Source organism: Hylobates moloch, unplaced genomic scaffold (assembly GCF_009828535.3).
Source record: "Hylobates moloch isolate HMO894 unplaced genomic scaffold, HMol_V3 SCAFFOLD_2, whole genome shotgun sequence".
NCBI classification, from domain to species: Eukaryota; Metazoa; Chordata; class Mammalia; order Primates; family Hylobatidae; genus Hylobates; species Hylobates moloch.
Window position 1 is genome coordinate 167,149,054 of NW_026652277.1, and position 144,179 is coordinate 167,293,232.

A 144,179-nucleotide genomic window follows, 5' to 3' on the forward strand; every position below is an offset into this window, starting at 1 on the left:
ACTGGGTCCAATTTCCATTTTTCTTTAATACGAGGGACTATATTGTGGGTCAAATGAGGACAAGAAACTAATGTTTATGAAAGAACCCAGAGAAGAAACAGTGCTCGGTGGTTTTCAAGTTTTCAACTCTGGCTGCACTTTCCACTAACTTGGGCAGCTTTAAAACAGTGATGCCTGGACTCCGCCCCAGAGCAGCTGAATCACAATTTGTATTCGTTGCAAAAAGTATTGTTTAGAAGGGTGCTTTTAGGAGCATCTTGCAGTGCTCTTATAGGGGCTGAGGAAGTTTGCCCATGCAGGGAGGCAGGACTTGCTTCATTTTCAAGAGACGCAGAAGCTGGGCAGCAACCTTTCCTGTTAGTTCATTGTTGTGTTTTTAGTCACAAAACAGGTCCCGGTGCATAATAAGTCTAAATAAATATCTGTTGAATAAATAAATGACGAAGTATAAAGACTAAGCTGTGTTTTCTCCTCATGGTAGGGATATGCACTCTAGGTTCTCTCATCAAATGTGCAGCAGATTTCTCTCTAGCCATTTCACTCGCAAACTGGCATCTGTCTGACAGGCGATGTCTTAAGTCTTTTCTTATTGAATGCTATTTTATTTCTTGATGTTTTCTTAAAGAGTAGATGATGTTTCATGTATTATTTTCTGATTAATAAATGAAAATGAGATTTTATGTTATGTTAAAATAACGTTAAGAGATTTTACTGAATAATCTATGTTTTGAGTAGATAAATTAACCGCAAAATAAAACCATTTTCATTTACCCTTTCTTCCCATCCAGAAATCAAAATGTTGTGGTCAAAATCTTCCTGATGCAAAGGATGAAGACTGGTCTTGGATAAAATCTATGTCCTGGGATACAGATACACAATCTATAAAAATCTCATAGGGCACTGAAGACATCTATGACACTGACCACAAGTGTGATCTTCCGTGGTCCCAACTTTCCAAAATGGAAGAATGACCCGGCTGAGGGAGTTCAATGGGACTATGCTAACTAACATATTCCAATAGAAAGAAACGTATGATGCTTTAAGAACTTACATGAACATTATCACAGTAATGGCTAATACTTTATCCATGAATGATACTGAAGTGATTCCATGCTGTAATATAAGGATTTGCTAAAATTACATCATAATTTATAATGTTATGTCATATATACATATTTTACTCATCTGTAATTTTGTTAGAAATAATTTTAGCAGTTACTTCACAAGAAATGAAAAGTATTAGAAATAAAAAATTTGTGTATTCATGAGTGCTTTGTGTAGTTTTCCTTTGAGGTACTATATAGATAGCTTTCATTGACTACTAAATTTTTTTTCCCAAATAGAGGAAACAGACGAAATTATACACACACACATGCAAAATTTCCTTAGCACTTAGCACTTGGCACACTTAAGTGTCTAGTACAGATATGTGTGTGTGTATAAAATCAGAAGTAGATGAGCCATTTCAGGGATATTTTATTGCCTATACTAACTAAAAAATGGGATCTGAAATTTTAAGTTTGGAATGATAAATTTTCTTTAGTATTAAGGACTTGGATTAGGAAAAATCCAAGCATACAACTTTTTGGCTACTACCACTGCTGAAAAACCAAAAGAATCACATACATAGACAGTGTTCTCTTGCAACATTCTGGAAAGACTATGACATTCTAGTATCATGTAAACTGTTACTCCATTTTCTTTACTCATGTGTAAGTAGCTCTATAACTAATTTAAATCTTGTGTGAAACGTGTGAATGCAGTCACTTCTTTTTTTTTTTTTTTGAGATGGAGTCTTGCTCTGTCGCCCAGGCTAGAGTGCAGTGGCACGATCTCAGCTCACTGCAAGCTCCAACTCCCGGGTTCACACCATTCTCCTGCCTCAGCCTCCTGAGTAACTGGGACTACAGGTGCCCGCCACCATGCCTGGCTAATTTTTTTGTATTTTTAGTAGAAACAGGGTTTCACCATGTTAGCCAGGCTAGTCTTGAACTCCTGACCTCGTGATCTGCCTGCCTCGGACTCCCAAAGTGCTAGGATTACAGGTGTGAGCCACTGTGCCCAGCCAGTCACTTCTTATTTTACTTTTTTTTTTTTTTTTTTTGAGACAAGGTCTTGCTCTGTCACTCAGGCTGGAGTGCAGTGGTGGTATCATAGCTCACTACAGCCTCAAGCTCCTGGGCTCAAGAGAACTTCCTGCCTCAGCCTCCCAAGTAACTGAGACTACAGGGGTGTGCCACCATGCCTGGCTAATAAAAGAAAAACATTTTTTATTTGTATTTTTTTCAAAGCCAGGGTCTCACCATCTTGCCTAGGCTGGCCTTGAACTCCTGGGCTCAAATGATCCTTCTTCCTGCCTTGGCCTCCCAAAGTGCTGGGATTACAGGCGTGAGCCACTGCGTCTGCCCCTACAGTGATTTTTTTGAAAAGTAAATCCTCCCTTCTATTCTACCATCTATATCTTCAGTTTTCCTCCAATTTTGTTGACCATGTCATCCATTTCCTCCAATGTCTCCTTTTCTTTCCTTCTCCTTCAACTGCATTCTCATTGACCTGAGAATTTCTCTATTCCTTCAATTTCTGAGGTCTCATTCATTTTTTAGTGTTCAGTTCTCAGATGATGTCCCAAAACCCATCCAGTTTCTCAGGCCCTGACTCTTCTTTGCCACCCCGACAGCTTATATCTACATCCCCAGAAGCTGATTCCCCACGGCTGGAGCTGACCAGTTTCCAGATCACAGTCGCCACACTCCCACCCTGCTAACTGGCTGCTCCTCTCTCTTCCCTGTTCCTATCACAAGCATCGATATTCTTCAGTCTCCCACGGGCTCTACTCCTAAGCAGGGAGGCCCTCAAGGGCTATTCCTGCATTGTTCTGTACTAGAGTGTGAGCTTCACGCGGGCAAGTCTCAGGTCTGTTGTGATCAATGCTGTCAGCCCAGGGTCTAGAGCAGCAGTGCCCAACATGGAACAAACATGCAGCGTGAATTTTTGTACAAATGACATGAACAGCTCCATCTATCCATGACATACCACATACCTTTGCTTTGCCACATGGATTTTAAAAATATATTAAAGTAGAAAATTATCTCAATAGATGCAGAAAAAGCCTTCGATAAAATTCAACACCCCTTCATGCTAAAAACGCTCAATAAACCAGGTACTGATGGAACCTATCTCAAAGTAATAAGAGCTATTTATGACAAACACGCAGCCAATATCATACTGAATGGGCAAAAGCTGGAAGCATTCCCCTGAAAACCGGCACAAGACAAGGATGCCCTCTCTCACCACTCCTATTCAACATAGTGTTGGAAGTTCTGGCCAGGGCAATCAGGCAAGATAAATAAATAAAGCATATTCAAATAGGAAGAGAGGAAGTCAAATTATCTCTGTTTGCAGATGACACGATTGTATATTTAGAAAACCCCATTGTCTCAGCCCAAAAACTCCTTAAGCTGATAAGCAATTTCAGCAAAGTCTCAGGATACAAAATCAATGTGCAAAAATCACAAGCATTCTTATACATCAATAACAGACAAATAGAGAGCCAAATCATGAGTGAACTCCCATTCACGATTGCTACAAAGAGAATAAAATACTTAGGAATAAAACTTAAAGTGATGTGAAGGACCTCTTCAAGGAAAACTACAAACCATTGCTCAGGGAAATAAGAGAGGACACAAACAAATGGAAAAAAATTCCATGCTCATGGATAGGAAGAATCAATATCGTAAAAATGACCATACTGCCCAAAGTAATTTATAGATTCAATACTATTTCCATCAAGCTACAATTGACTTTCTTCACAGAATTAGAAAAAACGTTAAATTTCATATGGAAGCAAAAAAGAGCCCATACAGCCAAGACAATCCTAAGCAAAAAGAACAAAGCTGGAGGCATCAAGCTACCTGACTTCAAACTATACTACAAGGCTACAGTAAAAAAAACAGCTTGGTACTGGTACCAAAACAGATATATAGACCAATGGAACAGAACAGAGGCCTCAGAAATACCACCACACATCTACAACCATCTGATCTTTGACAAACCTGACAAAAACAAGCAATGGGGAAAAGATTCCCTATTTAATAAATGGTGCTGGAAAAACTGGCTAGCCATATGCAGAAAACTGAAACTGGACCTCTTCCTTACACCTTATACAAAAATTAACTCAAAATGGACTAAAGATTTAAATGTAAGGCCTAAAACCATAAAAACCCTAGAAGAAAACCTAGGCAATACCATTCAGGACATAGGCATGGGCAAAGACTTCATGACTAAAACACCAAAAGCAATGGCAACAAAAGCCAAAATAGACAAATGAGATCTAATTAAACTAAAGAGCTTCTGCACAGCAAAAGAAACTATCATCAGAGTGAACAGGCAACCTACAGAATGGGAGAACATTTTTGCAATCTATCCATTTGACAAAGGGCTAATATCCAGAATCTACAGGGAACCTAAACAAATTTACAAGAAAAAAACAACCCCATTAAAAAGTGGGCGAAGGATATGAACAGACACTTTTCAAAAGAAGACATTTATGCAGCCAACAAACATTAAAAAAAAGCTCATCATCACTGGTCATTAGAGAAATGCAAATCAAAACCACAATGAGATACCATCTCATGCCAGTTAGAATGGCGATCATTAAAAAGTCAGGAAACAACAGATGCTGGAGAGGATGTGGAGAAATAGGAACACTTTTACACTGTTGGTGGGAGTGTAAATTAGTTCAAACATTGTGGAAGACAGTGTGGCAATTCTTCAAGGATCTAGAACTAGAAATACCATTTGACCCAGCAATCCCATTACTGGTTATATACCGAAAGGATTATAAATTATTCTAATATAAAGATATATGCACATGTATGTTTACTGCAGCACTATTCACAATAGCAAAGACTTGGAACCAACCCAAATGCCCATCAATGATAGACTGGATAAAGAAAATATGCCACATATACACCACGGAATACTATGCAGCCATGAAAAAGAATGAGTTCATGTCCATTGCAGGGATATGGATGAAGGTGGAAACCATCATTCTCAGCAAACTAACACAGGAACAGAAAACCAAACAACACATGTTCTCACTCATAAGTGGAAGTTGAACAATGAGAACATATGGGCACGGGGTGGGGAACATCACACACTGGGGCCTGTCGGTGGGTGGAGGCAAGGGGAGGGATAGCGTTAGGAGAAATAACTAATGTAGATGACGGGTTGATGGGTGCAGCAAACCACAATGGCACATGTATACCTATGTGACAAACCTGTACATTCTGCATATGTATCCCAGAACTTAAGTATAATTAAAAAAAAAAAAGAAAATAATAACCAATATTTGTGGATCACTGTTTTCTGCGTTTGATACTTATCTGCTTTATTTCTTACAAAAACCTTATGATGAGGCAGAGGGAACATATTGTTAAACTTCCATTTTAGAAATGTTAAACAGACTCGATGGGCAAGTAATGAGTCTAATTTCTTCACCTGAATTTGGTTTCATCTTCTCTTAACTTCTTATAGACTTTGCTTCATCTAGAATCTCCTACTGGCTTTGTCTCATGTGACTGTCCCCTGCTTTCAACTCCCACTCTCTCAATGGCTCACTCTCTCTTGCCTAACAATTGGAATATTGTACTAATTAACCTCCTATTTTCTTTTTCTTTTTTCTTCTTCTTTTTTTTTTTTTTGACATAGAGTCTTGCTTTGTCACCCAGGTTGGAGTACAGTGGCATGATCTTGGTGCACTGCAACCTCTGCCTCCCAGGCTTAAGTGATCCTCCTGTCTCAGCCTCCCGAGTAGCTGGGACCACAGGCTCATGCCACCATGCCCTGATTTTTGTATTTTTTTGCAGAGACAGGGGTCTCACTATGTTGCCCAGGCTGGTCTCGAACTCCTGGGCTCAAGCAATCCACCCGTCTTGGGATTACAAGCATGAGCTACCATACTTGGCCCTATTTCCATTCTTAACAAAATTCTATTTTATACTTCTACCAGAATTACCTTCAAAAAATACAAATTTGATGTCATTCTTCTTAAAAACTCCAATAGTTTCCCTGACTCCCAGAAGATTTCATCTTTTCCCAGACATGGTAATACAGAAACTAGAATAAAACAATTTCTATAATCCAGATTGAAGAGTAATGAAAAAATAATTTGGTACAAGAAATTTTCAATTAGCCTTCATGGTGCAGGGAGTATGGTTTCAGTATCTTTTGAAAGTAACATGTATTGGCCGGGCGTGGTGTCTCATTCCTATAATCCCAGCACTTTGGGAGGCCGAGGCGGGTGGATCACCTGAGGTTGGGAGTTCGAGACCAGCCTGACCAACATGGTGAAACCCTGTCTCTACTAAAAATACAAAATTAGCCGGCCGTGGTGGCACATGCCTGTAATCCCAGCTACTTGGGAGGCTGAGGCAGGAGAATCGCTTGAACCCGGGAGGTGGAGGTTGCAGTGAAACGAGATTGTGCCATTGCACTCCAGCCTGGGCAACAAGAACGAAACTCCGTCTCAAAAAAAAAAAAAAAAGAAAGTGACATGTATTTTTCTGTATAATAATTTGAAAGACACAAGCTTCAAATGGCATTCATTTTATGTGTGTAGCAGTATTATAGTAATAGTTAATACAGCTATCCATAAGATGTACTTAGGGCTGATGTGTCTAGCTAGCTAAAGGCAATACTGCTTATTAAGTATTGCTCTCATATTAAAAATCAACATTTGTGAAACACACACAATGTGCTAGAATGGCCTTGGTTAAACCATCAGGCAGAGCCAGTCTACAGACAATGCTGCCTCAATTCCTAGATGTCGTGGAAATAAAACTCTTAATGTTTTATTACCTCATTGTCTGAAGTTAAGTCCTATAGGAGCATAACAGTAGGCCAGAGTCATAACATTGCTTGACGTAATGTCAGCACACTGATGCTAAGTTCTTTTTTTTGTTTTTCTTTGAGACAGGGTCTCACTCTGTCGCCCAGGCTGGAGTGCAGTGGCATGATCAGAGCTCACTGTAGCCTGGACCTCCTAGGCTCAAGCAATCCTCCCTCCTCAGCCTCCCCCATAGCTGGGACCACAGATGTGTGCTACCACAACTGGCTAATTTTTTTGTAGAGATGAGGTTTCACCATGTTGCCCAGGCTTGATGCTAAATGATGCTACTGCCAAATCCAGCATGGTGATGGCTTTCCTGTATCTCATTTGAACTCATGAATGTATTTAATGTAATTCTCTTATGTTCAGCTGTCAAGGAACTTACATTTTATAGTATCATTTTTTTCTGGGAGAATCTTTTAGCTACTACCACTTTATAAAATCCCATTCTTGTTTTCTGTGAGGTTTTTAAAAACAAGATAACCAGATGTAACTCTATGAAGATAAATTATGGGTGAAAACTCTTTCAACTAAATTAATTCAATATAGTGTTGTGCAAAATGCTATGCATTCCTGTCATTTGGGGGAGGTGTTGAAATTTCTAAAGACCCTTCCTAAATGAAATCAGTATAAAAGATGTGAAATCATTACTTCATATTTTCTATCAGTAGCTTCAGTTATAATTCAGGGACCCACTGAGATGCTGCTGGCTGCCAAGTTTACCACAGCAAGGTGGCAACCCGCTCATATTATCTATTTAGAAACCCAATGCTCTATAGGTGGCACTCCTTTTCTGTTATGTTTGGAGAAAGATAAATGATTGTGAAATAAAGAACAAAAGAAATTAAAAAGGGTAGCAATGTATGAGAAGATAAGTGATTGTGAAACAAAGAATGGAAGAAAGTAAACAGTAGCAATGTATGAAAATTTCACCTTCATAGCATTTACTTAATACATTTTACTCCTACATAACTAGACTATTGAACAAACTAGAATATTGAACAAACTGGACTTGAGAGGAGGCAGGCAGGACACAACCTTATTTTTCCTTCCACTGACTCTTTAAGCCCAATCTGTGGACTTGTTTCTTTGCCTCCTGGATGAAATGTTGAGCAGATTCCACAGCTTTTCTGGTTACTTTTTAAAAACACTGTGAAATGCATAATGTAAAATTTAACCATCTTAACAATTTCTAAGTGAACAATTCAGTAGTGTTAAATATATTCATATTATTGTGCCACCAATCTCTAGAATTTTTTCATTTTGCAAAACTGAAACTCTAAACACATTAAGCAACAACTTCCTGTTTCTCCTCCCTTCCAGCCCTAGCAATTACCGTTCTACTTTCTGTCTCTATGAATTTGACTACTCCAGATATCTCATATAAGTGGTATCATATAGTAGTCATCTTTTTTGTGAGTGGCTTATTTCACTTAACATGATGCCTTCAAGTTTTACCCATATTGTAGCATTTGTCAGAATTTCCTTCATTTTTAAGGCTGAATAATATTCCATGGTGTGCGTATACCATATTTTGTTTATCCATTCATTCATGCATGGATACCTGGGTTGCTTCCACCTCTTGGCAATTGTGAATAGTGTTGCTATGAACATGGGTATACAAATATCTCTTCAAGATCTTGCTTTCAATTATTTTGGATATATACCCGGAAATGAGATTGTTGGATCATATGGTAATTCTACTTTTAATTTTTTGAGGAACCATCATGCTATTTTCCATAGTGGCTGCACCATCTTGCATTCCAATGACAGTGTACAAGGGTTCCAATTGTCCCACGTTCTCATGAACACTTATTTTGTATTGTGTTTTGGGTAGTAGCCATCCTAAATGGTATATGGTGATATCTCATTGCAGTTTTGATTTGCATTTTTCTAATGATTGGTGATGATGCATATCTTTTCATATGCTTGTTGGCCATCTGTATATCATCTTTGGAGAAATGTCTATTTAATTCTTTTGTCCATTTAAAATTTGGATTATTTTGCTCTTGTTATTATTGTTGAGTTGTAGGAATTCTTTGTGTATTCTGGGTATTAACCCCTTTTCAGATAAATGACTGGCAAATATCTTTTTCTATTCCATAGGTTGCCCTTTCACTCTGTTGAATGTGTACTTTGGTACACAAAAGTCTTAAATTTTGATGTAATCCAATTTGTACATTTTTACTTTCGTTGCCTGTTTCTGGTCATGTTTAAGGTACTAGAACCTCTAGTTAAATAACCGAGTCTAATACAGTGCAATAGTCAAAACTCTGGACACTCCACCAGTTGGAAACCTCTTCCTCCAGCATGCAGCCAGCTTCAGATTGGACGATCTGTGGTGGAGTGGCAGAGGGCTGGCGCTGGTGCGCCTGGCTTTTCCTCTTTTCTCCAAATTGCTCTCAACTTGTTGCAGGTGCTTGTTGTTTCTGACCCGTCTGTTAGAAGGTGTCGGGCCCAGGGAGAGCAAGAATCTGCAGAGGTGGTGCACCCGTGATCTACTCTCAGAGTCCTCTAGATGGTGGGTATCAAATCTTGGTTCTTCCTCTCAAAGAAAACTTTTGAGGGTTCCTCAAAGAACCCATGAGGGAGCTGGCTGTAGTTCTTCTGAAGCCATGCACTGATCAAAAGAAGTGTGCCCTGACATTAGTGGTCAGGGACAGCAAGTCCTTTTGGGTCTTAGAGCTGGTGTGAGAAGTATCTGATGCTGTACTGCTGCTGGCCCTTGGTGCACCAGGCAGCCATGCCATGTCTGGCACTTTTGCCTGTGAGATGCCCAAAGGCATTAGGCTGTGGTTAGTGGGAAACATGAGCAATGGTAGGCTGGTTGTGTGGGAGGTGAAGGCTGAGCAGTCCTGCTGTAGACTGACCTGAGGGAGTCCAAATGCGCCTGCTACCATGGCTTGTCTTTTACTACGTGGTGTATGAATCCACTAGTTGTTGTTTGGTGGTACATTACATTTTGCGGTAGCAATTAACTCCAGCTCCAAGGAACACAGGTTGAACTCCTGAGCTCTCCCCTTGAAGCTTCCTTCCTGCCTAGACACTGCGTGGTACATCAGTATCTCCAGAACAAGCGCCACCCCTGGTCTCCCTGCGCTACCCGTCTACAGCGTCATGCGGGGTGGGGCCTAGTGCTCACAGCCTGCTATCTCTCTGCAGGGCCTTGCAATTGGTGCCTTTCTTAGGATGTAGCAGTATCAGGTGCTACTGCATGGTTCTCAGCCTCTAGGGCCTTGGCTTCCCCTGAGGAGGGAGTCCCATTTAAACATCCTGCTGGGCGCGGTGGCTCACGCCTGTAATCCCAGCACTTTGGGATGCTAAGATGGGTGGATCACTTGAGGTCAGGAGTTTGAGACCAGCCTAGCCAACATGGTGAAACCCTATCTCTACTAAAAATACAAAAATTAGCCGGCTGTGGTGGCGTGCGCCTGTAATCCCAGCTACTTGGGGGGCTGAGGCAGGAGAATCGCTTGAACTTGGGGGATGGAAGTTGCAGTGAGCCGAGACTGCACCACTGCACTCCAGGCTGGGTGACAGAGTGAGACTGTCTCAAAAAAAAAAAAAAAAAAGTCCAGTTACCTGACTATATTACAGAGAACAAAGAAAACTAAAACAAGTAGCAGTTTAAAAATGAGGCACTAGTGAACGTACTTGATAAAATTACCTCTGAAAAAAATTTTTAGGTACTTTATTTTATTTATTTATTTATTATTATTATTATTATTATTATTATTATTATTATTATTATTATTTGAGATGAAGTCTCACTCTGTCGGCCAGGCTGGAGTGCACTGGTGTAATCTCGACTCACTGCAACCTCCATCTTCCGGGGTTCAAGTGATCCGCCTGCCTCAGCCTCTTGAGTAGCTGGGACTACAGGTGCATGCTACCACGCCTGGCTAACTTTTGTATTTTAGTAGAGATGGGGTTTCACCATGTTGGCCAGGTTGGTTCCAAACTCCTGACCTCAGGTGATCCACCTGCCACAGTCTCCGGAAGTGCTGGGATTACAGGCGTGAGCCACTGCGTCTGGCCATAATTTTAATAATAGTATCTGAAATAATGTATCTTATTAACCCATCTTATAACAACAAGTGACTCAATGCTGAAATTCAAGCAAAACCAACGTCATGATGTCTTAGTCTGTTTTCTGTTACTTACAACAGATGACCTGAAACTGGATGATTTATTAAAAAGAGGAATTTATTTCTGACAGCTCTGAAGGCTGAGAAGCTCAAAGTTGAGGGGCTGCATCTGGTGAGGGCCTTCTTCCTGGTGGGAACTGTGCAGAGTCCTGAGGTGACAGGGCATCACATGATGTGCTGGCTCAGGTCTCTTTCCCCTGCTTAGAAAGCCACCAGTCCCACTCTTGTGACATCCCATTAATCAATCAACCCATGAATCCTTGAGTGGGTTAATCTATTCGTGACGGCAGAGCCCTCATGACCCAATCACCCCTTAGAGAGCCCCCACCTTTTAATACTGCCACATTGAGGATTGAGTTTTAGAGGGGACAGTCAAATGGTAGCATTCCACCCCTGGTCCCCCAAAACTCATTTTCTTCTCACATTCATTCCACTCCCATAGTTCCAAAGTCTGAACTAATGCCAGCACAAAATTCCAGTTCAAAGTCCAGAGCCTCACTTGTGAGCCTGTGAAACCAAAACAAGCTATCTTCTTCCAAGATACAGTGGTGGTACAGGCATTAGACAGATACTCCTATTTCAAAAGGGAGAAATAGGCAAAAAGAGAGGAGTAATAGGCCCCAAGCAAGCCCAAGACACAGCAAAGAAGACATCAAATCTTAAAGCTGGAGAATAGTCTCTTTTGACTCTATGTGCTACCTGCTGTACACACTGGGGCAGAGGTTGGGGCCCTAAGGCTTCAGGCAGCTGCCCCCACCCCCTGGCTTTGCTGGGTGCAGTTCCTGTGGCAAAGCACCTGAAGCTTTGCCACGCAGGCGCTGCATGCTGCTGGGGACTCCACCGCCCTGGGGTCCTGGTGGCGGTCCCGCTCCCGTGGCTCCACTAGCAGCCCTGGTGGGGACTCCCTGCAGCAGCTCTGACTCCACATTTCTGCTAGCATTACTGTAGTGAGGGCTCTCTGCAGTGATGCCATCCCTGAACATGTCTCTACCTGGCTTCTAGGCTTTCAGCCACATCCTCTGAAATCTAGGTAGAGGCTGCCATTCCTCCACAGCTATTGCTTTCTGCAAGCCTGCAGAATTAGCATCATGAGACACCATCAAGGCTACAGCTTGTATCTTCTTGAGCAGCGGGTTGATCCACACCTGGGACTACTTGAGCCACAGCTGGGGCAGCTGAGAAGCACCTCACCAGAATTTGGTGAGCAGGGTCCTGAGGTGGTCCTGGGGAGGGAGTCTGTGGAAGGTGTCTTGGGCTCATCCCTGCCCTCATATGCCTCTGTGCCTGTAACAGCGGGGGAGCCTCAAAGGTCTTTGAAATGGCTTTGCGGTCTTTCTTTCATTGTTTTGAGGAGAAGCACATGGCTTCCTTCTAACTGTGCTAATCTCTTTGGCAAGAGGTCACTGTGCTACATCCTTGATTTCCTCTTCTAAACATGCTTTTTCACTTTTTTTGAGGAAGGGTCTCACTCTGTTGCCCAGGAGTGCAGTGGTGTGATCATGGCTCACTGCAGCCCTCTAGGCTCTGGTGATCCTACTACCTCAGCCTCCTGAGTAGCTGGGACTACCAGTAGCTGTGCACCACCACACCCAGCTATTTTTTTTTTTTATTTTTTGTAGAGGTGGGGTTTTGTCATGTTGTGCAGTCTGGTCTCAAACTCCTGGGCTCAAGTGATCTGCCTGCCTCAGCCTGCCAAAGTGCTGGGATTACAGGCGTGAGCCACTGTGCCCAGCCATTTTTCACTCTTTATATGGCCAGGCTGAGAATTTTCCAAATCTTTCTGCTTTGCTTTTCTTTTGGTTATAAATTCCGTCTCCAAGTCATTTTTTTCCCTCTCACAGCTTAATGTTAGCAATTAAAAGTAGCCATGCAGCAGCCTGAATGATTTTCTGCTTGGATATTTCTTCCACAGATACCCTAGTTCATCACTTTCAAGTTTGCTCTTCCACAAAGCCCTCAGACATGGACACAGTTCAACCAAGTTGGTTTTTTTTTTTTTTTTTTTTTTCTAATTTATAAAAAGGATAGCCTTTACTCTAGGTTCCAAGAGAGTTCCATTTGAGACCTTGTCAGAATGGCCTTCATTGTCCAAATTTCTGTCAGTATTCTGGTCATGATCACTTGAACAATCTCTAATGAGTTCCAAACGTTCCTTAGTCTTCTTGTCTTCTAAGCCTTTACCAGAATGAATTGGAGGCTTTTTCTGGCCTTGGCCTGCTCCTCCAAATGCTTCCGGCCTCTGCCCTTACTTTCACGTTTTCAGGTATTCGTTATTAGCGACAGCCCCACTTCTGATACCAATTTTCTTAGTCCATTTTCTATTGCTTATAACAGAATGCCTGAAACTGGATAATTTATAAAGAAAAGAAATTTACATATATCGATGATAATTGCTTTCCAGAAAGATTGTGAGGGCCTTCTTGCTGGTGGGGACTCTTTGCAGGGTCCCAAGGTGGTGCAGGGCATCACATGGCAAGCGGGCTGAGTGTGCTAGTTCAGGTCTCTCTTGCTCTTCTTATGAAGCCACCAGTGCCACTCCTGTGATAACCCATTAATCACTTCACTCATTAATCCATTGATCCATGTGTGGATGAACTCATACATGAGGGCACAGCTCTCATGACCCACCACCTCTTAAAGGTCCTGCCTCTTAAAACTGCCACACTGGGGATTAAGTTTCCACATGAGTTGAGGGAACAAACATTCAAACCATAGCGCATGGGAAAGGCATGAGAGGTTAACACAAAAATATTACTAGCTGTATGAAAAAAGCAAACTAAATGTTGGTCATTTGGGCAACCATTGTTTGTAAACAAAAATGCAACTTATGAAATGAATGATAAACCTGGATATCTGCAAATCAAGGAGTTAGAAAAATTTGGAAAACTACTAGATGAATTGAGCTTAATATAAGAGTTCCTATGACCCCTGGTCTGTTCAGCAATGCCTTCTTAGAGCTATGTCAGTCACTGGCCTCTTAGTACTCATGGCTGAAACAGTATGAGATGCTGATGGAACAGAAAATGAGGCACCTTTTGAATTTAGGGGGTAAACTGAGAATTTAGGGCCAACTTGACTAGGACTCGTTCTCTGCAGATTGGTCTTCCAGAGATGGAGCTGGCCTCCCATGGAAGAGGACCACTGGGTTCTGAAATATGCGCCACAGATACTAGCTAGAATTGAGTACCTAAGGCAGTGAAGTTAATCATGGTAGAATGCTGAGTGGCAGATCAGAGTTGGAAACTGCTGATCTACCAGGTTACATAGCTAAAACTATAAGACTTGGCTCCCAGACTCTGACCATGCCACGGGAAGGCCTGGTACTTCCCCTGTCATGTAGCTGATCACGTTTATGTAAGAATACAGGGCTGAAGTCCCTTTCCTGGAGTCTAATATCCAGCTCTTCTCAGTCAACGTGAGCCACCCAACTGTGGGGGGCAATGGGAAACTCTGCACTTGCAATTGTTCTTGTCTTGGTAAGTGCTGCAAGGACACTGAAGCCCTGAGAAAGGCTTCTTAAAGTGGGGACTCTTAAGCTGAATACTTAAGGACGAGAAATTTGCTAGGTAGGCAAATGGTTTGTGTGTGTTGTGGAGGTGGAGGGGATGGGAACAGCAGGTGGGTATATCAGATATCACTTGGTTCTTTCTTTAATCATTTCTCTCTTGAGAAATGATTTCTTTCTTTAATCACCTCTCTCTTGAGAATTCATATTTTTCAACTCATTGAAAGCATATTTTGTTTTACTTCATTGAGGAGAGTTCTAATAGCTGTTTAAAAATCATTGGCTGCTAATTCCAGTATCTGGCACATCTTGGCATTGGACTCAGTTGACTTTGAGAATATGTTTCATTTTCTTGGTTCTTTATATGATAGGTAGTTTTTCTTATTGTATACTGGACCTTATCAATATTAAGTTGTAGAAATTCTGGATTCAGTGAATTTTCTGTCATGATTATGATTTCTTTTGTTTAAGCGGGCAATCGTCTGTGTTTGAGCTGCAATCTCTATTTTTTGGGGTGGCAGCTTCAGTCTCAGTTCAGATATTTTTTCTCTAGATGAGCTGCTTTGAAAATGGTCCATACATACATGGTTCAAAGGTCACTCGGAAACATGTTTGCTGAAACCTTCTCTTGCTCTTTTGCTTCCAAGGTTCTTCCACTTTTTTCAGTGTCCATGATTCCCTAGCTCGGGTTTTTTTTTTTTTTTTAATTTCCCTGGTCAAAAAGACTGCTGTTTTCAATTAGTGTCTCCTCCAAGACCATACACTCCAAATAGGCTATATTTAGCCCCAGAACAGAAGCCATAAAAACAGAGAACTTAATTTGTACAGCTCCCATCCTCTTTTTCTCTGAGCTTGTCTCCTCCACCTGATTTCGTCTGCTCTGTCCACTCTCCAAGTCACTGATGTAGTTGCTTTTGGTATTATGTCCAGTGTTTATAGATATTTTCTGTTGGGATTCCTCCAGTTGGGTCTTGTTCTGTCATTACTGGAGGTGAGGTGAGAATTCCTACTATTTATCTTTTAGCATAAAAGATGTGTTATTAAAGAAGGCAAAATCCAACTTACTCAGATTCCACTGACATTGATGGGAGTGTAAAAAGTTGGCACAATCTTTCTGGAAAGCAATTATCATCAGTATATATCAAGAGCCTAAAGATGTTTATTATTTGACCTAGTAATCTCACTTGTAGGAATCTGCCAAGGAAAGATTTAAAGACACATTTATGATTGAAAATGTTGTTCATAATTTTAGAAGAGTAAAAAATTAGGAAAGCTTCAATGACCAGCAGTAGGACATCATTAAATCAATAATTGCACTTTAGGTGCTATTTGTAAGGAATACTGAATAATATGGGAAAACACAAAATATATTTAATGATAAAAACAGAAAATTATATTCATCATCCCAATTTTATGGAATTATAAACATATACATAAAAAAGACTGAAAGGCAATATAAGTGATAATTCTTACTCAATTTTGGTGGTGAAATTAGGAGAGATCTTTTTCTCTTTTTCATTTCTCTCCTTCCTCTCTTCCTCCCTCCCTCCCTCTTCCTTCCTTCCTTCCTTCCTTGTCCTTCCTTCTTTCTCCCTCCTTCCTTCCTTCCTTCCTTCCTTCCTTCCTTCCTTCCTTCCTTCCTTCCTTCCATTTCTTTCTTTCTTTCAGATAGGGTTTCACAGTCTTCCTTCCTTCCTCCCTCCCTCCCTCCTCCTTCCCCCTTCCCTTCCCTCCTCCCTCCTTCCCCCTTCCCTTCCCTCCCCCCTCCTTCCCCCTTCCCTCCCTTCCCCTTCCCTCTCTTCTCTTCCCTTCCCTTCCCAGTCTCTTTCTCTTTCCCTCTTTCTTTCTTTCTCCTTCCCTCCGTCCCTCCCTCCCTTCTTTCTTTTCTTTCTTTTTCCCTTTTCTTTTTCTTTTCTTTCTTTTGATAGGGTTTCACAATGTCGCCTAGGCTGCAGGGCAATGGTGCAATCATGGCTCAACGACTCACTGCAGCCTTGACTTCCCAGGCTCAAGCAATCTTCCCACTTCAGCCTCCCAAGCAGGTGGGAACTACAGGCATGTGCCACCAAGCCAGGCTAATTTACAAAATTCTTTTGTAGAGACAGGGTCTCGCTCTGTTGTCCAGGCTGGTCTCAAACTCTTGGGCTCAAGCAATCCTCTTGCCTTGGCCTCCCAAAGTGCTGGAATTATACCATAATTTCTAGTAACTTCCAAATAGCCTCAATAAAATAAAATGGAATAACAATGAAAACAATTTTTAACAGCCATAGATCCCAAAAGTGATATACTAGAAAGTAAATTTTCTACCCTTCCTCTTACCCCTGATAAAAATAACTTTTGCTAGTTATCAGGAATCATTAATATATGTACCCTATTCAAACAATGAGGGAGGTATGGACAAATGTTCCAAGACTTTTCGGTTCCACAGACCAATAACTTTTCAAAAACAATTTTAAGAATGGACAGTTAGGGGGAAAATTAGGGGGAAAAATTCTGAACAACAACTCTTTATTATCTTAATTTCTCACACCACCCTCTCCTCTAATATAATCTCAGAATAAAGGACAGTTCTTTAATTGGGAAAAACTTTAGTATTGTCTTTATTTTTCAGTTTTTGCCATGTATTGATAGTTTTTGTGGACTGAATCAAATCTAAGGATCAATGGGATTAGATGGGTTCTCAAGTCTTTTTCTGTATTGTGATTGTATGGTCTTCAACTCATTTTTAGGACCTGGAATCCAGATGTGACCAGTGTCGTATCATAAATCATTAACTTTATTTGCTTGAATGAGTGTTCCAATTTCTCCTCATCCTTAATAACTAGCTATTGTCTGTCTTTTTAAATTTTAGCCACCTTAATGGGTATGAAGTAGTTTCAATTTGCAATTCCTTAATGACTAATGTTATTGAACATTTTCCATGTGTTTATTGGCTATTTGTTTAAATTCTTTGGAGAAATGTCTCTTTAAACTCTTTACTCATTTTTAAAGTAGGTTGTCATTTTATTGTTGAGTTGTAGTTCTTTGTATATTCTGGATAATAAATTCTTTGTTAGATATATGCTTTGATAACATTTTCATCCATTCTCTGGGTTATCTATTCACTTTCTTGATGGTGTCCTTTGAAGCATAATTTTTAAATTTTGATGAAATCCAATTTATCTTTTTTTCTTTTATCATTTGTGCTTTTGATGTCATATATAAGAAACCATTGTCTAATCCACAGTCACAATGTTTTACTGTTATGTTGTCTTGAGTTCTAGCTCTGACATTTAGGTCTATAATCTATTTGGAGTAAATTTTTGTAAATGGTGTTAAGTGGGATTTGACTTAATTCTTTTGCATGTGGATATCTAGTTGTTCCATTACCATTTATTGAAAAGATCATTCTTCCCTTATTGAATGATCTTGAACACGTCAAAAATTAATTGACCACAGATGTATGGATTTATTTCTAGACTCTGTAGTATTCCATTGATCTATATTTCTATCCTTATCCCTTACCACACAGTTTTGAATATTGTAGCTTTGAAGTTGGGAAGTGTGAGTCCTACAATTTTGTTCTTTTTCAAGATTGTTTGGCTACTAAAGTACCCCTGAAATTCAATATGGGTTTTAGGACTGGCTTTTCCATTTTCATAAAAAAAGTCTGTTGGGATTTTGATTGGTATTGCATTGAATCTGGAGATCACTCTGGGGAGTCCTGCCATCTTTACACCATTAAGTGTCCCAATATGAATATGCAATGTCTTTCCATTTATTTAGGTCTTCTTTAATTTCCTTCATGGGTGTTAAGTAGTTTTCAGTGTACTGTATAAGTCTTGCATCTCTTTGGTTAAATTTATTCTTAAGTATTTAATCCTTTTCGATGCTTTTGTAAATGAGATTGTTTTCTTAATTTCCTTTCAGATTGTTCATTGCCAATGTATAAAAATGCAATTTTTATAAACTATTGATTTTGTGGTCTGCAAACTTGCTGAACTCATGTATTACTTCTAATAGTGTTTTCATAGATTGCTTAAAATTCTGCAACTAAAGATATTTTAATTTTTCCTTTCCAATCTGGATGACTTTTCTTTTTCTTGCCTAAATGCCATGACTAGAACTTCCAGTACAATGTTGAATAAAGCGGCAAGATAAGATGTCTTTGTCTAATTCCTGATCTTATAAGGAAAACATTCAATCTTTCACCGTTAAGTATTATGTTGTGGAATTTTCCTAGATGCCTTGTACAGGATTGAGGAAGTTTCTATCTATTCCTAATTTTGTTGACTGTTTTTAATATGAAAGTGTGTTGAATTTTGTCAAATGCTGTTTCTGCATCTATTGAGATGATCATGTGGTTTCTGTTATTATATTAATATGGCATATATTCTTTTCTTTTAATTTTATTTTTTAAACTCTTATTTTAGGTTCAGTGTACATGTGCAGATTTGTTATATGGGTAAACTTGTGTAATGAATATAACATATTATATTGATTGACTTTTGGATTTCACAACCTTGTATTCCTTGGATAAATCCCACTTGGTCATCCTTTTTGTATGTTGCTAAATTCAGTTTGCTAGTATTTCATTGAGGATTTTTGCATTTATATATTTAAAGGATATTGGTCTACAGTTTTCTTGTGATGTCTTTGTCTGATTCTGGTATTAGGGTAAACTGGTCTCATAGAATGAGTTGGGAACTGTTCCCCTCTTCTATCTTTTTCATAGTTTGTGAAAGTTTGACCTTAATTTTTCTTTAGATGTTTATTAGAAGTCATCAGTGAAGCTGTCTGAGTCTGGGGTTTCCTCTGTGGGAAGTTTCAAAAATTAATAATCCAATCTCTTTGTTACAGATCTATTCAGGTTTTCTATTTCTTTTTGAGTCAGTTTTGGTAAATTGTATCTTTCTAGGAATTTGTCAATGTCATCTAAGTTATTTAATTTGGTGGCCTACAGTGTTCATAATATTCCCATAATAATCTTTATTAATGTAGGGCTGGTAAAATATCATTTCCTTCATTCCTAATTTAATAATTTGAGTGTTCTTATTTTTTCTTGGTCAGTTTAGTTTCGGGTTTGTCAATTTTGTTAATCTTTGCAAAAAAAACCAAATTTGTGGTTTTAGTGATTTTCTCAATTGTTTTTCTATTCTCTTTTTCATTTATTTCTGCTCTAATCTTTATTATTTTCTTTCTTCACTGGCTTTGCATTTATTTTCCTCTTCTTTTAGTTTTTTAAGGTGGAAGTTTAGGTTATTGATTTAGGATGTTTCTTCCGTTTTAAATATAGACTTTCAGAGTTATAAATTTCTGTCTAAGCATTGCTTTAGATGCATCCATAAGTTTTGGCATGTTGTATTTTTTTTTTTTTTTAAAGACATGGTCTCATTCTGTTGACAGGCTGGAGTGCAGTGGTATGATCATGCATCACTGTAGCCTTGAAATCCCTGGGCTCAGATGATTCTCCTACCTTAGCCTCTCGAGTAGTTGCTACTACACGCATGTACCACCATGCCTGGCTAATTTTTGTATTTTTTTTGTAGAAACGGGGTTTTGCCAGGTTGCCCAGGCTGGTCTTGAACTCCTGGGCTCAAGCAATCCACTCACCTTGGTTGGGATTACAGGCACGAGCCACAGCATCTGGCCTATTTCTGTTTCTATTCACCTCAAATTACTTTCTAATTTTTCTATGATTTCTCCTTTGAATCATTTATTATTTAGGGGTATATTGTTTAATTTCCACACATTTGTGAATTTCCCTAACTTCTTTTTATTATTGACTTCTAACTTAAATGTATTGTGATTGGAGAACATACATTGTGCAATTTTCACTATTTTAAAATTTACTAAGGCTTATTTTTGGTCTAACATTATCCTAGAGAATGTTCCATGTGCACTTGAGAAGAATGTGTATTCTGTTGTTAACTATTTCTATAGATGTCTAAGGCTAATTAGTTTATAATATATTTCACATCTTCTTTTTCTTTGCTGATTTTCTCCTTAGTCTATCCATTATTGAAAGTGGGGTTTTGAAATATCTATTGTTTTGAGTTGTCTAATACTCCCTTTAATTCTATCACTTTTTGCTTCATGTATTTTGGAGCCCTGTTGTTAGGTGCATATGTGTTTATTTGTTGTCTTTCTGAAGATTGACCTTTTTATCATAAAATGCATTTCTTCACCTCTTGTAACTATTTTTATCTTAAAGTCCATTTTGTCTGATATTAATATAGCTACTCCAGCTCTTTTTTGGTTACTGTTTGCATGCCATATCTTTGTCCATCCTTTTATTTTCAACCAATTTGTGTCTTTGAATCTAAAGTGTGTCTCTAATAGTATCGTTGGGTTATTTTTAAAAAAACCCCTCATTCTGGCAATCTTTGGCTTCTGGTTAGGGTGTTTAAGCGACTTACTTTTGATTAAATTACTGAGAAGCTAGGATTTTAATTTACCATTTTGCTATTTGGATTTTTATATGTCTTATGTACTTTTTGTACCTTTATTCCTCCATTATTGCTCTCTTTTGCATTAAATGGGTATCTTCCAGGAAAAGCTTTTAATACTCTTGTTTCTTTTACTGTTTTTTATTTTTTATTTTTTTGAGATGGAGTCTCACACTGTTGCCCAGGCTGGAGTGCAGTGGCATGACTTCAGCTCACTGCAACCTCCACTGTCTGGGTTCAAGCAATTCTACTGCCTCAGCCTCCTGAATAGCTGGGATTACAGGCATGTGCCACCATACCTGGCTAATTTTGTGTATTTTTAGTAGAGATGGGGTTTCACCATGTTGGCCAGGCTGGTCTTGAACTCCTGACCTCAAGTGATCTGCCCACCTCAGTCTCCCAAAGTGTTGGGATTACAGGTGTGAGCCACCACACCTGGCTACTTTTACTATTTTGTAAAAAGATACTTTCTTAGTGGCTGCTCTGGGGATTACAATTAACATCTTAATTTAAGACAATCTACTTCAGATTAATAGTAATCTAATTTCAAGAGTATACAAAAAGTTTTCTCTAGTATTATTCTGCTCCTTCTCCTTCCTTTGTAGTATTATTTATTTATTTATTTATTTATTTATTTATTTATTTATTTATTGTGAAACAGAGTCTTGCTCTGTCACCAGGCTGGAGTGCAGTGGTGTGATCTCGGCTCACTGCAACCTCCATCTCCTGGATTCAAGCAATTCTCCTGCCTTAGCCTCCCGAGTATCTGGGACTACAGGTGTGCACCACCACACCCAGCTAATTTTTGTACTTTAGTAGAGACAGGGTTTCACCATGTTGGCCAGGATGGTCTCAATCTCATGACCTTGTGATCCACCCTACAAATTACATCTTTATACATTAGAAGCCCATTAATACAGTTTTATAATGATTGCTTTATGATGTAACTGTCTTTTAAATGACAGAAGAATTACAAAGAAAAATAAATTTATACTATCATTTACATACATATATACAGTCTTTATTGGTGCTCCTTATTTCTTAATGTGGATTTGAATTGCTGTCTATTATCCTTTCATTTCAGTATGAAGGACTCCCTTTAGTATTTCTTGTAGGTCAGGTGTGCTAATGAGAAGTTCTCTCAGTTTTTGATTATATGGGAATGTCTTAATTTCTCCTCATTTTAAAGGATAGTTTTGCTGGATACAGAATTCTTGAATGGCAGTTTTTTCTTTTAGCACTTTGAATATATGATCCCATTGCCTTTTGGCCTTCATGATGTGTGATGAGAAGTCAGCTGTTAATGTTATTGAGGAGCCCATGTACGTGAAAAGTAATTTTTGTTTTGCTGCTTTCAAGATTCTATTTGTCTCTGTCTCTTGACAGTTTGAGTAGCATATGTCTAATTGTGGATCTCTTGAATTTCTCCTATATGGAGTTCACTGAACGTCTTGAATATGAAGATCAACATTTTTCATCAAATTTGGTAACTTTTCAAGCCATGATCTCTTCAGATATTCTGCCCCTTTCTCTCTTCTCTCCTCTCCTTCTGGGGATGTGTATGTTGATATGCTTGATGGTGTCCCACAGGTCTCTGAGGCTTTGCACATTTTTCTTCATTCATTTTTCTGTTCCTCAGACTGGATTATCTCAATGGACTTAACTTCAATTTCATGGATATTTTCTTCTGCCAGATCAAATCTGCTATTGAGGCCCTGAAGAAGATTTATCATTTCAATTATTGCACTTTTCAATGCCAGAATTTCTATTTGGTTCTTAAAAAATGTTTTCTCTCTCTTAACTGATATTCACATTTGGTGAGACATCTTTCTCATACTTACTTTAATTCTTTAGACATGGTTTTCTTTAGTTCTTTGAATATATAATAGCCAATTAAAGTCTTTGTCTAGTAAGTTAAAAATCTGGACTTCCTTGGGAACAGTTTCTATTGACTGCTTTTTCTGACTGCCATATGTTCCTTTTTTGCCTGCTTTGTACTTTTTTTTTTTGCTGAAAATTAAACACTTTAAATAATTATAATGTAGTAACTTTGAAAGTTATATTCTTGTACCACCCGTCCAACATGGGTTTTTTGTTGCTGTTTGTTATTCTTTGTTTAATGACTTCTCTAGAAAAATTTTGTAAAATTTGTATTTGTTGTATGTGGCCACTGAATTCTCTGCTTAGTTAGCTTAGCAATCAGCTAATGATTAGAGATTTCCTTAAATGCCCTGAACCAGTAAGTTTTCCATCCTTTGTTGAGTGGCTCTATATGTGTTTGGCATGCCTTTACTATTTTGGCAGTTTATAACTCTGTCTTAGCTTTCAATTCCTGGTTGTGCAGATCCTTAAGGTCAGTCAGAAGTGAGTGATTCAGGCCTTCTTAGCTCTTTTCTGGGCATGCATGCAGTCCTACAGATGTACCCTATATGTAGTTTCCCAAGAATGTCAAAGCTTTTCTTTTTTTTTTCTTTTGAGATGGAGTCTCACTCTGTCACCTAGGCTGGAGTGCAGTGGCGTGATCTTGGCTCACTGCGACCTCTGCCTCCTGGGTTCAAGTGATTCTCCTGCCTCAGCCTCCTGAGTAGCTGGGATTACAGGCACCCGCCACTATGCCTTGCTAATTTATTTATTTTTTATTTTTAGTAGAGATGGGGTTTCATCATGTTGGCCAGGCTGGTCTTGAACTCCTGACCTCGTGATTCACACGCCTTGGCCTGCCAAAGTGCTGGGATTACAGGCGTGAGAAACTGCGCCCAGCCAAATGTCAAAGCTTTTCAAAGCCCCTTATCAACACTGCACTCTCAAGATTTTCAATTTTTTTTGCCAGTCTCTTATTTGCTCTACCTCAGGCAGCTGTGATGTTAAACAATTGCTGCTGCTTTTTGTTCTTAATGCCTTGATGTCAGGACTTTTGTCACTGAGAAAGCTCTGAGTCAGGTTAAATAAAGACATGCCCTTTAAATGGGCTTTTCCAGAGAGCTGCCACAGATGCCAAGTAGTGACAACTGTCTGGAGATGTGGTTTTATTGTGGGGGTGGGGAGGCACCAAGCCTTTCTGCGCCTTTCAATAGCTCCTAAGCTTCTGTTTCTTGGTTACTGGCTTTCAAGGCTACTGTGGAGCTGGGAAGAGTGGGATGGAAACAGGTCAAGTTAAAATGCCATGAAGCTTACTGTTCTTACTAAGATTCAATCATTTTTCTTTAATAAATGTTTCTCATTGTTGCAAGCCTTTGGTTAATTTCTAGAGTTCTGAAAATACTGATTTTGGCAATTCTGGCCTGCATTCACATTGCTTTCATGGAGGAACAGATTTTCAGAGATCCTTATTCCACCATTCCAGAGGTGCTTTGTCCATACATATTAATTTCTGTATTGTACTTTAATATAAACATGCAGTCAGGACTTGCTGAAGAATACTCAATTTTTGCTCCAGACTGCTATACTTTTTGAGTTACCTATTTTTTCCTGCCATTTCTCTTATGTTAGTGCTATGAGTTTTCCCACAGCAGCCCCTCTTCCCCGGTTAATGTTACTTCTAATATGTTGTAGGGTCAATAATGAAATAGCCTAGTTGGTTAGCAACATGTTAGGATAGGCTTGGAGGGTCCACTGCAAAGTATGTTGACTTTGTGACACTGCAGCTACTCAAAACTCATTTTGGCTTTTTCTCTTCAATGTCCTGGAACATATGATTTCTAGGCATTTGAGTTTAGAGAATGTGATTTGGTGATGGGTGATTGCCGAGTCAGATTACATCTATAGTTGTCTACCTAATTCTGGGAAACATGTTTTAAGAGAAACTTTGACCAAATAGCCATTTCAAAGTAATAGTAACCAGGATGGTGAGTGGGGAAGTTCTGAAACTGTGCCATATGAGGAATAATTGGGAAGAGTGGTGAATCTCATTGGGAGAAAAAAAACTTGGGGGGATAAAGAAAAATTTATTGGGGTACATGATAGGGCTGATATAGCAATAAAATTATTTTGTCTCCCTCTATCATAATCATGCCCTCATGATTATGACCAATAAGCAAAGGTTATAACAGGCAGGTTTTGAATCAGTATAAAGAAATTTCTAATGATGAGAACTGTCCAACAATGTTATTGGCTAAGTATCTACCATAGTCCAGGCCTGCGGAGACAAAACCAAATAAGACATAATTGCTATCTAGAGCAGCTCATAAAGTGAAAACCTCATCCTTAAAGTGATGAAACAAAGACTAACTGACCATCTGTTAAGGATCCTGAATTAGATACTGAAGTATGTGACAACTAAAGTCCACTCTAAAATGAACATTTTTAAGAGTCTGGCACCCCTACAGAGCTGGCAGAGAACTTTAGGGTGAGATGAAATATTCATTGAGAGTCTAGAAGATTCCAAGGAATACAATATATTTTTGAATTGTGCTCACCAAGGTCTTTTATGGTCATGAAATTATGTATGAAGTTGGCAGCAAGTCAACCTTACCTTAGGGTTTTACTGACACCTAGTGGTTATAATCTAAAATGTTAAAAGACAACATACAATTATCACAAAAATGTTCGTATTTATAAAAATCAAAAATGAATATAGTGATAAAAATCAATTAATTTTGAACTCTCTTTTCAAAAAGAAGTTAAAATTGCTTAAATGGCATCTTATATCTGAAACATTTTTATCCTAAAATTTCAAACTCTTTAACACTTGATTATAAGCAAGCCTATAATGCTATTAGCTTATCTTTTAACTCCTATCTTTCAGTTATGTTATTCTCTTGTTTATGAAAAACAGAAGAACATCATCTAAATGATCAGTTTATTAAATTTTAGTAATGTAAGTTGAGATCATGAAACATACAATCTAATTCAAAAGAAGAATCATAGGTACCAATTCAACACCATTAGCACCACTTTCACAATAGTGACACCCCACTTATAACACTCTTTTTTGGGTCTCTGACTGTGAACAAGATTGGGGAACATTGGTTCAGGTTAGGCCTAGGCATTCCGGTTAAGAAATAACAGATGCTAATTAGTTAGTGGGGAAGTGAAGCTCATGTTTAGGCCTTTTCATAATGCCTTTATGCTAAATAAATTAAATGAAGTAAACAGCCATGGCTATTGAACGATAGAATACACAAAAATACGTTTTGTGATTCACCTATAAACAAAAGAGTAAAGCAGAACGTGTCAAATTTTCCAAAGCAGGTAAAGCATAGAAAAAAAACTAGCTGATATAGTTATGTTTTAACAACATAAAATGAAATGTTTCTAGGATAGAAGAAATTGGTACCATTAACATTTGGATGGTTATGGTACCATAACATTTTGATATAATATGCAAAATGCTGCTTCACCAACTATGACTGCCATTATAACTTTTAATGGAATTATAAGCTCCAAATACTTTCTTCTGCAAGTTTCCCACCCTTTCATATGTTTTTAAAATGAAACACTAGACTGATAAATCAGTTCTTTTTCCTAATTTAAAAGAAAAAAGCTTTGAGAAAGACAAACCCCCTTCTCCATGGTGAAGACTACATGCTTGCGTGTGAGGACTCAAGCCCAGTGGTCTGGCTTTGAGTCTGCTTTCAAACTCCACCTTATGTTGCTCAGAGTGACTTTGCAGATCACGCTCATAGCCCTCAGACGGCTTAAACGTAACGATGCCTATGCTAGAGAAAATTACATTCTATCTCTCTGATCTATTTTAGTGATATGGGAATTTATGTCAAGAATGACAATTTCTTTTTCTTTCTTTTTTTTTTTTTTTCAGACGGAGTCTTGCTCTGTCACCGGGCTGGAGTGCAGTGGCGCGACCTCCTGGGTTCAAGTGATTCTCATGCCTCAGCCTCCCGAGTAGCTGGGATTATAGGCACGCGTCACCATACCCAGCTAATTTTTGTATTTTTAGTAGAGATGGGGTTTCACCATGTTGGCCAGGATGGCCTCGATCTCCTGACCTCGTGATCTGCCCGCCTTGGCCTCCCAAAGTGCCGGGATTATAGGCGTAAGCCACCACACCATGCCAGGAATGACAATTTCAATATATTTACTATCTGTTCTTCATTTTATTATTATTTAGCTTCTGTTAGCTCAATGTTAGCTGAAACATCAGAAGGAAATAAAACTTATGAGAAGGGTATTAGCAAATGTGTGAAAAAGTCAAGTACTTTTTATACTCCAAAAAGTATTTGGAGCTTATAATTCCTTTAGAAGTCATACTGAGGGTCATAGTTGGGGAAGTAGCATTTTGCATATTACATCAAAATGTTATGATGGTCCCATAACCATCCGAATGTTAATAGTACCCATTTTCTTCTATGCTGGAAGAGTTTTATGTTCCCAAACTATTTGCAAAAGTTGCTTACAGTTATGAAAAGTCCTCTAGATATATGGAACCTAAGAATGCTATCTTGTAATTTTCCATAAAATCCTTCAGGTATTTGAAGAAATTCTTCATAAACTTTGTTTCCATTTAACATTCTTCTCTCCAGATAACATATAATGTGTTACCTCTAAGCTTTCTCACAGCGACAATGCCCTAACCTCTCAATTATTTTGGTTTCTCTCTGGGATGGACTAGGATTGCAATTAAGCTTAATCAGTTCAGTGTGGGGTTTATAGATATCTGCTTCTTTCGATAAATTGAATTATTTTATGGATTTATAGAGCATAGGTCTGGCATCTGCAAAGTGTTTAACGGACTGGATCATTCTAAAGGAGAATTAGAAGATTATGAAAGATAATCAACCTCAAATCAATTTTAAGGTCTTTTTTTTTTTTTTTTTTTTTGAGAAGGAGTCTTGCTCTGTCTTCCAGGCTGGAGTGCAGTGGCGCGATCTCGGCTCACTGCAACCTCCACCTCCCGTGTTCAAGCGATTCTCCTGCCTCAGCCTCCTGAGTAGCTGGGATTACAGGCGCCCGCCACCACGCCTGGCTAATTTTTGTATTTTTAGTAGAGACGGGGTTTCACCATGTTGGCCAGGATGGTCTTGATCTCCTGACCTTGTGATCCGCCTGCCTCAGCTTCCCAAAGTGCTGGGATTACAGGTGCAAGCCACCGTGCCTGGCCCAATTTTAAGGCTTCTAAAAACTAGTTGTAGATATTTTAAAATTGGTAATGACAATAATAATCAGCAATAGCCCTAATTAAAAATTTTTGGTCATCTTGCCAAAATTAATAACTTATAAATGTTAGGATGATCATAAAGACTGTTTAACAAGATGGAACCAGCCCCATGATGGATAACAGGTGTGATTCTAATTTTTTAAATGCTATTAGTGCAATAATTTATTTTAAATTATTCTTTGTACCTCACAGAAACAGCAAGTTATTAGAAGAAAGTATACCAGATTAGAAGTAAGGAGATTTGGATTCCAGCTTTAGTCCTATTCCCTACTAGGCTTGTCACCTACTGCAAATCACTTTAAATCCCTGAGCTTTGGTTTCTTTATTTACATCATTTACTTCATTTAGCTCCACTGCTAGGCTGTAAAAAACATGTAGTATTCGTGACTGTTCACCGCTGTATCTGCAGCCTCATTCCCAAGGCAGAGCAGGCACTCAGCTAATGTTTGCTGGCTGACCGAATTAAGGATTAGAAACTAAAAAAATACAAATATTGTCATGCATGCTTCAGAAGGTTGCCATAAGGCCTAAGTGTTATAGTGAAATACTACATGGGAAAATGGGTGCATTCTTTTAAAATTTTTAAAATGTGGATACATTCTTGGTACCTAACTTAAAAGAAATTAAGGTAAATGGGTTAATAATTACAAGTTATTTTAAATCACTACTTTATATATGTATAAATATTTTGAGAAAAACAGACTCAGCCAGGTGTGGTGGCTCATGCCTTTAGTCCTAGCACTTTGGGAGGCCAAGGTGGGCAGATCACTTGAGCCCAGGAGTTGGAGACCAGCCTGGGCAACACAGCAAGAGCCCATCTCTACAAAAAAATACAGTAACTAGCCAGACGTGGTGATGCACACCTGTATTCCCAGCTACTTGGAAGGCTGAGGTGAGAAGATCACCTGAGCCTGGGAGGTCAAGGCTGCAGTGAGCTGTGATGGTGCTGCTGCACTCCAGCCTGGGTGTCAGAGTGAGACCTTGTCTCAAAAAAAAAAGTAAAAATAAGTAAAAAGAAAAATAGGCTCTATCTATCTAAAGGCTCTGAAGACTTCAGTTATTCCTTACAATTAGCAAGGCTTTAGAGAGAAAATAATCTGTGATTTTAATACTGCAGGTAAATTCTCTAACACATTCAGATTAAAAAGTCAAATGTTAATTCCCTATGCTACAGCACAGTCATAATATGTAATACCTTAACCATATTTTAAGAAGATAAGAGATTGATGCCACTAACCTTGAAAGATCTAAGACATTCTCCTAAGTGAAAAATAAAATATGCAAATAATGTTTATATTTATATAAAGAAAATCAAGCTATATATTTCTAGATTTTCAAATACATTTGTATAGGAATACCTCAAAAAAGGCCTAGATGGCTCATACCTAACTGATAACAGTGATCTACCTTTGAGGAGGGGAGTGAGACTGTATGAGGGCAAACAGGGACTTTTGCTTTATTGGCATTGCCTGAAATTTTTTCATAGTAGGAATGTGAAAAAATAGATGAGAGCATATTACTAATCCAGTGAATTCCTTAAGCCTTACTTGAATATTGAAGATGGTCCTTGCAGGAAGGGAGCACTGTGGCTTTCAGTAGCACAACGTTTAGGCATTCTCTCTCTTTTTTTTTCTTTTGTTTTTTGAGATGGAGTTCCGCTCTTGTTGCCCAGGCTGGAGTACAATGGTGCAAACTTGGCTCACCGCAACCTCTGCCCCAGGTTCAAGCGATTCTCCTGCCTCAGCCTCCCAAGGAGCTAGGATTACAGGCGTGCGCCACCACGCCTGGCTAATTTTGTATTTTTAGCAGAGATGGGGGTTTCTCCTTGTTGGTCAGGCTGGTCTCAAACTCCCGACCTCAGGTGATCTGCCAGCCTCAGCTTCCCAAAGTGCTGGGATTACAGGTGTGAGCCACCACGCCTGGCTAGGCATTCACTCTTACAGTAGGTGAAATAGTTTTCCTATAGAGAAGAAAAGCTAAATGGCTGACAGCACTAATATTGAACATTAACTATCATACTTACTAAAAAAAACCCCGCAAAATTAGAAGGACTAAGGAAAAATAGATTTGCTGGTTACGTATAATGGTAATAGAAAGCTAGTAATTAAACATAATTCTCATTAGAATTACAATACAGCCTTTGAATATTCTATTAAACAAATGAATTCAATTTAAGTTTCATTTTCAAATTAGTTTTATTTTATCACATTTGATTGGCCCAGTCCATTACACAAAAAGACATACTGACTAAATACAACATAATTTCTATAACCTGAGGGGACTTGCGCATCATTACCTGATTGCTTGCTGACTTGGCTGTTGATTGGTTTCATGACTTCGAAGCTTCCCTCCTATGACAATTCTTCCTCCCCTAAGGACTTCCTCATTGCTGTTTCTTCATCCTGCCCTAAGAGCTCTCTCTCTTCCATAAACTTCCTTTCCTGGGATGACCTTCTGTCATATGTTGTTCTTTGTAGGTAGTCTCCATCTAAAAGCAGCTTCTGTGTCTGTGACATGCTCTGCTCCGGGAATTCAGAGGCCTCCAGTGACTCTGTCATTGCTCCAGGACCACCAGGCTCATCCTCGGGTTCTGGAGACTGATGTATGTCTTCCCCATGCTCATACATATGCAGTCTCTTTTCAACCACCTCACGGATCAACACTGAAAAGTTAAATGTCCAGACATCACTATGATTTTCATATTATGGTTTATTTCAGGAGTTATAATGCTGACTTATAGATGATTACAAAACCTTCACGAAGCCTCATCTCTTTCCTATGTCATAACCTTTTTTGGAAGTCAGCATACTTAACTTCACACTTAATGCATTAAATATAAAATATATTCTGTTTTAACAGAGTATCATTTATAAAGTAATGACAGAAGATATTAATAGATAGCAAATTATAGAAGAGCCAAAAATAATATTGAGGGTAAAAATTTGCACTTTTATTAATACAATTGATATACTAAAAGTTTAAGTATTAGAACCGTAAAATTAATCTTTCTTTCAATTATTCAATTTATTCTTTCTACCAAAAATTTTAGAGATGAATTTTTGGATAAAATAACTTACTGTCAAGCACTGTTCTTCCCACCATGCTATATTCCATGGTTTTTTCAACTTCATTCATTAGCCATGGAAGAAATCCTAACTCAATATCTGTAATAAAAGAATTCATTGATTTTCATGTATTATCAGAGGAATCATGTGCTTTTCTCTTAATGTAATAGACTCATCAACATTGGTTTCTTAATATAAAATGTTAAGTAGACTCATACAGCATAACTTTTGCCATATTCCTTATATATGTTCTGGTTAGTTTCCTTTCTATTGCATAAGTGATTTTTTTTTTTTTGTTTTTGAGACAGAGTCTCAGTCTGTCACCCAGGCTGGAGTGTAGTGGCATGATCTCTGCTCACTGCAACCTCCACTTCCTGGTTCAAGTGATTCTCCTGCCTCAGCCTTCTGAGTAGCTGGGACGACAGCTGCACACCACTACATCTGGCTAATTTTTGTATTTTTAGTAGAGACGGGGTTTCACCATGTTGGCCAGGATGGTCTCAATCTCCTGACATCGTGATTCACCCGCCTCGGCCTCCCAAAGTGCTGGGATTATAGGTGTGAGCCACTGCGCCCGACCCAATATTTTAAGAACTATGAAGCCTTCCTTGGAGTCAAGGCATTTGGAGTTTCCTTCATAGGTGCAATCTGAGATGGATCACGGAGGCAGGGGGAGGATGTGGGTTTGAGAGAACTCCAATCCAAATGCAATGCAAATCTGGGATTGAGCAATGCCAGTAAAAGAAAGTCTCCACCTGAAGCCCAGGGCCTAATGGAAGGAAGCTGATCAGACTCAGAGAATGCAGGTGAGAGGGCATTTGAGGAGGCAGCCATCTAGAAATAGGTCAGAAACTAGGTGTTTCCATCAGTATTAAGTTTGTTCAAACTGAAATCTACTGTGTAAGCATTTTAAAAATATGGTCTATTACCATATACATTTTAAAGTTTCAGAACAACATTTTTTTGGGGCAGGCATCTAATTTTATTTTTCAATAGGATGAAATGGAGAGTGTGATAGAATATTATATTCACTACTATAAATAATTTTAATCTCAGGTATGAATTTCATTTGCAAGCTTTTAAATGATCTATAACTTACTTTTTTGGTAATCTGTGATAGAAAGAAGGCTACTGATCTCTCTGGCTAACAGTTAGAGTCCAAGCTAGAGCCCAGGACAGCAGGATGATAGCCGAGAATGAACACTGGACTTGGAGTCTGAGTTCCAAGTCAGTTTGAGGCCTAATATTTCCACTGCCTGAGGATTTGGGAGCAAGGCATTTAACTTCTTTGAGCTTCAGTTTCTATTTCTGAAAAAATGGGAATTCAATCTGACCTGTCTATCCTACAGGGTTATTGGGAGTATCAAATGATATCACCTATGAAAAATACTATGTATATTAATAATATTTATCTGTGATCTGACTTCTTTGTATTGAATCGAATATGTAATCAGTGAAAATTAACATTACTAACATGTGTCCCAAGATACTACTGGCCAACAAAATAGGACCTATACACCAAGCACAGTGGATGTAAGTGCTTTTCACTCTGAGGAAGGTGGGTGGTGGAGAGGACACACAACTCTTCATTTCCACTGGCTGAGCAGCTAGAAACGTGGGCTTTGAGGGGATACAGACAGACAGCTATCAGGCTATGGGCTCCCTAGTGGCAGAGATCAGGGATCCTTCTTTTTCACCAATACCAAACACTGCCTGGAACAGGGTAAGCGCCTAACTAAATGAATAAATGACCTTGATACCTGCCCTCAAAGGGTTTTTGATTTGAATAAGTCAGCTGAGAAAAAGTTAATAACAACTACTTATGCATACACAGGACTTTATAGTTTACACAGTTTCATATATTTCATGACTTAACTCCTAAATAATCCTCATTTCAGGCTGGGCACGGTGGCTCACGCCTCTAATCTCAGCCCTTTGGGAAGCCAAGGCAGGCGGATCACTTGAGGTCAGGACCAGCCTGGCCAACATGGCGAAACCCCGTCTCTACTAAAAAATACAAAAATTAGCTGGGTGTGGTAGCATGTGCCTGTAATCTCAGCCACTCAGAAGGCTGAGGCAGGGAGAATTGCTTGAACCCGGGAGGCAGAGGTTGCAGTGAGCCAAGATTGCGCCACTGCACTCCATCCCGGGCAAAAGAACGAGACTCCATCTCAAAAAAAAAAAAAAAAAAAAAAAAAATCCTCATTTCACACATGAAGAAACTGGAGGTCATCAAGCTAGCTAATGATAAAGCTGCAACCCAAACTCAAGTTTTCAATACCAAGTCCATATTTCTTTCTACTATACAAATGTTGCTTCTCAATAAACAAACACTAATATCCTTAAATCAAGATCTTTAAAATACACATCTCATTAACAACTGTACTTACTTTAAACAACTAAAATTGACTTTGTGTCAGAAATAGAAAGATTCCAATTCAAAATAAAAATGGACATAAGATAAATTTGAACCATTAAGAGGATGCTTATTACAACAAAATTAATCTAACAAAAATATCTACAAACCTCTTTCAACGGGATCATAAAAGTAGCCACTATCCCTGAGGCTGCCAAAAACAGACGGGAGAAGGTCAGCCAGGTAACGCTGTGCAAATGCTCGGGCGGCGACTTTTTGTGATGTCTCGTTGTGCTTGTGCACTATTTCCCACTGCTGTTTCTTACGCCGTTCCTGCCAAGAATGACATAGGGAGGTGGTTATTTAGCTCTTATGCCCTCCCCAAGTACCGAATCTAGTCAAGTTAATAAGTACAAGAATCCAGACTTATCAAAAAATGGACAGCAAGGTGTCTATCTATTAAAGGTTCATATTTTTCATCAAAACTTTAATGAATTTCAACAGCTAGTGGGTACTGAATTCAGGAAGTTATAAAAGATGGAATTTAAGGTAAAACATCTCACTATTGAATTCAAGTAAAATAATTTCAAGACATACATGCTTGACAGTATAGACAGTAGCAAAAAGATAATCACCATTATATGTATTTTAAATTAATATTATCATGAAATATTACTGGTAAGAAAAATTACCAGTGGGCCAATGAATGAGTTCATTTGTAATAATTCCCTGAATTTGTAAAGCTGAATGGTTCTGAAGATCATGAAAGCCTCTTATTTTTTGTTGTTGCTTCCTTTAGACCATGTAATATTTATAAAGCTGATGAATCCTGTTCTCTACTCTCATGTGGAAGTGGGAGCATTAATATATTTTCTAATTAAATCTATTTTCAAACTTTAAACAAATATAAATCTACATGATTCTTGTATCCAGTTTTCCATAATATATTTCCAAATAGTAAATAAACAAATATTTTTTGATAAAGATTTCATGACTCATTTCAACAAAGTTTATTTTGCCAGTTTTTTTATATTTATAAATTTGCACAATCCTTATTGTAAGCCCTATGCTCTTTACACAACTAAGTATTCATCTTAGAATTAAAGTCCATTTGATAGGTATTGAGTAGGATTTCCCAACAATTATGCTATTTTTCATAGTATAGTAAGTTAGGCCCCTTGGGAATTTTTTCTTAACTGTTTCAGGTATTAAGATACTACTTTATAATTTGTTCATCAGTATACAACAAAGGCTGACGGTTATTGCCAAAACCAAAAAGACTATCTTTTCTAGTGCTTCCTAACTGCAGGCTACTGGCACATTTAAAAAAACTGGATTGTAAACCTTTCCTTACTGAAGATTCTAAAAATCTAGAATCTGAAAAATATTCTATGAGAACCCAAATAGGTCTGGTGTGTCACTAAGGGTATAAAGAAGGGCCTGGTCACCGAGAAAAAGAATCAGAACTCTATCCAGATCCCCTGCTTTTTACCCATAGTCTCTCTCCAATACATTCACTTTTTCCTTCCTTCCATCTTTCTGCCACTGACTTTTGGCAAACCAACATACGTCTTTCTTTCTTTAGGACTCCTGATATTTAAGAGAGTCTTACAACTGGCACACATGTCACTTAGGAACTTTCACTTCATTTAGAAACTTTTGGAAACTCAATTTAGGTGTATTTATGTAAGCTGGAGTTTAAAAGATGTAATTCTGTCCATGAAAGATCTATGATCTATAGGAGAGACCTGAGCAAAAATACTATACATCTTTTTCTAATATATTCCCAAAGATCTTTAGTCTTATGATATATCATCACATGTAATTTTGAACATAATATGCTAACTAGCCAAAAGACTGCCTAAGAAAGAAAAATATAATTATATATATACTTTTTCTTCTCGGTGTCGCCTCTCTTGCTCTTCAAGTCGTTGAACTTCAGCACGTTCGCTATTCCGTAGTTCTTCATACTCACGCTGACTGGCCCGCAGGTTAGCCAGCTCTTCTTCTTCCATTACTTCCAGAAGAGACTGCTCAATTGTCTTCCCCACCAAAACTTCTAACACTGGTTTAACTTCAAGATCAAAGTCAAAGAGCTTAAACATACAAAATAAAGCAAACTTAAAATTTTAATTATGAATCGGATGCTCAACAAAAATACAATGAATAGCAATAACAAGATATTATTTATTAAGTGTCTCCTGTGTGCCAGACACTGTGCTGGTGCTTTATTCATGGTTTCTAATCCTCAAAATGAACAACATTTTGTTTACAGGTAAAAATCTGTTAAGTCAAAGTTATGAAAAAAACCTATTTATTCATCAAAATGAACCCTGACACTGAAGAGAAATATCTTTGTCTTATTGTTTGCCTTTTCTGTTTGATTTTTATTTATTTTTAATAACAGTTTGATGAATGAAGGAACAAGAATAATAGATATTTTGGTGATTCATTGCTAGGATTTATAGGCAAATATAACTTTCAGGTAGCTTCTGAAGATTTATTTTATTTCCCAATTTCAGTGACAGTTCTTTCAAGTTCCCGTAAGTATTAAAACTCACTTAGGTCATTATGAACATAATCATTGCCTTCTTTTCTTCAATTTCATAAAGAGGCCTATTTATGCATTCCGCACTGATAGAAAAATGTAATTATTAAAAAAAATTTTTTTAAATGAGAGAGTACCTTTACAAAAGTTATATAATCCAAAAGCAACTAATTGTGGAATCTTTTATATCAGGGATATTATTTTTCCCTATTTAGTACAAATCTATCTTATATATATACATTAAGCAAGCATATAAACAAACAAAAATCAAATGTGGAAATATTCTAAAAATATTTCAAATGATTTTATTGTTAATCAGCAAAGAAATCAGAACATGGTATTTTAAAACATTTCTGAGTACTATATGATAAAACCATTATAGATAATATCTGGAAAGAAATCCAAGAAGTAGAATCTGATTATGAAGTGGTTCTTGCTCATATTAAGCATTATCTACACCTGAATTTACCTCACTTATAAAGATTATAGAGGGAAGCCCATAGGATGTACTGTACCTCTCCTTCTAGTATTTGGGTGGCCACATCTTTGCCAGTTTTGGCAGGAATAAAGAGTGGTGTTGGTGGTCTGTCCAAAAATGCATCTGTTTGGCATTCCATATCAACTTCTATTATGCGATCAGCAATCTCTTCAAGGTATAATTCTAAGAAGAATATCATATACATTGAGTTTAAAATTCTGGTCTAAGTCCGGGCATGGTAGTTCATGCCCATAATCTCAGCACTTTGGGAGGCCGAGGAGGGTGCATTACTTGAGGCCAGGAGTTTGAGACCAGCCTGGCCAACATAGTGAAACCCCATCTCTACAAAAAATACAAAAATTAGTTGGGTGTGGTGGTGTGTGCCTGTGGTCCCAGCCACTCAGGAGGCTGAGGTGGGAGAATTGCTTGAACCTGGGAGGTGGAGGTTGTAGTGAGCCAAGATCGTGTCACTGAACTACAGCTTGGGCAACATAGTGAGACTCTGTCTCAAAAAAAAAAAAAAAATTCTGGTCTATTTCAAGCATACATGCGTATTTGAAATTTTAGCTCCTTCAAAACATATTTAAATGAATCAGAAAATAAGTATTAGAATAAAAGTGCTCAGATGTGGGGCTTACCTCACATACTGAACTAAGAGTTTTTAAATATTTGGAAGACCATAGATAGAATTAGGCTAGAACATTTACTGAATGTCTAGAAAGCACTGAGCTTTGTATCTGAAAATGGAGCTAAAGAAGAACATGAGACTGTAGATGTGTATAAGATGCAGAGTACATCAGTGGATAAAAAGTCAAATACATACATATATAGAGATATATATGTATATATATCTATACGTATATCTATCTATAGATATCTCTATCTACAGATATCTATATCTATCGATAGATATCTATACACATATATATCTATCGATAGATATCTATACACATATCTATCGATAGATATATACACATATATATCTATCGATAGATATCTATACACATATCTATCGATAGATATATACACATATCTATGTGTATATATCTATCGATAGAGATGCGCATCTCTATCGATAGAGATACACATATCTATCGATAGATATACACATATATATCTATCGATAGATATACACATATATATCTATCGATAGATATATACATATATACATACGTGTATATATACACATATGTATATATACATGTGTATATATACATATGTATACACATATGTATATATATCTGAGTCCTAAGATAGTAAACATATACAGATTTGAAAATTCCTGGATATTTAAAAAAAATCATGTACCAAGTCACCAGGTTATTGGATGTTCCCTCTACACTACAGATTATAAACAGATGTATGAAAACAAATTTCATGTTAGGAGTAACTTATATGAGGCAGGGGTAATGTGGTATCAAGCAAAGAACATGAGCACTAGAGTCAGATGTTGGGCACAGGACTTGGCCAAGTCATGTCCTCTCTGGGCCTCAGTTTCTTCATCTGTAAAATGGGCTATAACTACCTGTCACACAGAATCTTTGTAATAATGAAGGAAATACACAGATAAACGACCTGGTTCAGTCTCTGAGGAAATATCCAAAAAAAGCTGGCTGCTATTATATCACTTAATATTCTGATGGTATACAGAAACATGAAAACTTATCTCTTTGGCTAATGACAGCCATACACTCATTCTATACTTGGCCTAAAGGCAGGGGTTAAAGCATGGAATGGTCCCTTTTGCCTTTACCATGCAGAAATAATCCTGATGGATCCACTCATCATCTTGGAAGGGTACAAAGTGAACCTTAAGTAGTGACAGTGGTCCAAGGAAAACACCAAGCACTGTCTGATGACCAAGATTCTGTCAACAACACAGCTAGACCCCATAGGACCAGGTAAGCCTCTACAGCTGAGCACAGCGAGACAAGTATGCAAATCCTGGCACCTGCCTCAGGGGTGCCTGTGTGGCCCTGGGGAATGTGCACAGCGACAGAACCAGAGGACAGAAGAGGCTGGTGTGAGAAGCAGATGACTCAGATGGGAGTGGGTTTACTCCTCTCAAAAGACAAACAAAATGACAAAATAGAACCATATTGCTCTCCTTTCCTGTAAGTCCTAATGAAAAGAACTGTGATTCATGTTGGGCTATGAGAAAGAATCCCAGTTTGAGAACAGAATATGTGAAAAGGGCTAAGAGAGAATCTGGTCACAAAATTATTTATTTATTTGTTGCCCAGGCTGAGTGCAGTGGTGTGATCATAGCTTACTGCAGCCTTGAAATCCTGGGCACATATGATCCTTTTGTCTTAGCCTACTGAGTAGTTGGAATTACAGGTGTGCACCACTATGCTCAACCAATTTTAAAATTTTTTTTGTAGAGATGGGGTCTTTGGTCTCTAACTCCTCAGCTCAAGTGATCCTTCTTCCTTGCCTCCCAAAGTGTTGGGATTACAGATGTGAGCCACTGTGCTTGGCCAACATTCTTTTTTTTTTTTTTAAACCCCATCCCACACTTCCAGCCATATCCACTATGATAGTAGTATATAGTCTATGTATTTCTTTCTTTCTCTCTCTCTCTCTTTTTTTTTTTTTTTTTAAGATGGACTTTTGCTCATCGCCCAGGCTGGAGTGCAATGGTGTGATCTCGGCTTACTGCAACCTCCGCCTCCCAGGTTCAAGTGATTCTCCTGCCTCAGCCTCCTGAGTAGCTGGGATTACAGGTGACCACCACCATGCCCAGCTAATTTCTGTATTTTTTAGTAGAGACTGGGTATTTCACCACATTGGCCAGGCTGGTCTTGACCTCCTGACCTCAGGGATCTGCCCGCCTCAGCCTCCCCAGGTGCTGAGATTATAGGCGTGAGCCAGCATACCCAGACTAGTCTATGCATTTCTTTAATAAATGAACTTCCCTACCATGTGGTCGGGGAAGTATCAGATAGCACAAGAGAGGCATAAATAATACAAAGGCCAAATAAAAATGAACTGACATAGACAACTGAGTAAACCAAGAGGACACAATGCCGAGGGCACAGTCACACACCTGTTTGCACATCGACATGCTTTCTGCCTTCCACAGGTTCAGGTGTTTGTGGTCTGAGCTGCTCTTGGGCTTGTTTTCTGGCAAGAGCCCTCTTCTTAGCCTCCCGTTGTCTCTGAAGCTCTAGAGAATCAGGCTGTCTGAGCTAACAGGGATAGAAAATATTTCTAGAATTTAGAAAATATTTATTAAAGCATACAGGAACTGCCATTCCAAAAGCAATTCCTGAGTAGTATAAACGCATTTGTCATAATGTTTCCTGATTATCAGTAACTTCATTAAAATTGTATTGGTACTTTGTCAGATAATTACAAAGATGTTTGACAAAGCATAAAAGTAACTTCAAAGTATGGCTGTTAACTGGAATATATGGGTGCACAATCCTATCTATATATTTACAAAAATAATAAAAACATTTCCTTTTTAATTTATTCATTGGCCTGCTGATCATTCAGGAGCATGCTGTTTAATTTCTATGTATTTTTGCAGCTTCTAAGATTCCTCTTATTATTGATTTCTAGTTTTACTTCATTGTGGTCAGCAAAGATATTCGATATGATTTCTACTTTTTTGAATTTGTTCAGACATGTTTTGTGGCCTAAGACATGGTCTATTCTGAAGAATGATCCATGTGATGAAGAAAAAAAAATGTGTACTCTGCAGAAGATGGATAAAATGTTCTATAAATATCAGTTAGTCCTAATAGGTCTAGTGTGAAGTTTAACACCAATTTTCTTTTGTTTCTTTCTTTTTCTTTTTTTCCTGATTTTCTATTTGGATTATCTATTCATTACTGAGAATGGGTTGTTAAAGTCTCCTAATATTATTGTGGTCTATCTCTCCCTTTAGATCTATTCATGTTTGCTTTATATAGTTGGGAGCTCTGGTGTTGGGTGCATGGATATCTATCATTGTTACATCCTCCGCTGATCACTTTATTATTACGGAGTGACCATGTTTCTTTTTACAGTCTTTGATTTGTAGTTTATCTGATGTAAGTATACTCATGCTCTTTTTTGGTTTCTAGTTGCATGGAAAATCTTTTTCCATCCATTTACTTTCAGTCTATGTGTGTCTCTGTAGGTGAAGTGGGTTTCTTCTAGGAGCATATAGTTGGGTCTCATTTCTTTATCCAATCAGCTATTCTATGCCTTTTAATTGGAGAACAGAGTCCTCTTACATTCAGTGTTATTATTGATAAAGCAAGGACTTACTACTACCATTCTGTTGCTTATTTTCTGGTTGTTTTGTATCTCCTTCCTTCTTCATTGTCCTTCTTTGTGTTAAGTGACTTTATCTGGTAGTATATTTTAGTTTGTTGCTTTTAATTTTTGGTTAATCTATTACAGATTTTTGCATTGTGGTTACCATGAGGCTTACAAAAAACATAGGTATAACAAGTTGTTTGCAGAGATGACAACTTATCTTAGATCACAAAGAACAGAAGCAAAGAAAAAAAGAAAAAAAAATTCTACACTTTAACTCCATCCCCCCACATACTAACTTTTAGTTGTCTCATTGCACATATTTTTATATTACCTCCCTCTTAACAGGTTGCTGCAGCTATTACTGTTTTTGATAGTTGTCTTTTGGGCCTCAGTAGAATTATGAATGGATTGCATACCACAGTTATAGTATGAGAGTATTCTAGGTTTGTCTATGTACTTAATTTAACCAGTAAGTTTCATACCTTCAAATGTTTTATTTTGGCACATGAGTATTTTTGTTGTTGTTGTTGTTGTTCAGGCTGAAGAATTCCCTTCAACATTTCTTGTAAGATGGGCGTGGTGGTGCTGAATTTGCTCAGCTTTTATTTGTCTAGGAAAGACTATCTCTCCTTCATATTTGAGGGATAACTTTGTGGATACAATATTCTTAGATGATTTTTTTCTTTCAGCACTTTGAAAATGTCACCCCAGTCCCTCCTGGTTATCTCACTCCCTCCTGGCCTGTACAGTTTCCATTGAGAAGTCTGCTGCCAGATGGATTGGAGCTCTTTCCTGTATGTTATTTGCTTCTTTTCTCTTGCTGCTTTTGGGATTCTTTTTTTGTCCTTGACCTTTGAGAGCTTGATTATTCTATGAGGTATTATTTGGGGTGAATCTGTTTGGTATTCTCTGACCTTCCTGTACCTGGATATCTATCTCTTTCTCAAGTTTTGGAAAGTTTTCTGTATTTCTTAAAACAAGCTTCCCACTCCTTGCTCTTGCTCAATTCCCTCTTGAACACAAGTAATTCTTAGCTTTGATCTTTTGGGGTAATTTTCTATATCTTGTAAGCAGTCTTTGTTTCTTCTCATTCTTTTTTCTCCTCAGACTGTGTATTTTCAAATAGTCTGTCTTTGTCTTCATGTTCACTGATTCTTTCCTCTGTTTGATTCATTCTATTGTTGAAAGCCTCTAATAAATTTTTCAGTTCAACAAATGTATTACTCAGCTCCAAGATTTCTGCTTGATTTTTAAAAATTATTTCAATCTCTTTGTTAAATTTCTCTAACAAATTCCTAAATTGCTTTTCTGTGTTATATTAGACATCACTGAATTTCCTTAAGACTGCTATTTTGAATTTTTGGTCAGAGAGCTCACATCCTGCCATCTCATTAGCGTCAGTTACTGATTCCTTGCTTTGTCCCTTTAGGTAGGTCATGGTTCCCTGTTTGCTGTTGTTTGATGTGGATGTATGTCTATGCCTCTGCACTGAAGGATTATTTAGTCCAGTCTAATCTGTGTGGCTTGTTTTGCTTTTTATTGGATATATTTTCTTAGAGATCTTTTTTTTTTTCCTTTTTTGAGACAGAGTCTCACTCTGTCACCCTGGCTGGAGTGCAGTGGTGTGATCTTGGCTCACTGCAACCTCTGCCTCCTGGGTTCAAGCGATTCTCCTGACTCAGCCCCTCAAGTAGCTGGGATTACAGGCGCCTGCCACCATGCCTGGCTAATTTTTGTATTTTTAGTAGACATGGGGTTTCATCATATTGGTCAGGCTGGTCTCGAACTAATGACCTCAAGTGATCTGCCTGCCTCGGCCTCCCAAAGTGCTGGGATTACAGGTATGAGACACTGTGCCCCACCAGAGATCCTTTATCACTAGATTGCTGCCTCCTTTTTGGTTCTAGGTGGTGCCTTAAGTCCAGGTTCACCTGGCTCTAGTAAATGATCAGAGCACTGCCCATCCTGAATCAGGGAGGTCCCGAAGGGGATACAATGGTAGTGTGACTGGCTAGGGGTTTGTGCCCAGGGGACCAGTACAATGTTATCTCCTACAGTGTGGTGCTGCTGAACAGTCACTCTGATTTGGTGTTTCTTTTGGTTGAGTTATACAGCAGAGTGTCCAGGGCTGGGGATGGTAGTCTCACCTCCCCATTTTGTTTTTGGCTGTACTCAGGGGTATTTCTCTCTTCAGGAACTCATGATGCTTCTTGTGGGTTGAATTTCCTGCCAGGAAACCCAACATGGTAGGGAAACTAGTTGTCCACCTTGATCTTTTTCCAGTGCAGAAATCACAAGTCAGAGATAAATCCCTGTGATGGTTAATACTGAGTGTCAACTTGATTGGATTGAAGGATACCAAGTATTGATCCTGGGTGTGTCTCAGGGTGTTGCCAAAAGGGACTATCATCTGAGTCAGTAGGCTGGGAAAGGCAGACCCACCCTTAATCTGGGTAGGCACAATCTAATCAGCTGCCAGAGTGGCTAGAATATAAGCAGGCAGAAAAATGTGAAAAGAGAGACTGGCCTAGCCTCCCAGTCTACAACTTTCTCCTGTGCTGGATGCTTTCTGCCCTTGAACATTGAACTCCAAGTTCTTCAGTTTTGGAACCTGGACTGGCTCTCCTTGCTCCTCAGCCTGCAGATGACCTATTGTGGGACCTTGTGATTGTGTGACTTAATAAACTCTCCTTTATATATATATATATCTATTCCATTAGTTCTGTCCCTCTAGAGAACCCTAAATCAATCCTCCACATCCTTCGTGCCAGGCAGACTAGAAGGAGAGATACTGTAGACATGAACGTCTGACTCTCCTACCATCTCCTTGAAGCTTTTTCACTTTTCTGTAGCCCTGGGAACTGCTTCCTCCTTCTACTTGAGCTCTAGAATATTGCTGATGGTAATCTTGGCACTGTACATTTGTTCTTGATTTTCTTTTGCAGGGGGAGTGAAGCCAGCCTGCTTCTATGCTGCCATTTTGGAACTCCTGAAAAATATTTTCACCGGATTAGAATTAGAGATTGATAGTTCTTTCCTTTAAGGACTTGAAAAATATTGTGTCACTTTCTTGTCTCCATGTTTTAGGTAAGAAATCCACTGCCATTTAAATCATTGTTCTCCTTTAGCTAACGTGTAATTTCTTTCTGGCTGATTTCAAGATGTTTTGTTTTTAATTTTCAAATTTTGATCTTGATTTATCTTGGGTAGATTTCTTTGGGTTTATCCTCTTGGGGGGTCACTTGGCTTCTTGGATCTGTAGGCCTTTTGCCAAATTTGTGGAATTTTCAAGCACAATTTCTTCAAATATTTTTCCATCTCATAGTTTTCCTCCTCTCCTTCTAGGATTCCAACAACATGAATGTAAATCTTTGTGATTGTTCTTCGGCTCTCTCAGCCTTTTTTTTTTTTTTTTTTTTTCTATTTTCTCTCTGTTCAGCTAGATAACTTCCACTCTTCACTGATTTTTCTTCAAGTTCACTGATTGTTTCCTATGTCATTTCCAATGTACTACTGAGTCCATCCAGTGAGTTTTTTATTTTAGTTATTGTATTTTTCAGTTCTATAAGTTTCCATTTGGTTTACTTTTATATCTTGTATTTCTTTGCTAAGATTATTTTTTATTTGTTTCAAGAGTGTCTATAATTGTTCACTTTTCATTGAAACATTTTTGATTGTTGCTTTAAAATCCTTGTCAGGTAATTCCCACATCTGAGTCATCTTGGTTTGGTCATTTCTTGATTGTCTTTTCTCATGTAAGTTGTGACTGTCCTGATTCTTGTAGTATGATGAATGATTTTTGTTTGTATCCTGGCTATTTTGGGTATTATATTTTAAGACTTTCGATCCTATTTTTCAGTAGGAAATCACCCTTTTTGTTTTAGTGTACAAGCCTGAGTAGGGTTGGAAGTTCAACTTCCTGCTGGGCCCCGCTGACACCACCTCAACAAAAGCAGCGGGTCAACTTGTACCAACACATTGGTGCCAGGTGGGGGTGGTAGTTCAGCTCCTTTCTAGGCACTGGTGGTGGTGTCGGGGGAGTGCAGCATTGACTAGCACTGCCTCATACCACCTTGTTACTGCCAGACAGGACTGCAATTCAGCTACTCACTGGGTTTGCTGGCACCACCCCAGAAAGAGTGGGGCACTGACTTGTGCCATCTCCTACTACCTCATTGGTACTGGGTGAAGGTGAAAGTTCAGCTTCCTGCTCCACCCTTGTTGACACCACCTCGGTGGGAGAAGCAGGGAACCCCTGGAGGTTCTAATGCAGGAGATCCAGGATAGGGTTGAAGCGTACATACATACATACATACATACATATATATATATATATATATATATATATATATATATATATATGTTTAGTAAGTTAACCATTGCTTCAGACTAATAGATGTTCCCCAACTTATGCGGATTATGATTTTTCAGCTTTTTGATGATACAAAAGTATCCACAGAAAATGTATTTTGAATGCTCATACAACCATTCTATTTTTCACTTTAATATTTCATAAATTATATGAGATATTCAGTACTTTATTATAAAATAGGCTTTGTGTTAGATGATTTTTCCCAACTGTAGGCTAATGTAAGTGTTCTGAGCACTTTTTTTTTTGGAGACAGGGTCTTGTTCTGGGAACATACCTTAGGTGGGTTCTTCACATCCCTCATTTGACATTCAACAACATTCTCTCTAATGTGGATTTGAGATTTATTCATCTTTAACTTCTTTTTAATCATGTATTTCTTGATACTCCTTGCCTCAGACTCTGATTCAGGCACACTGAGCTTCCCTCAATTCCTTAACATTCTAGGTTATATTTTTGTTTTTGTTTTTTTGAGACAGGGTTTCCCTCTGTCACCCAGGCTGGAGTGCAGTGGTGTGATCACAGCTCACTGCAGCCTTGTCCTCCTGGGCTCAACCAATCCTTCTGCCTCAACCTCCCAAGTAGCTGGGACTACAGGGGTGTGCCACCATGCCCAGCTAATTTTTGAGTTTTTTTTTTTTTTTTTTTTTTTTTTTTAGAGACAGGGTTTCCCCACATTGCCCAGGCTGGTCTCAAGCTCCTGGGCTCAAGTGATCCACCCACCTTGGCCTCCCAAACTGCTAGGATTACAGGAGTGAGCCACCACGCCTGGCCTCTGAGCATACTTAAGGTAGGCAATGCTATGCTATGGTGTTTGGCAGGTTTGGTGTTTTAAATCCATTTTCAATGTTCAGTGGGTTTATTGGGGCATAACCTCATCATAAGTAGAGGAGCATCTCTATCACCGTCTTGTATTAGGCACTTATATGTCATATACTGTTTATGGATTCACCTGTATTTCATTTCTGTGCCAAGAACTCACCACCGTTAATATCATACCATGTCTTACTCATCTTTGTATCCTAGGTACCCAGAACAGGACCTAAAACTCAATAAATATTTGTTGAGTGAATTAAAGAAGCAGAATTCAGACTTTTTGATTAAATAATGATAATTGTATTAGAGTATGAGATAATCTAAACAAATATAGATGCAATAGACAAGTGCCACTCAAAATGTGGGCCTCTGGCTAGTGTCTATAAACTATTTGAACTGGTCTGTAACAATTTAAGTATAGAAATTGAGAGTAAAAGTTTAGAAATGTTTAGAATGGCAGAGTTCTGTTGAATCTAATGAAAAATTGGGGCTTTTTTTTTTTTTTTTGAGATGGAGTCTCGCTCTATCACCAGGCTGGAGTGCAGTGGCGCGATCTCGGCTCACTGCAACTTCCGCCTCCCGGGTTCAAGCAATTCTCCTGCCTCAGCCTCCCGAGTAGCTGGGACTACAGGCGAGCGCCACTACGCCCATCTAATTTTTGTACTTTTAGTAGAGATGGGGTTTCACCATGTTGGCCAGAATGGTCTCGATCTCCTGACCTCGTGATCTGCCCGCCTTGGCCTCCCAAAGTGCTGGGATTACAGGTGTGAGCCACCGCGCCCGGCCAATTGGGGCTTTTTTTTTTCTTAGCTAATTATTTTTTTGTGGTAAAATACACATAATGTAAAATTTATCACCTTAACCATTTTTAAGTATAAAATTCAGTGGTATTAATTACATTCACATTGTTCTATCACTATCACCATCCTCTATCTCTGGAACTCTTTTCACCTTGCAAAACTGAAACTCTACACTCATTAAACATAACTCCCTCCCTGGCCCCCTCATCCCCCAGCTCCTGGAAACTGTCACTGCGCTTCTATTTGTATGTCTTTTTAAAAATTTCACTTTTATGGTAATTCATCTTTATTTTATGAATGTTTTAGTCTGCAATGGATTAGAAATTAACACAAAGAAACTGATCCTTCCCCATAGATAATGTGAGAACACGGTGTTAGACTATTCAAACTGAACTTACCAGTGGCCCTGTCTGGAGTGCATAAGTGTTGCCTCGAATTACCCTTCTGTCATACATTATGTTTCCATAACGCATAGGTTCTTCATCTCTGTAAAACAGATAATTCTGTATAACCACTTTAATAGAGTATTGGTATCTATGAAGTAACTCATTTTCAATAGGATTTAGACTAAAATCAATATATTTTAAGAAAATAAATTTCTGTTTTAGTGTGGTCCGTAAAATAAGGAGGTAAATGGATACAATTTATGTAATGCTTATTATATGCCAGGTCCTTCATGTACATTATTTTATTTATTATTCACAATAAGTTGCAAGTTGGGAATTATGATTCCTTTTTCAGAAGGGGAAACAGACCCAGGAATCTGCCCAAGGTCACCTTGCTAGTAAATGGCAGGGCTAGATTTAGGTTGTAATCTGTATGACTTTAGTAAATATGAAAATGGCCCATTTGAAAAGGGGCCTTCTTTAAAGTACTGAAAAAAGCTTGATTCAAAGATTGAAAAGTTACACTAATAAAAAAATGAAGCTGAAAAATTAAGTCAATTTTCTCATTGTTCTTTAAACCCAAATATATTTTTTAAAGTTATTGTTTAAAATGTTAATAAAATTTTCCAGCCTGGCCAACATGGTGAAACACTGTCTCTACTAAAAATACAAAATTAGCCAGGCCTGGTGGCCCGCACCTGTAATCCCAGCTGCTCTGGAGCCTGAGACATGAGAATGGTTTGAGCCCAGGAGGTAGAGGTTGCCATGAGCTGAGATCAGGCTACTGAACTCCAGCCTAGGAGACAGAGAGAGACTTTGTCTCAAAAAAAAAAAAAAAAAAAAAAAAAAAATCAATAAATATAAATAAATAAAATAAAATATTAATTTCAGGCATCAGAATGATTGCTAGTAAAAAATACAAAAACACAGTTGATATTTTCATTCTAAGTTATTTAAATTACATATTGCTTATAGCTAAGATACTAAACATTGCCCTACACCAATAACAGTACTCTATGGGAAATGATTCTGAGTGGGGTATAAGTTGGTTTTTTATCATATATTGAAGCCACTATTGAACATTCTAACATGTTTCATTGCTTGTATTAATTGATCTCTGGGCAGTGTTAAGCCCAGCTGGCCACTCTTTCACTGAAGCATTCTCTTTCCTAGGCCTCTGTGTTACCACCATAATCTTGATTGTTTTTCTGCTACTTCTCTAACACCTTTTTCTTAGCCTTTGTTTGCAGTTCCTCCCATACTGGAGGATTTCCTTCAGGCTCAGCCTTCTCTTGTCCTTAGCTGACCTCATCCATTTTCAAGACTTCAATTATAATCCATATACCTAAAACTCCCAATTTTTATTTTTAGCCGAGAACTCTTCTCTCAACTCTAGGCATATCCAGTTGCCCAATGACATCTCACTATGCTATCTGGAAGGCAACCTCAAAATTGAACTAATTATCACTCTCCCATTCCAACTCATTACTTCTTCAGTGTTTCCTATTTCATTAAATGGTACTACTAACCACATAGTTGGCTTAAAATAACACATTTATTCTCAGAATTCTGCAGTTTAGATGTTCAAAATGGGTGTCAACAGGGCTGCACTCCTCCTGGAGGTCCTGGGGAGAATGTTTCTTTGCCTTTTCCAGCCTCTAGAGTCTGCCCTCATTCCCTGGCTTGTGGTCGCTTTCCAGTCAGCATTTGTGTGATTCTGACCTTTGCTTCTAATGACACATCCCCTTCTATGACTCAGACTCCTGTGCCTTCTTCTTTCACTTTATTTTTATTTTATTTTTTTTGAGACGGAGTCTCGCTCTGTCACCCAGGCTGGACTGCAGAGGCGCAATCTCGGCTCACTGCAAGCTCCGCCTCCTGGGTTCACGCCATTCTCCTGCCTCAGCCTCCCGAGTAGCTGGGACTACAGGCGCCCGCCATCATGCCCGGCTCTTTTTTTTTTTTTTTTTTGTATTTTTTAAATTAGAGATGGGGTTTCACCGTGTTAGCCAGGATGGTCTCGATCTCCTGACCTTGTGATCCGCCCACCTTGGCCTCCCAAGGTGCTGGGATTACAGGCGTGAGCCACTGTGCCTATCCTTCTTCTTTCACTTTTAAGGCCTCATTGTGATTCTACTGGGCCCACCTGGATAAGCCAGGCTAATTTCCCATCTCAAGACCTCCCATCTCAAGATCCTTAATATAATCACATCTCAAAGTCCCTTTTACCACATAACATGTTCACAGGTTCTGGGGACTAGGAAGAGGACATCTTTGGGAAATCATTATTCTGCCCACTACAATGATTTTGAACCTTATTTGATCTGAGTAAAAATTAAAAAAAAGGTATGTTCTAAGGTTTTAATTCATTTGCATTAAAAATGTTATTTTATTAGAAGAGTTATATATCCTTTACCAACGGATTTCTAAAATGAGGATGTCATTATCACAATTGTCATTTGACACATGCCTAAAGGTGAATTTAATGGCGTTTATGATCACACAACTACCAAGAAATACATAAAAGATGTATTACATTCTTTTGTTTGTAAATGAGGCTAGTATTCAAATGTTCTCTTTCAGCTTTATAATCCTATGAAAAGGTGGAAGTTCTTGAATCACATTACACTTGTGTTAAATTTCTAGACCCTTTCAAAGGAAAAATCAGATACTCCCATTTCTGTATTTGTGAAACTGACTTCTGATACCTAAGTAAAACTTCACAGCTTTCCAATTAAGTTTCATTTTTTGGTTTCAGCCCAGTTATATATACCCAATCAAGATAAGTTGGAACCTTGACTCCCTTCAGTCATAAGTTAGTTATCCATTCCAGCCATGTGTCATCTGAAAAACTGAAGATTTATCCAGTTCAACATAAAATTTTGAACAGGAAAGAACTAAACGACATTCTAGGATAGAGACAGATTGACACAAAAGCATACTCTTTTTGGATATGGTCATTTAGTTACTCAGCAGCAAGTACTAAAAGTACTGCTGTGGTTTGGATGTGGTTTGTCGTCCCCACTAAAACTCACATGGAAATTTAATTTCCAATATGGCAGTGTTGGGAAGTGGGGCCTAGTGGGAGGTGTTTGGAACATGGGTAGATCCCTCATGAATGGCTTGGCACCAGTTTTCGCAGTAGAGAGGGAACTCTTACTCTCAAGAGACTGGATTAAGTTCTCATAGGACTAGTTACAGAGAGAGCAAGTTGTTACAAAATGAGGTACTTCCTCCTGTTTGGCCACTTCCCACGTATCTGCTTCCCCTTTGACCTTCTCCATCGTGTTATGATACAACAAGAAAAGCCCTCACTAGAAGGCAAGCAGATGCCAGCACCATACTCTTGTACTTCTCAGTCTGCAGAGCTGTGAGCTAAATATATCTCTTTATAGACTATCCAGTTTCAGATACTCTGTTAGAGCAACATAAAATGGATTAAGACAAGTACTCTCCTGAACACTTTTTTTTTTTTTTTTTTTTTTGAGACAGAGTTTCGCTTTGTCACCCAGGCTGGAGTGCAGTGGCGTGATCTTGGCTCACTGCAACCTCTGCCTTCCGGGTTTAAGTGATCCTCCTGCCTCAGCCTCCCAAGTACCTGGGATTACAGGCACATGCCACCATGCCAGGCTACTCTCCTGAACACTTAAAAAATATTTTATTCATAAGGATATCAGAGAAGAATATTATCCTTATCCATAAGCAAATTATGGATAAAATCTCAGTATTTTATCCATTAGGATATCAATGATTATGATTTGTAAGATACTACTTCCTCAAAATTGAGATTTTTCTGTCTTGTGCATTACTCAGATATATTAATCAATTAATCAACAGATTACTTCAATATACTAATCAACTATCAAAAAAGTTGTTCCTAATGAACTACCATTGATTCTTGTTTCTAATCTGTTGGTCTGATTGGATAGTAATGATTTGTAAGCAATCACTTAAAGGCACCAGAAAGTGTTTTTGGAAGGATTAGAAAATTTTAAAATTGAATCCTTTTCTAACATAAATGATCGCTCTTCAAATTTAAATTTTCTATTTTAGTTTTCTCACAGTGATAGACATCTCTTATAAAAAAAGAATTTGTTAGAACAAGATAATTATGAAAGAGCGTTTGAAATAAGCATCAATAATTACATTGTTGATGTTCAATCATCAATTCGACAATTCGTATTAAGTGCTTACTATGTACCAGGCATTGTACTAGGTGAACAAAAGATGCAAAAGTTCCTGCATCCATGGAGCCTGCATTCCTGTAAAGTTCTGCTGAATTCAATATTTGAGGCTTATGGAAAGAACTTTAGAGAATCGTTTAACTTTAAGAGAACTTTAAGAGCTTATTTTTTTTTGCCGGGTGTGGTGGCTCAGGCCTGTAATCCCAGCATTTTGGGAGGCTGAGGTGGGCGGATCACGAGGTCAGGAGATCGAGACTATCCTGGCTAACACGGTGAAACCCTGTCTCTACTAAAAAAATACAAAAAAAAAAAAAAAAAAAATGAGCCAGGCGTGGTGGCGGGCGCCTGTAGTCCCAGCTACTTGGGAGGCTGAGGCAGGAGAATGGCATGAACCCAGGAGGCGGAGCTTGCAGTGAGCCGAGATCATTGCACTCCAGCCTGGGCGACAGAGTGAGACTCTGTCTCAAAAAAAAAAAAAAAAGCTTATTATTATTTTTTTTTTCCTTTCCTATGTATGTTTGAATATTTGCCACTGTTCATCGATGTAAAAACACAATCTGCCGTCCGGGCGCAGTGGCTCACGCTTGTAATCCCAGCACTTTGGGAGGCCGAGGTGGGCGGATCACTTGAGGCCAAGAGTTTGAGACCAGCCTGGCCAACGTAGCAAAACCCTGTCTCCACTAAAAATACAAAGATTAGCCGGGCGTGGTGGAGGGCGCCTGTAGTCCCAGCTACTTGGGAGGCTGAGGCAGGAGAATCGTTTGATCGGGGAGGAGGGAGGAGAGGTGAGGAGGTTGCAGTGAGCGGAGATTGCGTCATTGCAGCCCAGCCTGGGCGACAAGAGCGAAACTCCGTCTCAAAACAACAACAGCAACCACCACCACCACCACCACCACAAAAAACCAATCTGTGGTCCTGCGTGGAAGAATAATCTTACTGCAGCTCAAAGCCTGCCGAAGAGATTTACTCGGCTCCCATTTTGGATATGCTAATGTTGGATATCTTTGCCCCGCAGTTTCCTCATCTGCATAATGGAGTTATAAAACCAACTTGACAGCACTGTGGATTAACTAAGAGAACGTATTTGAATGCCCCCAGTAAGGTGCTCAGCACGTAGCTGGCCCTCAATACACACTGGTACAATTCAAACTTTGTGAAATGAGCCGATTCGTGTACATGTTAAGGACCACGGCAGCAACTCAGTATCACTAAAAGTTAACTGATGCCCAACCCATGCCCCTTCCTGCTTCACTCCTCCACATCACGGGAGATTCCTTAGGGCAGAACTTTTATTTCGGCAGAGTGCAGCCAAGGGAAGACAGCATAAGCTGCTTTTGCCAGGGCGAAGGGGCCAGACCCCGGCCCGGGGATGGGGTGCAAGTATAGACCACACAGGGGCTGGCTTGGTCACTCACGGATGCGTCAGGCTGTCCCGGTAACGGCTGCGCTGGCAGGGCAGTGCTCGGGGCCGGCTGGTGTAGGTGTAGGTGCTCGGGGCCCGAGAGGTGCGATCAGTCAGGGCCGAGGCCATGTCCGGGGGCTGACTGCCTCGCTTTCGGTGGAGCTTGGCTTTGAAGCAGGTGGGCGCTAAGGTGTTGTGGGACCCGGAGAGATGTAAGTAGTGCCAAGGGCAAGGATTTCGCGACGCGGGGAGAGGCGACAACAAGGGAGGCGGGCGGGACGGGAGGTTACCAGCGCAGAAGGTGGGAGCTATACTGGGCTCGCTCCCAGCACCACAGAGACCAGCAGCGGCGGCCGCATCGGTTGCCCAGCAACCCACGGTTCTGTCTGGGGGCGGGAACTCCGGGCAGTTCCGGTCCGCGGGTTTCCGGGGAAGGACTGCGGCGCAAGGAACTTCCGGCTCTTGACTCCGCCCAGTCGCGCCACCCGGGTAGGTGCGCCTGCGCTTTGCGAGGTTCCTGGGTAGGGAGGCGGCCTTGGCTGGTTTGACCGTCATCCTTGAGGCCTGCGGGGCAACGGTGGCTGTCCTCGGTCCGGCTTTGGAAAGTGGCTTTGCAGGGCTGGTGTTGGCGCCATTCTCGCAGGCCCACGTACTCCTGCTCTTCCAGGGTGTCCTCGGCTGTTTCTCCTGCCGCGGCGCAGCAGCGCTCCCAGGCTGCCCCCGCGATGACACGCCCCTGGCAGCCAGGCTCCCAGCTCTGTTACGTGCCAGGGCGGGGAAGAGCTTCCTGGTGTCTCCCGGCACCTGCCCTTCTCCCGCCCCAGGGGCGGGCTGCCGCCGCCCTCTGCAGCTGAGTCCGTGCAGTTCCTCACCTGCCTTCTCTGCTCACCGTTGTGTGCTAGCAATCGGAGGACACTTGGCACCCGGAGCGACAAGGGCCTCCCCCACAGATACCTCATTTTGGGAAAGAAGTGAGCAATTTATTGAGTCTTAAAAAATATAAAGGCATAGTTCCCCTTAATCTATCAGGCTCCCAGCTCTAAAGAATATATCTAGTATCGCGGGGTGGGGCTGCGCTTAAAAACGCAGACGCTTTGGTTTTAGTACCAGCAACGTTAAAAATCTTGTATCTCGTATGAGTGAATGTGTATCCCTTGTGATCAGTTATTTGCATTTGCAGTTACACCTTCATTCAGCTAATTGCTGTCTTGATTTGAATCCAGGTTCTAGAATGTACTAGCTCCGAAACCTCAGGCAAGTTAATTGTTTTTGTGCTTCATTTTCCTAATCCACAAAGTGGCAATAGAAGAATTTATCTCTTTAGGTTTTGTCTTGAGGATTAAAACCGTTAATACTTAGAGCTGTGCCTGGTAAATGGTAAGCCTTTATATTAAGATCTGGACCCGTCCTGCGCTTTGAAGTGTATGACCTATAGCAGATGTAGGCATTCTATAAGTAACACATAAAGGTGTATGATAAATTCTAGAGGCGAAAACACTCCCAAAATATTTTAGGTCTGATCATTTAATTTTGAGGTAATTTCTGAAAGGGCTAGAGGAGAAAGTGACATTTAAATTGTGTTTGGTGAATGATAGTATTTTAACTGGCCAGCTTCTTGGGGGAAGTGCATTCGGGATGGCTTGATCAAAGGCTCAAAAAGCCCAAGCGTATTTGGAAAACTGTAAGCAAGGTTTGTGTAGATGAGTTGTAGAAATATCTATAGACAGAAAGGCTGACACTACATCGTGGAAACAGTAAACACTAGCATATTAATTAGAATATTTTTTCCCTCAAGTAACAGAAAACCAATTCCAAGTGGCTGAAATAATAAGGAATTCATTATTTTACACTCCCCAGGTTGGTTAACCTGGAGGTTAACTTGGGGGCTCAGCACATTATCAACAACACATTTTTTCCCCTACCTTGCCACTCTGTCACCTGGGTTGTTGGCTTCAACAAGGTAGTAATAGAAGTATTGTCTCTTTAGTCTTTATTGGAAGAGCAAAACCCCCTCGTAAACTCCCAGCTGACCAGAATTACATCATACTGATTTAAGCTTAGGATCTATATAAGACCACCATATTTGGATTAGACCAGGTAACCAGTCTTTCTAGGCCTCCAAGAAACACTTGGCCAGGGAGGAGAAGAACAAATTCTGTTAGAAGGATGTTGGGGCAGAATAGAATGGGTATTGAGTGGGTAACCAATAGTGCTATACCAGCCACAGTGGGCTTCATAAAGAAATTGATAGCCACTATAGGTTCTTGTACAAGTTGTTTTTTTTTTTTCTTTTTTTTTTTTTTTAGATGGAGTCTGGCTCTGTGGCCAGGCTGGAGTGCAGTGGCGCGATCTTGGCTCACTGCAACCTCTGCCTCCCCGGTTCAAGTGATTCTCCTGCCTCAGCCTCCTGAGTAGCTGGGACTACAGGCGCATGCCACCCCGTCCAGCTAATTTTTGTATTTTTAGTAGAGGCGGGGTTTCACCATGTTGGCCAGGATGGTCTTGTTCTCTTGACCTCGTGATCTGCCCTCCTCAGCCTCCCAAAGTGTTGAGATTACAGGCATGAGCCACTGTGCCTCGCCTGTACAAGTTTTTATCCACAGCCTGTTTCTCTTCTTGTACTTTTTCCCAGGGCAGTCCCATTTCACAGCTGTAATTTCTCGTACCACCTATATACTCAGGGCAGCAAAGGATGTATCTCTAACCTAGACTTCTCCCTCAAGTGACAGTCCTGGATATCTGACTGTTTTGTGGACAACTCTTGGATGATCTGAAACTGAATGATTCATTCCGCAAATAGTTATGAGTATCTAGTATGTGCCAAGCATTGTTGTTTTCTTGTCCCTCATCCCCACTCCCCTGGTGTTAGTGGGGATATAGCAGTGAAAAACAAAACCAAACAACAGATTAAAACTCCTGCCTTGACAGAATTTATGTTCTAGTGGAGGAGTCATACAAACAAGAAAAGTGAGTACATTATGTGTGTTAGATAATTATAATAGCTAAGGCGAAATAAAGCAGCAAAGAAGGCTAGGTGCTAGGGGCATGGGAGACCTAGCAATTTTATAGTGGTCAGAGAAGGCTTCGTTGAGAAGGTGACGTGCGAGTAAAGACATGAAGGAGGTGAAGAAATGAAACTTGAGACTAATTGTCACAGCATTCCAGGTCAAGGAAGCAGCCAATTCCTAGTTCTAAGGCAGGAAGCCGTGTTTGGGATGGGAATAAGAGTGAGTGGAGCAGAGTGAGCACAAGGAGGAGCATTTGGAGATGAAGTCAGAGGCAGGGCCATGCACCTTGTTGTAGGTCAGTGAAAGGATTTTAGGTTTTACTCTAGGGTTAAAAGTCCCTAAAGGGTTTAGAGTAGAAGCTTGACATAGTTTGATTTAAAAAATTTGTTTTTTCTAGTTGCTTGGTTGAGAAGAGACTGAAGTGGGGCAAAGGCAGAAGCAGACAGACCAGATAGGAAGTTGCTCCTGATAAGGCTGGTGAGAGGGTAGCTTGGATCTGGTGTAGGTATGGTGCTCGGGCCCGAGAGGTGCAGGGAGTCAGTGCTGAGGCCATGTCCGGGGACAGACTGCCTCACTTTCGGTGGAGCTTGGTTCTGGATCTGGGCCAAAAGTGGTGGGAAGATCCCGGCTCAATTTTGAAGATAGAACAGACTGGACGTGATGTGGTGCACGAGAGAAAGAAAAGCATAAGAGATGAACCTAAGGTTTCTGATTAAATGTTAGACATTGTGTAGGAAAAAAATCACGTAGAGGCTCTGGCAAAAATAAATAAATAAATAAATAAAAAATAAATGAATAAATTGCATAGAGACTGTGGCTGATGTTGTCTTTCTCCAGAAAGGATTTAATTTTATTCTGGCAAGCAATTAGAGTAGGAACGGATGACTTTTTTTTTTTTTTTTTTTTTGAGGCAGAGTTTTGCTCTTGTTGCCCAGGCTGGAGTACAATGGCACCGTCTTGGCTCACTGCAGCCTCCACCTCCCGGGTTCAAGCAATTCTCCTGTCTCAGCCTCCCAAGTAGCTGGGATTACAGGTGTGCACCACCATGCCCGGCCAATTTTGTATTTTTTTAGTAGAGACTAGGTTTCACCATGTTGATCAGGCTGGTCTCGAACTCCTGACCTCAAGTGATCCACCTGTGTCGGCCTCGTAAAGTACCGGGATTACAGGCGTGAGCCCCTGCGCCCGGCCTCAGATGACCTTTAATCAGGGATTCAGACTTTGTGAGGGCTGATCATTTTCTGGTTTGGCCTTATCCCAGAGCTAGGCCTTTCTGTTCTTTCTCAACATGAACATCTGTGGTATTTAACAGGTCCCCATCTTTGGGTGACCTTGAACTCCAATTTTTGTACTCCCAGCTCTGTGAGACTGTTGAAATGTACACTTAGCATTTTAGCTATTTAGCAACTGTTTGGTTTCTTGATTTCCAGTGCCTTTACAGCTTAGAATTCAGCAAATGCCTCAAGGATAAAAGCCAAACTAAATGTCAGACTGGCTTCTCTATGATCCTCCTTTCTTTGGGATCTTATCCCTTCAAGTCCTGTCAGCAGTTTTCAACTCCAATTTTTTATCTCCCCATATCTGAAAGGTCCCTGATACCTCCAGGTCACTGCTTTCTGCTCACCATAAATGCCCTGCACAAAACTCAGCAAATGACCCAATAAGAAAAAGCAGTGGAGAAGTTCTGTATCACTTTATGCATCTGTCTTCCTGGGATCCCAGTCTGTCATGTCTTGACCATCTTGATTGCTCTCCAGTGTCTTCAAACAGCCTGTGTAGTTTTTGTTATGTGTGCTTTTTTAAATGTTCAGCTTTTATGCTTATTCCCATGAGAGGACTGGTTTAATTTAAACTATTCAGTTATAGCTAGAGGCCACGATAAGGTTGTTGACTAGAGTATCTAGAAGAATGGAGTTGCCATTTAGTGATATAGGGAACGCTGGGAAGGATCCATCATTGGAGTGAGCATTAGCAGCTTGGTCTGGGGCACATCAAGCTTGGAAGGCATGTTAGTCAACCAAGTGGAGATGTTGAGTAGACAGTTGGACATGGGAGTCTAGAGTTTCTGGAGATTGGTCTGGGTTACAGAAGTGGATTTTTGAATCAACAGCCATGAGACTTGATAAGATTACCAAGGGAATGTAGAGAGATAAGGCCTTGAGCATTCCAATATTTAGAGTTTGGAAAGATGAGGAATAATCAGCAAAGGAGACTGCAAAAGAGGGCCAACAAAATGGTAGAAAATGCAGACAGCCTGGTCACGTGGGAGTTAAGTAATGAAAGTGTTTCAAGGAGAAGGGAGTAATCAGCTATATCTAATGCTATACATGTGCTAAGCAAGATAAGAACATTGGATCTAGCAACATAGAGGTCACTGGTGATCTGAAAAAAGGCAACTTTCATGAAGTTGTAGAAGAGAAAGTTCAGTTATAATAGATCCTGAAGAGAGTGACAGAAGAGCGGTTTATGACTTAAGGAAAGAAAAAACAAATGGGCTGGTAGTTAAAGGGAAATTGAGTCAAGAAAAGGTTCAATATTTTTTAATGGTAGAATTGACCATATGTGTATATGTTTCTAGAAGTGATTCAGGAGAGAGGGTGGAATGGATGGTGTGGGATGGAGGGAAGAATTGGTGGAATGATGTTGGCAAAAAGGAATAGGCTTTTGTGCATAAGTTGAGGGATTGGCCTTGCCTAGAAACATGGACAATTCGTCTGTAGTAAGAAGAGAAAAGGTAGATCTATGACCACAGATATAGTCAGATAATCATTTTAAAGTTCTTTAATCAATAGGTGTTTCTGATGTATAGCAAGCAGTAAGCTAAACACTTTACATACGTGATTTCATTTAGTTATTATAACAATCCCAGTCTAACAATTAGGTAGATTCTGATATTATTCTCATTTAATTTGCAAGGAACTGAAATTTAGAGAAGTCAAAATAACTTACCAAAGTCATATAGCAAGCAAGTGACAGGACCAAGACTTAAGCCCTTGACTGCTGGACTCTAGAACTTACGCAAGAAAGCATCCGCTTATGATGTTCATTGTCCTCCCACTCCCAGATCCCCCATTTCTTGCCCCTTTTGCTTATTCCCTCTCCCCTCATTCTCCATATCCCAATAATCACCAAGTCCTGTCCATTTTACTTCCTCAGTGTTTCTTGCTTCTGGATCCTCTTTTTTGTATCCTTCCTATTCCTACCAGCCTTTGACCTCATCATTCTGACCTCATGTAGTCTAAATTAAATCATCTATGGAACCAAACAATAATCGAACACAAAGTCATCCTTGATCATGCGGGCTCCATAACCCACTGCCTAATGAGTTCAAGTTTCTTAAACTATGCTATAAGCCCGCCACTACCTGGTTACTGCGTATTTTTCAAATTTCACATCTCACTGATTTCTGTCTCGTACTTTTTTCTCAGCAGAGCTGAGCGCTTGCAGTCCCACTGCATGAACTATCAGGTTTCCACACTGTGTGCTTTATGATTTTTCCTTGTCTCTTTTCCTGGATTTTTTTTTCTACTCCTCTTTTAAACCTCAGCTCCTGTTGTTTTCTCCAGGATGGCATTTCTTTTTTTTTGAGACAGAGTTTCACTTCTTGTTGCCCAGGCTGGAGTGCAATGGTGCTATCTTGGCTCACTGCAACCTCTGCCTCCCAGGTTCAAGCGATTCTCCTATCTCAGCCTCCCAAGTAGCTGGGATTACGGGCATGTGCCACCACACCTGGCTAATTTTGTATTTTTAGTAGAGACAGGATTTCTCCATGTTGGTCAGGCTGATCTCGATCACCCAACCTCAGGTGATCCACCCGCCTTGGCCTCCCAAAGTGCTGGGATTACAGGCATGAGCCACAGCGCCCGGCCAGAAGGGCATTTCTGATGCCTCTAACTTGGGTGCATATAGTCTGCAGTCACAACACCATCTTTTACTTGCCACATGGCTTTTATAATGATTTGCTAACATGTTTGCTTCTACTAGGCCATGAGTTCCTTGAGGGTAGGGATCATGTTCCATTTGTGTTTGTAGTGCTACCATATTACTTAATGTTTGGTTATAATAGTTTTTTGAATGAGTGAATAGCAGGGATATACAATTTATCCAAGAAAAGAAGCAGCAGCATATTTTCCATTTAAGTGTGCAAAAAGTGAGCGAAAGGCTGTGGTTTCAGAAATGTTTTTAAGTATAGGTAAATGTATTAGTCTGTTACCACATTGCTATAAAGAAATACCTGAGGCTGGGTAATTTATAAAGAAAAGCTGTTTAATTGGTTCATGGTTCTGCAGGCTGTACAGGAAGTATGGCAGCATCTGTTTCTGGAGAGGCCTCATGAAGCTCCCAGTCATAGTGGAAGGCAAAGGAGAAGTGAGGTGTCTTACGTGGCAGGAGCAAGAGGGAGAAGGAGAGGTGCTCCATGCCTTTGAACAATCATATCTTGGCCGGGCGCAGTGGCTCACACCTGTAATCCCAGCACTTTGGGAGGCCGAGGCGGGAAGATCCTCTGAGGTCAGGAGTTCGAAACCAGCCTGGCCAACATGGTGAAACCCTGTCTCTACTAAAAATACAAAAATTATCCGGACATGGTGGTGTGTGCCTGTAATCCCAGGTACTCGGGAGGCTGAAGCAGGAGAATCACTTGGACCTGGGAGGCAGAGGTTGCAGTGAACCGAGATCACGCCACTGCACTCCAGCCTGGGCGACAGAGTGAGGCTCTGCTTCAAAGAAAACGGAACAAAGCAAAATAAAAAAACCCAGATCTCGCAAGAACTCATTCACTATCCTGAGCACAGTATCAAGTAGATGGCACTAAACCATTCATGAAAAACACCTCCATGATCCAATCACCTCCCACCAGGCCCACATCCAACATTGGGAATTACACTTTGGCGTGAGATTTGGGTGAGGACACAGATCCAAACCACATCAGTAAGAGAATGCAAGAGAGAACTTATGATAGTTCATTATTCGACAGACACTAAGCACCTTCCTTGTACTGAGCAGTATTATAAGAGCTTGGGATAGATGAAGCTTTTGTCCTACTGTAGGGAAGTAGATAATAGGCAAATAAACCAAAAAAGAAAAAGAGAAAATTTCATGGAATGATAAAAGCTTCGGTGAAAACAAAACACTTTGTGGTGGTGGTGGAGGGCATGAGTGGCTGCCTTCAGTTAAGTAGCAGAAAAGGCCTGAGAAGGTAACATCTAACTAGAGACCTTGTGACATAAGAAGCAGCGAACCACATGAAGTTCTGGGGGAGCTGCCCAGGCAGAGGGTGGTGGCTAGTGCACTGTTTCTAAGGAAGGAACAGGCTTGTATGTTTAAGGAGCAAAAGGAAGGCCAGCGTGGCTAGAACATGGAACGCCAGGGAAGAGTGGTTAGACATGAGCTTTTAGAGCATTTTGAGGAAGCTGGGGCCAAATTGGAGGGCTTTGTAGAATGGAGGAGGAGTTGGGATTATGGGGAGCCATTCAAGGGTTTTAAGAAAGGGTATCATCTGAGTTATATTTTAAAAAGATCACTGATTGCTATGTGAAGAATGGATTGTAAGAGGTGAAGATTAAGTTACTAGTTAGGAAGGTGCTGAGTAGGTTAATGAGAGGCTCTGGCTTGAATTAGGGTGATAGTAGGGAAAATGGAGAGAAGAGGCACATTTGGGAGCTTTAGGAGAATGAACTAAGTCCCTTTATTCCTCTACTCCTCACTGCCACTTACTAATAGTGAGTAGTGGAGAACTACGAATGACTGCTAAGATTTTGGCTTTACTAAACTGACAGGATGATCACGTTCTTTACTGCGATGCAGTCAATTGTTGGAAAGGGTAGGAAACCAAGAGTTTTGTTTTGGACAGATGCTATTGGACATCCAAATACATACGTCACATTGGCAGGTTAGAGACGTGAGTCTGAAGTTCAGTGGAACTAGAGATATAAATTTGGTGCTCATGAGCACTTAGATGGCTTTAAAAAATCTTAAAGGAGAAGGGAAACTGATTTTGCCAAATCCAAGGGTTTCAGGAACAGTGTGTTCAACCTGGTCAGATATCACTGAGAGGTTGAGAAAGATGAGACTTGAGAAGTAATCGTTGGGTTTGCCAACCTGGAAGTCATCTGTGAACTTGACAGTCACACAGATGCTTTGAAGAGGAGGAGACTGAAGCCCATGTAGAATGATTGAGGAGAGAATCTAGTTACAGAGGCAGAGTTGCAACCCTAGGTTATTCTTTCCAAAAGTTTTGCTCTTGTCTTAACTTCTTAGTGAAGTGCATGAAGCCTTTGGAAATCTCTGAAAATGGGTAGCAGTAGAACATGAATTAATAAGCTTTTGCCACAAGGTGTCACTAATTCTTCATTAGCTTCTAGTAAGCGAAATAATTGCAGCCCAGGTATACCTTGTATTAGGGAAATATTATTTTTAAAAATCACATTTACAAAGTAGGCCAACTCGGCCCGGCACGGTGGCTTATGCCTGTAATCCTAGCACTTTGGGAGGCTGAGGCAGGCAGATCACCTGAGGTCAGGAGTTCAAGACCAGCCTGGCCAACATGGTGAAACACCATCTCTACAAAAATTAGCCAGACATGGTGGCAGGCACCTGTAATCCCAGCTATTTGGGAGGCTGAGGTGGTAGAATTCCTTGAACCCAGGAGGCAGAGGTTGCAGTGAGCCAAGATTGCACCATTGCACTCCAGCCTGAGTGACAGACAGAAAGAGACCCAGTCTCAAAACAAAAACAAAAACAAAAGCGAAACAAAGTAGGCCAACTAGAAGGCAGTTACTTACATGGTGGAAAGGTTTCCTTTCAAAAGACAGTCTCTAGTATGTTTAACAAGTGTGCATAGCTGTCAAGTGGTGCATGGAGCACTGGGCTAGCAATCAGAAGACCAGAGTTCTGGGTGTAGAGTATTGGATTTGGAGTCAGAAGCTTTTAGTTCGTCTCCTGTTTTGTTCTCACTAGCTATGTGACCTCATGCAAAACCTAAATTATTCTTTGTCTTATTTTGTTGTTGTTATTTTAAAACGATAGATAGTAAATGCTGTTCTAGCCATCTCAAGCAATTATTTTTGCATACCAAAAGAGATAATGTGTGTAACAATTTAGAAAATTGTGAAGTGCTATGTAAACATAAGATTTTAAAAATTTTATAAAAATTATTTATACCGAACTTTACAGCAATATAGGTATTATGTAAAGCAGTTGTATTAGTGAGAACCCCCGGTTGCTTAAGGGAGAAATCCAGTTTGAATTTGCTTGGCAAAAGGGCATGTTTTGAAGTTTATGGGGTGGTTCCTGTGCCTTCAGGGATGGCAGCATTGTGGGTGGGCTTTAGGCATTGCTGGAATCAGAGATTGGAATGACGGCAGCATGTGTACCCTTCATTCCCCTTTTCTTCTATCTGATGCCTTTATTTTCTCTGGCCCAAACTTACTTCCTCTACCTTGTGGGGAGCATTTTGATATTATGATTGTAGGGCACCTGCATGACAACATCCTATAGCTTGAGAAGGTAAGAAGCTGGGGCTGGAGAAGTAGATGTAGAATTATCTTGATTTTGATGAAGAGAATAAGAATTTTGAATTTATGAAAGCCATTGTCAGTTAATGCTAACCTTCCAGTTTTGAAAAATAAAACTCACATACTCTGAAACAGTTTAATATCCTTGAGTCTGCATGTCTTTGCTCGCCCGCCCGCCTGCCTGCCTTCCTTCCTTTCCTTCCTTCCTTCCTTCCTTCCTTCCTTCCTTCCTTCCTTCCTTCTTCCTTCCTTCCTTCCTTCCTTCCTTCCTTCCTTCCTTCCTTCCTTCCCTCCCTCCCTCCCTCCCTCCCTCCCTCCCTCCCTCTCTGCCTCCCTCTCTCCCTCCCTCTCTCTCTCTCTTTCTTTCTTTTCTCTCTCTCTTTCTTTTACCCTTCCCTTCCCTTCTTCTTCCCTTCCCTTCTTCTTCCCTTCCCTTCCCGACAGGGTCTCACTCTGTCACCCAGGCTGGAGTGTAGTGATTCAAAATCATGACTCACTGCAGTCTTAACCTCCTGGGCTCAAGCCATCCTCCTGCCTCAGCCTCCAGAATAACTGAGACTACAGGTAGTTGCCACTATGCCCAGCTAATTTTTCTATTTTAAATTTTATTTTGTTTCATTTTTTTCCAGTTTTAAATAGTTTAAAAATTAGCCAGGCCTGGTGGCGGGTGCCTGTAGTCCCAGCTACTCAGGAGGCTGAGGCAGGAGAATGGCGTGCACCCGGGAGGCGGAGCTTGCAGTGAGCTCAGATCTCGCCATTGCACTCCAGCCTGGGCGACAGAGCAAGACTCTGTCTCAAAAAAAAAAAAAAAAAAAAAAAAGTTTATTCAAGAAAAAGCTGGAAGTGGCCCATTCAGGAGGAAAAGACTCCAGAGAAACAGGGTCAGTGCTCCAAAGGTCAAAGGTAAGTTCTTAATTATAGAGGCAGAAAACAAAGACATTAACAGGATTACAAAATTTTCTATACAAGGCTGGTTTAAGATGAAACTCTAATATATAGGACATAAATAAGACTTCTAAAGTATGTTCTAAGAACACCTGCCAAAATTATCAAAATTATGTCATTGTCCCTGGGATTCATTTAAAATGACAGGGCTGGGGACTCCTGGTTTAAAGTGGCATTGACTGAAGTTGGAATTTCTTTCAATTCTAACTAAATACCCATGGCAGTGGGACAGGGCATGTCCCATTTCTGTCTAGAGGAGCACAGTAGATGGAAATGGGAGGGAGCTGGGAGCTGGACCTTGCAGTCTGTTTTTTAGCTTGAAGAGGAGATTGACAGCACCCAGGTAGATAGAAAGTGAGGCCAAGGACAATATGATGTGTGTCTGTTGGTGGGCACCAGGTCTGGATCTATTCTATTCCTTGGAGGAGGAGGTAAGGAGAAACATAAAATCTGCGAAAAAATGCTGTCAAGTAGGAAGAAGGGAACACACATTTGAATAATCAGAGGAAGACAGAGCTCTAAAAATGAAACTCATTGGTATCCGTAAAGGTGCTGTTTGGTACCACCTTTGAATAAAGCCGTGCAGAGAATTCTTAAGATGCAAAAAGACGGATGTGATTGAAAAAGACTGATATTGTAGGCAGAAATATTTTTTAATGCTTACCACATGCCAGCAATGGTGCTCGGGCCTGAGGATATAATGATGAATAAAATTGCTATGGTTCGTGTCCTCTCAGAATCTAGTGAGGTACCAGACAAGGGAACTGGCATTTCCAATTCCGTGTGAAATGCGTGATAATAGGGTTGGCAGGGCACAATAGAAGCACGAGGACTCCGAGCTATCCTTGGCGGTCATGGCAAGCTTCCTGCATGAAAGCTGGGGCTCAGAGCATGTGAAGATGTAGGAGTTTGCCAAATGAAATGACAAGGTGGTGGAGAGTGTTTATGACCAAAGAATACCGTGCGTGAAGCCCTAGAGGTGAGAAAAAACCCAAGATGTTGTTCAGGCGCAGTGGCTCATGCCTGTAATCCCAGCACATTGGGAGGCCAAGGCAGGAGAATTGCTTGAGCCCAGAAGTTTGAGACCAGACTGGGCAACATGGTGAAACACCATCTTTACAAAAAAATACAAAAATTAGCTGGGTGTGGTGACATGCGCCTGTAGTCCCAGCTACTTGGGAGGCTGAGGCCAGAGGATCGATTGAACTTGGGAGGTAGAGGCTGCAGTGTGCTGTGATCATGTCGCTGCACTCCAGCCTGGGTGACAGAGGGAGACCCTGTCTCCAAAAACAAATACAAATACAAAAACAAAACCCTAGAATGTTGAGGAATTGAGAGAAGTTCAATGTGTCTGAATCAGAGTATGAGGTAGGGAATATCAAGAGATAAGTGATTAAAAAGCAATTAAAGATGAATAATAGCATTTACATCCACATTAGAATGCTGTTGAATGTCAAATGAGGGATGTGAAGAACCACCTAAGGTATGTTCCCAGAATGCAGAGAAAAGGATTAAAAAATTGGCCCAGTGTGGGAGATGAGAGCTATCTAGGGGAGAGAAGAATGATTCAATGCAAGAATATTAGGTATTCCTATGGGAAAATAGAAGCAACAACCAAAGACCTAATTAAACAAGTGTTTCTTGTGCTGAAAAGAACTTGAAGATGAAGATCAAAAGAATCCACCACAGGGCTGGGCACAGTGGCTCACGCCTGTAATCCCAACACTTTGGGAGGCCGAGGCAGGCAGATTGCTTGAGGTCAGGAGTTCGAGACCAGCCTGGCCAACATGGCAAAACCCTGTCTCTACTAAAAATACAAAAATTAGCCAGGCGTGGTGGTGGGCACCTGTAATCCCACTGCATGGGAGGCTGAGGCAGGAGAGAATTGCTCGAACCTAGGAGGTGGAGGTTGCAGTGAGCCAAGATTGCACCACTGCACTCCAGCCTGGGTGACAGAGCGAGACTCCATCTCAAAAAAAAAAAAAAAAAAAAAAAAAAAATCCACCACATTCCAAGAAAAAAGATTGACAACATTTTCACATTACAAAGATATAAGAAATAGACCATATGAGCATTCAGATAGAAAAAAGTAAGTTTCCTATGCAGGAACAAAAACCTCTCTGGCCATAGGCTTTTTTGTTTGTTTTTTTTTTTTTTGCAACACCCAAGATCAGAAGACAACGAAACCACGTGTAGTAGAGTTTTCAGGGGGAAATGTTGGGAACAACCTCATGCCCAACTAAGTCTATTGTCTTTCAAGGCAACAGCATATACTTTCAGATTTGCAAGGCCTGGTACCATAGACCTTCCCGTCCCTTCATTAACACATCTCAAAGATCTACTACCCGAAAGAGCATTCAAAATGAAGATCTCAGTAATCAGGAGATCATGATCCACAGGGACTTTAAGACCGGGGTTGTTCATGCTGGACCCACACACAGGTATTTGATTGGCCTCCATGTGGTCTGGTCAGTTCTGTGGCCACGGGCTGCAGTTTGGCCTGCAAGAACCTCCTTGAGCTGCTCCTCTTAAGGTCTCCATCATTTCCCGGAAAGTGGATTTCTTGCACCACGTGCTTTACCTCATGTTTCAGAAGAAATGTCGTGATTGATGATCACATGAAACTGATTTGGCTCCAGGGTCTGTTAATATTGGCCAAACTATTTACATGGTTGAGAGCCAATGCTAAGAAGAACCAAACACTTCCCCTTTCTCAAAACCAGAGCTATGTAGTGCATTGTATTCATCATTAGCATCACCAAGAGCCTCACATGTTTTCTGTGTCTTCTTTTTTTTTTTTTAAGAGACAGTCTCGCTTTGTTGCCCAGGGTCTGCTCTTGAAATCCTGGACTCAAGTAATCCTTCCGCCTTAGTCTTCCAAAGTGCTGGGATTACAGGCGTGAGCCAGTGTGCCCAGCTGTTGTCTGCATCTTTAAGACTTTAATGTTTACCTGATTTCTCTGGCTTTTAACTGGGAAAGAATAGTAAAAGGTCTAAGCAGCCACTGCATCAGAAAGCTTCAGTTCATACTGTTCTCTACCTGGGACTTGTGAATGTCCCTATGTTACCTATGACTGGACTCAGTATATTCATTATGTTCATATAATGCAAATGTTTAGAAGTGAGGCTGACCTGTTTTTTTATATTTTTTAAAGTAAAGCTCAGAATCAGAGAAATTATCATTTCCTTTTGATCTAAGAAGTTAGTGACTCACTTTAGTAAGAGAAATATTTTTAAAGGCACAGAAAAAAGACTAAGAATTATAATAATATAAGAATTAAAATATTTCTCACTAGAAATATTACAATATAACTATTGCTGGGTAATTAGCCCTCTGCCCACCTCTGAAATTACTGACTTAAACAATGTATTTGGAACCTTCAGAAACTAAGCCAATAGTGTATAAATACATATATTATAAGACCTTTATTATAGGCAATTTATTATGAGGAATTGGCTCATGGATTGTGGAAGATGAGAAGTCCCGTAGTCTGCCATCTGCAAGCTGGAGACCCGGGAAAGCTGGTGGTGTAGTTCCAGGCTGAGTCGAATGGCCTGAGAACCTGGGGCACTGATGGTTTAAGCCCCAGTTTGAGGGCAGGAGAAGACTGATGTCCCAGCTCAAGTAGTCAGGCAGAGGGAGCAAGTTCTACCTTTCCAGGCCTTTTGTTCTGGCCTGCAGTGGACTGGGGAAGGAACACTGGGGAAAGAAATCTGCTTTACTCAGTCTGTGATTCCAGTGTTAATCTCATCCAAACACCTTTACAGACATACCCAGAATAAGGTTTATCTAAGTATTTAGGCATCTTGTGGTCTAGACATAAAATTAACCATCACAAACAACATGCATTTATTGTGCTCAAAGTTCTGTGGATCTGGAATTTCAACAGGGCACAGGAGGGAGGGTTTGTCTTTATTCCCTGGTGTCTGAGACCTCAGCTCAGTAAGACTCAAGCTGGGAATGACTTGGTAGCTGGGGACTAGAAACATCTGGGAGCTCTTTCATTCCCCTGCCTGGTGCCTGGGTTGTCATGACTTGAATACTAGGATTACTGAGCAGAGCAGTCACCAGCTTGCCCAGATTCAGAGAAAGGGGGACGCAGACCCCAACCTCAATGAGCAGAGTAGCAAAAGAATTTCTGGCCATACTTTCCAAAACGACCTAGTAATAACTTCCTAACATCAATTTTCTTTGGCTCACAGGATTTGGGATGGTGTTCTGTATTGAACTGTGTCCCCCCACCCCCTTCCAAATTCATATGTTGAAGTTCTAACCCCCACTACCTCAGAATGTGACTATTTGGAAATCGTGTATTAATTACTTAAGTTAGAATGAGGTCATACTGGAGTGGGGTGGGCCTCAAATCCAATATAACCAGTGTCCTTATAAGAAGGGGAAATTTGGATACAGATTTGCACACTGGGAGGACACCATGTGAAGATGAAGGGAGAGGTCAGGGTAATGTTCTGTCAACCAAGGGATGCCAGAGATTGCCAGTAAAACACCAGAAGCTAGCGGGGAGGTGTGGAACAGACCCTTCCCTCACAGACCTCAGAAGGAACCAACCAGCCCTGCCAACACCTTGATCTTGCACTTCTGGCCTTCAGAACTGTGAGACAAAAAATGTCTGTTGTTAAACCATGAAGTCTGTGGCACTTTGTTACGACAGCCCTCACCAACAAATACAGATGGTTTTAAGTTTTTTTATACTTTTCATATTTTTGACAGGGAACATGTATTTCTTTAATAATGAGAGAAATAGATTTGATTTAATGTTTTCAATTTCTTTGTTCCATAAAACATGAAAATATGCCAAAATCTTTCCATGGTTGTGTCTAGGTAATGTGACTACAGGTAATTTAAAAAATCCCATCTACTGAAAATGTTTTCTCTAATGAGTATGTGTCACCCTTATTATGGTGAGGAAAAGAAGGCTAGAAAAGCCGCCATGGGAAGTGGAAAGAGCACCTGCCCTGGGTCCCACTCCGCTGGGGAGTAGCTCTGAGTCCGGTTCCCAGTGTGTAACAGGGGGAGTCTTCCTCAGTGTTGGGAGAAGCAAATGCATGCATCTATTCAGACACACACAGAACCCTGGAATCCAGTGTCTGGCGCTGGGGTCTGGTGAGCCGCACTTTGCCTCCATTCTCCACAGTGTGGTTTACATCCTGTGGCTGTGATTACGAGTGGTGGTGGAAGATGTCAGTACTTTAAGATATATATATATATGTATATTTAAGATATCTATATATAGATATATTGATATATATTATATCTATATGATTATATATCACCTATATATAGATAATATATAGATATAGAGTTTTTAAATATATATAGATATGTATTATCTATCTATCCATCTATATGAGAGAGAGAGAGAGACAGAATCTTGCTCTGTCACCCAGGCTGGAGTGCAGTGGTGTGATCATAGTTAATTGCAGCTTTAAACTCCCTGGGCTCATGCAATCCTCCCACCTCAGCCTCCTGAGTATCTGGGGCCACAGGAGCACACCACCATGCTTGGCTAATTTATTTATTTATTTATTTTGTAGAGACAGGGTCTCCCTTATGTTGCCCAGGCTGGCCTCAAACTCCTGGGCTGAAGTAATCCTCCTACCTTGGCCTCCTGAAGTGCTAGGGTTACAGGCATGAGCCACCATGCCCGGCTGCAAAAAGTATTTCAACCACAATCATGTCTCTTTTCATGCTGACTTACCTTGTTGAATGGCCCTGGAGTGGCCCTGGAGTGGCCATGGGGATTTTAGGACTAGGCTAAGGGAAAGCTGACTTATGGGTATATTTAGTTTGATTTCAGTGAATGTCTTAGTCCATTTCAGCTGCTATAGCAAAATCCCGTAAACTGGGTGGCTTATAACAACAGAAATTTATTTCTCACAGTTCTGGAGGCTGGGAAGTCCAAGATCATAGCACCAGCAGATTTGGTGTCTGATGAGGGCCCCTTTCCTGGTTACAGATGGCACTTTCTCTCTATGTCCTCATGTGGTGGAAGAGGTGAGGGGTCTTTCTCAGGCCTCTTCCATAGGGCACTAATCCCACTCATGAGGGCCCCAGCCTCTTGACCTCATCACCACCCACAAATGCCCCACCTCTTAATACCATCACCTTAGGGGTTAGGATTTCAACCTAGGAATCTTGAGGGAACCCAAACATTCAGGCCATAGCAATGGGATTTACTTATGTGCTTTGCAGTCACTTCCTTGAGTAGGTGAGTTATTCATAACTATCCTGGAGTGGGAGGGGCTTTCAAAGATAGTCCTACTGGCCACTGTGCCTACTCACCAGGCTTGTGATGTGTACTACAAGAGGAACACTTTTTGCAGAGCCTAACATTGTTAGTATGTAGGTAGTAGAGGAACATTTGAAATATATAGAACCAGCAGTCTGCAGATATTTTTCCAGATTTTATAGCTCCTATATGAAAAACACTTGACAGAGATTTCTCCAAATTTGACAGTAATTCTAAAAATTTACATGAGATTAACCATAATGAGTTGAGAAGCTGAAATAAATTATTCTAAGCTATTAATGTTGGAAAGAACTCCAAATTTTAGCCAAATTAAAGGAAAAACAACTTTTATTCTCACTATAGAAAATAATTTTAAATCTTTATTTTTTAGGAAAAAGTGTTTTAAAAGAGCATGCAACTAAAAAAGATAGGAAAGGGAGCACTACCGAAATGTCCCAGGCAGTTAGTAAAAACGTTATTTCATATTTTGGTGAAAAATTTTGTTTGCTGTATTTGTCAGCCTTATTAAATTTATGCTTTTTTTTTGTTCTAGATACATATTTGTGTTTATGATTAAATTTGCATTTGTAAGTTTGCCTTCTTTTTCTTGTAGAGAGGCTCCAAAATTATAAAAACACAGGGCCCCTCAAAATCTGAGTCGGACCTGAAGGAGCCTAGCTTTCAAATCGATCCTTGTTTTTCCACAAAGTTGTTATTTGAGTCTGATGCTACTATTTAGAATTGTAGGTTCTTTGTTTTTCCATTTCCTGCAGAAGAACTCAGATTCAGAAAAGCTATTTAACAATCATTTCCTTTTAACCTAAAAGGTTTCAGTGACTCTCTCTAGCAAGAGTTTGAGGGTGCATGCTGTTTACCTAGTCAGAGCAAAACCGTGATTCAGAGTGTGAGAAAATGGCTCTCATTTTCCTAGGAAGTTTTCAATATAAAAACATGCTGTGCTTTTGAATGAAAAGTAAAATTTAAAGCCAATGGATGGAAATTTCTTGTAAGAAGATGTAAAAAACCCCTAGCTGTTTCTATTCTTGAAAATAAGAGTTGTTTTTTCACAGGGTCTAAGACTTGAATACATTTTTTCGAAATGAATTTGGCCTGTTGTATTAAGGCCTGTGATAATACGATTTCATTCCTTGGTGCAGCTCCTTGACTACCTTCCTTCTGTAGCCACTGTGCTTTGGTGTTTTAAAGTTAAAAAACTCAGGAAAAATAGTCTTGGGTCATAAAATTACATTTGCATATATGGGGTTTTAATTTGAAGCCAGGGGTTTCTTTGCCTTTATCTCTGATCAAAGATAAGCTTCACTTATTTTGCTGAACCTATTCTGTGGTTTTAAAAATATTTCCTGTTGTAAAATATAACAGATCTGTTACAGAAAGAACATAAAGTAAGTATCCAGCCTAGAATATTTGTTCCCTTTCCCCTATGCTGGGATGGAGAGAAAGAGAAGAGCATGTCTTCAGAATACAGAAGCCTTATGTTAAAATGTCAACTCCATCTTTCATTAGCTGTGTGACCTTGGGCAAGTTACTTAGTCTTCTCATCTATTAAATCATGGGTATTAATATTCATCTTGTGAAGTTGTGGAAAAAATAGATGATAAATTAAAAACAAGAAAACTACCAAAAAACCTTTTCCCATCTAGTTATAGTACCTGGCACAAAAAGGAACTAAGCAAACACTTAAAATAAGAGAAAGATAAGGCCTTAAGCCTACTCCTGAGGAATGTGGCATCTAGAAGATGGCAGAAAAGGGTAGGGTTAAATTATGGAGCCTTTGAAGTTGGTAAATTTCGAAGGAATTGGTGGAAAGGAGTTGAGTGATTCTAGTTTGGAGAAAGTTTTATATAAAGCTGAGGAGTAAGTGATAAATTACATGTAGGGGACCACTGTTATATTTTCTTGGTTGAATTAAAGAGTGTAAGTTCATTTATTTCTTTATTCTTTTATTAATTCAACAAACACGTGGTGAAATGTTTGACATATGCCAGGAAGTTTTTTTAGTACTGGAGAATACAAAGAGAAAGGAGACCCATTTCTCACCCTTAAAGAAGTTACAGTCTACTGGGAGGAGAGAAACAGGAAAAAATGGAAGATATTAAAATGTGGGGTACAAAAGAGAAAGGGAGGGAGGTGGGGTCTGTGAGTTCTTTAGGTGTCAGAGGTAATTCTTGAGCTGAGGTGTCTGCATGGCTACGAAGGTCCGGTGGCAGGGCGTGTGGACTGTGTAGACATTCTAGGTAGGGAACTGGAAAGAACGAAGTCCCAGGTGTACATCAGCTTTGCATATGTGTGGGAGCTGCTCCAGGGTAACGGCATGCGGGGTCAGTGATGGAGGGCTGGCTTGCATGCATCAGTGCAAGCCTGTGAGGGGCCACGTCGGGGAATAATGACAGTGGCTGTGGGGCAGTGACTCCAAGAACAAATAGATGTACCCTAGGGCAGGGGTCCCCGATGCCTGGGCCACGGACCGGGTACTGGGTACTACTGCTCTAGGGGAAGGTCTGAAAGACCAGGTGAAAGGGTGGGATTTGAAAATTTTGGGAAACACGATGAAGGTGGGGTTTGGAATGTGAGGCTTCCAATTGTATATACTGCTCAAATTGCATGAGGAGGTGGCTCATGCCTGTAATCATGTAGCACTTTGGGCCCAGGAGTTCAAGACCAGCCTAGGCAACATGGCGAAACCCTGTCTGTATAAAAAATACAAAAAAAGTAGCCAGGCGTGGTGGTGGACCCCTGTAGTCCCAGCTACCTGGCAGGCTGAGGTTGGAGGATTACCTGAGCCCAGGAGGTTGAGGCTGCAGTAGGTGCCAGATTGAGACTGTTTAAAAAAAATTGCCTGGGGAAGACAGCTGAGGCAAAGATATCAAATAAAAAGACATTTTATAAGCCTGGCCATTTGAAGATATAGGCTTAGACCAGTAGATTGTAATTTAAATTTTACCTTTTTCTTTTCCAACTCTTTAATCTCTAGGAATAACTAGGGACTGTATGGATGTAATTCAAGTGTAATACCACCTATACATTTGCCAGAAATCACAGATATATATATATATATATATTTCTCATTTCTAGTAACAGTAAAAATCCTGTAACTTTTTGCTACAGATGAAAATAACTGGGATCATGAATGAAATGACCAGATGGTTGCCCTATCACCTAACAGTGAAGGTGCCCTCGCTTGAAATGTTTCTGGTTTCTTTCTTTTTTTTTTGAGACGGAGTCTTGCTTTGTCACCCAGGCTAGAGTGCAGTGGCGGGATCTCGGCTCACTGCAAGCTCCGCCTCCCGGGTTCATGCCATTCTCCTGCCTCAGCCTCCCTGGTAGCTGGGACTACAGGCGCCCGCCACCACGCCTGGCTCATTTTTTTTGTATTTTTATTAGAAACGGGGTTTCACCGTGTTAGCCAGGACAGTCTCGATCTCCTGACCTCGTGATCCACCTGCCTTGGCCTCCCAAAGTGCTGGGATTACAGGCATGAGCTGCCGCACCCTGCTGACATATATCTGGTTTCTTAAGACTTTAATATATTGTTCTTAACATTTATTTGGGCTGTATTTGCATTTTTGGAAGCTGACCAGTTTCTACACATATCTAAATGCCTCCTTACATTTGACAGTACATTTAACATGCTAAAGTACTTTTCTTAGATATGATCACATTTTATCCTTGAAATCAGCCTATTGGGAGCCATGGACACCAGATCATTGTGGTGAGGACACTGAACTCAGTGGTGCAGATACAGTGGTGAAGGAGACACATACCCTGTGGTATGGTGTGTGTCTCCTTCAGACCAACCAGACTCCTAACAGACCAACCCTGCCACAAATATAGCAACTATAAACTGGACAAACTACCAAAAATAACTACCAAAGAGACCTGGGAAGTGAACAGATGCAGGCAGAGGGGAGTTGAATCTTGGAGGAGAGTGTGAGTTTCCTGTTTTTCAGCCTTGTCCAAAAGATGGGCCATGGTCACAGAGTGTCTGGGAGTGGCTAAAACTCCCATAAAAGACTGCCACCTTTCTGGTCTAAGGAGTCAGGGCCTGGAGCCTGGGGCGATCATGGCCACGAGAGGGAGGGAAAAATCCCAGAGAGGACAGAGCCAGAGAAGGGGGGACCCAAATTCTGTATCTGAACTCTGCCCAAGTCTCTAGCTGACCTGTGAACCACATGCACACAAACCAGATTCAAAGCCACTTGCAGCTAAGGTTTGGAGTATTGAATTGAGATTTGAATGGCCGCTCACCATGAGATACATGGAGTTTACAACCTTCAGTGTAACCAAGTCAATTGCTTGTTAAAGTATCAACAGCCTTGGAATGAATACAACAGAACTTAGAGTCTTGACTTATGAAACATCCACAATGTCCAAAACTACTCAAAATATGAAGGACCAGGAAAATGTGATGTATTGACAACAAAGAAGATAATAAAAAGAGGTCAATTTCAGATGACCGAAATGTTGAAACTATTAGTCAAGGAATTTAAAGCAGTTATTATGCTCAATAGAGTGAAAAAAATGCTCCTAATAAGTGAGAAGATAGGAAATTTTAGGAGAGAAATGTAAAATATATAAAGAAAATATATAAAAAGTGGACATTTTAGAACTGACAAATGCAATACATGAAATAAAAAATTTGCTGGATGGGCTCTAATAGCATAATGGAGATAGAGAGGAAAGAACCAGTGGATTTGAAGACAGAGCAATAGAAGTTGTCCCATCTAAAGAAGGAGGAGGAGGAGGAGGGGAAAAGGGAACATAGAGAGCCTCAGGAATGTGTGGCACAATATAAAAAAAGCTGACATTATGGATAGTTAAAAGTATCAGGAAGAGAGAAGAAAAAGAATGAGATGGCAAACATTTGAAAAAATAGTGTCTGAAAACATCCTAAATTTAATAAGATGTTTACATTTTCTGATTGGATAAGCTTTGTGAATCCCAAAAGGATAAATACAAACAAACTAGACACATCATAGTCAAACTACTGAAAACAAACAAACAAACAAAAAAACCAGAGGAATCTTAAAAGCAGTAAATAAAAATGACACATTATATATAGGAGAATAATGATTTCAATGGTTCTGGACTTCTCAGCAGAAATTATAGAAGTCAGGGACAGTGGAATGAAATTGTTGAAGTGCTTAAAGAAAAAACTGTCAGCTTAGAAATCTCTGTCTAGCAAAAATACCCTTCAAGAATGAAAGCAACATGAAGACATCTTCAGATATCAGAAAACTAAGAGAACTCATCGCCAGAAGACCTGCACTTCCAGAAGCTAAAGAAAGTTGTACAGACTGAAGGGAAATGATATAAGAAAAGGAATAAAAAGCATAAAAGATTATAAATATTGGAGTAAACATCAAAGACCAATTTTCCTCTTAATTTCTTTCATATATGCACAACTGTATAAAGGACATACTATAATATTGACTTAAGGTTTATATCACATACAGATAGATTATATGGCAGCTATGGCATAAAAGATGGTGGCATTGTTGGTGGTGTGGCCGGGGAGGGTAAATGGACCAATAAAATTGCCAGTAGACTGAGAAGTTAAGGGATTATATTATAGTCTCTAGAGGAGCTTCTAAGAAATCATGCAAAAGACTAAAAGACCAATAGGTAAGTTAAAATGAAATTATAAAAATATTCACTTAATCCAAAAGAATACAGGAAGGGGAGAACAAGATGGACTAACGGCAGAGGAGACAAACATAAAGCAAATAATAAAATAATACAGCATAACCAATTAGTTTTATCCCAGGAATTCAAGGTTTGTTTAACATTAGAAAATCATTATAACTCACCATATTAACAGAATAAAGGAGAAAAACCATCTGATCATTTTCATATGTAGATAAAAAATATGACAAAATTTGATATCCATTTATAAGAAAAATTCTCACCAAACCGAGACTATGAAGGTCTTCTTCAACTTCATAAAAAGCATCTATGAAAAACCTACAGTGAGCATTATACTTAACGGTGAAATATTAAATGATATTCTACCAAAGTCAGAAAAAAGGCAAATGTGCTCATTTTTTTTTTACCACTTCTACTCAATATTGAATTGGAGCTTCTAGCCACTGCAATAAAGAATGATAAAATGATAAAGATCAGAAAGGAAGCAAAATCATCCTTATTTGCAGGCAATATGATTGTTTACATGTGATTGTTTTGTACATCCTAAGGATCTACAGAATAATTAGAAGTAGCATATTATTCCATTCTCACACTGCTATAAAGAACTACCTGAAACTGGGTCATCTTTGAAGAAAAGAGTCTTAATTGACTCACAGTTCCACAGGCTGTACAGGAGGCATGGCTGGGGAGGCCTCAGGAAACTTAAAATCATGGCAGAAGGTGACAGGGATGCCAGCACGTCTTCACATGGTGGCAGGTGAGAGAGGGAACGAAGGGGGAGGTGCTACACACTTTTAAAAGAAGCAGATCTCGTGAGAATTCCATCACAAGACAGCACTAGAAGGATGGTGGTAAACCATTAGAAACTACCCTTATGATTCAATCACCTCTCACCAGGCCCCACCTCCAACGCTCATTATCACAATTCAACATGAGATTTGGGTAAGGACACAGAACCAAACCATATCATTTTGCACCTGGCCTTTACCAAATGTCATGTCCTTTTCACATTTCAAAAAACAATTATGCCTTCCCGACAATCCTCCAAATTCTTAACTCATTCCAGAATTAACTCAAAAGTCCCAGTCCAAAGTCTCATCTGAGACAAGGCAAATACCCTCTGCCTATGAGCCTGTAAAATAAGTTAGTTACTTCCAAGATACAGTGAGGGTACAGGCATTGAGTAAATGCTCCCATTCCAAAAGGGAGAAATTGGCCAAAACAAAGGGGCTATAGGCCTCTTGCAAGCAAAGCCCAGGAAGGCAGTCATTAAATCTCCAAGCTCCAAAATACTCTCCTTTGACTCCATGTCTCACATCCAAGGCACACTGATGCAAGAAGTGGGCTCCCAAGGCCTTGGGCAGCTCTGCCTCTGTGGCTTTGCAGGGTACAACCCCCGCAGCTGCTTTCATGGGCTGGGATTGAGTGCCTGCAGCTTTTTCAGGTGCACAGTGCATGCTGTCAGTGGATCTATCATCCTGGGGTCTGGAGGATGGTGGCTGTCTTCTCACAGCTCCATTAGGCAGTGCCCCAGTGGGAACTTGGTGGGAGCTCCAACCCCACATTTCACCTTCACACTGCCCTTGTAGAGGTTCTCCATGAGGGATCCAGTCCTGCAGCAGACTTCTGCATGGACATCCAGGTGTTTCCATACATCCTCTGAAATCCAGGCAGAGGCTCCCAAATCTCAACTCTTGCCCTTTGCTTACCCCACAGGCCCAACAACACAGGGAAGCCATCAAGACTTGGGGCTTACACCCTCTGAAGCAATGACCTGAGCTGTACTGTGGCCCCTTTTAGCCACGGCTGAAACTGGAGCAGCTAGGATGCAGGGCACCATGTCCCAAGGCTGCACAGAGCAGTAAGGCCCTGGACCTGGCCCACAAAACCATTTCTCCCTCCTAGGCCTCTGGGCCTGTAATAGGAGGGTCTGCTGTGAAGGTCTCTGAAATGTCTTAGAGGCATTTTCCCCATTGTCTTGGCTATATTTTACTTATGTAAATTTCTGCAGATGGCTTGAATTACTTCCCAGAAAATAGGTTTTTCTTTTCTACTACATGGTAGGCTGAAAATTTTCCAAGCTTTTATACTCTGCTTCCCTTTAAACTATAAGTTCCAATACCAGACCACCTCTTTGTGAATGCATATGAGCATATGCTGTTAGAAGCAGCCATGTCAATTCTTGAATGCTTTGCTGCTTTGAAATTTCTTCCACCAGATATTCTAAATAATCTCTCTCAAGTTCAAAGTTTCACAGATCCCTAGAGCAGAGGCACAATGCCACCAGTCTCTTTGCTGAAGCATAGCAAGAATGACCTTTGCTCCAGTTCCCAATAAGTTCTTCATCTCCATCTAAGACCTCCTTAGTCTGGACTTCACTGTCATATATCACTATCAATATTTTGGTCAAAACCATTCAACAAGTCTCTAGGAAGTTCCAAACTTTCCCTCATCTTCCTGTCTTCTTCTGAGCCTTCCAAACCATTCCAACCTCTGCCCATCCAAAGCTGCTTCCACATTTTCAGGTATCTTTTGTAGCAATGCCCCACTTCTCTGATACCAATTTCCTGTATTAGTCCATTCTCACACTGCTATAAAGAACTATCTGGACTGGGTAATCTATGAAGAAAAGAGGTTTAATTGACTCACAGTTCTGCAGGCTGTACAGGAGGCATGGGTGGGGAGGCCTCAGAAAACTTACAATCATGGCAGAAGGTGAAGGGGAAGCCAGCACATCTTCACATGATGGCAGGTAAGAAAGAGTGAAAGGGGAGGTGCTACACACTTTTAAAAGAAGCAGATCCCATGAGAATTCCATCATGAGATAGCAGTAGGGAGATGGTACTAAACCATTAGAAACCACCCCCATGATCCAATCACCTCCCTCCAAGCCCCACCTCCAACACTCAGGGTCACAATTCAACATGAGGTTTGGGTGGGGACACAGAGCCCCCAGCCACATCAAGTAGTAAGTAAATACGGCAAAGTATATAAAATTAAAATACGAAAATCAATTCTGTTTTCTTTTTTAAATTTTACAGACAGGGTCTTGCTCTGTTTACCCAGGCTGGAGTGCAGTGGCACAATTATAGTTCATTGCAGCCTCAAACTCTTTGGCTCAAGCAATCCTCCCAACTCAGCCTCCTAAGTATCTGGGACTACAGGCATGTGTCACCACACCCGGCTTATTTTTTATTGTTTATTTTTGTCAAGATGGGGGTCTTACTCTGTTGACCAGGCTGGTCTTGAACTACTGGCCTCAAGTGATCCTCCCGCCTTGGCCTCACAAAGGGTGAGATTTCAGACATGAGCCACTGTGCCTGGCCAATTCTATTCATATATTTTAGCAGCAAACCACTGGAAAATGAATTGAAAAACAATTTCATTTATAATACGTTCAAAAATAAAATATTTAGTACATTTAATAACAAATGTACACAGGTGTATATCTACATTTAGATGTACACATTTAGATGTACACCTGTTACACACAACAGATGTACAAAGCACCATAGTGTATTATTAAACTTTTAGATTTTTGCTTATGGGAGAAATAGTGTCTTTGTGTAGTTTAGTTTTTTTAAAAAATGAGTGAACTTGTGTATCTTTTCAAAAGTTAAAGAGCCATTTGCTTTTTTTAAAAAAAACATATTTTAAAATAGAGAGGGGGTCTCACTATGTTGCTTAGGCTGGCCTCTTCTGGGCTCAAGCTATCTGCCCACCTCAGCCTTCTAAAGTGCTGGGATGATAGGCATGAGCCACCATGCCCAGTTCCATTTGCTTTTCTTTTTCTTTGTATTGGCTGTTCATATCCCTTGTACATTTCTTATTGAGTTTTGTTCTTTCCCTTATCTTTTTACAGGAACTTAATATGTTATAAAAGTTAGCCCCAAGAATGAAATCGTGTCCTTTGCCAAAACATGGATGGAGGCCATTATCCTAAGTGAATTAATGCAGGAACGGAAAGGCAAATACTGCATGTTCTCACTGATAAGTGGGAGCTAAACTAAAAGGCATACAGAGTGGTACTGTGGACATTGGAGACTCAGAATGGGGAAGGCTAGGAGGGAGGTAAGGGATGAAAAAGTACCTATTGGGTACAATGTACACTACTTGGGTGACGATGGGTCCACTAAAATCCCAGATTTAACCACTGTACAATTCATCCATGTAACCAAAACCCACTCTAAAGCTATTAAATAAAACCAAACTAGCTTTGTTTTCTGTTAGATGAGATGCAAATATTTTCCCAAGTTTGTCCTTTGTCTTTTGTTTATGGTGTTTCACTCATGCAGATGATTTTTATTTTTATGTTTTTAACTTGTCATTATTTCATGTCTTCTGGGTTTTAAGTCATGTTATCAAGGCTTTCCCACTCTGATATTATAAATAAAGTTTTCCTCATTTCTCTTAGAGCTTTGATTCTTTCACTTCCCACATTTAACCTTCCACCTATCCAGAATTTCCCGTAGCATAAATTGATATGGTCCCAATGTTCCTTTTTTTTTTTCCCAAATGGCCACTCATTTATACCAACACCATTTATTGAATCATGTTTATAGTCCCCACTGATTTGAAATGCCAGCTTTACATACCAAAGTCCTGTATGCATTTGCTTCCGTTCTGTTCGGTAGGTCTACTCAAGCTCCAGTTCCCAAAAGTGTTGAGTGTCGCTTAAAATCTAGAAGGGCTGGTTTCTAGTTTTCCATCATTGCTCCTCTTTTCTAGAGTCCTCTGTCCTATTAGGGCTTATTGATTTTTAAATATGATTTATGGATTCAGTTTTCTTTAGTTCTAGTGAGCAACAAAAACAACCAAGAAAAAAAAATAAAAAAACCCCTTCCTGTTTGTCTGTCTTTCTTTCTTTCTTTCTTTCTTTCTTTCTTTCTTTCTTTCTTTCTTTCTTTCTTTCTTTCTTTCTTTCTTTTCTTTCTTTCTTTCTTTCCTTTATTTCTCTCTCTCTCTCTCTCTCTCTTTCTTTCTTTCTCTCTTTCTCTCTTTCTTTTTATCAAGATCACCTTAAGTTTAAAAATTAACTTAGGATAACTTGACATTTTTTATGATTTTTATGTTACTCTCCAAAAATATAATAAGTGGTTCTATTTATTCAACTCTACTTCTTTGTCCTGCAGGAACATTTTGTTTCCTTATCAAGTCTGATACTGTCTTTTGGTCTGAGATAGACATATTTAAAAAAATTATGTTCATTGATTTCTATCTTATTAAAGACTGGTTTTGCTAACTTTGTTCCTATTTTTTGTGAATGTACATGGGGCCTTTTCTTTTGTTATATTTTCTAGCTATTAGTATGTACAGAGGCTTTTGATTTCTGTGTATTTATTTTATACCTTGCTTGCTCAATGTGTTTTATTTCTAGTAATTTTTGTTTTTAGTTGATGCTCATGAATTTTCCAGATACCGAATTATATAATTTGTAAATAGTCATAGCCTTACCTCCTCTCTTACAATTTTTGTTTCTCTGATTTCTTTCTCTTGTCTGGTTGCTTTAGATACTACCTCCAGAGTGTGTTAGATAATAAAGGGAAATAGTGCCAATCAGACTTTTTTCTGACTTCAAGGGAGTTTCTGGTGTTTCCTTATTAAGTCTGATATTGCCTTTTGATCTGAGATAGACATATTTTTAAAAAAAAATTATGTTCATTCATTTCTATTTTATTAAATATATTTTTAAAAAACCTTAAGAGGCCAGGCGCAGTGGCTCACACCTGCAATCTCAGCACTTTGGGAGGCTGAGATGAGAGGATTGCTTGAGGCCAGGAGTTCAAGACCAGCCTGGTCAACATAGTGGGACCCTATCTGTATTATTATTAAAAACATAATAAATAAATAAAAACCTCATAATGGAGATTAAATTTTGATAGGGCTTGTCTTACTATCTATGGATCTAATCATGTTACTTTCCTTCTAACTTATTAATATGATGTATCATATTAATAATTCCTACATCAAGTCATATTTGCATTTTGGAATAAATGTCACTTGGTCATTATATATTCTATTGGATATTTTATAATTTTTGCATCAATATTTGTAAGACTGATCTATAATTTTCCTTTTTGTGTATGTGAAATTGTTACTGGGTTTTGGTAGCGTGTTATAGTTGCTTTATCAAAATAATTTAAAACTTTTTTTTTCTTTTTCATAGTCTAGGTAGTTTAAATAGCACTGGAATGATCTGTTTTTTAAAGATTTGGGAGAAATCCTGTGAAACCAACTGGACTTAGGGAATTAGGGAGAGTGATTCGCTAGTTTCTTTGTTTCATCTATGAGATAAATCTGCTTAAGATTTTTCTCTTTTTTGTACTCAGGTTGGTAAATGACGTCTTCCTAGAAAACTGCTAATCTAATTCATATTTCAAATATAGTTGCATAGCATATTCAAATATATTAATATAATATATTATATATATAAATATAATGTATAATATAATAATACAATATATTATAATATATAGTACTTCAAATATATTTGCATAGAATATATTCAAATATATTTGCAAAGTAGTCTTTTGATTCTTCTAATTTTCTGTAGTTATTGTCCCATTAGCCTTTCTCATGTTGTATGTTTTTAGTTTCTCCCTTTTTCTTGCTTAGATTAAGCAGAAGTTTGTTTTATTTATTTTTTTAGAGAGCCAGCTTTGGTTGTATTTATCAGTTTTATTCTTTTTCTGTTTTCTAAATTATTAATTTCAACTTTATTTTTATTATTTCCTTTTCTAACTCCATAAGTGGTATGTATGCTGAATTCATTCATTTTTACTTTTGTTTATTAATATAATCATATGAGGATGTGAATTTTCATCTGAACACCACTGTAGCTATATCTCAGATTCTTAGTGTTAATATGTATAATTAGCTGTTGTCATAATTATGATTTATGGTAGAAAGCCACTAGAGAGTTAAGAAAATAAGTGAATTTGCTTACTTAGGATGGGCCTAAATTAAGAAGGGCCTTGAATGATAGATGGTAGGCAGAGGGCTTTAGACTCAATAAAAATAGTGTTAAGAAGACATTGAAAATCCTTGGTTAGGAAACTAACAAGATACGTGTTGTTTGGAAAGGTGAACAGCCCGTATATCAGCAGTTACCTTATCTACTGCTTTGTGTTTTTCAAAACAAATTTTGGATAGGAAATGCCCTTTTCAGCAAAGATGGAAAAATGACATCTAACTATTTACTTCTCAAAGATATTGCCAAATCCTGTAAGTGAATATCCAGCTGGAACCTTCCACAATTGTTTTGAATGTTGTACTTGCACTTGTTTGAAATCTTTAAGGTTCCTTTAAATGTGAAGTATATCCTAAAGTAATGAGACCGTGAAGCAACCATTCATTTCTTCTGTGTATTTTGTGTTATTATCACTCACTTGGAACTTTGCTGTCAAAGGTGTCTTATTTCTCTACTAGATTGTAAATTCCTTATACAAATGCAATATTTTTATATTGTAGGAGGCCAATTAATATTTGTTACTAATTTATTTTACTTAAAACTACTGTTGTATAATTATAAAATTCTAACAGTGAGCATACAAATAATTGAAATACTCTTGAGACTGTTATCTGCCTTATCTTTTTATTATTCCTAATCATATGGAACATTTTCAGTGGTCTCATTATATTAAGTAGATAGTCTACTTTATCCTGCCTTTTTAAACTGAATTTGGATGTGTTTCATTGTACCTACGATCTCTTTTATTTGACTTTTGTGTCAAGGCCTTGCAGTATCCATCTCCTAATTTCTTACCGATTTTGCTGGGAGAGGCAATTGGCTATAAAAACCGTCTTCTTAGGTTCCTCTGCTGGTAAGAGTAGCCACGTACTGGCCGAGCACGGTGGCTAACGCCTGTAATCTCAGCTCTTTGGGAGGCCGAGGCAGACGGATTGCCTGAGCTCAGGAGTTCGTGACCAGCCTGGGCAACATGGTGAAACCCCGTCTCTAGTAAAATACAAAAAATTAGTAGGGTGTGGCGGCATGTGCCTGTACTTCCAACTACTTGGGAGGCTGAGGCAGGAGAATTGCTTGAACCCAGGAGTCAGAGGTTGCAGTGAGCCGAGATTGCGCCACTGCACTCCAGCTTGGGCGACAGAGTGAGACTCTGTCTCAAAAAAAAAAAAAAAGGAAAGAAGAAGCCACGTACTAAGTTCTGGCCTCTGGGATGGAGGTAGAGGTTATTAAGCAGAAAGTTCCTGCTTCGGATCTGGAGGGAAAGGTTGGGGGAAGAGGATCATGTTCCCAGAAAGGATGGTAGACTAGAAAGCTTGAAGTTATGAACAAGACTGGCTACATAATTTGCGGGGCCCAGTGCGAAGTGGAAATGCAGGGCTCCTGTTCTCAATTATTAATACTCTAAAAATGTCAATAGCAGAGAATTACCCTAGCATTGGGTCCACAGGTCATAGCCCCATGAAACTGGCTCTGAGTGTGAAGGAACCAGGGCCGGAGGAGTCCATGAGCCTTCATAGAGCCTTTTCATAGAGCGCACAAACCTCCTTATTTAAGCGTCTGTTGTCTGGGTTTTCTGTTACACGCGTTCCATAACTGATGCAGGTTATCATTACCCTCATCTGATAGATGGAGAAACCGGAGCTCAGACAGGTTTAGTGCCCTGTGCATGGGAGCAGATTTTGGGGTATTCACAGACTCAGGTTCTGTGAATTTGGGTCGTATATTCATTCTTTGTCAACGCTTTGTCTTTCTTTTTCCACGGAGATGTTAACATTCTGCATTTCCTGTTTCTGGCCAGATTTTGCATTCTGCAAGTTTGCTTGTTTGTTTGTTTCACAACATCCCCCTCTTTGTAGCCTGTAGTAGGAGGAAGCACTTCATCCCATTCGTTTTTCCTCGTTTACATTTAATTTTTACTCTGGAGTGAACATAATGCAGAAGTTCGGTCCACATTTAAAATATTGCTAAAAAGTGATTCACTTCCAATTCCAGCAAAATGTTTATACCTCTCATTCCTCAGTAATTCTCTTTTTGCAGAGGAAGAGTTAAGATTACATAACTTAATTAAAAAAGAAACTGGAAACATGTGAGATCGCATCTGATGTGAGTTTCTGTCTGTTTGACCTTTCAAGAGAGAAGCACGTATTGGCGATTTTTCCAGTGAGACCATAATCAGAAGGATTTATCTATCAATGTATTCTTTTAATTTAGGATAAACCTAAGGATAAACAGTGTTTGTAGCTCTTTGCACATTCTATCTATGGCCATGGGATGCGCTATGGCCATTAACTGTTATTTGTTTTGTTAGCACTAAAAACCATAGCTGCGACTTCAGCTTCCAAGGGACCCCAGTGTAACACAGGTGTTGTATTTGTTGGGTTCAAGTTCTGGAGCAATCTTAGTTTTGCTAAGCTCCCACAAAAGCACCTAACCTTGGTTAACTCCCACCAGTCAACATTTCTGGAACAAGTTTTAATTTCTTTCAGGCCTCAGTAGTGCTGGTGTGTGGGTGGGGGGCACAGTGCACAGTGTGTCAGCACGGATAATCCGTGTATCATGGGCCATCCACCTCTCCCCGTCTTCACCGGAGTAGAGAGCATCTCCCAGGGAATCAGACCTGAATTTAAGTTTAAGCTCCTAATTAGGCTTCCAACCCGGTTTTACTATACACTTTGCGTCAGGTACATCTGTGATTGCCCCATTTGTCATTAGTGTGGGCCCTTAGGAAGTCAATAGAGGACAGAACTCTGGTGTTCCTGGATCCTTGACTAAAGCATCATTTTAATGTCATCTAAATCTCACTATAAGCCCTAGCTCTCTGGTTATGGTGAAATATTCAAATTATTGGCATATTCAAGGTATCTTTAAGTAGTATTTTGAAAAACTTGGTGTTATGGGTTGAATTGTGTCTTGCCCCATCCAAATTCACATGTTGAAGTCCTAATCCCCAACATCTCAGAATGTGACTATATTTGGAGAGAGAGTCTTTACAGAGGTAAAATGAGGTCATTAGGTTGGGTCCTAATCCAGTATAACTGGTGTCCTTAGAAGGGGAAATTTGGAGACAGACTCACGTAGAGGGAAGATAATGTGAAGAGACACAGGGAAGAGGCCATCTGTGCTAAGGAGAGAGCCCTGGAACCTATTCTCCCTCACAGCCCCAGAAGGAATCAACCCTGCTGAAACCTTGACCTTGGACCTCTGGATTTCAGAACTGTGAGACATACATTTCTGTGGTCTGAGCCGCCCGATCTACGGTACTTTTTACAGCAGCTCTCAAAAACTAATATACTTGGGAGCCAGGCTGGGAAAACCTATTTGAAAGGCAGATGGACTCCGTAGATAGGAGTGGGGCTACCACACTGTGCGATATTTGAAATAGTCAACTGTTACTGTCTGCACTGTTGAAAGACTAACAACGACATTTGCTTGGGCAGGGAGCTCCTAAACGTGCGTCAGCAAAATGTGCTATTCATTTGTGTACAGGACTTCCAGTTTCATTCCGCTTTTTTAAAATAAGGAAATTTGGGTAGGGTTTTCATGACCTGAGTTGGGTTTTCATGACCTCAGTAGGGTCACACAGAGATCAGGTGAGTGGTAAAGTGGGAATACATTTGTAGCTTCCTGTTTGTAGTCTTAGTGGTCTATTGATGGGAATCCTCTGATTCTCAATAAGAAGTGGCTATTGTTAGAGGCACAGGATTTTTTTTTCAGTACTGAAATACTTAGCACAGTGCCTGGCACATGGTAATGCTAAAATTGTAACTATTGCTATTAGTGACCAACTCTGGAAAAGGACTGCTTTTCTTAAGTTAGCAGTCAGGTAAGCTCTGCCCCATGAAATTTATATATTATTGGGGCTTAATATTTTTATTATTTATTTTATTTATTTATTTTTTAATTTTTTGAGACCGAGTCTCACTCTGTCACCCCGGCTGGAGGACAGTGGCATGATCTCGGCTCACTGCAACCTCTGCCTTCCAGATTCAAGTGATTCTCCTGCCTCAGCCTCCCAAGTAGCTGGGACTATGGCACCCACCACCACACCTGGCTATGTTTTATATTTTTAGTAGAGATGGGGTTTCACCATGTTGGCTAGGCTGGTCTCAAACTCCCGATCTCAAATGATCTGCCCACCTCGGCCTCCCAAAGTGCTGGGATTACAGGCATGAGCCACCACGCCTGGCCCATCAATGAAGTATTTTTAATATTAGGTCTGAGTGTGCTGCCTTGAGCAGTCTATTTTACATTATTATTAACTTTGCACATTATTTATAAATCATCTCTGAAAAGACTCAACACAAAATATTTCTATAACAAATCAGAAGCATGCATGATTTTTTATTTTAAAAAGCTGATAAGGAAAATTGAAGTTGAGCATCTCTAAGATACTGGATAAATATCTTAATAATTGAGCAGTAAAGTTCTAATACATTACAAACATTTTACCATTATGTTTGCCAATAATTAAACAAACTGAGCATCATAAGAATGAGGTGAGATGTAAAATTACTGGAAAGTTTAATTCACTAGAAATGAGAAATTTTACATTTGTTATGTTATCCTGTATTTGTGTACTAAATTTTTCTGGCAGAATGACTGCTTGCTGAAAAAAAATGTCTTAAAGTAGGTGCTTTTTTATGGTTTTGCAAATTCTGGAGAACAGGGACTGCTTCTTCCTAAACAAGATCCCCGGTCTTGCTGTTAGTCTAGAATAGTGAATATATATTGAATAAATGCTTGTTGAGTGAACCAACATGTGAATGATCTTCTTAGTGGATTTCTGTTAATTGAGGGAAAGGAGTTAACATGTCAATAAAAAGTGAACATTTTTACTTTCAAATAAGGAAGGCAATTTATTGTAGTGAAATTACATTGAAGTTTTATATATGACCCCCAATGCATATAAAATCATTTACCTCCACATTATAGGATAGGACATCATGAACTACAAAGAAACTCAAAGTGCTATAGATGAGTTAATATTGATGTAATACATTTTCATTAATCTACCCAAATTTAATTGGATGATTGAAAGGACATGTTGAAGTGTTTTTCATGATTTTTTCTATGGCCCCTGCTTTTACTGGAGTTTTTAATGTCTTTGATGACTCCAGACACTCTGTTCCTTGCAGTCTGTTTCTTTCTTCTATGGTGGTGATTAGTTATTGCAAGGCTGCTTATATAGAGTAATGTATAGTTTACTCTAGTATGGAGTAAACTTATACCAGAGATTTAAACATTTCTCTCTAAATGGAGTTTGTGGAAAATGTGAAAATTGGCATGACATTTGAGGCCACACTAAAAAAGCAAAGATAATTTTTAAACACTAACCAAGAGAAAAGTGCCCCAGGAAGCAAGGAACAGCAATGTACTTCACTGCAAGTTCACAAACGTGTGCAGGGATCATTAGACACTCTTTGCACCTAACACCTTATCTAGAATACATTTTATACATTTTTACATATTGCACAAATCCAGGTACACACAGACTATCTGATCGCCATGGCCATGGTGTAGCTATCCTCACTGAGGAGGGCTTTCCACAACTTTCTAAAGGAGCTTATTCAAGACCTTTTAAAAACAATCTACAGGCAGTTCTTTACAAGTCTCATATTTACAGATAGCACAAGCTATGGCATGGCGTATGGCCTCCCTCCTAAATATACGATTCTTTGGCGTATTGGAATTGGTCAGCCTCAAAGACCGGCTGGCTACATCGTCGCACGAGACAGTCCCGCTTGTTTCTCTGCACGGACTCGGAGACAGTCCTCAGCGGGAGGAGCTCAGGTCTCCCTGGGCCAGACACGTGCCCCAGAGAGTCCCCAGAAGCATGGACAGTTCTGCTCTGTTTCCATCGCTCAGGCAGGGGAGAGAGTCCGTGGCCAGGGAGTGGCTCTTTGCTGCCCCTGTGTCTTGAGTCCTCTACGTGGTGAGCAGGTGGAAGAGGGGGTAGGAGGCAGTCCGCCTCCAGCATCCTCGCCCTCATGCTCCCGACGGTCAGGCTCCCCGCGGTCTGGCTCCCGTAGGCCGCTAGTCTGGCTGCCGGGCCCTGCATGGCCTCTTCATAAGAGGGTGGGCTTCCAGGCCTCTCCCAGTCAGCTCCCTGGAACACATCATCCACCGAGAGGGCGTGGGGTCTCAGGCAGAAGCCGCGGGCTGTTTGGTTGTGGGTTTCAGACCCATTTTCCTGCACGATTCGGCCGGCAAGCTGGCTTTCCTTTCTAACACCCCTCGGGACGTGGTCCCTGGTAAAGTCTTGCGATTTCCCAGACCCCGCGCTGAGGTTTTTGGTCAGCACTTTTTTGTGAGGGGCAAAGGAGAAAGACATGGAGTGCTTTTTAATTTCTCGGCTGGGCTTGCCTTTTTCCGTCTTTGTGGTGAAAGACTGATGTCTGCTGAAGAAATTTCTTTTGGGACTGGAAGGAGAAGCCACGGGCGAGCTGTCAGAGGACGCGTCCAGCGAGCTGCTGGAGAAGGCTTTGAGAACCAGCGCCCGCGGGAGCACCGAACCCGGGGCCAAGTTCCTGATCTTCAGGTCCACCGGCCTCTTGGTTTTGCCTTGCACTGCAGGGAAGACCTCCTCTGGAAATGGGTCTTCAGCCTCCTCACTTTCCAAACGAGAGCCTACCCGGGGCACGGGGAAGTCCCCTTCACTCTTTGTTAGTGTTTGGTTTGTCACCCGGCTCTGGAGGCACTCCTGGGAGGACGGCATGCTGGGCTCTGAGTACCTCCTATCGGGCTGTGCGAGGGAGCTTTTCAGCCTGGCCACGGTGCTCACAATGGGCTCTGGGCTGACCTCTCGGGCATCCTGTGGGCCCCCGCTATCCAAGCCAGCAGCTGTGGCCATGGGCACCTGGGGCTGCCTGCTGGGAGAGCTGATGCCACTGCTGCTGTTGGATTCCACATCAGGATCGTTGCTGTCGTAGGCCGAGTCATTCTGCAGGGTCGACACATCTGGGGGAAGTCAAGCAGCAGTTGAACATTTGTTTGGGTTTTTTTATTTATTTATTTTTATTTGTATTTTATTTATTTTATATTTTTTGAGATGGACTCTCGCTTTGTTGCCCAGGCTGGAGTGCAGTGATGTGATCTTGGCTCACTGCAACCTCTGCCTCCTGGGTTCAAGCGATTCTCCTGCCTCAGCCTCCTCAGTAGCTAGGATTACAGGTGCCCACCGCCATGCCTCGCTATTTTTTCTATTTTTAGTAGAGACGGGGTTTCACCATGTTGGCGAGGCTGGTTTCGAACTCCTGATCTCAGGTGATCTGCCTGCCTTGGCCTCCCAAAGTGCTAGGATTACAGGTGTGAGCCACCGTGCACGGCCATTCAGGTTCTTTTAGAAATGAACTTTGCTACAGTTTGCCCTGCTCATACCAATCAGGGCACTAGGTGATTTATTAGCAGAACTACTTAGGGGCTTGATATGACAAGAAATGTACCACATGAAAAGTTTGTTTCTTTCTGAATTTATTTTGACATCAGAAGAAAAATAGGGAAAGGAAATGAGTAAAGGAGGGAGGAAGGAGAGAAAGAGAGGAGAGAATAAGAAAAGAGAGAACAGCATTTCACTGAAAATTTATTGACCTTAATTTTTAAAACTGCTCCTTTTACTGGACCCATTTTCATTGTGATGGAGTCATATCCCATGAAGTGGAAACAAAAGTTTCTCACTCCAACTCTAGAGCTAAAGGTAGCTTAGTGAAATCAGCAGTGATTTGCGATGTACACTGGGAAGGGGGAAAGACTATCTGTGGGCTGAGGAGGCGCTGCAGGAAAAGCCCGGAGCAGGGTTTTCATGTTTAATGACTTCCTAATGGACTGGAGTCTAGTCCGACTCGGTGATTTGTGAAGGTAACTTCTGCCTCAAATATCAGAGATGCTTTACATGACTGGCAGACTGGGATGAACTTTTCCCTACAATCATAATAAAATGATAGCACATTCCATACCTGAACTGTCAGTGTGCTCCAGGGAGTCATCAGAAGTGATACTGGAATGCACTGGAATGTTCTCCCCAAATATTTCAAAGCAGTTATCAATGAGGAATTCCACCAATGTCTTCACCTGTGAGGAAAAGTAAGCAATTTGTCAGCTTGAAGACTTTTTTTTTTTTTTTTTTTTTTTTTTTGGGAGGTGAGGAAGAATGGGGACACTGGAGTCAGGTGCCAAAATGAGAATCTGAGATCTTTTTTTTTTTTTTTTGAGACGGAGTCTCGCTCTGTCTCCCAGGCTGGAGTGCAGTGGCGCAATCTTGGCTCACTGCAAGCTCCGCCTCCCGGGTTCACGCCATTCTCCTGCCTCAGCCTCTCCGAGTAGCTGGGACTACAGGCGCCTGCCACCACGCCCGGCTAATTTTTTGTATTTTTTAGTAGAGACGGGGTTTCACCATGGTCTCCATCTCCTGACCTCGTGATCCGCCCGCCTCGGCCTCCCAAAGTGCTGGGATTACAAGCGTGAGCCACCGCGCCCGGCTGAGAATCTGAGATCTTTATGTGTCTGAAAAGAGCATACAGAAATTTGGGGATAATCAGATACTTTTTTTTTGAGACAGGCTCTTACTCTGTCACCAGGCTGGAGTGCAGTAGCCCGATCTCAGCTCAATGCAACCTCTGCCTCCTGGGCTCAAGCGATTCTCCTGCCTCAGCCTTCTGAGCAGCTGGGACTATGGGCGCCCGCCACCACGCCTGGCTAATTTTTTCTATTTTTAGTGGAGACGGGGTTTTGTCATGTTGCCCAGGCTGGTCTCAAACTCCCGAGCTCAGGCAATTCACCTGCCTCGGCCTCCCAAAGTGCTGAGATTTCAGATGTGAGCCACCATGCCAACAATCATATGCATTAAAGTTAGATACTCCTTGGTGTTTTGAGACATGCATTTTAAATTTAAGAGCTTAAAAAAATTTAAAGTATTAATAAAATTTTCATTTAAGTAAGTAGTTTCCCAGATTGATAGACTGATAGACTGTGGTGTACAAAACACAAAAACAAGAGGGCTTTTTTATATCGGGAGAGAGTGATGTAAACACTCGCAGCACTCGTCTGTCTCACAAATGACAGAAGACAAAGATTTATTCAGTTTCATTAGATACATGTATCTGAGAGAGTGGAACTATGACAAAAGCATTTTGCATTTTATATTTTCACTGTGATTCTGAGTCAGTTGGAGACATTCAGAAGCATTTTATTGCCTGGACTTGGCAAACAGATGGTGAGATCAGAAGTTGGGGATTTCTCATCAGTAAGCAGAACAAACCTTGTTGTTCAGGTCCTTCTGGGCTTCAAATGACAGACTCTGGTCATTCTCCAGGGTGAGCATGTTGGGCCCAATGCAGATGGCCAGATTGCTGGAGTCCATCCTGTTGACCTCAGAGTTCTTGCTGATGAGGTGCAGCACATAGACCAAGTGCTTGAGCAGCAGGAGGTTGGGCCGGGGGAGCTTATCTGCAACCCTGGAATCAAGTGAAGGGATGTTAGTTTTCAAAAAGGCTAATGGTATTCAGTGTAGCAAGCTGAGAGTTTCTGCCAAAACCAGACTTCCTTTAAAATGAGGAAGGTGCATTTTCACAAGTAATATTGTGAAATGCCCATTCAGACACTTCCAGTGGCAACTGACACAGAGTGAGACTGGTTAACCACAAGGTCTTGAGGAGCTAAGAAACTGGCCTTTGTAATTGGGACACCAATAACACAGCCCTTTATTATTTCTACAGAGCTTGAATTATGAAGGCAATCTGCGTTAAACACCATAGTTTGCCTTTATGTTTAGAAAATAGTTTTGTTGAGTAATCATTTAGCCATGTAGAATTTCTTTCTGTTTCTAACACGGCTAGACTGGTTTTCTTGCCTTAAAACAAAGACAGAAACAAAACTATAATTACCAAACGAAGATGACACATTTTTACAACATTCTGAGAAATCTTTATGAAGACTAAATCAGTTTCTAAGGGCGTGTTCATAGTAAGGCGGCACTTAAATCGCAACATTGTTTCTTTTTTTTGTTTTGTTTTGTTTTGTTTTTGTTTTGTTTTTGTTTTTTTTTGTTTTTTTTTGTTTGTTTTTTTTTTGAGACGGAGTCTTGCTCTGTCGCCCAGGCTGGAGTGCAGTGGCGCAATCTCGGCTCCCTGCAAGCTCCGCCTCCCGGGTTCACGCCATTCTCCTGCCTCAGCCTCTCCGAGTAGCTGGGACTACAGGCGCCCGCCACCACGCCCGGCTAATTTTTTGTATTTTTTAGTAGAGACAGGGTTTCACCGTGGTCTCGATCTCCTGACCTCGTGATCCGCCCGCCTCGGCCTCCCAAAGTGCTAGGATTACAAGCGTGAGCCACCGCGCCCGGCCAACATTGTTTCTAATGATAAGAAATTAGACTTCTTAAAGTCTCACTTCTTCAAAAATGAAATGGTGATTATTTTCATTTCTTAGAAGAAGGAATTGTTATAAAAATGCTTTATGTCTAGGTAGAAACTCATTGTGATAATCTTAGAATTTTCATTTTGGGACAGACATTTTAATGTCTTCAATTCTATACATATGTCATTGAAAGTATTTAGCCATGTGGGACAATTATAACATTTAGATAAACTTTCATAGGATGTGACAACCATGCTGACATTTCAAAGCTTGGGTTTTAGAATTCTCTAGTCACTAATAGATCACACTTTCCATTGCATATGTTATTATTTTTACTCTCACTGGAATTTGTTATTATATAGTTTTCATTTGGATTAATTATAAGAAGATGAAATATGCTATGAAGTTTTATGAACAAAACAACTGCCTCCCACCACGCTGTCTGGCTGCATCCTGAGGGATGTTTTATGGGAGAACTGTTGCCTTGCATGACACCAGTCAATGTAGCTTAAAGATAACCCAGAATTCCTACACTTTGCTGGTGAGCCTGTGTTAAAGTTCTCAGGTCTGATTTTATCTCATACCTTTTTGAACATCTGACATTTTTAGACTTCCCTACCTCTTGGGATTTGTGAGGATTGAAGTTCACTTTCTACTTTTTGAAGAAATATTTCATTTGGCTAAAATTAAAATTCAAAAGTCCAGGGCACCCTCTGGTTTTTATTCTGGGAGTGGATGAGCAATTCCACTCGGATTTCCTAAACATCACAATTCTCATGGCACAGGGATCATGAAGCATTTAGAAAGCTGTGTAAAGAATCAAAAGACGGAGGCGATGCGGCCTGGCAATCACTGATGACTTTGATGACTTACTGTTTCAGGGCCTCAATTCTGTCCTCCTCGTCCTGCATCTCCAGAGCGCCCATCCACTCCTCAAAGAGGTCGCTTGAAAGTAGCTTCCGGGGGATACTTCTGAGGAAGTCCTGGGGGATGAGAGCGGGCTGTTGGCCTGTTGGTACTGTACGATGTCCCATGTCCTCATTTTCACCTGGTTTTCGTTCCATCGCAGGGTGTTCTATGCTTAGCCCATCATAGATTGTGCCCCTTCATTCCTGCATTTGATGAATCCAGGGAACCCTCTCTCTGACACCCTTGGCCTCTCTGCAACTTTCTAACATCAGGCAGAGTCAGAGGCACCATCCCGGGGTGGGTGTGTTCTGAGGGGCCACTGGATTTTGATGTATGGATTCTGCCAAGGAACAATCAAATTGCCTGTACTTGGCAAGGTTTTGGGAGAGCAGAATGCATCACTTTCTGTTGGATGCATCACTTTCTGTTGGATGCATCACTTTCTGTTGGATGCATCACTTTCTGTTGGATGCATCACTTTCTGTTGGAATCTGAGGTCACAGAAACAGAGGTGCTTACTAAATAAATAAATAAAGGTCTTAACGAAAAAAATTAAACTCCAAGATCAGTGTACCTTGCTGTGTGGGGAGAAGAGCCTATTTCTTGCATCCTGAGAACGAGTGTGTCAGGGCCTCTTGGCAGGTTATTTGGCGCAAGTGTGTTGAACTCACCTTAAAGACCACAGCGAGGAGGTGCACGGGGAGCCTCTCCAGATCCACCACATCCCCAGAGTTCAGCTCCTCCTTCAGCTCCTTGCGGGCTTTCTCGTTGGCTGCTCTCCTGAATATCCCTTCCGTTGAAGGGCCTTTAAGGCATAGAATAGTGAGAATGTCCTAAAGGAAACAGCAATAGGAACAGGAAAGGGTTACCCTTCTTCTCTAGTATACTGAGATAGTCTTAACAGGAATATTGATGTCAGATTTTGCTTTCAGTCCAGTTGCTATCAGTGGCCTTCCTCAACCCTGCTCTTTTTCTAAGAGGAGGCAAATTGTGAAAGCTCTAATTGTGCACTTTCTAAAATCACTTTGGAGCTCTCTCCTTTCCAATACTTCCATATGAACATTGGATTTCGGATCACAAAGTCTATATTCTGTTTCCCCCTTTTGACTTTTCAGAAGCTAAAAGTCTTCAGCATTCTCCACTCTGTGAAGTCAGAGGAATGGAGGGACCATAGCTCTGAGCTTATTGGCAAATACAACTAATTTCAATTTCTGGAATGGAAGCAGTCAGATATTCTTCTGACTGCACACGTATGTGGGAGTGCCATGTCGAAGAGTGGAAAATATGGAAGATCAGTCCCTACAAACTTAATAGGAGAAAGACATTCAGATTTCCCGAGTATTTTGCGTGTCCAATTGAAAACTGAAGTAGGTTTATGAGAGAATGCACGCCTACCTGGATGGGTCTGGGGAGTGTGTCGCTGTCACCACAGATAATTGACAAGGGCTGATCAAATAGCGGTGCTTTCAAGTCTGTCTCCAAAGCCCCAGAAAAATCTGATGCAGGGGAGAGTCTTCTCATGAGAAAGGGCCAGGACAGCACCTTCTTTCTCTTCTTAACTTCTACAGCCAAGAAAACAAGGCAATGAGAAAAATTAGACTACAGTGTTAATAAGCAAAGATCCAGGTAAGAAAATGGGTATCGTTGGCCACATAATGTGGTCTATAGTATGCGATATGAGAAAAATAATTTTGAAAACTTGAGAAAGCAAAGGGCGTGAATCTTAATCTAGAAAAACCAACCGATAAACAAGCACACTGTTACCAGGGCAACCAGTTCCCTAAACAGCAACACCAGGGTTCCTCAAGGCCTCCACCTTTCCTGTTTTCACTCTTTCCAGCTGTTTGCCACAGAAAATTAGCAAAACCTGACTGTGCTGATCATAAACAACCATCTTAACCTACTGGCCTGAATAACTACAGAGGAAGTTTCTGATATGAAATAGATTATTTTGATTTCCTCCTTTAGCGACGAAAACGAAACTTAAAAGGTGAGGAAGTGACTTGCTCAATATCTTTTCGAAGGCATATAGCAACCCTTAGTAGCCACGCAGGCACTCAACAGACACTAGAGGGAGCTAACACCATTCTTCCTTCCAGGTGACTGGTCACCTGGGTTTTCCGGGTTGCTGCTTTAGGACAGAGGCAAATACGAATCGCTGCGGGAAGGCTTGAACCTAGATCTCGCAACTGGGAATTATCAGCAAAACGTTATCAAGATATTCTGTCCTTCCGAAATCCACAAGATGTGTGTGCAATGGATATTGCAATCTTAAAAATTTCCTTCTTTCTTTTCTTTTCCTTCCTTCCTTCTCTTTTTACTAATTATAAAGGCTATATTTTCTAAATGCATTGGCATCTGTTTGTATACATTTTAGATTGGCAAGTGGAAGCATGATGGGAAAGAAGTGGCCTGTCTTTATGGTTCAGGAGAACTGGGTCAGGGTTACACTATAATGAAACGCATTATGAAAAAAATTGAGAGTGAATGGTGGGTCGTTTGGGATTTGAGATCAGCAACAGTTGCTTCATAGGCTCTTGGATGCATTCTCCATAAGTGAAGGAAGAAAATGGAAAAGACACTGTGTGTTTTTCAAATGTGTGCATGCTAATTGTCGAAACATACATGGCCAGGAGATGAACTGCATTAAAAACCCTTGGCAGAACTGGGGATTCTTTATGGAGAGTCTCTTTCCTCTCCCAGCACTCCCTGCTCTAGTGAGTTGGAGCACACCTGCCATTTAAGGGTTAATGTTCTGCGGTCTTTAACAGAACACTTATACAAAAAAAATTCCTAGTAGAGTAAAAGCGCTGTGGTTTTGCAAACCAAGAACACTGGTTGTTAGCACTTACATAAAAGATCAGTATGTTTTTAAAACTCACCAATGAGCTGGCAAATACTGTCTTCACTCTCACATGATGCCAACAGGGGATGTTCCTTGAAATCACCCTAAAAACATTTTTATTTCAGTTACATATAGTGACTGAAGAAACCTATCGAGTCTTTCCCCACAAAACACACATACAACATTTTATTCATGTTAAAAATGAAGTCAGTAGAGTGCATTGATGTTTTTTCTAGCTTCTAGAAGCAATATTAAAGATTGGCATCATATAAGATCCTAATTAATGTGTTTAATTTACTACATGTGTGATGTTAATTTACTACTCTGATAATTAATATTCAACCCAAATAATATTCAATTAAAACAGAAAGTTTTCCACCTTCTCACAGTACAGATAAAAAGCTTTAAAAATTGCTCTCTTACCTCTGATTGACATTCGATTAGTGTCTCCATATTATTGGCATTTAGTGTTTTTGACTGAAAGAGAAAACATAAAATTAGGTAAATATCTCTTGGCCCTTGCCTCTAGGAGACGTGAATGAATAAATGTGAGAGGGTCACTCACAGCATTGTGGCTGCTTCTCAGCTTCATCAGTATTGGGGCTGACTGTCCAGAGGTGGATTTCACTCCCGCGTGGCTGTAGCTCTGTCTACAACGAATCATACGGAAAGGAGTTAGGAGGGACACACATAGTAGGTTGGCCACTTTCCGTGCCGCTTTGCCAAAGCACAGAGTTTGAAACTGTTTGTTTATTTATTTTTCTATTTTGCTATTTTTTCAATTGCCTTTACTTTGGAAAAAAAACTATTACATAGACAAGTTTTCATTTAAAGTCAGTTCTGTGTTACCAGATGTCGTATGTTGTTAAGAATAGCATCTGAACACAATTATTTCTAAATTATTTAAGCCAACTATCTTTACCACTCTAAACGTTGTTACCAATTTATTCCATTCCCATCAAGAGATAATCTGGATATCAATTACATTAACATTTTAAATTAACATTAACATTAACTTTTTTGGGTGAGTGATGACTATATGGCAGCTATCATAGTAGGTGCTTTGCATGGATTTTCTCACCTAATCCAAAAAGGAAAAAAAAACATACCCCAGGATGCTAAAATAGTAAACAGAAACAAAGATAACATTTACAGAATTCCTACACCAAAAAGGTGCAGCCTTCACGTTGAAGCAAAGCTTTCTTTGTCCTGAGACTTTATAAAGTGAGAGCATATTCCACGGGACAGCTGTTTTCTGTTGCCTGTGATCTGAGTGACCTGTGGCTTGCGAGGCAGCTTGTAATTTCTAGGCATGTTAATATATAGTACTTACCCTTGGAGGGTCTCTAGCCAGAGTTCTTTTACATCCGCTGAGCTGTAAAGAATGGGAGAAACAGCATAACACTCTGCTCCTTCTAGTCCACTGGGAGAGAGAGAGACTGAGCCGGTCTCCCTTCACATGCTCTGCATTATAAGCGAGGGGGTGGGCAGGTGGAAATTCAGAATATTACAGAGACCGGAAAGAACATCATGGGCTGTCACACGGATGGAGCCAGCCAGACACTGGAGAGCTCTCACTTCCTCATTCCTTTTAGGGCAGCTATGTCTTCTTTTTTTTTTTTCTCTTCTACTTCAAAGTAAAAAATCTGTAAACTACTAAGAGTGGAAAAGATGACATTCAGCCCATAGGTGAAGGCTCTGATTAATGTCATAGGTGGGATGTGTGAACAAGAAATTGTGTTATTCTGTGCATAAACATCACTTTATTTTCTAAAGTGGTAATTTCAAGTGCCTTTTTTTGCATCCTGTTTGGGTGCTGTTTCCCCTCCCACGTGCCATCTGCTCTGTCCACCAGCACCACACGTTGATGAGCACCCCTGGATGTGGGACACTGTTACAGAACCAGAAAGAAACCCAAGACAGTCCCTTCCTTGAGGAACAATCACCGTCCAAAGCCAGGTTAGTTTCCTCTGGAAGTAGGAAGAAAACTCCCTCGAGTCAGTGGTCAATATAGTAACCCTCTTCTCCTTTCTGTAACTCCTGGTCAAAAGTATTGATGCTTAATTTACAGTCAGAGCAGCTGTCGTTCTGACACGGAAGGAAAACAAACAAAAAATTCCTTTGATCAGACCAATTTAAAGTAGGAAAGAGATGGTGAATTTCATTTGTGGATCACTCCTTCTGCATAAGAGAGTTTCTGATCTTTTCTGTAGATCAAGGGCTATATATGAAACCACTCAAATGCCTCGACACGAGAATGGATGCGTACATTGTGATCCATTCACATAGGGAATGAATGTTATATAGCACTGACAATGAACAGCCTATGACTATAGCCAACAATATGGTTGGATCTCACAATATGACGAGCAAAAGAAGCCAGACGTGAAAGTGTATATCCTGCCAGCTCCCATTAATGCAAAGCACAAAACTAGCAAAAGTCGTCTGTGCTGTTGGAAGCAAGAGTAGCAGTTTCCCAGAGGGGATGGTAGCGACTTCCAGGGCCCAGCGGGGGCTTAGTGATGGTCCATTCTTGATCTGGGTGGTGCTAGGCTTATGTGCACACTTCCCTATTTATGTTATTTTTCAATAAAAAGTTTTAAAATAACTTGGCTTCTTTTATCATCAGCATCTTTAATTTTAAGACTTTTCCACATTGTCAGTTCTTTTGTCATTTTACTGAAAGGAGGTGATTATGCGGCAGGCTTTGGGAAACTGAAGCACAGAGAGGTCGAAATTTGCTCTGTAACTCAGTGGCTCAGTGGGTACCTAGGGACAGATCCTGGTTTTCAGGCTTCCAGCTGGGCGCTCCCTCTCTTAAATCCACCACAGTGCCAGAGTTCACCCAGTGTTCCCAGGGCAGCTGTAGAGGCCACCACTCTTTCAGCATCCCTCTCTCACCTTTATAAACCTCCAAAGTGAACTCACTGGTCTTTTTAATTGAAAAAGGGCATTTACACTGTGCCCAGCCTAGTGCCAGGCATATAATAGGTACTAAATAAATAATTTTTGAATATATACATTTCCTTATAAAATAGTCAAAATAGAATATTACTATAATGTTCTATATATCATATAATATATATTGTGATGTATATTCATTGCTAGTATGTATTTTCTAAACTGTTTTTTTTTCCTGACAAACGGACTTTTCGAATTTTTGTAAGAAACTTAATGTACTTACTGTTCTTTCTTTTTTTTTTCTTTTTGGATGTAGTTTCGCTCTTGTCACTCAGGCTGGAGTGCAATGGCGCGATCTCAGCTCACTGCAACCTCTGCCTCCCGGCTTCAAGTGATTCTCCTGTCTCACCCTCTCAAGTAGCTGGAATTACAGGCATGCACCACCAGGCCTGGCTAGTTTTTGTATTTTTAGTAGAGATGGGGTGTCGCCATGTTGGCCAGGCTGATCTGGAAATCCTGACCTCAGGTGATCCACCCACCTTGGCCTCCCAAAGTGCTGGGATTACAGGTGTGAGCCACTGCGCCCAGCCTCAGCATCTTTTAAAAATACATAACATGAATGGTTTGATGACCTGCAGAAATGGTTACATCGACAGACTTTTCTTTTTCTTCTGGGACCTACCATGCCTAGTTAAGCAACCAGGGAACTATCTAGGATGAAAAGTTAGTAGCAAATACGGCCACAGAAAAAAGTTAGGGCCCCTCCATTTTTTGAAGCAGAAATATGTTTTGGCTCTTCTTATTGACCCAACTGATGGTGGGAAAGCCCAGAGGGAGGTGCCATCCTTTGGGGTCCCTGGGAGATTTTGACAGTCAACATCTAATGAATAGGTACATTTTGTGACTGAAGGAAAGCCACCATTGTTGGCTTGTGCTGGTGGGAGACTGAGGAGACGTTCTCCTTCATGACTGTGGCCCCGCCTACATATGGCCCCTACTGTGGAAAGAGAAAGAGTTGTGAAGGGCAGGTGCTGCACCCTCAACTCTGAAAATCTCACAGTAATTTTGATTGCAGTTTCCCAAACACTACGAGAAACATTTATAAATACAGTGTAAAATTTGGAAGCAGTCATGCCAAAAGTTAGAAAAAAAGATGGAAATGTCAGTTTCACTTTTTCCATATTCTTGTCTCCCACACATCTCTTTGAAAAGCAAGCTCGCCTCGTCCTGCATGGTAAGAGTCTTCAGAACGTGGAAAGGAACTTCAACGGCTTTTGCTGGGTTGGGCTGAAGGAAACCCCGGTGGAACCCACACCTGTAAAGATGCTTCTCACAGTGGCACTTTTATCGCTTGGGTCCTGGTCAAATCAATTTTTCTGCAAAGAATTGGCTTTGCTTTTCTTGTGGTGAGTCTCTAAGGACAGTGAGTTCCGTTCTGGGGACTGTGACTTCTATGCTGTGTACATGTGTGCTTTGGAGGGTGACTGGAAGCACCATCATTCCTTCCCATACTTTCAGGCTCAGTTACCACTTCAGTCTGGACTGTTGTGAACCACCAGAATATGGAAGTCATTTTCTCCACATTGTTTACCCAGCTTGCCTGGGAAACACCAACTGGAGGATCAGAGTCCGGCTCTTCATTTTGAACTCACTCTCCCTTTCTTTTCCTGGGACCACCCAGTGATTCAGAGCCCTGCATTCTGTAATGAGATTAATGTCAACAGTTTCCTGCGTTGAAGATTATTTTCCCAAAGAGTTCACAGTTTCCTTCAGGACTTCTCCATCACCCCAGTGTCTGGCTACCTAATGATTGATTAATGGGTTGATCTTCTAGAAAGCTCAAATTACAATTTCTTTTTTTTAAAAAAGGGCAATCCAGCCTTTTCTCTGATTATCCCTCCACCCCATCTCCCACTTGTCATATGTTTTAGCCACACAGTCTATTGTCATCCCCTAAAAGTGTGCTTCCGAGTCTCCAGGCCTTTGATAAATTGTTCCCTCCTCCTGGAATGCCATTCACCCCATCTGCCTTTTGGAATTCTGCCCTTCCCTCGGAATCTAGCCCAAGTCCCATCTACTCTAAGAAGGGACTTTTCTAGATTGAATTAAACTTCCTTCCCTGGCCCTGCATAGTGGCCGCACCCAGTAGACTGTGAGTCTACTTTTTCATCTTTTATTCTTACGAGTGCCTGGCCTCATATTTTGCACACAGTAGGCATTTGCTATACTTTAATTACTACTAAAATTGTGTGATAAAATAAAACATTTAAATCTCACCGTACGTTTGCTGGTATTGCAATTTGTTACTCAGACTTTTCGTCACTTAGCCTCTTGGGCTGTTTTGTTTCATGGAGAAAGACTACCTCTTTGTCACGCTGTAACAGTGACCATCGTTGCAGAATTTGATTGAGCTGGAGACAGCCTCTCCTTGCACACACCGCGGGCTTACGTCAATACCAGTGTTGTGGGATTAGACACATGGATTCTCTAGCTCTGTGGTGAGGAAGGAGGCCTCGCTTTAGGTGGACTTGAGTGGCAGCTTCTGTCAGTGAATCTGTCAGGAGGGCGCGACCACACCTGTCCAGCCTCTCACCTCCCACCCTCCAAGGACCAAAGCCTTACCAGTGTTCTCACCTTAGACTCCCTAGTTCTGTGTGCTCTGGGAGGTGTGGACGTCCCCAGAGCCATGCTCCTCACTGTCTGGAGGCAGAGAAGGACTTAGCATAAAGGACTCCGGGGGCTGGGGAGTTGGTGCTCACTTTGAATGACAGTCTTGGATTCACTAATCTGCAAAGTACCCAACCTGCAGAATCTTTTATGCGGTGACTTTGGTTATAGTGAATTAGCAATAAAACTCCTTGCCTGCCTCTCCTCTAAGAAACTTCTAGGAAAGTCTGTGGGTGGGGAAGATATGCCTGGAAGAGACGTTCTCACCTCTCTGCAGGCCCCGGGCTCACAGATGCAGGCAAGGACTCAGTCTCTGCTATAGTAAATACAATTCAGTCCTTTAAGGTCATTTTATTTTTATTTTTTTTTTTCCTGGCAGGAAAAGGGCTGCCTTCCAGGGAACTTCTCAGAGGTTTCCTGGGACCCTGGCATCCCTGAAATAATGTCAAGCATCATTGCATCTTGCAAAATAATTTGCCGTCTCCACAAATGCCTGCATTTCTGCAGTAGTGGAAGGAGACATTTCAAATTTGCCCCCTCAGATATTTGCAATTATGAATTTATCTTTGTGTTGGAATACAAAATAGGCTCAGCATAAAATAATATTTGAAGAACTCTGTGTTTTCAAAAGCTGGCTTGAAAACTAAGAAAGTCTCAAACAAAATGTTCTTTTTAAACTGCCTTCTCCACTTATTGAGATCAAGATGAAGAATTAAAAATAAGGCATCCTGAGATTAGGTGATTAGAAGCTGTATGGCTGATGACACAAACTGTTATGGGACCCAGGCAGGGCCTCACCTTAGCTGCATTATCACTGCTGTGGGGCCCAGGTAGGGCTTCAGCTTAGCTGTGTTTATCACTTTGAGAACTAAAGAATCTGGCTGGGGGCGGTGGCTCATGCCTGTAATCCCAGCACTTTGGGAGGCCGAGGTGGGCAGATCACGAGGTCTGGAGTTTGAGATCTTTCTGGCCAACGTGGTGAAACACTGTCTCTACTAAAAATACAAAAAAAAATCTGAGCATGGTGGCACATGCCTGTAGTCCCAGCTACTCAGGAGGCTGAGGCAGGTGAATCACTTGAACCCGGGAGGCGGAGGTTGCAGTGAGCCCAGATCACGCTGCTGCACTCCAGCCTGGCAACAGAGCGAGACTCCGTTTCAAAAAAACCAAAAAACAAAAAGCAAAAAAACTAAAGAATCTTTTCTTTCTGTTGATATTTTGGCCTGAAAAATTGCACAAAGAAAACATGATGTCAAAAAAGGCATGTCAGCAACCCTGAACTACAATATGATTTGGTAGGTTATTTTTTTGAAGAAACAAAGAGAGAACTATGAAAGCTGAGGTTCTTTGTTAGCAGTCTACAAAATTCATGTGCGGCATTTGTAAAAATCTGAACCAAAAAAGTAGAAATGGTGGAAAAATGTTTAGTTTGCTCCATGCTTTTAAAATGCCTTTTAAAGATATATTTACTGTAGTTGACTTTGGTTTTTTTACTGAGCACTTTTTTTCATTTGTCATATGAAAAAAATTATCCAGGGCTTTTACCTCCCTGTGTAAATTTTAAAAAAGAAAAGTATTTGTTATTTTGAATGTGTGTGGTCCCCTTCTCAAATATGTGCCTTATTTGGTGTCTCCTAAGAAAATCTTTTCGTGATGCCCTCCCAAGGCGGCCCCTGCTCCTTGGGATTGGGGAGTGTGGCCACTAGGCACGCAGCTCCCACCAGGGGAAGCAGTAAGGGGGTCTCCAACCTGAAGACAAACTCTCACCTGGCCGGAGCGGGCTTGCCAGTGCTCAGGACACTGTGCTCATTGGTGGCTTCACATCTGATTTTCACCTTTTCGCCCAGGTTCAGCTAGCAACCATTTAGCAAGTCCTAACCCTTTGTGGCTGGATCTGTTGAGTGCTTTCTTTTCCTGGCAATTGTAGCCTTCCTGATGCACTAGTCCAGACTGGTTCTGATTTAGACTCTAGGACCAGTCCCGGGGAAGGGTTTAAAGCTAGTGTCATCTTCTGTGTGAAAAGACTTTCCACATAATTGTGCAAACTGATGCCTCTGGGCTCTTCTTACAGAAAAAAAACATAAATTCTCTTCTGTTTTTGGTCATAAAAATTATAAAACACTAGAAACATTATATATATATATATATATATATATTTTTTTTTTTTTTTTTTTTGAGATGGATCTCACTCTGTTGCCATCTGGATCATGGTGTGACTTGGCTCACTGCAACCCTGCCTCGGGTCCAACAACTCTGCCTTAACTCCGATACTGGATTACAGGCAATTTTTGTATTTTTAGTAGAGACGAGGTTTCACCATCTTGGCCAGGCTGGTCTTGAACTCCTGACCTCGTGATCCACCTGCCTCGGCCTCCCAAAGTGTTGGGATTACAGGCGTGAGCCACCACACCCAGCCATGATACATATTTTTAAAAATTTCCATATCTTTCCTAAGTTTGCATATGTTAACTGGAAAACTGAGCCCAGAAGCCCTTTCTCTGAGTTGTAGCCTTTGTGAGATCTTCCATAAATCTCAAACAGCAAACATTTCTCAAATGTGCAGTTCAGTGCTGCTCCAAGTTGATCGTGTATCAGAATCACCTGGAGGTTCATTCAGACCTAGACTGTGGCCTCCACCTTGCAGCGTCTGATTCGGCAGGTCTGGGGAGAGGCCTGAAAATGTGCATTTGTAATGAGTACCCAGTGACGCTGATGCAGCTGATCTGAGGGCCACACTCTGAAGGATGACTGTGGAAGCACAGTAAGACCTCATTTAATGTCATCCATAGGTTCTTGGAAACTGTGACTCTAAGCAAATCAACATATAATGAAAATAATTTTCCCATAGGCTAACTGATGATGTAAACAAGAGTTGAGTTCCTGTGGCATATTTCTGGTCACAAAAGGATCACTGAACTTCTCAATAAAGACCCAGAACACTTCAAATATTAAACATTGAAATAAGTGTGAGCTATACGTACATTTAGGAAAGATGAATAAAAACAAAGAGGATCATTATTTACCCGCTCATTCCAGTTCAGGGTCTGGGGTGACAAGAGACCATTCTGGCAGTTCAGCTGCCACCCCATCACAGGGCACACTCACACACACACCCAAGCTCACTCACCCTGGGACCATGTAGACACGCCAGTTCACCTAACGGCACAGCTTTGGGATGTGGGAGGAAACCAGAGGACCCAGAGGAAACCCACGTGTACGTTGGGGGAGCATGGAAATTCCACACTGAGGGTGGCCCTAGCCAGGAAGAAATTGTTTTTCTTCATCCATGTGATAATGAAATGACATTGAACAAAATGATGTTATTTGAGGACCTGCTATATCATGAAAAAGTAAAAAGTAAAATGCATTTAATATATTCCTGCTTCCTGGCTTTGGAGTAGTTTATTTAACGGCATTTTTATAATCACTAGGTTATTCCATGATTCTTTGCTAGCTTTCACATTCTATCTTGCCCCTTGAAATTAGACTGCAGGTCCTTAAATTGAAGAAATTCATTCTTACACTCCCAGACAAGCCCAGGGCGCACAGTATGAAGTACACAAATACCCATTTTTAAGAATGAGTAAAACAGGCACCCAGCCCGAAGCTGTACTTATGCTTTTTTGGATATTTGGACACATTTCTGCTTCTGATTGCGATGCTCAACCCTGTTTTCCCAGACAAAAGCTGAGGGCTACTCCAAAGGAATCATTTACACTTTTATGTTGAGACTAAGCCCAAGATCTTTTACTAGGTGGCTAAACGGAAGAGATAAGGCATCTACTGCTTGGCTCACTTAGTTAGAGCCCCGAGATCTAACTCAACAGAGGCTTTGCTAATTTTACTTAATTTTTTCAAATACATGTGGTGTTTCCCTATTGGCAACTCACTTCCAATGGCCTGGGTTAAGGAAGCCAAACAGACCACCAGGTGCACAAGCTTGTCTTGAACCTAAGAGCCAGCTGTATGTCCACAGGGCGTCTGCTTTTTGTGAGAGTGCTCAGCTCTCCACAGATACCCCCTGGAAGATCCCTAAACACTTGAAGGTGAGCTTCCTTGACCACCACCTACAAGAACACTCAGGGTGTGTGTGTGTGTGTGTGTGCGCAACATTATCCTTTCATGATGCATGTTTACCATGCACAAATGACCAGGTCGACAGAGTAAATAAGGCGTTAGTTAAATCTCTCTGCCAATTGAAAAAAGGCAGTTTAAAGTTTAAATATCAGTCCTTCTCAAACTTGGCTGCACATGAGAATCCCCTGGGAAGCTTTTTAGGAATAATCAACGCCCACACCTAATCTTTTACCAATAAAATGGAAATTTCTGGAGATGGGATTTCAGGATTTAAAAAAATCCTCCAGAGAATTCCAACATGCAGCTCAACCAGTGATCTCAGCCACAGTTTTTGGGGTCAACTGATCTGTCAGTTTGATAATGGGATCCTTTTCCACTGTAACCACAGGCACTGGGCAATCTGAGAAGCAGCAGGTATGTTCTCCGCCTGGGTGGGAAGCTGAGCCTCAGTGTCCCTCCATTGAGCAGTGTCGTCTCAGGAGCACTACTTCCCTAACTTACCCCTTCTCACCCACAAAGTGAGAGAGCTGAGGTGACTTCGAATCTGCTGCAATCTTGTGGTTAATGAAATGTGGCCATAATTCTTCGTGGTAGCTTCTATCAAGACACGGAGTCTACTTCACCACTTTATGTGAGGCTGCCCTCATAACTTGTAGAATGCAGAAAAAAGGATACTGTGCTCCAGTGGCCTCAACGCTTCCACCTTTCCCCTCTTGAATGCAGCCTTGAGATAGCCATGTGAGGAAGCCATACAACTTCCTGGAGGATGAGAGACTATGTGGAGGAGAGACAAGGTGCCCAGCCCACAGCCAACACCAACTCTCAGATGTGTGTGTAAGGCCGTCTTGGGCGATCCTGAATGTCATCTAAGTGAGACTGTGTGAAACCAACAGTAGAACTGCCCAGCCAACCCACAGAATCCTGCTAAATCAGAAATTGATGCTGTTTTAGGAGACTGAGTTTTTGGGGTGGTTATTATTCAGCAATAGGTGCCTGAAACAAATAGTGACTCCATAAATTGTTACCATGGCTTTTGCACATGTACCCCCAGGGTAACATTGCAATGCATCGCAAATGCAACTTTAAAAAGCACTGATTTAGCCTCGTCCTCGGTGGAAGCAATCCAGCTCCATTTTAAAGCATCTTAGTGAGCTACTGATACGGTATTTCTCACAGTGAGCCCATGATGTATTTTTTAGTGTGTTTAAGATAATAAAGTTTAAAATAGACCAGAGAGCTGTAAAATAAAAATCAATCAGTGGTGGATGCTAAAAAAAATCTGTGCTTATGGATACAAATGGCATACAAGGGAATTTTCAAGATGCAAAACTAAAGGGTGGAGTATGCAGAACTTTGGATAGAACTTTCAGAAATTCCAAAAAAAGACTGACATTCTTTGGGTACTCGAAAAGTTGAACTGAGATACTTCTGGAAACTTAATTTCATTATTATTTGCACTCAGTCAATAAATACTTTTTGAGTCCCCACAAGGTGCATGGAGCTTTACTGGGTATTGAGTTGGAAAATGGACATGGCTCCCAAACTCAAGGTGTGTTTCACGTTCCTATCTCGTCCTTTCAGTTTTCTGAGTTATTAGCTGCTGTCAACAGGCATTTCTCAATCCTAACAGTTGGGATTCACGTTTAGCTCTTCTGGAAATGTTCATGGTTCTTCAGTGCAAAGAGGGAGCCAAGGCTCCCAGGAGGATGCTGTGGAGCGTGTGTTGGGCTGTGACCAGGAAGGGCCCTGTCACACCGTTCAGAACGGAGTCAGGAGAGGTGGCACGTTTCATTTGACAGTGTAGACAAGGGGTTTCTACTGGGCAACAGCCATGTGATTCAGCGATCTAGAATTAATTCAGGGAGGAGGCTTTGCCTCGTGACTGGCCACTCCACCTTTTATCAATTCCTCATATTACACACACACACACACACACACACACACACACACACACACACACACACGTCTGCTGGGGCTGCCATAACAAAATACCACAGACTGGATGGCTTAAACAACAGGAATGTGTTCCTTCCTGTCCTGGGGTCTAGGAGTGACCAAGGTGTGGGCAGGGTTGCTTTCTCCGAGGCCTCTCTCCTCGGCTTGCAGATGGCCAGCCTCACTGCACCCCGCCTTAGTCTTCCCTCCATGTGCACGTTCCTGGGGTCTCTCTTGACCACATTCCCTCTCATAGGGGCGCCAGTCAGACTGGAGTAGGACACACCCTAACTGCCTCACTTTAACTTCACCACCTCTTTAAGAGCCTCCCTCCGAACACAGTCACATTTGGAGGTGCTGAGGGCTAGGGCTTCCACATAGGAATTTTGGGGAGACACAATTCAGCTTATAAATACACATATGTATCTATGAATACACATATAGGTGTACATATATATACTTTTAAGTTGACCAGAAGTATGCCTGCCTTTGGTTCTCTGTCAGGGGGTTGGTATCAGTTCTCCACCTTGTGGACCACCCTACGATGTGACAGATACAGACAAAGGGAAGGGGCAGGAGGGTGGTTTGAAAGCAATAGACACTCAAGTCAGACTCATGTCAGAATTGCTGAAGGCAGAGACCAGGAAAGCTCCAGGAAGTCTGGAGCTGGCAGTAGTGACAGAAACTCAAATCTTTGCATCCAGGGACCACACAAAGCCATGGGCCAGCCCCACAGCATCAGGAGGGCATCGGTTTGCACACTTCTGAGCAACTTAAGTGGGACAAAAACCTCACCTTCTCGAGCGTGATTGTTCAAGTTCCTATTCAGAAATAATCGTCAAAGAGGAAATTACATTTTTTTGGCGGCTCTTTTCCTTCTTCTCATTTTTAAACTCTCTAGACTGTGATAGGCAGATAGGAGTTTTGCTTCCTTAAATGAAAGCCACTTAGTTCCTGTTTTCTTTCATTGGAGGCATTTCAAATAAACAGCCAGATTATCAGATAGGCATGAAAAACCTACTTCCTAACTGAAGGAGAATTCTGCAGATAACTAAGACATCTGAGAACAGGGATTGAGGATGTTTGCATTAGGTCCAAAAACATGTATTAATTTACAAACTCAACAGATTGTTTTCTAGGATTTACTCACTACTCATGTGCGAGGAGCCTTTTTCCAAATGAGTCTGACAAAGACCTTTGCTCAGCTTTTATGGGAGAAGCTTTTGAAGCCAGCCAGAGGGGAGACTTCCCACAGCCTTCCCCAAGAAGGGCTGGAGCCATCACAGCAGGAGGTGAAGCGCTCCTGATGGCCATAGATGAGAGAAGACAGGGTTTTTAAAAGGCAACATGAAAAGCCTAACCCAGGAACAAACAGGGAGACAACGTTAACATCGCAGTCCTGAAAGTGGAATCGTCAGCAAAAATGGCCAGATGAAAACATCAAATCCTGGAGACTCTGCATCCCATGGGCAGAAGTCAACATGAGGAGACTGGGGGATGCTGCCTAGGTCCCCCGAGAGTCCTGAGTGGGACAGCTTCCTGCTGGTTTTCAGCCCTATTGTTAGTCTGCCTTTCTGCACACTTTTGTTTGTTGTGTTTTGGTCATGTTGGGATTGAAAGCTTTAAAGAAGGCAGATTCCAAGAGCTTGCACGAATTTCTGCAATGGTCTCTGGATGCCAGGATTTATACATTTTACTCAGAGCTCATTAAATTAGTAAAATATGTAAACATTTCCTGTACTGCTTTTTCTCAACAGGGAAACCACTTTTTCCCCTGAAAAAGGAGCCGTGTCTGAGACACACAATCACACAGGAGCCTGAGTTTCTTCTGTGGCAATGAAGGGACCTGCTTGGCATAAGTGTGACAGTCTAAGAGCAGAGGGTCCTCAGATGTCTTCCTGGGAGCCCTGCCTGGTGTCCCTCAGCTGGTCTGCAGTGTTCTGCTGCGAAACACAAAAATGGCAGTCTCTTCCCAATTCACAGGCCAATTTAACTTGGTAGATAAAACTTGCTTAGTTTTACATTTTCTTCCCATATTTACAACAAATGTGCAACTCACATTTGTCTATGTTGGAATGTACTCCATGGTACTATTTGCTTTGGCATAAAATTGCCAAGTTATTTTACGGCGAACGTGTTAAACTTTCATAGTAATCAAAAAAACTTTCCTGTGACTTTCAGACACTCTGGTCCTTGAACAAGGGTGTCCTCTGCGGTGGTCTGCTTGACTGTCTTTCCATGAGGGCAGGGCTGTGTCCTGTTAATGTTGATATCTTCTCCGCAGAGCTCGCATATAGTCGGCATTCAGTAAAGGCTCATGGACTAGATGAATTCTGGTAGGGTCCATCTTTGAGCATGAAGCATGTGTGGCTCTGGCTCTGCAGCTGACGGTGACAAAATGTCATTAAAGGGCAGGGGATCCATGAGCCCCAAGAGTCAGAAGAGAGGAGGAGGCAGAGTTACCTTCTGGTTTCTGGGACTTTATGTACCAGGCTCTACATAGATGGGGAGGGAGGACATATTTCCTCTGTGGTAGTGAGTATGGTTTTCTCTGTGGTCCATTTTGGAAGTCATACTTCCATTTTGGAACTCTATCCTAGCTGCCCTTGGTGGAAGAATTTCTTAAAAACTTTTACAAAAGCTCAGGAAAAGACCCCGAATGATGGGAAAAGGTGACCACAGAACCAGGACAATGGCTGGTTCCCCAGAGTTTCTCTCTTTTTCTTTGATGGCCACAAGAATACAGATAAACCCTTTGTCCAAAGCCAGGAAGGAGGTTCCTCACTATGACTGGTGGTGAAAAGTGAATCTCTCCCTAAGGAACAGAAAGTGATGGGCCTGGTGACAGTTGACTAGTTGGGTGCGGGTTATATAAAGACTTAAGAGTCAAATTTTTTTCATGTCTTTCTCAGAGCTGTATATTTCACATAGTAAAAAGTATAACTATTTTTTTCTTTCTTTCTTCTTTTTTTTGACGGAGTCTCGCTCTGTCACCAGGCTGGAGTGCAGTGGCACAATCTTGGCTCACCACAACCTCTGCCTCCCGGGTTCAAGTGATTCTCCTTCCTCAGCCTCCCATAGCTGGGACTACAGGCACGTGCCACCATGCCTGGCTAATTTTTTGTATGTTTAGTAGAGACGGAGTTTCACCAGGTTGGCCAGGATGGCCTCAATCTCTTGACCTCGTGATCTGCCTGCCTCGGCCTCCCAAAGTGCTGGGATTACCAGCGTGAGCCACCTTGCCTGGCCAACTATTTTTCTCCAGTAAGAATTGATTTTCCTTTCTGCACCCTTGAAGACCTCTGCATCCTTTTTAGAGCTTGGATATTGGGGTGGTTGTGTCCAAGGATACTACTCAGTGAATCTGGAACATGAGAATCACCTGGGGAGCTCCCAGTGATCCCAAGGCCTGGGCTGGACCCAGTCCAATTGCTTCAGAATCTTTGACTCAGGCATCAGTATTTTAAAAGTTTGTCAAGGGGTTCCAAAGTGCAGACAATACTGGGAACCACTGCCTGGAGTCCACTATAGTCCTCAAATGCAAAGGTTTCGATTTTTAAAAAATGTTCAAAGGTTTCTTTTACTTGGAAAAAGTGTATTTTAAAAAATAATCTCATAACTCAAAAGTTACCAAAGGGATTTTTCCTCTTAAACTTTCCATTAATAAAAAACAAAGCAAACTTATACTGAAAACAATTATGAGAAAATTCAGCCCAAAGTAGAAATTTCCAGAAAGTTATGGGCAAGTGAAAAAAAAGGCAAAAACTATCACTGAAAAAAAATGCTTTTTACAGGAATTTCATTTTAAATTCATTTGCAATGAATGTCTAATTTCAAAGGTGGATAAACAGCATTTGCCAAAAGTCCCACCTCTGGTGGTGCTAAGAAGCTCTGTGTCGAGTGATGGAAATGCCCACGACAGAGTTAACTCAGTCTGACTCAATGTGGGTTTTAAAAAAAGAAATTAACAAATTTTAACAGTAAGAGCACAAGTGGGCGACAAAAAGACTAGCAACAAAATGACTGGTTGAAAAGGATTATCTTGCCAGCCAGGATGGATGGTTCATTTTGCAAACACAACTTTTCTAAATACCATGTCAGCCTTATCTTTTGGTGGCAAAAGAAATGCATGTTTCCAATTAGTTAGATAATAATACTACATTCTGCAAGGCTCTAGACTACTCTGCAAAGAGCAGAAAAAGTGGCATGTAATACATCAGTTATTGACATGGCACAACTGTACCAAGTAATTGTTAACTCTTTGCATTATATTAATCTGGCACAAGACATTGAGTTCACTGATTTTTGTGACATCAGCTTCCCATTAGCTACAGGACAAGTAGAAATTCCTCAGGCTGATGTTTAAGCCCTTCCGTGATGAGGTCACACTGTGCCTTTCCATCCCTGTACCTCTCTGGTGCCTTTTTTTGGGCCAGTCTTCCTAAAATCTTTCTAGTGAAGAGACACAGTGACAAATGAGAGTGTAAGAGAGTTTCCCAAGCCCTCTGTTTTCCTCCTCTACTATTATTGGGGTCTTCCCCTAGGTCAGATTCTCTGTTACACATTTTACAAATTGATCTTCTTTGTGCCTAACCGTAAACCTGAGAAGTGGGAATTATTATTCTCTTTTTACTTACGATCCCATGTCACTGCTGAAGTCTCCTTCTTACTATACCAGGGTTTGTCTTCATAATAAAGAGAGTGCTTTTTCACTCTCAAATCACCAAAGTTGAGGTGCAGGGAGATGCTTACTCCTGGGTCATGCTAATCTCTTGGATGCTTTTGACTGAGCACACATGTTTGCAAGTGAACTGGAGTGAAATAACTCAGGAGTAGGCCAAGCTGGAATTGCTCTGCAGGAATGGAGGGGATGGGCATTCCTTGTTCAACTTTTCTGTTGTGTTGCATAACTCAGTGTCGGTCATGGCCATGAGAGTGGGGATGATGGGAGTAGCTTATGGGGCAGAAAGGAAGGGACGGGCAGATACCAAATCCTGTTCAGCCCTCCTCTGCTATGCCTGCTGCCTTCTGTGGGTGAAGAGTGCTTTGCATCTCTGGGCCTTCATCCCTTTTGTCCCTCTACTGAAATGTCCTTTCCACTCTTCTCCAAAGGCCCAATCCTGCCTCTCCCCACAAGGCCCAGCTCAGAATGCCCCCTGCCCCTCCCCCCCAAATCCTCCCCTGTTTCTCTCAATGAGGTTAATTGCCTACAGTGGCTTGAACTGTGTCCCTCAGAAAGATATGTCTAAGTCCTAACCTACAGTACCTGTGCAGGTGATCTCATCTGGAAATAGAATCTTTGCTGATGTAATTAAGGTAAGAATTTTGAGATGAGATCATCCTAGATCAGGGCGGGCCCCAAATCCAATGATGGGTGTCTTTAAAATAAAAAAAGGAGAAGATTCACAGAGGAGAGGCTGTGTGAGGACGGAGGTAGAGACTGAAATGATATGTCTACAAGCCAAGGAGCACGGGGGATGCCAGGACCACTGGAAGCCAGGAAAAGGCCCCTCAGAGCCTCCCAGGGGCACCCACCCAGCGGAAGCATTGACTTTGGACTTCTAACCTCAGAGCTGTTTGTGGTAATATGTTACAGCGCCCCTGGAAATGAATACGCTGCCTTTTCTTGAACCCTCCTATTATTCTATCTGATTTTCTCTTGAGATCCATCAGCTCTGACACCATGTTTTATTTTTTCACACACACATTTGCCTTCTACCAGATCACAACCCCCAGAGGGCAGGATCCCACTTGACTGCCCTCATGCCACCTCTCTTGAGGATTCCTGAAGGGGTGGTACTCTGGCAACGTCTGCATGGTACTGCATGAGGAAGCTGGAGCACCATTGAGTTAATGCCCCTGAAGGGACTTGACCGACTCAGAGGGAGCTGGAGCACTTCCTTGGCCTCCATGGCAGCCCCTCCCCTCCATGGCTGGGTCAGCCCGATTCTGGCTCAGCCCTGAGACTTCTTTGTTGCTTCAAGTCTTAGGATGTCCTCACCCAATCTCCCCGGCAGACTTCAGACAGCACCGGGTGAGGGGCTTATCCTCTTCGCACCCTCGTTGTCCTCATCAGCACTTAGAGCTCTTGAGGACTTGGTCTCCAGCCAGATTTCAGGCTCAGTTTGTCTTATCTGTTTGCTTGGCCGGTCCCCCAGCCCCTCGTCCCTGCAGCGAACTCTCTGACTGCAGTGCAGTGATACCAGCCCCTTAGCAGTGGGTTGATTTGCGTGCCCACCTGCCCCCAACCTTATTTATCTGTTGGAGTCCCCAGTACCTCAGATTGTGGCCTTACTTGGAGATAGGATCGTTACAGAAGGAATCAGGTTAAAATGAGGTCTTTAGGGTGGGCAATCCAGGATGACTGATATACTCACAAAAAATAGAAATTTGAGCACAAATATGCATACAGGGAAGAGGATGTGAAGACGCAGCGGATGCGAAGACGCAGGGAGAAACCAGCCATCTACCAGCTGAGGAGAGAGTCCTGGAACAAACTCTTCTCTCACAGCCTCAGAAGGAACCAACCCTGCTGACACGTTGATCTTGGACTTCCAACCTCCAGAACTGGGAGACGTACATTTCTGCCATTTAACCCACCCAGTCTGTGGTCCCTTGTTATGGCAGCCCTCGCAGGCGAGCACTCTAGTAGTTCTCAAACCATCCAACCCCTTCCCTGGGGGCAGGCGCCATGCTCAGAGGTTTACCTGCACTATCTCATTTAATTCTCTTAAAAACACAGTATCTGAAGTTCCTTTTTATGAAAAGAAGTGTTGTCTGTGCTGGTTGGCCTGTGCTGACATTGTAAACGAACCCATCTGAATGAACCAAAAACAGCAGTCACAGGATTGCATGATATCCCAGAGACTACAAAGGGAGGGACAGTTCAAAGGGCATGGCCATGCTCGGGCCAGCGTGAGTGGAGATGCCAGGGCTTCTTGTGGTCATCTGATATTAGAGAGGGTGGAACTTCCCATATTATTAAGAGAAAGAATTTTTTCTAACTTGGAAGAAGCCATTCTGCAAGGAGAAAATTCATTTGTGATGCTCAGTTTGAAAGACCCTTACCTCACATGTGACTAGGGCATCTGTGTCAGATAGGAAGTGGGTGACTTATTGTATATCAAGTGCTCAGAAGAGTGACGGGCACGTAGTGTGTTCTGGGTAACTGTGGACCACTATTATTAGCAGTATTCTAAAGTTTCTCTGTCAAGAAAGAGTGTCACAAACATTAATGATGGCTTCTACCTTGTACACTATGAGCTGATCCTATGAAGTTTATAGGACCACAGTTATCTACTGCAAGGATAAAATAGAGGCCATTTTTCAAGAATATTTCAGAAAGTAAAAGAAGGTGACACAACCCCAACCATTTCCTGCCAAAGCCCTACATCTGTGGCTACAAACTTTGCGGAGCTGGTTTTTTATTGTGATGCTCAGTGACTCTCTCAGTTCTTATGTGTGGCTGCAAGCTTCTCTGTTATCATTTGGGCCTCTTTAAGGCTGGAGAGTGAGCCTTCTTCACGGCCCCTCCTTTTGCAGATGTTTATATCTGCTCTCCAGTAGAAAGCCCTTCTCCACACTTTGCCATTAAGCAGTTTGCCAGAACAATTTGAAGCAAACAGGGAGGTTGTGGGAGAGTTCCCAAGTCACCCCTCAGAGATGGACTGAGATCAGAAACTTAGTAATTCTAACCTTATCAATCATCTTGGCTGTGAAGACCATCTTCACTGGCCTGGATCTTCCTCCCCCCAACCAAAACAAAAAACCAGTTAGCAGCCAGCACTTGCATCACACACCTGCTAAGTGCGAGAAACTCTGTGTTAGTTATTTCTATTTAAGCTGCCTCATTCTTAGTTCTCTAAATTATGTGTGACAGCAACTCATTTATTCTTCCTCAAAATTCTGTAGTGCAGATAAAGCTACTTCCTTAATGGATGAGGAAACCCAGTGAAATTTGCCTGGGTGAAATACTCAGGAAAAGACAGATTTAGGATTCCAATGTTGGTCTTCTTGGCTTCAGGTTCTAGGCTATTTCCAAATCCCCTGAAGCTTCTCAGTTTGGGAGTGCCTGAGTCAGGGAGACCATTTAGGCTGGAAAGGATACGGTTGATGAAATACACTGAGAAGGTTCCACATATGAGGTCTCTCCAGAGATGTCTGGAATTCCTCAGTCAGAATCTCTGTTTTCGGCTAAGGTGCGTTTACAAAGGGGCAGCAGAGGCTCTCAGTACTGACCTGGGGGGCACACAGCCCCCTGTTCCAGTGGGTCTCTAGATCAGATGGCACCACCAGCCAACAGAGGGCAAAGGTGAGTATGGGTGGCAGGAGGGGATGAAGAGGCTTCAAGAAGAGGCCAGAAGAGCAGGAAGAGTCAATGCAACAGGTACTGTGGGTGTTACTGGGAGCCAGGCTCTGGGCTGATTGCAGGCTGTGGGCTGGAGGGACCTGGTCTGCGAGGGAGGAAGGTGGAGCGCGTCTACAGCAGCGTGTGGGTCACGAGCGTCAACGGGAAAGAATATTGAAGGCAAACTCAAGCTATGTTTCTATGACCTTCGTGTCTCATATTGAAGGCTGAACTTTAGGAAGTTTTGTTCCTTTGACACAGGTGACCCAGGCAACACTTCCCAAAGCAAAGAAGAGGTCATTCTCATAATGATGTGTACATCTCATCATCCCGGCAGCCCTTTGCCCACAGAAGAACCCTACGATCTGCGAAGGGGAAGCAGGGTGTGTAATAGAGAAATAAACACTCCATTTCAACTCTGTTCTTGGCGGGAGCCTAGAGTTGCTCTGAACCTTCTCGTGAAAGATGGAGACAGAGCAGCTCTCTTTCCTGTGTCCAATTTCCTACGTGATAAACTGACTTATTGGGTTACGTGGTCACAAATGTGCTATAAGGAAAAGAAATGCCATTGTTTGTGTAATACAATCTTTAGAGGGAAACAAAACTAATAGCTTGAGTCTGGGAATTGGTAGCGAATTACTAAAATTCAACTGTTTCTCTTCCCTTCATATCTCTGCACACAACACAATTCTTTCTTTAAAAACTAATCTGCATGAAATACTAGAAAAAGCAAAAATAGGCTATGAGGCCGTCTGGTAACAATAATGGAAGTAAATGGAAATCTAAATCCTTCCTCCAAAACTTATTTTTGTGAGAGCTGGAATCTGTCAAGGACCCAGACTTTGCTAGGATGACTGTCTTCAGAGCCTTCTCCCTGGCACATTCCTATTTTCAAGGGTGCTGTGCTTTGGCATAATGTATTCTTTGCAAGTGACACGTCTTGGTCGAGTGTCTAGATGACATTGTCACGTTCTGTTTGTTGTAACAGTCATGAGTTAGTGAAAGGCCCAGCGGCTTCCTGAAGATCTTAGCTTTGTACACCTGTAATTGAAACTGTTGGCACTCACGGAAACTCGGCGACACAAGGGTCAGAGGCCAGCAGGAAGACCAGAGAATTTCCTCGACTGATCGCGAGATCCTGGTCTTTGTCCCCATCCTGCCTTTCCTCTCTGTCACAGGTGACAACCTGCACGCCAGACAGATGCAGCTTCTGTTCGAATCTGTAGCTCTTGGAAGATCTGGAAAAAAGAAAATGAGAATTTCGCTGATTCTTGGATTGACTGTGAACTGCAATGGAAATGCTTCAAGGGAAGCCAGGCACCAGTGAGACCTGGGCAGCCCCCAATTAGATGCTTGGTCCTTGTGTGTCCCTTTCTATCCAGATCGGTCTTTGATTAGCCTTCTCTTCAGTTTCCAGACAGCATCTGTAAAGGAAGACACACCACAAACATACCTGGATCTGAAAGTGTGAGGCACTTGTGAAGGAACCATTAGGTGGCCTTGGTGTGACAAAGCATTCCCTGGCACACATGACCTCAGCTTTCTACCGGGTCCTGTCTCCAAGGGCAGAAGGAACCTGTGTTGAGATATGGGCCAGCTAGGTGACACGGCTTCCTTCACAGAGCTGATGTCTCAGCATGGCTCCCACCCAGCCCCCATCACTGGCAAGAGCCAAGTCGTGGCCAAGTGTTTTGATAATAAAACAGTAACAATAAATGATAGCCACTATTTTCTCCATGACTTTGTTTTGAAAGCATCAAAAGCCAGCGAAAAGACATTCCCGCTCCCCCCACCTTCTCAGCTTTGTTGTAGGTATAAATAAAAAGTGTAATTTAACAGATCAAAAGAAAAGCAGAAGGCCAGGCAGATCATAGGCACTTCATAATGAAAAGAAAAATTTACAAAAAGCTCAGAATGTGTCGGGAGTTTGAAGGTTGAATAAAAACTCATGGGTATGCAGGGGGGTTGAGACATTCCTTTTTAACAAGGACAAACTTGTAAGTTTCCCTTCCAGTCTTAGCGGCCACCACAAGGTACCATAACAAAATTGTTTTAAGTCAGGGAAAAGACAAATTCTGAAATGCAGGAAGAAGAGAAGCCCTAGAAGGAGTATATTTCTTGACTTCAGGACTCTCCTCCAGCTCTTTTTCCTAGGAACCTCCTAGCTTCAATTCAATATGAGAATTGTGGACAGAAAACAACTGTGGCTTTGGCAGGAATTAAGAAGTTGAGTGGGGGTGGCCTTCACTGTCCCTTGATTTAGGAGGGGAAGGCAGCTTTATTTTCATGAGTAGATCTGAGCTGAATAAGAGAAATGGAACAAACAGAGAGGGCAAAACAAGAGACCCATAAATATCATTTAGCCTCAGCATGTTTTCAAAACATCTCAACCCTCCCAGAAGCACATGCTGATCCTAACGCATGACAGTGAACATGGACAACACCAGGGCCTCAGGAGGCCTTCTGGTGGTTGGTGGTGGGGGTGGGGAGTGCAGGGGGAGCTGTGGAGGACGGAGGAAGGGTTGAGGCAGGGCATCATAGCAGTTCCCTCCTTCTCCAAAGACGAGCAGAAGGGATTCTGTTGGCTGTCTTGAAAAAGCCCAGTTACTCTGTGGGGCAGGCTGAACTGTCAATCCTAAATATATATGTTTCTAACAACAGTTTTCTGCTTATAATAAATAAGAAATGAGGTTGCATTTTGTTTTCATCTCTCATATCGCCACCAGGGCACTTCAGATTCTTTAGACTGCCAAGATTAAGGGCAAATGGCCAGTGGTGTCCCCTACTTAGGCACCAATGAAGATGACATGCATTTGTCTAATGGATCATACTACTGTGTAACTTCATACTCTTTAAATATGTCATCCACACTGTGCAATCACGGACTGTTCTTTGGAAGCAAATAGAAATCTAAATCCTTCCTGCAAAACTTCTTTTTGTGAGAGCTGGAATCCATCAAGGACCCAGAGTTTGCTCGGATGACTGTCTTCAGAGCCTTCTCCTTGGCACATTTCTGTTTCCCACGGTGCTGTGTTTTGGCACGATGTACATTTTGCAAGTGACACACCTCTCCCTCGCTGCCAAAAAGCAGTAAGTGAGGCCAGGTGTTCTTTAACTCAAACTCCAGAGACGGCCCCATCCTTCTAAATTTTGAAAATTTAAAAAAATGTTCCCTTGATACTCAATACTTGTTCTCTCTTCGCCCTTCTCCTGCCCATCTCTCTCTCTCCCCACATACCTCCCCTCTGTGTTTTCTGATCTTCATGAAGGATTTTTGTCTTCTCGAGGGATACAGCAGCCTGGGTTGTTGCATGCTCATTCGTCTTATTCTTATTTGTGTTACTGTCAACTAAGTAGATTGTGTCATTTATTTTGGGTGGCTGTGTAGACTATAAGCCAAACACAGAATTTTTGCCTTTTCTACGAACCCAGTAGACAGCAGGACAAAAGGACACTTCAACCCAGTAAGACGCCATTTTTTTTTTGTCCTTGTGAAAGAAAATGAAAAGGAATAAATTGTTAATGTTTTCTCTCTTAGGAGATAGGACAGAGTGTCACCAAGAAAGAAGACAAAAAAAAGCTGTAAAATATGATTATAAAGTAGTGACATGAGTGCCAGAAATCACGGAGGAAACGTCTCCTTGTTCTGGATCCACACTTCGTATGTGGTCATTGAAACGTGGCATCAAATGGGAGAAACGTGATGGGCCAGGTCAGGGGAAGAGCGCAAAGCAGGGCCTTTCCCTGGGAGATGGCTCCACATGACTTGCTTCATACGGAAGCACATGGGCCCTCAGCGCTGGTATCTTGCTTCACCTGGGGATGGTGATGAAACGATGCAGAGCTGACTCAATACGATGTGTGGGATCTTCCATCATGAAGCAGCTGGGAGCACCAGGAGGCAGGTTTTCCCGTGCTTATGGAAAGCACCACATTGTTCTGCTGGGGACGTGTTCTTTTACTCCAAAGAGTAGTGGATGTGCAACGGGCTGTCCTGCCCGTAGAGATGTGTGGGGCTGGCTGCTGAGAACAGATGGCAACTGGCTGGCTCTGATGCCTCAGAAGAGGTGGATACATTCGGAGAGGCCACAGTTGAGAGTCCTTCAAACTGGGGAGTTATTATTTTAAAAGTTGGATTTTTAGCAAGATTTTACCAGGTGAGGCTGATTAAATGATGGTGGCGGGGGTGGGGAGGAATGCCTCTGTAGCTGGGGAGAAAAACAAATAAAAGTGAGTTGAAGTCAGCTTCTCCAGTTAATGGATGTGCGTCTCCTTTAACCAGTGTTCATTGATCAGAAATCTCACTATTCTACCTAGTAACATACTTCTAGAATTTTTGGCTTCTGTTGTCCTGCATTTGAGCTCTTCTAGGACATTTTGTTTTGCAATGGAAGAGTACTTCCAGCAGGGCACCAACAGTGGTTCCATTGATTGCCAGTTGAGACTTCTATCTGACCATTCGGGGCTCCTCACACCACTGAACCGCACAGAAGAGAAGGGCATTACCCCACTGGCTGGGGTGGACATGCAACCACCAAGAGGAAATGCGGTTGTTGCCATACAGTGGGGCAAGGGAGGATTCTCTGGAGCCCAGGGGACTCTCTGAGCTGTCCCTTAGCTCTTCCATGTCTAATAATAAACGTTAAGGGAAAACTATAGTAACAACAAAAATGCAGGGTCACTGACCCCTTAGGAATGAAGGTTCCAGTCACTGTGTAGAGAACCCTCACAAGCTGAAGCCATGGCTGAGGACAAAGGAAACAGAATGGCCAGTGCAGAAAGAAGCTGTACACATCAACGACAGCCTCATGATCAGTTAGAGAAAGGGGGACCAAAGCCACTCTGTGTACTCTCTCACATTCGTCATAAATGTGTGCATGAGTGTGCTTACACATGAACATATTTTGTCTTCTCCCTTCTCCCTCTCTTTATTTCTTTGAGCAAGTATTGTTGGAGACTAACTGACAATTTTGTCTTCAGGTATCACGTTATTTGAATGGGCTGCGACTGAATTTGAGGAACAACGCACCCACCCCAGAGATGGACAGTGGCCTGTTTTCAGGAGATGGCAGCATTGATGACTGGGACGTTGTATCTTCTCATTCAAGGGAGAGAATGGGAATGCCTCCATTTCTTATGAAAGCGGCCCCCCATCTTGTTAAGTTGAAACATGGATGTCTTGGGAGTTCCAATGCTCACAGAGGGGAGTGTGTGGAAGCAAAGCCCAGGGCAGGCTGTGCCAGGTATGGAGCTTTGGTTTCTCAGTCCCAAACCTGCCATCCTCCACCCTGAGACGCTGGGCTGGGACGTTGCCAACCAATGCCTGCCTTGCTGCCTGGCTCCCTGTGGGCTCCGCTGATTGGACCCCTGCAGGCTGGAGGAGGGGGAAGGGACTTGCTCCTTCCTGGTTTGTCCTAGTTCTGCTTTCTCTCATTCAGTTCCGGTCAGACACTTGTCCGTGTCTTCAGGTTGGCAGTGGCAGTCCCATCCAGTAGCAGGAATTGAGATCAGTTTTTTCCAAGATTCTCAGAACTGGTCTCATCACACTCTCTTAGGGCCATGAGTGCCTGTTGCCCAGCGTCCCTCCCCTCTTCAGAGGTCAGGGACTCAGCCTCACAGGGACCCCGCTCTGATCTCTGGGATCCCAACCGGGCTGAGCATCACTTGATTCTCACGGGTTTTGCTCTGCAAGGCTTTCCCCCAAACTGTTAAGAATTCCAACTTCTTCCCTTTGTTCTCCTAGCCGAGGTGTGACAGCTGCTTCCCGCCTTTGCTACATCCACGATCCCTCACTGTTTCCATTTTGCCTTTTCATTTCTCCAGGTGGTTAGCAATTCTATGCATTACATTCTCGCTGTCAGACTAACCAGTTTGGTTTCTGCCTCTTGTCTGCATTTTTAAACTTTGCTTCTTTTTTTTTTTATCTCTCTTCCTCACTCATGTGGAATTGGTCAAATTTTCTTTTACCTGCTTTGAGAATTTTCTTTTGCCTCCTTTTAGAAGGTAAAAACACACATTCTACTTTTACTATTTTAGAAATCATCCATTAATTCTTAATTCTTAATGCTTACTCGACCTTATTTTTTTCTAACAAAATCTAGAGATGGTTAATATTTCTACTCTCTTCTTGAACAAGTCAAGAATGGTTTACTTTCTTCTGAAGTCTTCTCTTCCATCTTTTATGATATTGTCTGTTATATCAGTTCCACTATCCTGACTTTTTTTTTTTTTTTTTTTTTTTGAGACAGGTCTCATTTTGTCACCCAGGCTGGAGTGCAGTGGCACGATCACCACTTGCTGCCAGCTTGACCTCCTGGGCTTGAGTGATTCTCCCACCTCAGCTTCTTGAGTAGCTGGGACTACAGGTGTGTGCTACCATGCCTGGCCAATTTTTATATTTTTTTGTAGAGACTGGGTTTCGCCATGTTGCCAAGGCCGATCTTGAGCTCCTGGCCCCAAGCAATCCACCCGCCTCAGTCTCCCAAAATCCTGGGATTACAGATGTGAGCCACTGTATCTGGCCTCCATCCTGATTTTTAAGCAATCTCTAACTAGCTGTAATTGTGATCTGTACCAGTCAACTATGTAGACTGATCAGTGCATTTGATTGATTTCTTTGGTTACCATTGTCTTTTTGGATAATCATTTTTCCCTTTGGATTCAACTTCCTTCTTGCCAATGTGCAAAATAATAACTTTTTTTTTTTCACCAAGAGTCTGTGGGCATTCAACTCTCAGTTTTTGTTGCCAGAAATTGTCTTTATTTAGCTTTTAACTTGGAATAATAATTTAGCTGGAATTTAGATCTCTCTGATGAAAATTGTTTTTCCCTGAGTATTTAAAAGATATTATTCATGGCTCCTGGTATCTGTTATTGCTTCTTGGAAATCTACTGTCAGGTTAGTTATTATTCATTTTAGCTCTCTGTTTTGTTTTCTTATAACATCCAGTTTTTTTCTCTTTACTTTTGATATTCTGCAGGTTTATAACCATGTGCCTTGGAGCTTTTATTTATACTGTCCTGGTTTCAGTCTACTTACACAATTTGAAAAGTGATGTTTTTCCTCTCTTCTGGAAAAGTCTTCAGCCATTATGACTTGACTATTGCCTCTCTAACTTTCTATTTTATGCACTTATTCTAGAACTCTAATTAGACACATGTTGACTTTTCTCACTCTACCCTTGTAACTTTCTTTCTTTTTTCTTTTTTTTTTTCCGAGATGGAGTCTCACTCTGTCACCCAGGCTGGAGTGCAGTGGCACAATCTTGGCTCATTGCAACCTTCGCCTCCTGGGTTCAAGTGATTCTTCTGCCTCAGCCTCCCGAGTAGCCGGGACTACAGGCGTGTGCCACCACACCCGGCTAATTTTTTTTTTGTATTTTTAGTACAGATGGAGTTTCACCATATTGGCCAGGCTTGTCTCTAACTCCTGACCTGGTGATCTGCCCCCCCTCGGCCTCCCAAAGTGCTGGGATTACAGGCATGAGTCACCGCGCCTGGCCACCCTTGTAACTTTCATATGTTACATTTTATCTTTCTGAACTACATTCTAGATTATTTTTCCTAGTTCTCTATGCTAATTCACTATTCTTCTCTTCAACTATTAAACCCACCTATTGAGGCTTTTTGTATAATTTGTTTTTTTTTTTTTTTTTGGAGGTTAATCTCTCTTTTTCTCTCCCATGCTCTTTCTTTATGCTATGTACATCTTTACATTACATATTTTAGATATATTTAGGATCTTTTCAGATTGTTTTATTTTTCTTATTTTATTTTTTGAGACAGAGTCCGCTCTGGTTTTTGGGCTGGAGTGCAGTGGCAAAATCATGGCTTACTGCAGCCTTCACCTCTTGGGCTCAAGGGATCCTCTTGCCTCAGCCTCCTGAAGTTCTGGGATTACAGGTATGAGCCACCATGCCTGGCCAGATTATTTTATTTTTAGTTCTTGAAATTGCAAATATTCCCATTTATTGTGTTTGCTATTTGCCCCTTTGGTAGTCTGTTTCCTAATGTGATTTAGAGTCTGAATTTATTTTTTTAAAAGTGCTATTTTCTACAGGAGTCTCCCATACTGTTGTTTTATGGAACTGTTCCTACAGAGCTGTTTATATTTCCCAGAAGCCTCCAGGAAACTTTTCCTGGCATCTCATTGGCCAGAGTGGAGTCACATGTTTTTCCTAGGCCAATTGATTGTAAGGGGGAGGGAATTACCCTTAGATCAATCAAGTCCACCCTAATCAAGCTGAGGGTGTTTCAATCTTCCCCTCAGAAACATAGGCTGAGAGGGAGGGTGGACACCTGAACCAAATCAGGGTTCTGTGAAGGAGAAACGTACATTTGAAACTTCAGCACTCCTAGAGATGTTCCGATTTGCAAAGAATCACCAGTGAACTATCCAGTAGACAAAATCTTCCAAGGGATATGGAAGGGGAAGGGAGAGTCGGAGAGTAAAAATGGAAACAAACACAGCAAGAGCAATTTTTTGATGAGACACATTCTGGTGGAGTAGCATTTATGTGTTCTCTAGAAGTGACTCACATTTTTCTGAAAGGCGACTTTGGCTTTTGTTGTTGGGTGTGGAGTAGCACTATACATACCATTCTGTTTTTCTTTTGTCTTTTTTTCCCTTCTATTTACAGGAAAATAAAAACAAAAGCACTCCAATGAAGAAAATGTAAATAAAGTGATCTCTAAATTTCAGATATGGCAAAACAAAAATTTAGTACTAAGAACAGTTTGAATTAATCTGTGAGTACACTGTGATCCTTTGATGGGTTCAAAGTAACTTGTAGAAAGTTAGTTATATTTTCAGTATTGACGCAGAGCTACGCTTTACTCTGCTTACACAACATAGTAGTTAAGTAACATGATAGGGAACACAGTGTCTGACTGTGGGTCTATCTGGGTCTAACACTATCACCAGCCACACAATTTTGGCAACATCTCTTCTGTGATTTGACAAGCAAAGTTCCTATAGCAGTAACAAAAGCCTCAGGGGTGCCGCCAATGCTTTATGAAGTTTTGCTAAGATTGGTCCACTCCCTTTTGTCCTGTCAATATTTGATGAGCATCCACTGTGTGTCAGGCACTGTGCTGTGTCAAAGACGTGACAGGGAATCAACAAAGTCTCTGCCTTCATTGGAGCTTATTGAGGACCAAATCTCTGAGGAGATGAGAACATTGTATCAGACTTTATACATATTTAAATCTATGGACATTTCAATTCTTCATTATTTATGGGCATATTTGCCACCTTGTTGAAAAGTAAAGGCATTATTGATCCTAGTAATAGGTGCTAAAATACCCAACATTTAGCATTCTAGATGTATCTAGCCTCTCCATTTGCTTGTGTGACTTCGTCCTGCCATTCACTCCTGCATTTTCTCAAGAGACGTTAGATGTTAGATGGCAGAAAGACTTCTCGGCAAAGGTGACAATTAGGCTGAAACCTGACGATGTGGGGGAGGAATGGTGGTGTTGGTGGGAGTGACCGTAGAGATTGGCTGAGGCAAGAAGAATGTTTCCAGAGAAAGGAAAAGAGCAGCACATGTAAAGAACCTCAGCTGGGAAAGAGCTTATGAGGATGAGGAACCACTAGGAACCACTATTTCCTTCTCGCATTAAAGCCATTGGCTACCCCAGCCCCTATGTCCCTTGCTCCCTCTAGCATTCCCATCTTAGACCCGGGAACAGTGGCTTTCTCCTTCCTATCTCCTTTGCTTTTTCCCCTTTCGTCCTTTCGTGTGTCGTCCTCACCTCACCCCTTTTCTATGTTCTTATCATTTCATCCTTGAACTTTAAGTCTGCTTGACGTTTGGTTGTTTTCTGGTCATAATGTTATTGTGTACACTTTGAAATCTTTTGAGTCTATGAACATGCTTTGAATCCTGCTGGCTTTTCTGTAAGGCAGCTTTCAAACACCATAATGTAAACTTGGAACAATTTCATATATAAGCCCTGTGAAAGAATATCCATTTGTCCATCATGTTTGCAAGGGGGGTTTTACACATGTCTTATTGAATTCCAACCCCAACCTGTCAAGGAGGTGTTCTCATGAGGAAACCAAGGCCCCAAGAAGGACTTTGTTAAAATCTAAAAACTAATAAACAATAGAGCTCAGACAGATCCAGGTCTTTGGACTCCAAATCTAGTGTTCCTCCCAAATCACTTCTTTGCCTTTTTCACAAATGATATCATTGCCCTAAATAGAGACTGCAGATTTAACTTAAATAATTACAGGATCTCTTACACACAGCTTATGTTGAGTAGGATTCAGAGGCTCAATTGATTTTTGGAGATTGGATCTGTATTTAGATCAATTATCCTTTTAGATGGCGTCGACAGAACAGATTATGCAACTCAATTTTATCCCCCACCCCTAGTCAACCCAGCAGAACTAGGGTTACTTGTATTTGCTCAGACAACTTTTTGTTTAGTTGATTCTCTATATTTTCTAGATCAGGAGTTGACAAACTTCTTCTGTAAAGGACTACATAGTAAATATTTTGGGCTTGCACAACCTCTCAACTCTTCCACTGTAGCACAAAAGTGGACATAGACAATGTGTAAACAAACTTACAAAAAACACATGGCTGGTGGGATTCATCCCCTGGGCTGTAGTTTGCTGACCCTTGTTTAAGATAAATGATCTAGATGAGTGATAAATATTGTCTTATCTTTATTCCTCATATCAGTTAGGATTTGTTTCAACTCTGAATAACAAATCCTCCAGATAATAGTGGCCTAAACAAGATAGATGTTTATTTCTGTCTCATAAAATGCCCAGAGATGAGCAGTCTCAGGCTAGTATGGCATCTCTGTTCTGGGAAGTCCTCATAGTCTGTCCAGCTCACCACTCTCCCATCCAGAGTGTGGCCTCATCCTTAGATCTGAGATGGCAGTATCCAGTTCCAGGCAGCAGGATGGAAGAAAAGCCAATGAAGCTTTTCTTCCATGGAAAGAACTGACCCTTCGGGGAAAGTCCCAGAACCTGTCAGATGATACTTCCTCTTTCATCCTGTTGGTCAGGCTCAGTCACATGGCTACTGGCCTAACTGCAAGAGACTCTGGGAAATGTGGTTCTTACTCTGAATGGTGATTTGCCTGGCTCAGAATTCTGTTACTGTGAAAGAAAGGGAAAATGGATATTGGGAGGTTCCCAACACACACGCTTCTTAATTCTTTCATTAACTGAATTTCAGTAGAAAATTCAGTAACTAAATTTTATTTTTGTTATTGCTAATATGATATTAACTAATGAGCACTCTTTTCTTGTTTAATAGGAATGATGCTAATGGTTCACTTTTTTTTTTTTTTTTTTTGAGACAGAGTCTCGCTCTGTCACCCAGGCTGGAGTGCAGTGGCACAATCTCAGCTCACTGCAAGGTCCGCCTCCTGGGTTCACGCCATTCTCCTGCCTCAGCCTCCCAAGTAGCTGGGACTACAGGCGCCCACCACACCCAGCTAATTTTTTGTATTTTTAGCAGAGATGGGGTTTCACCATGTGAGCCAGGATGGTCTCGATCTCCTGACCTCATGATCTGCCTGCCTCGGCCTCCCAAAGTGCTGGGATTACAGGCATGAGCCACCGCGCCCGGCCTTGGTTCACTTTTAAGTATGGTTATAGTAGATTTCTCTCAGAGATCCTTTGTCAATTTAAGGAAGTTTTCTTCTAATTTTAGCTTGCTGACTACTTTTTAATCAGAAGAGAGTAAGCCATAAAATCTTCTGATAAGGCAGGCCTGGCTATCCCACCCTCTTTATAGTTCACAAGAATAACCTTAACACCATCTGAATGGAAACGCATAAGATTCCCATGTAGGTGAGCCAGGTCTCCTCGATTCTCCGGGGCCATCTGGTCATGCTGTCAGTGAATTAATCTCAGGGATGCTGATATCCACCCTGGGGGAAGACAAAGCTGCCTTTATATAGAATCACTTCTTTGGCTCTCTGCAAACAGAGACCCTGCTCTGTCAGACTTATTTGGGGTTGGTGTATCATGATGATTTCCTATCTTCCTTTGTGATAAATATGTAAACTATAAAATGTCCCCCTGGGGTGCAGAGTGGTCATAGACTCTCGGTTTGTATAGGCCTGTCTCAGAAGATGGGAGAGTTTATTGCTTGCTATGGGCATAAAACCACACCCCATACTCCTTGTTGAAATTGGAGTCTTCCAGCCCCTGCAGAAACACACCCAACTGTTCTTACCTGCCATGCCTAAGGACTCCCTAAACCCAGGCAGAGAACCTTTTGGAAATCCCCTATGAAACAGCAGCTTCCTCTCTGACTTAGTCAACTTTCTATGCCTCTGGATTTGAACTGGATCCATTTCACCTGCTTTCTCCAGTCTACTTTGAAGGGGTATAGATTTTCTTTTTGTTTTGTTTTGTTTCTGACCCACAGCGCCTACTTGCCCCTTCCTAAAGGAACTGCTGCTCTGGGTCTGGGCTTGTTGCCAGGCCCTTCCTGGGTGATGGGAGTCCTGCTCTGTTACCTAGCTCCATCCTGTGGGGCTGCTTGCATCCAGGTGCAATACCCTCTCTGCTCTGTTTGTGCCCGGCATAAGGCACATATTGCCTGCAATTCAAGCTTTAAGAGCCCAGGAATGTTTTACTATGCCTCTTCTCTCTTCAACAGAGCCTGTTCCATCAGCCGGGGTCCTGGGATGAAGGTAACGTGGAGCAGAGTTGCAGCAGACCCACGATGTGTTAGTGCAAGCAAGAAATAAACTTTCGTGGTCCTAAGCCATGGAGGTTTTTGAGTTGTTTGTTAGAGCATGACCTATCCTATCCCGACAGCTGTACAACAATTTCTGTTTGGCAGGATTTCCCAGACCCTCCGGAAGGCTGCTGTGCTGTGTGAATCTTTAAAATGGGAAGGAGGTATATCGCTTTTCTCGGTCTTAATGCCCAAGACTTTCTTAATGAAATCATCTATTGGGACTTGAACTGCTGTTCCAAAGAAGTTAATGGGATAAATGGCTGCGTGTGTTCTGTGCATGAGTCATCTTCTTCCAATGAGATTGAAAGCCCCTCAGTAGAGTAGCATACTATCCAACACAGAGTTCAACAAACTTGTTGATAAAAAAATTTCATCCTTTCCTGCCACCTCCATGCCCACCCCATGCTGAAAGATTTATTTATAATACCTGTTTCCTGCTTCGTGAACAAAGTTAAGCAGTCAGTGCATCCTGCTTATGTCATATGAGGCCCTGTCTGGCCCATGGAACTACCATTGACTTCTTTCTATTTATTTATTTTTTGAGACAGAGTCTTGCTTTGTCACCCAGGCTGGTGCACAGTGGTGTGATCTTGGCTCACTGCAACCTCCACCTCCTGGGTTCAAGTGATCTTTCCACCTCAGCCTACCAAGTAACAGGGACTACAGGTGTGCGCCACCACACCTGGCTAACTTTTCTGTATTTTTAGTAGAGAGATGGTTTCACCATGTTGGCCAGCTGGTCTCGAACTCCCGACCTCAAGTGATCCGCCTGCCTCGGCCTCCCAAAGTGTTGGGATTACAGGTGTGAGCCACCACGTCTGGCCACTACTACTGACTTCTACAAGTGCTCCCTTCTGGGGCAGCGCCTGGGAGGCAAAGAGCTATGTGAGAAGCTTATTTCCAGAAGAGGTGATGAAGGTAAATCAATAAGATTCTGATGCTGTAAACTGGTCAAGTGTCACTCTGCAGCAGACATGCAGTATTAAAGCCTTTGCTAAAAACAAACCTTTGCCACATCTGCAGCTATTAGAAAACTTTTTGAATGTCTTCAAAGTAGGATCGCGACAATAGTTTCTTAAAAAGTGTGGTTGTTGGGGAGAAAAGAGAGGCTGCCATGAAGTCCTTTTCTTCTCAAAAGCAATTGCAGGAGAGATCCCTGTGTTCAGAAGAGAAGTGAAGGTGTGAATGGGAAATGCTTTGGTTTGCAGCTGATGCTAGCCCAGGCTCCTCTGGGGCCAGTCAGAAGCTGCCAGCGCCTGTGATTTCCCCAGCCCTAGGTGCTGCGAGCGAGGCGGCCGGTGAGTAATAGCAGTGCAGCTCACTCTGCAGTAAGTGGGAGGACAATAAAGGTCAAACCACAGAGTGGGCTTCCAGCTCAGCACGGTGGCCTCTGTCCTTTCACTGCGAGGGGGCTTGGGAGGCCCAGGGAGGAAAGGGAATGCTGGGTGTTAACGTGAGGTCCTGTCATGGTTTCCGTGGTAAACCATGGGTTTTCCAGGTCTTCAGATTCCAGGCCCACCACACTGTGATTGCCATCTGCCAGCCCCTCTGGACCGGCTCAAGTGAAGTCTCTCTCCCAGTGCCCTTCTAGTGAGGAAGCAGACATCTGGCTCCTTTTCACTGAAGAGAGAAAGCACTTATGAAATTGGATTTTGATTTCTGAGAGATTCAGGAACAACGGAATAATAAAACTAGAGATTAGTGGATCCAGGCACTTTTTAAAAAAAGTTGGCATTCCGGGGCACTTTCATTGTGCCTGGTACTGTGATAAACATTTTTCAATAACTATTTTGTTTTGTTTTGTTTTTTGAGACGAGGTCTCACTCTGTCTCCCAGGCTGGAGTGCAGTAGTGCAATCATGGCTCACTGCAGCATTGAACTCCTGGGCTCAAGCAATCCTCCTGCCTCAGCCTCCTGAGTAGCTGGGACTAGAGGCATGAGCTACCAGCCCTGGCTATTTTTTTTTTTTCTTTTGTAGATACAGGGTTTTGCTGTGTTGACCAGGCTGGTTTTAAACTCCTGGGCTCAAGCAATCCTCCTGCCTCGACCTCCCAAAGTGCTGGGATTACAAGTGTGAACCACCACACCCAGCCTAATGACGATCTTTTTTAATCTCCCTGTCACCACTAGGCTGTGGTACTATTACTATCCACATTTTACAGAGGAGGAAACTGGCATCTGGAAGTTTAAGACCCCCACAGACAGCTGGGACCAAATTAAAGTTCAGCTAAATCACCAGCCTGCTCTCTATCATGCTGCTGCCCTGTATGGCCATTTTGGAAATTTCTGGCTAAAATAACTACTTGATAGAAATGAACTACTACTATTGGTTCAGCATTTCTTCATTTATCCAGAGAACTTCTGTTGAGACCCTGCTGGTGAGAGCCCAAGGTGGATACGGTTTGCCCCATCTGGAAGGCACCTGGGCTGGCTCAATTATAGGGAGGCAATGCCAAAGGCAGTGGGAACCTTGAGGAAAGAACAACTCACTCTACCTGTGGCAGCTGGAGTGGACTTCCATGACATGGTGATATTGACGCTGAAGTGGGCTATTCCAAAGAGGAGAAGAAGGGGCAAGAGACTTGGAGAGGACTCAGCAAGGTGACCCGGGAATGGGAGGGTGGGGAGTTTGGGAAACTCCAACTATTTCCCTGCACAATGGGAGGAGAGGGAGGAAGTAGGAGAGAGTAAACCTTCTTAATGCCACACTAGCTGGAGGGGCTTCATAAGAAGGCAGGTGACGTTACTGATGTTTTATTGAGCTGATGTTTGCCATTGAGGATTGGAAAAGATGGCAGTGAGGTGAGGTGGGTGCTAGATGAGATCAGTCTTGAAGCCACTGCTCCTCTGTGGTGGCATGAAGGATGAAATGGGCCGAGCAGGTAAGGAGACAGGTGCAATAGTCAGATGCGAGATGATGAGGGCCTGGGATGAGGCAGAGGGGATGGGTTAGAATGACATGGTCTTGGTCATTGAATGGATTTGGGGGAAGGAAGAGAAGGAGAACATTTTGGCTTCTGCCTCACCCCATTGTCTCAGTCTCGTGCTAAAGGGGACTCTCTGTCTTGACTTAGTGGGTGCATACTCGAAAATGGGGTTTCAGGCTGGGCGTGGTGGCTCATGCCTGTAATTCCAGCACTTTGGGAGGCCAAGGCAGATGGCTTACTTGAGGTCAGGAGTTTGAGACCAGTCTGGCCAACATGGTGAAATCCTGTCTCTACTAAAAATACAAAAATTAGTTGGGTGTGGTGGTGGGCGCCTGTGATCTCAGCTACTCAGTAGACTGAGGCAGGAGAATCACTTGAACCCAGGAGGTGGAGGTTGTGGTGAGCCAAGGTCACGCCACTGCACTTCAGCGAAAAAAAAAAAAGGGGGTTTCAGGGTGGCTATTATCTAAGTAAAGGGGGATGGGTTTTTAAGTTCCTCTGCTTCATTTGTTCACTTCTATTATTCACGCCCCTAGCATGAATCTGCAAGCAGAACCAGTCCCGGTGGAAACTGTGGTGGAGGAGGTTCGAAGTCACAGGGGGCACATTGTGTAAAGTTGCTGTCCTTTTTGTCTCCCGGCAGCTTCCAGCCTTGCACTGGGTCTCTCCCTGGTTACAGAGTACAGCATTCCAGGGAAGAACAGTTTGGCAGAAAATAAAAACATTTGTCATATAGTAAAAATAAACAGAGATCTGCAATGAGGAATCTTAACCCTGAACAATTCATGGAGAAAATATCTTCTGGGATATTTGAACCATCAAGAGTTGGGATAATTTAACATTTGGGCTATAAAATGAGGAAGAAGGAAGGCAAGTTTAAATGATTTCTTTAATTAGAATATCTTGGTGAAATTGGGTTAGAGCCTCCTGGGACCAATTGTTTTATTTTATAACTTTTCCTTAAATTTTGTTTTGCAATTTTTTTCACTATATCAAGAAAGCCTAGACCAAATAAACTACTGAAACATCTGGGCTCAGAACTATGAGGCCCCCACATAGCTGTCTAGAGCACAAGAAAATCCAGGTTCAAATCCCAACTTCACTGCGTACTCGTGCTGTGACTTTAGGCAAGGAGGTAACCCAAGCATCAGCATTTCGATCCTCAAGCTGAGAATAAAAACACCAAGGATAGGTTGCTCTGAGGACCAAATTATAGAAATAATATGAAAATGTTAGTCTACTACCTGGTCCACAGGCAACACAGAATAAAATGTTAGCTCTTTATTATATCATTTAATCCAAAGAGACCAAAGTCACGTGTAGTGGCATTTGGGCATACCAGCAGGCACACAGGAAGTCTCATGGCCCAGCAGAATTGCCTTACTTAGCTTCTCTCTAGAGACAGAGGTGTGGGGCAGCCTTCATCGTGTTAATGAAACAGAGGTTGGCCAAGGTCTATGACAGCACAGGTCTTCCTGTCAGAAGTGAACTCCAGGCAGGGGTCCATTCTAGCTCCTGTGTTAACAGCACAATGTAAGAGACACTAAGTCTGTAAGAAACTTGAAATAGCCCATAACCTTCCTCACATCCTCCACCTCCTACTAAGCTCTGGGCCTGTCCCACCTTTGTGCACAGACTGGAAGGTGTGCTTTGTTGACAGTGGGGTAACGTAACTGCGCACATCTGCTAATGGGCAAGGTGGCCTGGCAGAGGAATGGTCTCAGGGGCTTCCCCTTCTGCAGAAAGGACGGTGGAGCTCACACCCTGAGTTTAGAGAAATGACCAGTCCCTTTCTTTCTTTCTCTCCGTGGTCTATGGGTTAATCTAACAATACCCATCAAAGGGAAGGAAGAGCCACAAGGGTCTTTTTGTTTTATTTTTAGCAGAGCCCTCCTTCCTGTCTGGTCTTCCCCAGTCCCTCACTTAGGTCCCACACTCTGTGGTGAGGCAGTCCTGCTAATCTGCCTTACAACCAACTTTCCATCATCCTTACAATTAGGAGTTACTGTAAAAAGTAGACCAGGAACAAGGGAATATACATCCTTAAAAGAAAAAACAAGGCCAGGCATGGTGGCTCACGCCTGTAATCCCCGCACTTTGGGAGACCAAGGCGGGTGGATCACGAGGTCAGGAGATCGAGACCATCCTCTCTAATAAAAATACAAAAAATTTAGCCGGGCGTGGTGGTGGGCGCCTATAGTCCCAGCTGCTGGGGTGGCTGAGGCAGGAGAATGGCGTGAACCCGGTAGGCAGAGCTTGCAGTGAGCCGAGATTGCGCCACTGCACTCCAGCCTGGGTGACAGAGCGAGATTCCATCTAAAAAAAAAAAAAAAAAAAAAACAAACAAAAAAAAAAAAACAGAAAACGAACTTATAGGAATTTAGCAGTAATTACAAGTAATTACATCCTCACACTATCCTGTAAATTCAGTCCATTTCAGTTTTTAAATCAACATTTAAGGAAAATAACTAATATTTGTTGAGCATCAAGGACTTGATCCATTAACATCAAATCTTTAGTAATGCTCTGTAAGTGAGCTCTATTTTCCTAATTTCATAGGTGAGGAAATGTGTGGCCAAGCTTAACAGAGCTCCAAAATAAAAAGACAGGGATTTGAAACCATCTGTGTCCAATGCTCACACTCATTTCCAAACTCTGCCCGGCTCATCACTAAACCTAACAGCCTCAACTAAGTGAGATAATCCAGCACGCTTGGTCAGAAGTTTCATCTCCCAAGAAAAAGCAGATAAAGCAAATTGCTTTTAAAAAAAATTTCCATAGGTATTTGGGGAACAGGAGGTGTTGGGTTACAAGAGTAAGTTCTTTAGTGGTGATTTGTGAGATTTTGGTGCACCCACCACCAGAGCAGTATACACTACCCAATTTGTAGTCTTTTATCCCTCATCCCCCTCCCACACTTTCTCCAAAGTCCCCAAAGTCCATTGTATCATCTTATGCCTTTACATCCTCATAGCTTAGCTCCCACTTATGAGTGAGAACATAAAATGTTTGATTTTCCATTCCTGAGTTACTTCACTTAGAATAATGGTCTCCAATTCCATCCAGGTTAGATGGAAACAATGATATAAATAGGTGAGACTTAACTAAACTAAAAAGTTTCTGAAGAGCAAAAGAAACAATTAGCAGAGTAAACAGACAACTGGCAGAGTAGGAGAAAACTCTTCATGGTCTGTACATCAGACAAAGGACTAATATCCAGAATCTACAAGAAACTCAAACAAATTAGCAAGAAAAAAACCCAAACAATCCTATCAAAAAATGCGCTAAGGACATGAATAGACAATTCCAAAAGAAGATACGCAAATGGCTAAAAAACATACGACAAAATGCTCTACATCACTAGCGATCAGGGAAATGCAAATCAAAACCACAATGCCACACCCCCTTACTCCTGCAAGAATAGCCATAATCAAAAAATAATGGATATTGGTGGGGATGCGGTGAAAAGGGAACACTTTTACACTGCTGGTGGGAATATAAACGAGTACAACCACTATAGAAAACAGTGCAGAGATTCCTTAAAGAACTAAAAGTAGAACTACCATTTGGTCCAGCAATCTCACTACTGGATATCTACCCAGAGGAAAAGAAGTCATTATGCAAATTACTTTTAATAATGAGCTCGTCTCAGAGCAGGGCTGGAAATGCAGGGCCTTTCTGCAGGTGTTGACATTCCACAGAATCACACTGGAAAATGATAGAAAACAAAATATCTTACTTCTACTTAACTAGTCATATGCTTTATTAAAAAAAGGATTTTTGAGATTATAATGAATATTAAACAATAAACTTGGGCCAGGCGCAGTGGTTCATGCCTGTAATCCCAGCACTTTGGGAGGCTGAGGCGGGTGGATCACCTGAGGTCAGGAGTTTGAGATCAGCCTGACCAACATGATAAAACCCCATCTCTACTAAATACAAAGAATTAGCCGGGCGTGGTGGTGTATACCTGTAATCCCAGCTACTCAGGAGGCTGAGGCAGGAGAATTGCTTGAACCTGGGAGGCGGAGATTGCAGTGAGCTGAGAATGCGCCATTGCACTCCAGCCTGGGCAACAAGAGCAAAATTTCATCTCAAAAGAGTAAAATAAAGTAAAATAAAATAAATAAAATTGAAAAAATAGGATTTTTAGTAAAGGAAATTTCTTTTAGATTTATTACAACTAACATGAATATAACATTTTATTTCTCTGAAAATAATAAAATTGGAATCTGCTGATAGACTGATAGAAAATGTATGCATGTACATACATTTCTATATCTGAAAATATAATCCATGATGATGCAAAACATTGCTAGGTAACTTAGTGACTAGATAGAGGATTACATATTCAGCTTGCTGAACCATATAATGTGGGCTAGTTGTGAGCTCTGTCTTCATGCTGATTTTCCTAAATGCTATTTAAAGAACACTTGAGATTTTTAAAATTCCTTCTCCTTGTTCTTGCTGTAGCTAGGTACATATTTGTTTTGTATATTTTCTTTTTAGAAGGAGGCTAATTTTTAAAAACACAGAAAAAATATAAATAACAAAAAAGCAATAATTCATAAAGCCACTACCCACTGGTATCTGTTTTAATGTCTATGGCTTTATATTTTATTTTGGTAAATGATAACATCTGTCTTCTTTCTTTGTTTATCTTCACACAGTTGCCTTGGCTTTTTGGCACATTTAAGAATTTAATAATCAATGATGTTTTAAAAAAAATCTCTTGATGATTTTGATTGACATAGCAGTTATACAGTAATTTGAGAAGAAATTGAGTCTTGCCATCCATGAATGTGGTACAGCTCTTCAAGTCATCTCTCATTTCATATTTAATTAAAACTTTCTCTATAAAGGTCATGAAGATTTTTCTTAGATTTATTCCTATTTTTAATTTTTTGCAATTGCAAACTAGACCTTATTTTTACATTTAACAACTTTTGTTATTTCCAATTTTTAAATTAAAAAAGTTTCTACTTGTTTGGGTATATTTTAATTCTGCTTTTCTCTATTTTTTTTTTTTTTTTTTTTGAGACAGAGTCTTGCTCCGTCACCCAGGCTGCAGCGCAATGGTGCAATCTTGGCTCACTGCAAGCTCCACCTCCGGGGTTCATGCCATTCTCCTGCTTCAGCCTCCCGAGGAGCTGGGACTACAGACGCCCGCCACCACGCCCAGCCTGCTTTTCTCTATTTTTAAATTTAGTGATTGATTTATGTATTAATCTCTCTTGTTTTGTAATAATTGCATATAAAGTGTATAGTATTTTATAACCTGGGCTAGTTTTGAAGTTTTATACTTAATAGCAAAACAAGAGATTCCATTTTAGATAGTAAATTTATTTTAATAACATGATTAAAAGTTTTGCCATAATTGTATTTAAAGGTTTTGAAAACCAAGATAAAGTTTGTGCATGCAAGTATCTGTAGCTGAAAAAAAATTAAGGTAGTGGTTTTACAAACCAGGGTGGTATGTATCACTTGCGCAGTGACATCAGTACATGAGAATCTTTTTTGTTTCTATGAAAGTACTGATGTTGCATCATCTGCTTATTAAGTAATTGTTCTTTTTTTTAAAAAATCTATTTTTGGGTTAAAACAAGATTGCCGTCTCTCCTTGGATGGTTTTTCACATTGAATTACTGTTTCATCATCTGTTAGCCTAATGTGGATTTGATTTGGAATAAGCAACTGATCAACAGAAGAAGACAAGTGCTTATATTTCGCTGAAATTTTAAGAAATATTGCCCATGTTGGTATCATTTTGCTATAATAGAACATTAAAATGTTAAAAATTTAAAATTTAAAAAACTTTTCTCATCAATCTTAATTGTACTTATTTTTGTTTTAAGTGGTTACTTAATGAATAGATACTAAAATTTTAAGTCAATTTAAATTGATCTTATTACTTTTTCATCCATTGCATACCAAATTTGTTACAATACTTGGAAAACAGTTTTTGAAGTAATTGAAATTTATTCCTGTCTCACACATGTCAATGGAGTAGATTTTTAGGTTCAAATAAAAATTCTGAAGCCTTAGACTCAATATTTGTAAAGGGAAGAATCTTTGGAATTCCATGAATTTTAAAAATCTTCAAAATATATTTAAACATATTCAATATATAACAGAAAAATTCCATGAACAAAATCTCAAACCATTTTTTATTTATAAAAGTTATACTTTTGTTCAATGTAGACAATTTGAAAATACAAAAAAAGAAAAAAGCAAACTTTTGGGTAATTCATGAGAATTTTGAAAAGATTTTGAGAATAACTTCTCTGTTTGTGGGTATAAACTTGAAAATTTATGATTCCACCCTTGGCCTAGAGTGTGAGGTCTAGCATGGGCCAGATTCCCCTTAGGCTGATCCTAGCCTGCTCCTTCCTCTGGTCTTTTTTTCCATCCATGTTTGACCCTAATGTGTCTTTCCTGGCCTACATGAGTTTTTGCTTGGTCCCTGTCGAGCTGCCCTGCATAAGAGCTTGCATTCTGGGGCTGGTCTACTTGGGGTTAAGTGTCAGTTTCTCCACTTAACCTTAGTGGGACATTGGGCAAGTCTTCTAACCTCTGCTGGTACCCTCATCTGTAAGATGATTGTAAGAATAGCAGTGTGCTGTATTTAACTCATCATTTGACGAGTCTGGGCAATAGGATGTTCGTGCACACGAGGCAAAGGCCTGACACATCCTTGTGAGGCTAGGTTTGTCCTCTTGCATTTCAGTTGTCATTAGAAACACATGCCCTGAGTATCCATCCTACTGGTCCTAGAAGAATAACAGACACTAGAGAATGCCTGAACTTAACCTGTGTTGGGCACCCAAGCCCTCTGGGTCCAGCTTAGATCAGCAGAATGCTAGACAACCTGGAGATGCCAGAATAAGATGCAAATGCTTGTTTTCATGAGCTACTGTGTTTTGAGATGGTTTGTTCTGTGTCATTTTTGTGACACTAGCCAATTAAAATAGTACCTGCTGCGTAGAGGTATTATAAAGGTAATTAGGCACTGTGTCTAAAGTACTTCAGAGCTTATCACAAAGTCACAGCTTAGTGAGTGTTGGGTTTTTGAGCTCAGTTTCCAAACCGCTGTGTCATGTCCTGCCTCCCTAACTGTTTCCTCCCAGTGGGCTGATTCTTCCACCTTGAGACTCTCTTGTGAAAGGCACACATTGCAGCTATGGTGGCAATGCACCTGGCCTGATTCCTGGGACCAGCCTCTCCTCACACACAGCCCCAGAGTCAGAGGGCAGATGCCTGTGGATGAGATTCTCTATGGATACAATCATTTCATAGTTTCAGATAGTTAAAGTGAGAACACTACTCATATCAGAAACACTTAGAAAGATTCTAGAAATAATTTTCTTTCTACCATTTTTTTCCCTTGCCGGTATTCACCTGAGCAGTGAAGACAATCTCTGCTTCCTAGAGAACCCAGAAATAAAGCCACATGTTTACAACTAACTTATCCTCAACAAAGCTGACAAGAACTTTCATTGGGGAAAGGACACCCTTTTCAATAAATGGTGTTGGGAGAATTGGATATCCACATGCCGAAGAATGAAACTGGACCTGTATCTCTCACCATATAAAAAAAATCAACTCAAAATGGGTTAAAACCATCCGAAGACCCAAAACTGTAAAAATACTAGAAGAAAACTTAGGAAAACTCTCGTGGAGATTGGTCTAGGAGAATAATTTATGACTAAGACCACAAAAGCACAGGCAACAAAAACAAAAATAGACAAATGGGACCTAGCTAAACTAAAAAGCTTCTACACAGCAAAAGAAATAATCAACAGAGTAAAGAGACAATCAGTTGAATGAGAAAAAAAATTTGCAAACTATTCTTCTGACAGGGGACTAATATCCAGAATATACAAGGAACTCAAACAACTCGACAGGAAGAATCAAATAATCCCATTAAAAAGGGGGCAAAGGACATGTATAGATATTTCTCAAAAGAAAGTATACAAATGGCCAAAGATATATGAAAAAAAATGCTCAACATCACTAATCATCAGAGAAAAGCAAATCAAAACAACAATGAGATATCATTTTACCCCAGTTAGAATGGCTGTTATTAAAAAGAAAAAATAAGATATGTTGGCAAGGATGTGGAGAAAAGGAAACTCTTATACACTGTTGGTGGGAATGTAAACTAGTACAGCCATTATGGAAAAGAGTATGGACATCTCTCAAAAAACTGAAAATAGAATTACCATTCTATCCAGCAATTCCACAACTGGGTTTTTACCCAAAGGAAAAGAAATCAATATATAAAGGGATTCTTGCACTCCTATGTCTATTACAGCACTATTTACAAGACAATGATATGGAATCAACTAAATGCCCATCAACAGAAGAATGGATAAAGAAAACGTGGTATATATACACAGTGGAACCCTAGTCAGCCATAAAGAAAAATGAAATCAAGTCACTTGCAGCAATGTAGCTGGAACTGGAGGTCATTATTGTAAGTGAAATAAGCCAAGCACAAAAAGACAAATACCACATGTTCTCCCACTTAGATGTGGGAGCTGAAACATTTGATCACATGGTGGTAGAAAGTGGAAAGATAGACAACAGAGATGGGAAGGGTGATTGGGGTAAAGGGGTGAAGATGAAGAGAACTGGGTTAAAGGACACACATAAAATTAGATAGAAGAAATAAATTCAAGTTTTAAAAAATAATTTAAAAAAATTAGAGATGGGATCTTGCTGTGTTGTCCAGGCTGGCCTTAAACTCCTGGGTGCAAGCAATCCTCCCACCCTGGCCTCTCAAAGTGTTGGGATTATAGGTGTGAGCCACCATACTGGGCCTAAATTCATTGTTTGGTAGCAGAGCAGGATGAGTATGGTTAAACAAAAATGTATTGTATGTGGGTGATGGATATCCTAAATACCCTGACTTGATCAGTATACATTATATACACGTAACAAAATTTCACATGTATCCCATATATTTGTACAAATAAGAAAATTTTTTTTAATGTAATCTACTGTTCCTGTGGATGGAGGTGACTTTTTCCATGAAGCCAACAATCTCAAGAAAAAAATTGTTAAATAATATGTAAAATGAAAGTTAACATCAACTTTCTACCGCCTTAAAGTGTCAAAAATAAGCCAGAATTTTTTACACAAAGGTTAATAATTCATCTAAGTAAGTTGTCACTTGACAAATGGCAACATACCATGAGGCAGTATTATAACTCTGAGACTTGGGCAGGCATGCAAGGTGCGATGAAGAAGAGATACCAACTTTGCAGAGCTGCTGTTGGCTACCAAATACATCAAGACGTATGAAGCGATAAACCTGGTGCCTGGGCCATAGGAATGATCGACCTTGGTATTAAAATTTGGCGTAGGCTAAGTGGAGATGGGTGGTAATGAGGTCATCCTTCATAAGTGTCCAGCGGGGAAGACAAGAGTCAGGACAGCCATGGACATTTGGATGACTATGACACCAGGGAACAAGCCATGATGAGAGCTTTTATACATTTTATCACATGTAAAGCGTTTCATGAATAATTAGGAATAAATACGAATCTTGTTAGGTCTGTTTCTATTTTATCTACTTGGATCACTATTAAAGATGTTCTTTTTGCCTCTTTGCCAAATTATTTTGTTTTGAAAACAATTTTATAGCATTGCAATTGTGACAATTTTTTTCAAAATAGGTAACTCATAAAATGAATTTGTTTATTTATTTATTTTTGAGACAAAATATTGCTCTGTTGTCCTGGCTGGAGTGCAGTGGTATGATCTCAGCTCACTGCAACCTCCACCTCCCAGTTTCAATCCTCAGCCTCCTAAATAGCTGGGATTACAGGCGTGCACCACCATGCCTGGCTAATTTTCGTATTTTTCAGTAGAGATGAGGTTTCACCATGTTGGCCAGGCTAGTCTTGAACTCCTGACCTCAAGTGATCTGCCCACCTCAGCTTCCCAAAGTTCTGGGATTGCAGGTGTGAACCACCACATTCAGCTCCGTAAAATGAATTTAGAAGTACTCAAACTTTCACATCATCTGCGATTACATTAAATAGTGATTGAGAAGAGTTAAAATTTAGTGAATGAATTGAGCTTATGTTTTTTAAAATCTTACTTTAATTTGAAAGTTATTTTATGTTATACTTACACTAATATTAGCTAATAGTTTACTTAGCTCTGTAATAGCTTTTAGTAGGAAAAGTGTTTTGAATGCAAAGGTATGCTGATGTATGTCCCACAATAAGACACAATTAGACACTGATCCCTCATTATCACCAGTGACCTCTATGATGCCTGAACCAATCCCCAAATCTCAGTGCTCACATTACCTGACTTGGGTATGGGATGTCCATAGGATTCTTTGTCAAATCTGGCTCCTTTTGAGAGTGAAAGGGAGCATGATTAGTAATAACACCAGGACGAAAGCAGATGTGAGCTGGGACCTTCCTGGGCAAGCCAGTATAAATGACTAACCCTATCTCACAGCAGCATTTGCTGAAGTTACTCACCCTCCCCTCCTTGATACACTTTCTTTACTTGGTTCCAAAATGCCGCAGTCTCATGATTGTCCTCCCACTCGCAAGCCTCTCATTCTTGGCCTCCTTTGATGGTTTCTCCTCTTCTCCCTAACCTTTTAATGTTGAAATATCCAAGATATGGTCCTTGGTCCCCTTTTCATTTTTCATTACATTCAGGGCTTTAAATATAATCTGTATGTCAATGAGATGCTTTAAAAAAATATGTCCACCAACCTTGTTGACTGGTTTTAGTGAGTAGATGACGGCAGAAATGATGGAATATCATTTCCAAGATGAGGTTATAAAACGATTGTGGTTTTTATGTTGGGTACTCTTTCATTCTCTTTTGGCTCACTCATTCTGGGGTAAGCCAGGGGCCATGTGAGGTTCACAGGATGAGGATCTGAGGCTTATTAACAGCCACACAAGTGGGTGTGGAAGTGGATCTTCCAAGGCCTGCACCAACTGTGTGAGTGAACTTGGAAGCTGATCCTTCCTCAAACTCGCCTTCAAATGAGGTAATGAAGTCATCCTCATTACCTATTAGACTACCTGTTAGACAGGACTGCAGCCCTGTCTAACACCTTGACGGTAGCCTCTAAGCCAGAACCACTCAGCTACATGGCTCTCAGACACCCAACTCACAGAAACTGTGGGTTAATAAATGATCCTTTTTGTAAGCTGCCGAATTTTGGAGCAAACTTGTCCAGCAATAGAAAACTAATACGATCGACTCCCATATCCAACTGCCTCCAACCATTTTCCTTCAGACGTCTAACAGCATCCCGAGCCCACATGTCCAACACTGAACTGCTGATCTCACAGCTCCAGAACCTGCTCCACTCTAGCCTTTCTCATCTCAGTGGATGGCAACTTCATCCTTTGTTATATTATAACTCTGTG

The 144,179-nt window shown here is 41.1% G+C and overlaps 2 protein-coding genes and 2 long non-coding RNA genes across 7 annotated transcripts in view; 2 read left to right on the forward strand and 2 right to left on the reverse strand.

Annotated features, from left to right (window-relative positions):
• Nucleotides 1-863, forward strand: part of LOC131381857 (uncharacterized) — a 20,734-nt gene extending 19,871 nt beyond the window's left edge. The window contains exon 3 of the long non-coding RNA XR_009210853.1: nt 789-863. This is a non-coding gene — a long non-coding RNA (uncharacterized LOC131381857). The remainder of the gene's footprint in view (nt 1-788) is intronic.
• A 29,397-nt stretch (nt 864-30,260) lies between these two features.
• On the reverse strand, nt 30,261-53,315 carry RSPH3 (radial spoke head 3). Of its 2 annotated transcripts, XM_058435643.1 has the most exons (9): nt 53,033-53,315; nt 52,756-52,927; nt 47,169-47,256; nt 39,581-39,722; nt 36,569-36,714; nt 35,398-35,601; nt 33,676-33,838; nt 31,162-31,248; nt 30,261-30,746 (listed from the first exon to the last, which is right to left on the reverse strand). In XM_058435643.1, exons 1-9 carry the CDS (start codon nt 53,295-53,297, stop codon nt 30,436-30,438), a joined length of 1,578 nt encoding a protein of 525 aa, XP_058291626.1. In that variant the 5' UTR covers nt 53,298-53,315; the 3' UTR covers nt 30,261-30,435. The 2 variants fall into 2 exon arrangements, with proteins under 2 accessions (XP_058291626.1, XP_032017599.1); XM_032161708.2 differs by having other exon boundaries at nt 52,756-53,315.
• Nucleotides 53,316-53,571: 256 nt separating this feature from the next.
• LOC131382897 (uncharacterized) lies at nt 53,572-102,366 on the forward strand. Its single transcript, XR_009212536.1, has 3 exons — nt 53,572-53,713; nt 99,045-99,148; nt 100,407-102,366. It is a non-coding gene; the product is annotated as an uncharacterized LOC131382897 (long non-coding RNA).
• On the reverse strand, nt 87,319-98,799 carry TAGAP (T cell activation RhoGTPase activating protein). 3 transcript variants are annotated; one of them, XM_032161685.2, is made up of 10 exons: nt 98,523-98,799; nt 97,755-97,839; nt 97,613-97,666; nt 97,227-97,293; nt 95,740-95,906; nt 95,016-95,177; nt 94,309-94,418; nt 92,342-92,537; nt 91,041-91,155; nt 87,319-90,045 (listed from the first exon to the last, which is right to left on the reverse strand). In XM_032161685.2, the coding sequence occupies exons 2-10, from the start codon at nt 97,779-97,781 to the stop codon at nt 88,748-88,750; spliced, it is 2,196 nt and encodes a 731-aa protein (XP_032017576.1). In that variant the 5' UTR covers nt 97,782-97,839; nt 98,523-98,799; the 3' UTR covers nt 87,319-88,747. The 3 variants fall into 3 exon arrangements, with proteins under 3 accessions (XP_032017576.1, XP_032017569.1, XP_032017586.1); XM_032161678.2 differs by lacking the exon at nt 98,523-98,799 and having other exon boundaries at nt 97,755-98,498; XM_032161695.2 differs by lacking the exons at nt 87,319-90,045; nt 91,041-91,155 and having other exon boundaries at nt 92,120-92,537.
• Nucleotides 102,367-144,179: the final 41,813 nt, after the last annotated feature.

Excerpts from the sequence above, each read along its gene's own strand:
- RSPH3 (XM_032161708.2), bottom strand. The coding sequence starts at position 53,297 with ATGACGGTCAAACCAGCCAAGGCCGCCTCCCTACCCAGGAACCTCGCA. Across the intron at positions 35,602-36,568 it reads CCCAAATACTAGAAGGAGAG|CTCTTTGACTTTGATCTTGA; the intron begins GTACAGTACATC and ends TGTATGTTTAAG. Across the intron at positions 33,839-35,397 it reads GGCGACACCGAGAAGAAAAA|GAACGGCGTAAGAAACAGCA; the intron begins GTATATATATAA and ends CATTCTTGGCAG.
- TAGAP (XM_032161678.2), bottom strand. The coding sequence starts at position 97,853 with ATGATTCGTTGTAGACAGAGCTACAGCCACGCGGGAGTGAAATCCACC. Across the intron at positions 97,667-97,754 it reads TGAGAAGCAGCCACAATGCT|TCAAAAACACTAAATGCCAA; the intron begins GTGAGTGACCCT and ends TTTCTCTTTCAG. Across the intron at positions 95,907-97,226 it reads CAGTATTTGCCAGCTCATTG|AAGTTAAGAAGAGAAAGAAG; the intron begins GTGAGTTTTAAA and ends TCTTGGCTGTAG.